General features: G+C 39.2%; 1 protein-coding gene across 1 annotated transcript; it reads left to right on the forward strand.

Moving 5' to 3' along the window:
• The first annotated feature begins 34646 nt into the window (after window positions 1-34646).
• TGFB2 (transforming growth factor beta 2) lies at window positions 34647-78927 on the forward strand. Its single transcript, XM_039340396.1, has 3 exons — window positions 34647-37078; window positions 48403-48563; window positions 76240-78927. The coding sequence occupies exons 1-3, from the start codon at window positions 36733-36735 to the stop codon at window positions 76408-76410; spliced, it is 678 nt and encodes a 225-aa protein (XP_039196330.1). The 5' UTR covers window positions 34647-36732; the 3' UTR covers window positions 76411-78927.
• The last annotated feature ends 65252 nt before the right edge of the window (window positions 78928-144179 follow it).

Genomic DNA, 144179 nt, shown 5'->3' on the forward strand with positions numbered 1-144179 from the left:
AAGGAGAATACTATCGGAAGAAGGGAAGATCAAAGAAATATACTACTAATTAATACACTAATTATGGAATTATAAAAATTAATCATTATTAACTATTAATTAATTATTATTGATTTTTTAAAAAAATATGAACCAAGATAACATGCTGTTCACTAGGCACTAGGGATTGTGATTGTAAAAAATCAATAAAATATATTTTAAAAAAACAAAAAGGGATTTTCTAGCATAAGGACCATGTCTATGTTTTAGATCACTCTGCACTATTTCTCTTCCAAATTTCATCTCCTGAATAACTGGCTCCAAACTCTAGTGGAAAAGAGGACATAAATAAAGCAGAATGGCTAATGGACTAAAAACACTTATGATCAGGTTTTCATAACTAACGTTATTGATAGCTTCCTTTAAACACATACTTCCATACCCTATAATTTTCTTTTCTACAGTAAGATTTAGAACCCTATTTGCAATAAAAAAGCTAACATGGGGAAATGAAAAAGGGGAGAATCCATTACGTAGCTATATGGCATGGATTTGTTCAGAGAATATAAAGGAACACAAAATGCAAAACAGCCTCTCCAAGATTCCATCAAGCAAATTTCCCACAAACCTTTTATAATTACTTTGAGAAAGGGATCTGGATGTTTTCTTATATTTGTCACAATCCTAAAACAAGAGATGCTGCTTTTCTGTTTTTGTTGGGGAATGATATCATAAAATCTATGCTATGTTATTTTTGTCTGGTTTTTTTAGGCTTTCTAGGCACTTATGCTCTGCTGTATATAAAACAAATCAATTTGAATTTGAAAGTTAATAACAGTAATTAATATTTGCAGGACATTTGCATTTGAAAGAGTTTTCAAAAAAAAAAACAAAAAACAGTTAACTATGTGGTGCAGTGCCTGCCCACTGGAACAAAATCCCCTTAGAAAACTGCTCACCTCCTGTTCAAATCTTTGGCTGATGATGATGATATGTAACTTCCCCAAACAAGAAATGATATCATCTATGGCAACCCTTCAAATATTTGAAGTTCACAATCTATATGTTTGAAAGGTTGTCAAATGCACACTTCAAATAGATTGCCTCTTCTAAAATTGAAACATTCACTGTATAGCCTCTATCATGTTCTGTAGTCTTTTACATATTTAAGAGGGTTTTGTTTCCTGAAATGCCTAGGTAAGAGTGCAACATAAAAAGGCTTTTTTAAATGGTTTTCCATGACACCAATAATAACAACCTATGGCCGGAAAAACATTTTACTTTCTCTGATAAACAGTATATTTTGAACTACAGATAGTCCTCAAAATCCTACCATTCATTTAGTAGCCATTCAATGTTACCATGACATTGAAAAAAGTTACTTATTGACCCTTGCATTTATGACTGTTGCAGCACCTCCATAGTCGCATAATCAAAATTTGAGCACTTGGCAATGAAATGGGACAATTAGCGGCAGCTAATGCTGTGACCATTTCACCGCAGGCCCACCACCGCAACTGACCCATCGCAGGCTTTCATCTTTCGCTGGCCCTCCATCAGCATTCTTCCCCTGGCAAAGTCCCCTGGCACTCCTCCCCCACCCTTGGCAATAGTCCATTGGCACTCCTCCCCCACCCCTTTTCCCCAGGATATTCACCAAGGGACTCTTGTCCCCCGGGTGAATTGCAGTACTGGACAATTAGCCCTGCTTTCCAGTGGCCAGATGGGGTGGGCAGTGGCTTCAGGTCGGGCATCAGGAGACACAGAGATTGCTGTGCTGGATAGCCAGCCATGCAGTGCCTCCAGCTAAGGGTAAGGAAGGCAAGGGTAATTGTCTTGCACAATGATTTGCCTAGAGACAAGTGTTCTTCGGTGAATTACACAGGAAAAGGGGGTGGGGGAGGACCACCAGGGGACTATTGCTGGACCTCCATTGGAGTACCAGTGGAGGTCCAGCAGTGGGTCAGCCTGCAGTGGGTCAGCTGCAGTGAACTGGGCATGGCAATATGGCTGCAGCCAACTATCTTAGACCTCTTGGCAACCAACATGTATTTATAATGGTTGCAGGATCCTAAGGTCATGTGATCCCAGGACAACTTCTAATAAGCAAAATTAATGGGGGAAGCAAGATTTGTTTAACGACTATGTGATTCACTAACAACTGAAATGATTTGCTTAACAAACTTGGCAAAAAATGTAAATCAGGCACAACTCACTTAACAACTGATCACAACTGTGTTCAGAAACTGAGGTCAAACTGTAGTATACTTTTATTTTTTGGGATTGTTTTGCCTGGCACTGATATCTCTAACCAGTCATTGAGGAAACAATATTGATGCAGAGGAAATAAGAATATAGGCAGAGTCCTACTTTATCAAGCCACAGGTCCATTTAGTCCAACACACAGGGTCCCAACAATCAGATGCAGTTAGAAAGGTCACAAAATGAACAGAACATTGATAGGGTCCTTCACTGTTACTCCCCAGCAGTTGGATTTGAAAGTATCACAACTGTAATTTCAGAAGCAGCTAACCACCATCAAGTTGAATAACCACTAGACCAGGAATTAGGTTCCCAGAATCGCCTTATAGGGGAAGATGGCTGACATAACAATTCAATAAATAATAATAATGAATTATTATCTAATGGCTATAAATAATTTAAGTCATAAAAAGTCCTTGCTTGAATCCTGAATCGCCCTGTAAATCTAGTATTGTGAAAAGGGAAGAAAAGTTATCTTTCCTTATTTTCATATCATATCTAATTTTAAATACCAGAATTGGGCAACCTTCCCCAGCCAATATTTAGTCCCCCCCAGCTTTAATCCCCAAATTTGGAGATTACGGGATGATGGTCTCCCAAAAGCCTCTTAGTCCCATTCCTACTCTTGCCCAAACTGAATCAAATAGTGCAAAAAGCTGAAAAAGTCAGAGGTTGCACGCTTCTAGTGATATTACAGAGTCAACATTCAGCTTTCTGCAGCTTCCCGAAAAGTTGTTGTGCTAAGCTGTAGTCCTCAAATATTGTGAATCCATTTAAACCTTTTTCATGTTTCTCCTTATCCCCCTTTGCTCCAAGCAAAACAAAAACAAAACCCCAAAAACTACAAATAGGTTAGTCTTTTCTTCAAGTGACTAATTTCAGTTGCTTTTTTACATTTATATGGAAACTCAAATCTTTATATTCATAATTTACAGTGTACAAATAAAAATATTTTCTGTATTGTCTGTTAAATAATGCATTTAGTTTTGACATTCCCTCTACTTACCCTATATTAGCCACTCCTGGGGTTCATCAAGAGTGCTGCACTGAAATACCTCTTATTTATAGAACATTTTGTAATTTTGCCACATTTTTCAATAAGGCAAAATATTCAATCTTGGGTTGAGACAGAATGTTATTTCTTATTACCTATTTACTGATTCTGATTTATTACATCTTTACATCACATACAACAACATAGAGACTCTTTTATTCCTGTCAGGACATTTATGATTTAAGAAATAAATAAATAAGTTCAGTACCAATCAATCAATCAATCAATCTTTAGTCAGTCATAGATCAGCAAATAAAAGAATACCTAAAATATTAAATATCATTTTGTAAATGAGCCGAGGTGGCGCAACAGTTAGAGTGCAGTACTGCAGGCCACTTTAGCTGACTGTGTTCAGCAGGCCAGCGGTTCAAATCTCACTGGCTCAAGGTTGACTCAGCCTTCCATCCTTCCGAGGTAGGTAAAATGAGGACCCAGATTGTTGGGGGAAATGTAAATATATATATACATTGCTTACTGGTGTATACCGCTTAAAGAGTGCTTGCACTTAAAGCGGTATATCAGTCTCATAAGATAAATAAATAAAATAAATAAATCTTTGTATTCTGATGTGACTGAAGTAAATGTTTTATTATCTTATTGATTTTCTAAGGGGGTTGCAAATGGGGAAGAGTGTCAATGTCTTATTTTTATTTTTTCTTATGTAATAAATTCTTTTAAACTGAGCTGAGCATCACATGAAGCTAGATGTATTCTGGACATAAATACACAAAATACAATATTTGGAAATGAACATACCACAGTAATATAGAAATTCTATTCTGTACTTGTAATATACCTTACACCATATGTGGTTTAACAGACATCTAAAATGAATGCAGCATGTAACTCTGTAATTACATGTCACAGCATCCTTATTGTATAAGATCAAAGATTTCTTAATATATTGCCTGGGGATTAAAAGTTATTTTAAAATGTCTTATGAATTATCATCAAAATTAAGAGATAAATATAAAATGTACAAAACACAGAATAGATCACAACACTCATCAGCTCAATCAGAATAGGCAATCAATAGGGATAATGGGAAAAATAATCCAAAAATATCTGAAAGATGAACAGTTTTTCAGCCTTATTGTATTTCATGTCAGTGGGTAATTATGACATTTTGGCAAAGATTTACAATGAGCAAAAAAGATTTAGAACTTCAAAGGGAAAAGTACCTGTTCTTATTTATGATGGGGTCACAGAATATTTTCCAATCTTGCCTCTGAAAAGTCTTAAGATTATTATTATGTTTAATATATTTCTATCTCACTTTCCTGTCAAGATTTGAGGATTGCCTGCATGATTCTTCCTCTGTCACACTACACTACATACTCTTAAGCATTCTACAAAGTAGTCTTGCTGAAGTACTTACACACTCCAATTTATATGATAAGCATGACGGTTATATAGGATTTGAATCTGAGGCTCTTGACTCCTAGTCTAACAAGATACTTCAAGAGTGGACACCATTTGACCCTAGGGTATGGCCTTCATCCTAAGAATCTAATGCTGGGAAAGATTGAGGGCAATAGAAGAAGGGGACGACAGAGAATGAGGTGGCTGGATGGAGTCACTGAAGCAGTAGGCGTGAGCTGAAATGGACTCCAGAAGATGGTAGTGCACAGGAAGACCTGGAGGAACATTGTCCATAGGGTCTCAATGGGTCGGACATGATGCAACTAACAACTACAACAATGGCCTTCAGCCTAATTTCAAAAGTCAAATTATCATTTATAACTTTTGACAGCAGCCATTGACTTTTCCATGGCAACCATTGAAAAACATTATAGCAACAATCCTAAACAGATTACCAAGACTTTGAAAAAAACAAACTATACTGTATTATAAAGATTTCAATGCTAGGTGGTGTTTCTGTCCTCATATGTATGTTTCCTTTCCATTATTCCACAAATAGGAGAAACTCAATATTCAAGTCCCATTGGCATCTTCATTACTGTATTTTTTTTTTCTCCAGATTGCTGAACATTATATTTGGAATTTCAACTACTATACTATTTACGTTTCAAACTTTTGAAGATTGGGTTATCTTTAAAATTAAGAGCCAATACATAATTAAATGGTTTATTTTTAGAATGTGTGAGTTAAATTTTATTCGGTTTTAAAAGAACATATTTCATACTGCTACATAACACTCTAACTTGGAATTCCCTTCTTATTATAAGGATGGAAATGAAAAACACAGATTTGGCACAGGTACTGTACTATGAAGCCTAGGAAGGTATGCTATTCTCTGTAATGAGAAAATCACTGATTCAGTAATAAGACATTAGAAATATGGCAGATCCAGATATAGATTCCCCTACCTTAACATCTACTTTTAACGGATCTCTACCAACTTGTTTTATCAGCTTTTGCTGATACAAATAAGGAAAAAATTTTCCCTGTCAGTCATGTCTAACTCTAGGGCATGGTGCTCATCTCTGTTTCTTGGCTGAAGAAGCCAACATTGTCCAAAGACAATTTCCGTGGTCATGTGGCCAGCATGGCTATATGTCAAAGGCACAAGGTACACTATTACCTTCCACCAAAATGGTACCTATTAATCTACTCACATCTGCATGCTTTCGAATTGCTAGATGGGCTGATTCTGTTAGGTAAATCCTTTTCTGGAAAAGATGGATTTGACTAAAGCAGAGGTGTCAAACTGCCGGCCTGTGGGACAGATGCTTCATGCAGAAACCACAGCTACCACCCCAGCTCTGGCAAGAGGAAAAAAGTCACGATACATCAGGACACGTCACATAACGCGGCGAGTTTGACACCCCTGGACTAGAGTTTTCTTAGTATCTGCAAGTAACCAACACATAGCTTATGTTTTGGTTTCTTACAGATACTAAGCCACCCTAATGGATAGGACTATATTCTGTTTAGGAGTCAATTAAAAAAAAGCATTGCACAATCCTAGAAGACATCCCTAATTTGTAACATGATATTTACATCTGGTCCCATTTTAACAGCAACGAGGATAAAAATGCAAAGCCTAGCTAGTGGCAGTATCTAGTTCATTTTAGCTCATTTTGGCTGATCTTGAAAGCTAAGCAGCATCAGGGAGGCAACCAGCATATTATTTGAGCCTACACCAGAGGTCCCCAACCTTTTGGGCACCAGGGACCTGCTCAGTGGAGAGAGGTTTTTCTGCAGACGGAGGGTGCATGATTTTGTGTGCTGCCTGCATCTCATGAATGGGGCTTTGCTTATTTGTGCGGACCGGTTGCTAGTTCTGCAGTCAAGGGAGTCCCCCCCCCCTTTTAAGCCTGAATTCAAATGTTGGTTTTAAACTTGGATGTTATCTAATTCTAAGGGAGCCCTCCTATATTAGAACAGTTAGAGCGAAGAAGGAAAGAGAAGCAGTAATCAGGAAAAAAATAATTCCACTGCATATATTTGTACTTCAATAACTGGTATGCAAAAATTAGTTAATTTGGTTATAAGTTAATTTTGGACTGTAGATTTGAAGACTGGGTATGCTTTGAAAATAATATAGAAGAAGATTAAAGAAAGAAGTGATTGCCAAAGTATGCTAGAAGGCATGTCAAAGTCAAGGGACAACCAGGAAAGCAGTGTGGACAACAGGAGTTCATTGAATGGCTATGTAGATTGGAGCTGAACAAATTTCTTTCTCTGTTTTATAGCTTGTTTTTATAGCTCGTTTTATATCAATATTTTTCTTAAACCCAGACTAGGCTGTATGCATTTAGAATTAGCCTTCTTTATTATGATTCCTCTGGTTATGTTGCACTTTAGCTTCATAATCTCTGGCTGGTATGTTTGATGGGTGTGATGCTTTCCATTAAGGTATTTAAAAAGAGTACTCTCCAACAGTCATTAAGATTCCCTGGAGAGGCCCTGCTCATTGTTCCATTGGGGATATACTACAACCAGAAGTACAGATTCTAATGTTGGAAATAACTCTCAAGGATTTTATTTGGCTGACTCAAATACTGTACTGTTTTATTTCAGAAAAGTGTTCGCTCTAATATTTGTAGACCTAAGTTTGTAAGCTTCTTTAGATTCTTCTGGGAGAAAGAGACATATAGAAATAAGCAGTAATATATAGTAGACATGATAACTATAGTATAAAATAGAGTCTTAAGTTTTCTGTGTAGAGAAAGCACTGCCCAGTCATGCTTGGAAATTATCTCTAACTAGAACAAGTGCTCACTTGAGATGTAATTACTGAATTGGATTGCATAAAATCCTGCTCATTTCAACTTCATTTGCTCTTCAGATTCCAACACTAGAGGGCAGTGTTGTAGCTTTATTTCTTTTAAATAAACCAGCACTTTCCTCTAATGTCCTGTAATTGCCTAAAATTTTAATTTTTTTAAAAAAAAATAATTACTTGTTTTATTACAGTGCCTTCTCAGGAAAAATTGTTTGCAATGCACTGAACACATTCTAATAATTATTTTAAAATTATGCATGCTATATTTGATGCAGCCAGGTTTTTGAATTCTATTAACTTTTTAAATACTTGGAACACAGTCGTTTCTTATGGTTAAGGATGTGTTACAAGTAATAAGGAACTGAGCATGCCTTTTCTTTTAGGATCTGAATGGAGCCCAGATGTTCCAGAAAATAACTTTATATTTGATGACTTGAAGAATTAACAGAGAATATAGCAATGAACATAAAACTCTGAATACCTAGTTAAAGATGCATAAAACTTAGCGGCACTTAATAAAAGGATTCCCAAAGATAAGATAACCTGGTCCAGGAAGGGAAGGAAATAGAATAAATATAGCTATTGTAATCACTTAGTACTATTGATATTAGAAACATTTAATAAATATTTGAAATATATTTTATTTATTTACTTTACACTCATAGTGCCCTTTTTTCCAAAAGACTCCTCGTAACTTAAATATATATAAGATAATCAAATAATAATGCTGCAAAATTATTATAATTCTTATTGATGTCCCTCAACGGACAAGATCTTAAACATTTAACAAGTCCATTTTAATTTCCTTCTTAAGTATTAAGAGGGAAGAAATCATGTAGATATCCATGGAAATACTATTTTAGAAAGTAGGTACTATTGCTGGGAAGCACTGACTTCTTGTCCCTATACTTTTTTTCAGAAAAGAACCATTTTCATGACTATTCCTCAGTAAGGCTAGATTCAGAACAACATTTTTATTACATTTCTGTTACTTTGAACATAACTGGGGGATTTTAGATCAGCATTAAAACAAGGCTTACTTCAGTGTTTCAACCTGAATCTTCTGACTGTAATGTAGTTAAAATATTTTTAAGGCAATGGAAATCAAAGTAATAACTGGGCAAATAGCAAAAACCACAGAAAATTCACAGATGGTAATATTGGTCCTATTATACCTCTGAGAGCACAAAGAAGTTTCAGGGATTTAGTAACTACTGGTAGACCTTGACTTAAAAGTGTCATAAAGGTCATAGGTCTAGGCCACGGGTAGGCAACCTTGGCTCTTTTATGACTCGTGGACTTCAACTCCCAGAATTCCTGAGCCAGCATGGGAGTTGGGAATTGAAGTCCACGAGTCATAAAAGAGCCAAGATTGCCTACCCCTGGTCTAGGCACTCACACGACTGGCCTGATTTTATGACCTTTTTTGTGGCAGTTCTTAAATTCCGTGGTTATAAAGCAAAGATTGCAGTCATAAAGGAGACACTGCAGTCATTAAGCAGGTCAATGCATTCCTATGGGCATTTTTTTTTGCTGGAAACTGGCCAGCATATAATAAAGGCTAGTTTCCAGCAAAAAATGTTGTAAATTGTGTCATGTGAACACAGAATTCTGCAACTGCCTGTAAATGTGAGCCAGTAGCCAAGCGCTCAAAATGCTGTCATGTGCCCATAGGAAGAGTGCTGCTGACAGAACTCCAGAACCAGATCATAAGTACCTTTTGGGGGGAATCCATCGTACCTTTGATTGATTGCCAATTGACTGGTCATTAAGCAAAGGCTACCTCTATGAAGCAAACTGTAGCACTAGTTAGTGATTGGGGGGGGGGGGGGTTGTTTCATATATTTTTTAACTTGGATGCTATTTCATGTCTGAACCCTACCCAAAGATCTTTTAAAAAGTTCAAGTGAAATTCAGTAGTTTAAAAGTGCAGTGGATTTTTTTATGCAACAGTTTCCATTTGTGCTGTTGAATAATAACTCCCATGATCCATTGACAGCTATCTTGTTAGTTGGTTATAGAAACTATAACCCAGGACCTGGAAGTTGACAGGCTGGGAGAGGCTGTCCGAATAAGTATTTTAGAATTGGCTGTTCTAATGGAATGGCTTCCAGTCTCAAAAATTGTTCAAGATAAATTTAGTTGTTTAATTATGTTTAAATGGCTTGCTTCAGTAGCAGCATGTTGTAGTAGAAAGTTGTTGCTATGTACCTTTCAAAACATTCTCCTGACACAGCTGACCAAGAGGAATTACTTTAGCCCAAACAAATCCTTAATTATTTTTAACTGTGTCAGTTGTCCTGGCTCAGTTAGAGAGCTTGCACAACGTATTAACTGTCCCCATGATCCAATTAAGTGTGTTATGACTGTGGTGAGGTATGCCTTCTGAATTTAATTAGCTCTTTGTGTTCTTCAAAAATGCTAGTCCTACTTATGGGTATATTAGTTCAGTTTATAACTGCAAAGCTTATCTATACATTTATTATCATGTAATGATTTTAGATGCCATCCTAATAGTCAGTGTCAAAGAAATTAATTATATCTACTTTCCCTACATAAATATCATAAAAAGATTTTACATTAATTTTCCTGACTTATCATTCTAAAGTAAAATCCTGAAGCTAATGTTCCACAGTGTGCTTGATAATGCTGACTTTCATATTAATTATTGAAGCTATTCTAATTGAATATTTTTATTTGATAAATTTATATAGCTACCCATTTCAGGTGGGCCTTTGAGTGGCATACAACTTAAAAACACAAAAACAATACAACAAAATAACCAAAAGCATGATAAAAATAATTAAAAATCATTAAAAAAAATAAAAATCTGGAGAAGAACGCATTCAATTTCCTTAGCCTCTTTACCAAATCCCATGGACAGATGGCAAAGCTATGTTTTTAAGCCCTTCCAAAACGCCAGCAAAATTAGGATTAATCTGATCTCACATTTAATGATATAGAACCAAATAGAACAGAGTGCATTTTTTTTTTACTATTGTTCAGTTTAGGCCAATGTAGTCCTTTAGACTTGGAATTTATTTTAGTTCAATAACGTAATGATGAGGCCCTACAAATTAAACATTTTAATCTTTAATGTTCTTAAAGATCTTTAAGACCTAACTAAGCAAGGTGCCATATGTTCTACACAAAATGGCAGAGCTGGTGTGGTGAAGCAATTAAAATTGCGACATATAGGGAGTAAGGGTTAGTTTTCTCATAACATAATGTTAATAACATTGCTCTCTTCTTAAAGATCATTTGGTCTGAAAGAATAATTGTCTCTTCCAGTGGTATTTATCTTTCTGGGATGACAGCTTGAAAGGGGATTTTTATGAGTTTATGGTTGAAAAAAGACTGATTTCTCATTGGATATTTGCTATTAAATAGAAATCAGGCATACTTTGATAACCAAGAAGATACAGTTTGCTTGATTGTGTATTAAACACTTTGAGTAATTGCCAAGTCCTCCGTGTAGCACATATCAATATCGCTACTTAAAGAGTTGCTATCACGATGACGTTCATATCCTATTAAGAATAGATACTTAAGGCTCTACAGTGACTCAGAATCTGTGTTTGTTGTCAGAAGCTATTCTCATATTCCCTTCTATGCCTCCCTTGCATTTAGGATTAAATAATGTGCACAGATTAATTTTTGTCAAGAGAAAAGTGGGTGCTATAGTGTTGCATAAGCAAGGCTCTACTTTTTGTTTGGTTTTGTGTAGAACAAAAAATCATTTGTCTAGTTGATCACCCAAATGCCAGATTAAACTTTCACTTATGAAGTTGTTGTTTTCTTTGGTTGAGAAAGGAGTTGTATTTTGAATAATTTATTTCAGCATTTAGAAAGCCTGCTTGAAGAACAATTGGTGCCAATGCAACTGGAAAAATTCATATGTGAGCCCATTATATGAAAATTCACTCCATTGACCTGTGATGTGTTGCATGACCCTACAGAAGTAAAATTAAGCATAGATGTATGCTTTCTCCTCCTCCTTCTCTAATATTGTTCTATATGATTTATCAACTTTACTTTTTTAAAAAAAAAAGTACTCTATATATTACGCCACATTTTTAAATGCCTAATTCTTTTTCACATAACAATATTTATGATGCAACTTGATAAACAGCGGGAGTGGGAAATGATGTACAGAGTGAAGCCAGATGTTACCAAAGGCAGAGAAATGGAGAGAAGCCTTCAGAGAATTGCCACGAGGTAAGAGTGTGTATTTGTGCTCTTGAAAACAGATCTAAAGGCATGCCTGAGTAATCTGTTTCTAATCAAATTGAACTCTTAAGAAGTGACTCGTGGGAGTCAAATGATTTATACTTCGTACTGTCTCATACTATATCAAATTCAACAAAAGATTTCAGAAGTCTCATGAAATCTTATAATCTGGACAAGAGTATAACATGTTAAGTGTTTACCCAGGAGGAGTTCTGAGCCTGAGCTCATCATTTTGTTAATTCCATCCTTTTAAAAAATATATACATACAAATCAATCACTTCTCTTATTCTTTATATTTTTTTAAAGTGTAATCAGTCACCTCAACTTGCTGTTTCTGCAATCAGAATTACAGAATTACTATGCTGTATTGGCCTCCACATGGCTGTATAGGGCTGGTGTGTTCTGATCAAGGCATTGGTCTTATTTTAATTCTCTTACAGAGACTGCTTGAAAATGGGAGCCCTCAAACTTTGCTTAAATGAATATGCTATTGGTTGATGTTCATCCTGTGACATAGCAGTAGTTTATTTTAAACAGTAAATATAAAAAATAAATTCACACAAACAGATGGTATTTCACTCTTCCATGTTATAAAGTACAGTTAAAAGAAATGCAACATTGAATTAGGGATTATGACTATAAGCTACATATCTGTGCTTATTTTAATTTCTGGGTTCCTCTGGAAAACCTGCAGAATTTGGGGTAGGGGAACTTTTGAATAATCACATAACTTTCTAAGTCTTTTTAAAAAACCTATTTCTGTTACTGTGAGTCTTCCTCATTGTGAATCTGGGCTTTATGTCTGAAATGTCATTGTATGTGATAAATGTCCTGTTATGAGTGCTAGTGATACTGCCCCTATAATGAAAAATAGTTCTCTGACTATTTCTTTTAGTTTCTAGGAGAGTGATCAGCTTTCAGTATATGCTAGAAACATCAGAATAATGTTTTTGAAAAGATAAAGTAACCTGCTAGAACAGTGATGGCAAACCTTTTAGAGACCCAGTGCCCAAACTGCAAGCCATTATTTATCGCTGGGTGCAGGGTGGGCGTGGCCGTAGTGGTCATGGCAGATTAGATGGGTGGGGCCAGGGTGGCAGGGGCCAGTCCCTCACCATCTCTGGGGCATTGCACGTGTGCCCACAGAGAGGGCTCTGAGTGCCGCTTCTGGCACACGTGCCATAGGTTCACCACCACTGTGCTAGAACAACCTAGAAAAGAAGGAAGGAATGAAAAAGGAAAGAAAGTATGTTTTTTAAATTCATCCCTCTAAAAAAGTATTTTTAAAGGCAAAGAAAAGAGAAACTCAACAAGTAAGCATTACTCTTGAAAGCAAATTTTCTGTTACAAATAAAGTACCCAGTTCCCTTTGCACTACAAACCTTAAATAATTATGGGACTAGACTAGAGCTTTGTCACATAACAGTCTAGGTGGGTTCTATGAGCAGTTCCAGTATCCTGGAGCAAATATCTGTGCGGAAAAATGAAAAGTGGGTAGTTGCTGATATTGGTTTGCAGAAATCAAAATTATCTTTTTACATTTGCCAGGAGTGTTCTGAATCATATATAAAAGCAGCAGAAATATGTGAATTGGCATTATGCCCTTAATTCATTAAAAAAATTCTTGTAGACTTTACGTATGTGATATTCCCCTTGATCTGAAACTTCTGTGTGTGTGTGTGTGTGTGTGTGTGTGTGTGTGTGTGTGTGTGAGAGAGAGAGAGGGGGGGGTGCTGAACAAGCGTTCAAGATAACTGGTTTGATTTTTTTGCAGCAGTTGCTTTAGAATCAAGGAAAGTTTTGGAATTTCTGTATCAATTAGCTCTTATTTTGATTATTGTAAATAATGTTCTCATCTGGTTTTCATTTTCAGATCAGTGTGTCTTGTTATGAGCCTTAGAAAAGAGCCAAATATATTCAGCATTGTTGCCTATATTTTTTAAAAATATTTTTCTCTTTAATGCCTTAATTTTTGCAGTTTAATTTATTTGAGAAGACGTTACAGAATTGGCACTAAATACCAATTGCATATTCATATGACCTGAAGAGTCTCCAACTGAGATTAAAGAAGGAAAATAGATATTTATTCCGTAACAATCTTGTTTTAAATCTATGCAAGCATTTCTGTCCCCCTGGTTACCTCTCTCTACTTCTCATATGAGGCTTTTGTCCTCTGTACATATTTGTTTGTTTACTCATATTTGTTTATCACCCATTTCATATAGTGATTCTGAGTGGTATTCATAATAATAATAGAAATATATAACAATCCATTAAAAGTATCAGTTTAAATTAAAACTAAAAAAAAAAAACAAAAATGGTGGGAAAATAAACAGGGAGTTTATTCCATTAACTATCATACTACCATCTATCATGTATCATGGGATTTCCAAGCTAGTTGACAAAGCTATACTTTAAAGGGCCTTCTAGAAAGCTGACAGGGTTGGGGCCAGCCTGACCTCAGGAGGAATGATGTTCACAATGATCAGGTTTACCCATTGTGTGAAGTCAGATCTGATCATGTGATGACTCACTTAACAGCTGCATTGCTTAGTGACCGAAATTCTGGTCCCAATTGTGATTGCAAGCTGAGAAATACCTGTAATGCTGCTGAAAGAACAAGTTGGGGAAACAGTTTATCTTACAAAATTCTCTAATTACTTTGTTTCATTGGCCCATCATTAATACAATTGATATTCTGGATAGTAGGATATGGGTTGAATTCAAAAAGGCTATTAATCACATTAATCTGAACTGATATGTAGTTCTAGCTGCAGTGTTTTATTAGTTTTTTATTAAAAGCTGTATACTATAGATCTATTTCCCATCTTGTTACCCGTTCTTGCTTAATTATAACAATGTAGAGATAGATGTTAAAGAAACACTTCCAAGAGAAATGTATGATTAAAAAGTCAGATGAAGACGAAGATGTTGATTTATTTAGATTTTAAAGAGAGCAGAGTGCAGGGTCTAACAAAGTAAAATTTCAGAAAGTGTATATATGTAATGAATATTTGCATTCATATTTGAACTTTGTACTCAGTAGTAGGTGGAAGAAGTCGTAGCCTCAGGCCACTGAAGTTAACTAAGCATTTTCTTGTACCAACAAGAAAGACTTCAGTCAGTTGAAAAGCTTTGTCATGTGTTTGTCATGTGTCAATCGAGAGACTTTGTCATGTGTTCTTTATTAAGAGCACTTTATTATTATTATTTTTATTTCTTCTACATTGTGTTTTTATTTTTCTGTAAACTGCCTAGAGTCGCTGTGAGTGAGTCAGTGACTATATAAATGTTCCAAAATTAATAAATAAATATCCAGTCTGAACTTCTGTGCTCTGGTATGCAGTATTTGATTAGCTTCAATCTAAATTGTAAAGTAAATAGCTCTTCTCAACCATCCGGAATATCACAATTGGTTCCTTCACCTCTTCCCCAGGATACTGTGGCAGCAATAAAAAGAAAGTGTTGATGAGAAACAGTGATGATAAATTCTCCTTCCTTAATTTCCAGTGCACTTGCTAGCACTCTTTTTCATGAACGTGCATGCTGAATTTATAAGGAACAGTTCTTAACCATTAAATTTGATTAAAAAAAAAACAAGGACAAGGACTTGTGGCAGGAATAAAGCCACTCCTAATCAGACATAATTCAAGTTGTGGCATAGTGCAGCTTCAGTCAACCCAATGTCAGCTTAGTTAGCCCCTAGATTATTTGGTGACTTAGAATTAGTCTGCAGTTTCAAGAGCAATTACCGCCTGGAAACAGGACAAAAACCAGTAGCTAGGAGCTTTATAGAGGAAGATCAAAACTTGGAATGAGTTTCTTGACCACAAAAGCTACAGTGGAAAAGCCTGGCTCCTGGAATCATGAATGTTCCTTCATTAGAGGTTTTCAAGCAAAGGTTGGACAGGGAGAAATGGCTAATATCAAAATCAGATGCCACCACAGAATAATTTATAGTGGAATACTGTTTATTGCAATCTATTTAATAAATAAATATACTCAAACGCTACCTTAATAGCTCTTAGGTCCTTGGTTAGGACTTGAACTGTTAATTTTTACTAGTCCCAGATTGTGAATCAAATTGAAGATTAAATCTTATTGGAAGCTTTGCCAGAAGTTTGGGTTTGAATGCAGCAAAAAATTACTGGAAATATCAAATTGACAAAGTTCTTGAAAATGAATTCTTATGGGATTTTCAAATCCAAACATGTAGACATCTGGCCCACAACACGCCTGACATCACTATTGTGGAAAAGAAAAAAATCTGGTTCATTAATATTGCAATACTAGGTGATGGACGAATTGAAGAGAAACAACTAGAAAAAATGTTTGCATATTTGCATTCATATTTGAACTTTGTACTCAGTAGTGGGTGGAAGAAATTTGCAAATTTGCAAATTGCATTTGGAAACCATACAACCTTTCCTCTGCCTCAGAAAGAACAAAGGTCTATAATTAAAGAATAACTGAGCATCTAGAACAGGGGTGTCAAACTGCCGGCCCACGGACCGGACGCGTCATGATGAAACTGCGCCCACCCCATTGCTGGCAATGATGGAAAAGCTCCAATACATTGTGCGATGTCACATGACACTGCGAGTTTGACATGTCTGATCTAGAACATCACAAAAACATGAGAATAAGGCTGCATGCATTGAAGCTTGTTCCAAAGAAACAGCTAGCACAAGTGTTAAAAGATGCAAATACTGCAATATCAAGTATAAGCACCAACTTGCTGTAAGAAACAAACCAACTAATGTACAGCACAGCTGCAGTTATAACTGAATGCCTAGGATGCAAAATCAACAAAGAAGATAAAAACTAAACAGGGCACTCACAAACATGGAAGATTAGACTAGAAAATAAGATCAGGAAGTTGAGATCAGATGCAGACAAGCTAAAACAGATGAAAGAAAAGAAGCTGAAGAGCAAGAAGACCAAAGAATACCTAATCAAGAAATGCCACACAGAAACAAGGAAGATCAAAAAAGAACTGGAAATAATAAAGCAGCAAATAACAGCTCTAGCCAAGAAAATCAGCAGATATGAAGCTTGAATTGCAAATTATAGGCAGAACCTCCAATTTCAATTCAAACAGAAACATTCTACCAATCCATTAATGGAGAAACTGCAATGAATCAGTCAGTAGCTGACAAGAAAGAAATAGTGCAGTTCTGGCGCAGATATGGGATAACCCAAAGAAATACAACAAAGATGCAGCATGGTTAAAAGAGTTGGATAAGAATAAAAAAAGAAGTTAAAATGAAAGAAATGGTGATAACAGCAGAAATGGTAGACAAAAGAGCAAGGAAGATCAAGAATTGGTCAGCATGTTTTTTAATTGAAACATCTAACTGATCTATACTCACTCATTGCCAAGCAGTTTAACAACATACTACAGGGAGGTGAAATTGAAGAATGGCTAACATCTGGGAAAACCTACCTGATAATAAAACATCCAGAAAAAGGGGCAGCATCAGGCAACTACAGGCCAATTACTTGCTTACCACCTCTGGTTATCTGTTTCTACTCAGCAGATTGGGTGTTTCTGTTATCTGCTGTCCTGCACAACTTCCAAAGAGATTCTTTAGTCTGTGAAATACTTTTTCATGCTACTTTAAAATCTGTAGCACTTTCTGCAGATTTAGTGGGATCAGATGGGAGTAATTGTTTTTTTGAACGACATCCAAAGCTTTTGCTTTTCATATAATTAATGGTTTATCAAAATATTACTTCATTCTTGCCAAACCTTACGACTTCTGTAGAAGACTTTTTTCTTTCTCTAAGGTAAAAAAAAAAAAAAAAAGCCTGGAAAGGATCTTTTGGTTTCCTCTTCTTCCTTCTTTCTTATCTGAAAAGCTTCTTTGGATGGACAGATTCAACTTATTTCAGGAACATTATTTAGGATGGGCTCATAGAAATTTTTTTTAAACAACTATATAAATGTTCTAAACATTTATATCCTGACCATATTTAATACAGCTAGGGATGAGGACTTACATAGGTAAATAAAGCTAGAATTCCTATTTCTTTTATGTGTCAGGTATGTATAAAAAAATATAAAATCTGTGCCAACTGCCATAATACTACACCTGGTCTAGAGGTAAATGAAACTTAATATACAAAGATACCAGCTTCTGAACTGTTAGAAGCCAGTAAATTTTAACAAGGAAAGAATCAAACAATTGGTAGAAGTGACAGATGGGCTATTCATGGCACAGGAAGAATAGTACTTAATTCCAGCTATTTGCCCTGCTCCTCTTCAGCTAATGCCAGATAGAAAAATGGTTTCTTTTACTGAATGGACATCCTTTTCCTGTTCTATTGCAAAAAGACCTCTCCAACCCCACCCCACCCCCCAAAAAACCCTTCCTGCAGTTTATTGGAGCAACTTGTGATATGTACATTTTGCACTGTTGGAATACTTGAAGGACCAGGATAGGGAAAGATTATCTGGGGGAAAAAAATCAATCTATGTAGTTAATATTTGATATCAACTTGATGGCACATAATCAATAATGCCAAAGTCCAGTGAATGAGAAGCTTCTGATTTTTCTCTTTATTCCTAGCCTGTTTGTAGAAGGTGAGAAAGCAGGAAATGTGAAGAAGAGTTGAATTAGATTTATATACATGTACTTAGCATTTAACTGTTTGGGATTTCCAAAAGAAATATTTTTTTCAATTTTTCTATAAACATTAAAATATAAGAAAAGTGAATATAACAGAATTGCTGATTTTAAAGTATTTGCATATATTCTGTAATTCAATATCCAAATAACTTTCCCCCCAGTTTTGTAGCTGGTGGGAGACGGAAACAAATGCTGCTCCTGTTCAGTGATAAGAGGAAAACTGAATTAGGCTTATCATGTATTTTGGGACATTATCAAAGAATTATCTGGCGACCACTAATGCCAATCTGTAGATGAAGTTAAATGTAACCTAGCCTTGAAATGGCACAGAGTACCCATTAAAGAATGGTATATAGAAAACTACTCTTAAATTTCTCAAGAAAAGTTTGTCTAAACATATTTGACTCTAATGTTCATTCAGTGAAATAAATCCCTGTTGTTTCCTTTTCCCTAATGCTATTGTTTTTCCTTTTATTCACTGTAATTATATATTCAAACAATTATTGTATATACACCATCTTAAATAGTCAAAAAGGGCTCCAAATAGTTTACGGTAATAAAATACTTAGAAAAACTATATTTATCACAAGCTCCAGTAGCTTATTCCTATTCAAAACAATTTCTTTTCATTTTTTTTTTTGTTCAGAAGAATGTTTTGTTCAGCTAATAGCATAATCCCAACCTGGAAAGATCAAGCAAACTTTGGAATTTATTGGCAAATCATAGTCCCACTAAGACTTGTATATGGCCCATATCACAAATTGGAAACTGCTTCATTACAGCTACAATTTGGCAGGCTCTTCTCCAGTGAGGCCAATAACTAAGCTAGTATAAAAATGGATTCTTTCCGATAAGATGGTGTGATCTTCCAGGTCAGGATTAAAATATTCAACAAACTTTTATGGCTACATTAACCTTATCTGGCTTATGGAGAAAGAACTTAGATTTTAGCACTGCCAGTCTCTCAGCTGCTTGTACAAACATTCCTCTCATAACGAATACAGTCTAATTTTTGTTAAAGATATCATCCATAGAATCTTACTCTACCCAAAAATCTGAAGCTTAACATTTTAGATAGAAGATATTTCTTCCTCAGTTTTAAAAACAATAAAGGCCTTTGTACCTAGCACTAACTTTATGTAGTAGAATGCAAAATTTCAGTGTCATCTGGGCACTGGCTATGAATAGGTCCATGAAAAACCTTTGACAGCATTATGGTTTTCATTGGGTCTAGAGCTGAAAAGTATCCCTGGTACCTTTCCACATGGTAAATCTGTTAGCCCTGTTTAGAATATGCCAGAAATATATGTAGGTGAAACAGCAATTTTCTATGGGCAAATAGATTAATAGTATCTTAGATTAAATCAGACCAACTTGGTATCTTCCAGATTATTGGATGTCAGCTTCTATAATTCCTGGCTAGCATGTCCAAAAATTTGAAATCCCAATATTTCTGCAAGGTATAACTGGAGAAGATTGAAGATTTTTTGTCCCTCCTTCTAATCTCCTATACATACAATTTGCCTCTTTTTGCCAAGTATAGTTCTGCTTTCATGTTCTGCTCTTAATGACTGAGAAATTAAGTGAACTTGCCTTTAGACACTTTTGATTGGCTGTTTACTTGTGGACTTTTTTGGACTTAAGAGGGAGTGATTTTCAAATGGAAGCTTAAGACTGTAGGTCTAAAAAAAGTGGACCGATAAGAGAACACATCCTAGTTGCACATAGATTGTTCTGCAATCCTTTTTTTGAAGTCACCTTTATTTGGACATAATTTAAATGACCAAAATGGTTCAGTAGGAGTTTGTGCCAGATAAGAGGTTTACAAATGCAGCTGCAGTGCAGATACATCATTATCTGAATATATCTAATAACTCCAAACTTCTTTCTGATACTGGTGTTGGGGGAAGTGTTATCCCTGGTTCACTCCTAGGAATTTATGAACTAGTGATCAACCTTGGTTATCCAATTAAGAATGAGATGAGAATGGGGAGATACACTGTCAGGTCTGCTATAAATGTTGACAGTTTACTATAGTTAGTCTTATCATATTATTATTTATTGATCAAACTTCTATGCTGCCCATCTCACCAAAGGCAACTCTAGGTGGCTTACAGAAATTGAATGGCTATGTAATATGGATACAGATACATTGGATATATAGCTTACATATCTAGAGGAGCATGTACTTTCTCCCTCCCCTTTCTCTCTCTGTTTCACACAAACATTTTTTCCCTTTTTTTCCTTTTATTTATACTTGGGTTAGATAGAAGAACACAATAATTCTCATACTGAATTTGTATAATATTCTGTCTGCAGGAAGGTTGAGCAAACAAGGGAGGCATTATGGGGATATCAGTGGCAACCCCTAAAGGTTTGCCATTCCTCTAAATACCATTGTATCAGTTATGCAGCTCTCCTTCGATTTCTTCATATACTTCAGAAGAATTTCAGTTAGGAAGATTTCTTTTACATCCAGGCTTCTATGCTTTCAGAAGTAAAATGTATCAGTCCACATGTACATTCTCACATTGCACTAGAAGAAAGAGCATACCTCAGTGGGAATGAAACCAGTTCCCCTATCCATGTCTAAATTATTTTTAAATATGATAGTTTTTCCAATGCAGAGTGTTTTGTATAATATAGAACACTGCATCCAGTTTTGATCACCGTGATACAGAAAAGATGTTGAGACTCTAAAAAGAGTGCAGAGAAGAGAAACAAAGATGCTTTTTAGCCTCCAGGGGACTGGAGGCTAAAACATATGAAGAATGATTACAGGTATGTCTAGTTTAATGAAAAGAATAACTAGGAGTGACATGATAGCAGTGTTCTAATATCTGAAGGGCTGTCACAAAGAAGAGACAAAAGGCAAGGCAAGAAATGATGGAAACTAATCAAGGAGAGAAGCAACCTAGAAGAAAAGAGAAATTTCCTAATGGTGAAAACAATCAATGGAATGGCTTGCCTTCAGAATTTGCGCTTGCTCCATCACTGGAGGCTTTTAAAAGGGGAGTGGACAGCCTCTTGTCTGGAATGGCATAGGGTCTCCTGCTTGTGCAGGAGGTTGGACCAGAAGACCTCCAAGGAGGTCCCTTCCAACTCTGCTATTCTGTTATTTGGTTTTCATGTTAGGCTGTATATCTCTCAAAAGTGCAGAGCGTTTTTGATAACAGCTTTTGGAAATGGGATATTGATTATCGAGACTAAAAGCTCATGAATTCATTAGATTCACTCCCAGGTTAAGTGTATGTAAAATTGCCACCAAAGGCATAATGATGTAGCTCTTAATTTTGTGTGTTTCCTTGATGCTTAATTTTTATAATTTGATGCTAGACTATTTTTTTGCAGAAGTTTATTTCTTAGTAGATGATATCCTGAAGTATGGCTTTATGGGCACACCACTCATTTTTTTTTTTTTTATTAAAAGTTTTATAAATTTTACAAAAAAAACAAGAACAATACAAAACAAAAAACAACATATACAGAAGAAAAAGAAAATTAAACAATACATAAAAAAAAAAAACCCCACCCCACACCCCTCCCATAAACCCTCCCTTCCCCCCCCCTGAGCTTCCCAGAGCAGAATATAGGCTTAAGCAATAAAACAAATAAAAATTAAATTAAAAACTTTATATTTATATATACAAAAAAGATATCTATAATATATATAAAAATAAAACTTATGAAAAAGCTATATGATATTTTTGTATACCCAATCTAAATTGTATAAATTTTATCCATTTGTCCCAGATAGCAAAAAACTTCTCTTGCGTTTGTTGCTTTAAGAAAGCCGAAATCTTTGCCATTTCCGCCAGATAAGCTACTTTAAAAAACCATTCCTGCAATGTAGGCAAAGATTCCTTCTTCCAATATTGTCCAACTAACAGCCTCGCGGCTGTGATCAAATTTAACATCAATACAACCTCCTTTGTATCACAATCTATCAATACCTAACAAAAATAATTGCGGAGTAAATTTTACCCTCCTTCTAAAAATTCTCTGGATATTCCACCATATTTTGATCCAAAATGCTTTTATCTCTCTGCATGACCACCAAATATGATAATAGGAAGCCTCCTTATAACCACATCTCCAACATTTAGGTTGCACGTCAGGGTACATGTAAGACATTTTTTGTGGATCAAGGTGCCATCTATAAAACATTTTATAAAAATTCTCCCTTAAACCACTCATTTTAACAGATGAAAATGTGACTTTGAAATATTGAGGTGGGGGAAATTTTCTTGGGTGGTCCCCGTTATGATTCCATATGAAAACATCTGTCCTGCCTTAATCAAGGGCATAGTGGTAGAGGTTACAGCATTTGCTGTGGGCTGAAAATGAAGTTATCCAGGGTAGAGTGGAGACCAGGTAATGTAAACAATGTTTTGTAATGTTTGCTTATTGTGGATATTTTCCAGCAGCTGCAACTGAGCCTTCTGATTAAGAGCTGTAAATGAGGTTGTGGATGATCCCTTGTGTGCATAATTTTTCATATTTGGATTTTGAAACCCAGCATGCACCCTCTCTTCTGAGCTGGTGTTTAAGACTGTGTTCTATATAAAGTAAAAAAAATTCCTAGCATTCTTCTTCACAATACTTTCCCTCCAGGTAGTATGGAAGTTTTTTTTGTTTTTTTTTTGAACGAAGTATATCTGTTTAACTGGATTTTTTTTTAACAAACGTATCCCTTAATCTAAATTTGAATTTATGCATATTGTATTATTCACTAAATTTCCAGGAAGATGCTTTTCCTATGTAGAAAGCACATGTTTTAATAGACCAAGGTTACCATTGGAAAGAATTTTATGTTAATATTCTCCATTTGCTTAGAAATATGGAGTATGCAATGTTGCCTGTTTATAGAGTTCCATTCCTTGCTTCCTTGCACTTGTATTTTCCTGCGCTTCCCTAGATCTGCTCCAGAATGTTAGTGATCCATCAGGTAGTTGGAATTGATTGGATACAACCCATAGTAATTACATCAAACTATGGTGGCTTAATTGAAGAAAATTAAATCTCATCAGTACTGTAAAACATTCAAAAAGATACTGTCTTTTTGAATGTTTACTTCAGTTATTTATTGTTAGAGAGAATGGAAGAGGCACTTGTTTCTAATATGTGAAATATCTGCTAACCCCAAATCCAACCTGGAATAATTCTTCTTTGCTACTTTTAAATCACCATTCAGAAGAGCATAAGTGGGTGGCATAAGTACCAGATCTAGCCATTGCATAGCAGCAGGAGGTTCATGTTTCTGTACCTCTCCACTTTCATATATTTACCGTATTATCTAGGTTTTGGCAGCCATAATACAAAACCAATTTTGATTTCAGTTTCAGCCCCTTTTATTAGCACCTTAATTTCAAGTTTTTAAAATCGCAGTTTTATAGTCAATCGTACTTAGTGTTGCATTCTCTTATGTTGCAATGGGATCTTACCCATTAAATTGGACCCTTTTCCTGAGTTCCACTGGTTTTCTTCAGTAGACAGGAGGAAGAATGAGTAAAGGAAGACATTAGAAGAAAGCTGCCCCCTAATGAAGAACTGAGAAAAATGGCTTCTTCTGGATTGTCTTCCTGTCCAAAGATTTGCTGTTATTTTTTATACTGAGATAATTCCAGAGAACAAGTTTATCATATAGGTAAGGGTCAAAATTATACTTCTGCCAGAACGTCTTCCAACTGTACCTCATAGCCTCTAATACAGAAAACATAATAGAGCTCTGGGTTTTTAAAATGTTGAACTCATTAATGGAAAAATGGAGGTCATGGTATATAAGTTCAGTATATCTAAACCTAACCCCCCCCCCCACAAACACAAAAAGTCCCTTCCTTTTTTCTATAATTTGGATGGATAGAGAACACTCAGAATTGATTACTGCTGATGTATTTTTGTGTGTGTGTGTGAGAGAGAGAGAGAGCAAAGAATTTCCTATTATTCCCGAAACCAAAATACTCAAAAGGACTCAAATTTTGTTTTCTCAAAATTTAATATTATGTGCTACAGGCAGGACAATTCTTTTACCTGTGTATATTCCAATTTCAACAGAATTCCTATTTCTGTCACTTATCTTTGTGTAGCAACTGTATATCCACTTCAAATAGACTGTAAAGCATAAGTCTCTTGATACACCTAAAGATTCTCACTGTATTTATGTATATTGTGTTCATTTATGTGACATTGGGTAGAACCAATACTGGAAGTAGGTGGAGATCATTGCCAAAACCTGATACCCACTGTCTTTCTTCTACGTTACTCTTTGAGTTTTAATGGGATGAACTTATTATTTATGCTAAAACATTGTAGACTATTTTTGAAAGCATGTAGAGCAGGCCACATCCGGCCTTTGACTGTCCCTGTTCAGCCCACTGCAGGGGATAGGGGTAGTGGCATGGAAGGAGTGGCAGCAGGGGGGGAAGCAGCAGTGGCGGGACTCCACAGTCCCAGTTTCTCATGTGGCCCCTTGGCAAAATTAAATGTAGAGTAATTATTTGTAAGGGGTTCTTTGAAATGATGATGTTTTAAAATTAAAATGATTTTACTTATTAGTTATTGAGTGCCTTTTAAAATTAAGAGTTGGTTTCATCCAATGGTTTAGTAATAATTATTTTAAAAAGACTTAAAAGGTGATTGACCTAAATCAAATTTTGGAAGCATTTTTTATTTTAGTGAAAGAGTTTAATGCAAATACAGTGCGATTTTAGAATGTATTACATATAATAATCTTTACATTTGCTGTTGAATCTGGATTGTGCAACTAAGATGAATTTGTTCAAATTGATTACAGATAAAAATGTAAAATTCATGAATCAGTGAATGCAGAACTCTAAAGACATATCAAGGTTTTGCAATTATTTAAAAAGGACATTTCAAAGAACTAAAACACCATACTCATGCGTGAATGAGTAAGATAATAAACAGAAGGGAGAGAAGGATCAGAACTCAGATTAATTGATAGAGATACTTTCTAATTCTTAGTAAGAAGTATATTTTATAAGAAACTCTCAAAGACCCAGTAGTGGCTCAGTACATTTAATAAACTGTTCTTATCTTCAGATGCTTACAACATGCTGCCCCAGCACTGTATGTTTTTACTTGAACTGAAGCCACAGAGTGGTGCTGTTGCACTGTATAAAATATTTTACTGCTTCTTGAACCTTAAAAGATCTGGCAACTTGAGAAGCTGTAAATCTTACCACCATTTCTGCATACTGAAGAAAAGAAAAACATGGATTAGCATCCCCATCTGATTGCTTTCCATAAATACTGGCAGTGATTTTTTTCCCCTGGCTGAAGTAGCTGTGTACCTAGGCAGTATCATAAGATTGGCTTACAAAGTAGTTGAATATGAGTTCAATGTACTTAAATGTGAACTTATGCAGAGGAACTTTTATCTTAAAAATAATACAGGAGGTCATAAGGCCTTTTGGAGTGTTATAAAGAAGTCTTTTCCAGGGATAACTGTAAATTAAGCCCAAGAGAGAGGGATGATATTATCTCATTTCTACTACTGGCTACTAACTTGCTTTTTACTCAAGCGTCTGACCCCGATTCTTACGTGAGCTTGTTTAGGAAGAGAAATTGAATTGGCCTTTAGTTTGCATGTATCATTTTAGTAATTCTTCTAATAAGATGGAGTTGGAAAGTGTAATTCTGATCTATTCATTTTTTACTTTGATCCAACAAGAAAAAAAATATAGGGAGTAGTGCAGATCCCTATGTACCATAGTTGTCATCTGAATCTTGATGAACCATCTAGATATGTTTTGCAGGTAATTTATCCACACATGTAATTATATCCAATTGAATAATAAAATTTGGAGCTTTGAGTTGATATTATTGGGTATTGAGTTTACACAGCCGAACCAAATGTCCATCTAAAATTTACAAAGATCAACATAAAATCTAACATACTTGAAAGAAGTATCTATAATTGAATTGGTTTATTGAAAGCATCTCCACTTAAACATTATTATGGGAGTAGCTGGGTGCAATGTAGACTAACTTCCCTCATTATGCACCCCAGGCAACATGCCTTTGTCACAGCTAAATAGTCTACACATCTCTAAGTAAGAAGCAGCAGCATAAGTATCAAAAATAAAAACAATGCTGTCTGTTATGTCACAATAGATGGATGGATGGATGGATGGATGGATGGATGGATAGATAGATAGATAGATAGATAGATAGATAGATAGATAGATAGATAGATAGATAGATAATTTTTGCACTTTCAGTGCTTTTGAGTTGAGAAATGAAGAACAATAGTCAACGTCAGATTTTCTGGGCATCCGGCAATCCTGATAGGCCCTGAAACATGCTAAAAAGTCTGTTTCACAGTTGTACTCATATATTTGTATTTCCTTGTAAATAAGCCTATAAAAGTCAAAACTCTTTAGGGGCTAGAAGACAAGAGTTTAAAAATTGCATTTCTTCCCTCAGGGACCTCTGAGTTTTATATACAGAATTAGGGTAGAGTAGTAGGCTGCCCACTTCTGGTAAAGTTCCTATTTGGAAAGCTACTTGAAGGCTTTTCAAGTCTTTTATGCCCAGACCTGAAGCTTCAGGTTTTTGTTTTAATTTCTAGTTCTCCCTCCTCATATTTCTTCCTAGAAAGATTCACTTTTTTGCCATAGACGAAAGCTACTCCCAAAGTCAGAAGCCCTAATGAACATCAATAAGAAGAAATTGTCTTGGATTTTCCCTATAAACCATTTATTTAATTATTGTGGCCACACATTTATCAGCCAACACATATGAAATGGCAAAGTTTTCAGACTTTTCTCAAATAACCTTACATAAATTTCATAAATTGATACTTTTTCAAGGTCTTGAGTGCTTTCCACTTAGGTATCATCAATCTGATGATATAATAGACATTTGAGTTAGATTTTGTATTATTTTCAATCTATTTGCAAATTACGTTATTGATTATAATAAATTTATAATATTGAATTTTTCAGTTGCCACTTAATTTTCATGTACTCTTCTCTCAACTTTTACAATGCATTGAAATTTGAAGAACAGGCATGGAGAATATAGTGAGAAGGCTACATGATGGAAGCCTCAAAAGTGGGATTAAGGGAATAATGGGAAAAATATGGTAGTATCAATCAGGAAAATGAAAGTAAGTCAAATTGATAATATTGAAAATAACTTACAGATCTACAGAGAGGGCTCAAATGAAACAAAGATGCTTTTTTTATACCATATAGTTCTCTTAACTCAACAAGACATTGTCTATCAAACCAGAAATATGCAATATTTCCTAAACTAAACAGGTCCAAAACTCTTTGTATACTCAGAACAGAGGCATCTGCCCCCATCAGAAAAAGAAGGACTTTGAAAAGTTGATCTTCTTCTCTCATAGAACATTTAAATTAAATTCAAACATCTGAATGGCACTTTACATTACCAGCCTCTCCTATACCAGACTCAAGTTCTTCTTATTTTATGATATAGGCTTTCTAATTATTGGCTTAGGGCAGGTTGTAGCCATCTTATAGCAAAAAATTAAACAGAAACAGCTGAACATAAAACATCAAAACTCCTCCCACTGTGAATGTTAGAATGCAAAACACCAGCCTCATTTAGCACCCTAGGCCAACTGAAATCACATCTAAGGGCACTACCTCAATGTGTTTATAAATACTCAAAAGGAGGGGAAGCATTTATAGACGACCCCTCTGTAAACCTGGATCCATGATGGCATATTAAACAGTATAGTTAGATTAATGAGACTACCAGAATATTAACTTATCAGTGAGATCATCTGTTTAGCAAATTGTTACCCATTTTCATCTTATGCAAACAGTTGACTAAACAATGCAATGGGATAATTAAGTTTACTAAATTTAAACTTATTTAGAGCAAAATGGTGAGGGTGACTATAGGATATGTATTTCTCTTTCTCCTCAGTTTATAACGATAAATGTTTTTATACATGGAGTTGTATATGTTGAAGTTCTCAATTATTATTTTAGTGATCTATAAAATATGGGGAATTTATTTAGCTTCAGTTCTTAAATCAGTAGACCACCATGTTGCTTGTCAGAACTGTGCTCCTTAAATACCCGAATAAACTGGTAAATTTTCCTCTATCACCTTAAAAATCTCTGCTAACCTCAAATAGACAAATGAATTGTGTTATTCCAATATATATATATATATATATATATACCATATATCCTGATTTCTGTTGTTATCCTGCTTTCTTTTGTCATGCAATATACTGTTCTTGCTACAGACAATTCCTACACAAGGCAAATATAGCACACAGATATAAATATATTACATTAGATACACTAACAATGAGTTGCTGAAAAGTTCTGAAGTATGCAAAGACTTCCTCTGTAATTATGTGATATTTGATTGGCCCAAATAAAATATTTTCATAATGTGTTCCCAGTGTTTCAATTTGAAAACATGTGAAATTATCAGTTTGAAGCTAATTTTTTATATATATATACTCACTGGGTGTTTATATGCATGCAGCAGAAGTCAGCACCTAGCAGAACTTGGTCGTTCTAAAAAAAGAGTCTAAGTGGGACCCAACCAGTTTTACTTGGACAGAAGAGTATCAGGAAATTCCAGGTTTGTAGAATAGTCTGGGAAGGCTAAATAAACAAACAAATAAATAAATAACCAACCAACCAACCAACCAACCAACCAACCAACCAACCAACCAAGATGACGACAGCAATGGTAAACAACTTCTGTATTATAGCCAACAAACAACTTATGCTTGATTTTTTCTTAATAAACAAAAACAGCATATTTGAGTCATGTAAGCCATTGAATGCAAAGCATAATGCCAGCTTGAATAACAGGTTTGTATTTTTCAAACACAACTGGGGAGAATTAAATAAGTAGAGGAGGAAAAATTAGTTTGAATATTGCAAAGTATATGCAGCCATCAGTTATTTAAGGATTGTTGAAAGAAAATTAGTTCATATTTTCACCATCTTAAATATTTAAAAGATACAGATTTGTTATTTTGCATTTTGTGTGAGAAAAAAAGTAGATATATCTATATTATTTTTATTTGTATCCACATATTCATTCTGGGTTTTTTTAGGTTGAGGTAAAACAGCCAGTGAGAAGGGTCATGACACCAAATTTTGCATGGTGTGGAGAAAGTGGAAAAAATAAATATTTTTCTCATTATTATGTTAGAAGTTAAGGTCCCTGAATGAAACTGAATGCACTATTTTCCTTCTAAAATTATAGAATATAAAGTATTAGTACAGCTTAGAATGTCTATGATTAAATGACTAAAATTTCTGGACAAAGAAAGATAAAGGTAACCTTATAAACAATATTGTATATTGTTACTGTATGGCATAATCTTTTCAGATTCTTACTAAAAGAAATGGATTACGTATACAGACAAAAACAAAAATGTCTATTGAGCTTAGGTAGCTATGAGATTGGTAGAGAAGCCAGATTGTGTAAAGATTGTATCTAAGATCCCCTATTAATCAAAACCTCATTCACTCACACACTTATTCACTAACTAGATTCACATTGCAGTAAGTTTTAATATGTGTAGCAAATTCTTGTGGATCTTTTCCTTACTTTGCCATTAGAACAAAATCATTGTTCTTCCTTGTGGGGTAAGAGACATGATAGTATTAGAATATTTCCACCTTATAATAATTTTTGAAATAGGTATTTTTTGTTTTCTTGGTAACAGGCTAATGTTAATACAATTGCACATAATTGTAGTAGACTAAAGATTTATACCAAGATCTTCCATGTGTTTAATGTGTACTTGAGGCACAATAGGAAAGCACTTTTTATTTCTTTACTGATATGTTCTGAAATTAATCTTGGATGTTATTTTCTCAAACTAGTTTAAGGCCAATTTTCTAATGAGTGATAGACACCTTAGACTGCCATTATGCTCATGAAGCTCTGTGAATAAATCTTAATTATTTTTATACTTTCAGCTATTATTTTTAAAAATGCCTAAATGCTACAATGTGTGCAATCATCTGAATGTCTTCTTCTAATTAACCTGCTTTCATCATCACAATAAAGTTATCCAAGTGGTAATGTATAATTTAAATTAATTTGTTTTTCCCTTCAGGACAAATTATTTAAGTACAGATTTTCCTAATAGATATGTGGTTGGGGACAGCAAAAGAATTTTGTATGAAGCAAAGGAATAGAAAAAGCAAAATAACAATGTTTGAGAGACCAAGATGTGAATGCAATGACCAAAACTGGACATTTTTTTTAAATAGATGCTTGGCTGGATAGGTGGATATGATAGACACTACCAACTTAGTTTGAAAAGACAGTTAAGTAAGTAGTGACAGATAAATCCAATAATTTCTGGATATTTCCAAGAACCAGTTGGATGGGAGAAAAGTAGCAGGTAAAAACTGCCCTGTTTGTGAGCCTCCATGGATATCTAGCTGGCTACCAGATAAATATGTTAATGAACTGTGAAGGCCTTTGGTCTGATAGTATTAAAATCTGGAATTTTTAGGATTAAGAAATGGCTGGCTGTTTTTGATGAGAATAAGTTTCTGATAATATCACTTTTTTTCTTGCTAAGATTCTAGTTACAGAAAACTAATGCTGTATCTTAACTTAGAGTCAGAATTGTGCTGATTTTATTTTATCTAGGCTACACAAAATAATTTGCATTGTCATTGATCACAGTACAATCATTTTGATGACATAATGACCTGGATGCCACTTAAAACTAAAACTTAATGTGGATATTTGACTTATGGTTTGCAAACCCATCCATTGTGGCTTTATATTATCTGTGAAATAGGCTGCTGTAACTTGTTCAGTCAGATGCTCATGGTCCTGGCAGTCCTTTACCAAAGTCTTAACATTATCTCTGTATGCAGGTGTACCTTTTATGCTAAGTTTATCTTGGCTCCTGATGACTACCTGGACAAATCCCTAATGTTTTCTTGGCAATTTGGAAGTGATTTCCCATTGCCTTCTTTGGCTGAGAATGACTGGTCCAAGATCACCGAGCTGGTTTCATGCCTAAATTGGGTTTCCAAATTTCATTTATCTTTTAGATCCTAAATTAGATGATCATCAAGCAATCATTATTATTTTTATTTAAGGTAGCAAGGTGGGATTTCTAAGAACTTTTTCACCAGGACATTAATCTGATCTAGCCTGCTTGATAACCAGCATAATTGTCATTATTATAGTAGGTGATAAATATAGAACTGTAAAAAGTCACAAAACAGAAAGATCTGTAAATAGAAGTGGAACAACTGTGGCAAAAGAAAGCAAAGATAGTACAAACAGGAATAGATGCCTTGGGTACAATCACAAAATATCTGGAGCACCACTTGAACACCATCAAAATCACTATTGGTTGATTGCTTTAGGCACCTTTATTTGAAACAGCTTACATCCTATAATAATATATCCTTTAACACCATCAAACAACATCTGCCTATCCCAGATCCTTGGGAAGGGCTCAATAAATTAACAAAAATGTCAAATAGTCTAAACATCAGGCTGACTATGTGACCAACCAAAATAATATTCTTTTTGAAGCACAGCTGTAGCATGTAACAAGACAGGTTATATAACATGTTCTTCAATTAGATTGAGCATTTCAAGCCCATGCTACTTTTCAATCAGTCTTGCTTTAAGGATTGGAAATTGTCATTATACCACAAGTTATATTTTGGAAATTATAATGTTTTTTTTAATATTTCTTCATTAATTGCCTCCAGCTAATAAAACATGGCTATTTACATAACAGTTTGGTCATCAGTTGCATAAAGTGGCTTTTTTCTATTTTATACATTATTTTTAACAATCAAAATCAAGATAAAAAGAAACTTCAAAATTGTTAACGATCACATAATTTTTCCTCACAAAGGAAACACAAGATTCTTAGCAATCTCCTAGGTGTCTCCATTTTTGCAGTAAAGTTTTATTTTATATGTGAAAAAGAACCAATTGTACTCAGCAAGAAACATGGAACAGATAAACATTACTACAAATCTTACCTTCATATTACTTTGCATCTATATCAGTGGTTCTCAACCTTTCTAATGCCACAACCCCATAATACAGTTCCCCATGTTTTGGTGACCCCCAACCACTTATACATCACCGGGTGCCAGGGGCGTGGCCAAAGAAAAGGGGAAAAAAATGGCGGACAGCCTTGTTTAGCGACCCCCGTGAAATGGTCGTTCGACCCCAAATGGGGTCCCGACCCACAGGTTGAGAACCACTGATCTATATGATCTCTGCAAATGTTTATTCTGACTTTTAGGTAACTTGAAAAAAATGTCTTTTAATTAAAGAAGGAAGCCAACAATGAAGAAAGATATAACATTTTATATCTTTATAACATGTTGATGTATGGCATTTGTTTCTAAAATAGTGATGTTGCTTTAAATCATCACTACATATTTTGCCACAAACCATGGTTTAGAAATCAACAGCATCTCAATTTGTACAACACATTAAACTGAAATTAATCCAACATGTGTAACATGAATGTGACCCAAAAGAGGCATTGGGTAATCTGTTTTAACCAATTGGCCAAGCATATGCTGACCTTCATGTTGAGTCATTTCTTCTATTAAATTAATAATAGTTATGAGGGACTGAAATAGGTTTTATAGCTGGAAAGAAGGTTCTACATCACTTGAAGAAGTGGTCCTTTGGGAATCTTTCTCATCCCCCAAACAGCATTTTTGTGAAAATGCTGGCATAACCTCCTCTTCATCTGACAAAGAGCCTGTATTGTGCAGAACCAGTGCAAAAAGTCTACTCATTGTAAACATAAACACTTTTTAAAAAACTATTTAAACAATATAGTTACTTTTCACTTACTTTGCTGGCACCCCAGCTTAATAAAGCAGTAAAACAATACAGGAAGCATTGAAAGAATGCTTCATGTTCATATGCATCTGCCATTAAACTGTATGGATTATGTGATACAGCCTTCAAGATGATAACCCTGAATTTAAGATGCCACCTTGAAGGGAAAGCTTGACAGAAAAAAAACCTACTATGTTCTCATCAAATCTCAGACAAGATTCCTAAATTATTGGAGAAAAAAAAATCAGGGCATAGAATCCCCAGTCCTAAAATTCAGTGGGAGGATACACATCTGGGAACAGATTCCATGCAGAAAAGCTCCCCTTCAACTAAGGCAGGGGCCCCCCACCCCTGGTCTGTGAACCAGCACCGGGCCTCGGCATGCCAGCAACCGGGCCACGCAAACAAGCGAAGCCCCATCCATGGGATGCAGGCAACACATGAAGCCACGCCCCCTCTGGTCCGTGGAAAAATCTTTCTCCATAGAACCGGTCCCTGGTGCCCAAAAGATTGGGGGCCTCTGAACTAAGGTAAACTATGTGCCTATCATGAGAACTGCCCTCTCCTGCAATCTACCAATTGGTAAGTGGGAATTAGTATTATTGCATGCTGGAGAAGCTCTTCCTAGTAGGGTAACATACTCCACCAAACCATCAATCATGTGCTCCGGTGTGAGGTCAATAGCTAAGCTCCGATAGTTCTCGACTTAAACAGTTTGTTTAGTGACTGTTGAAAGTTACAACAGCACTGAAAAATGTGACTTATGATAGTTTTTCAGAGTTATGACTTTTGCAGCATCCCCATGATCACATGAACAAAATTCAGATGCTTGGCAACTGGTTCATATCCATGACCTTTGCTGTGTCCCAGGGTCACGTGATTATCTCTTGTGACCTTCTGACAAGCAAAGTCAATGGGGAAGCCAGATTCATGTAACAATCGGGTTACTAACTTATCAATCACTTAACAACTGTATGATTCACTTAACAACTGTACCAAGAAGGCCGTAAAATGGGGAAAACTCACTTTCTCACTTAACAACAGAAATTTTGGACTCAGTTGAGAGCTACGTCTACAGAAGGACATTTTTTTGCTTTATCTTCAATAGTGTAACAAGCAGGTGTACAAGCAGTTTGCCAATGAAAGTGGAACAAGATGCACTTGGGCTCTTTGTGGTTCAGCCAACCCTAAAGTGGGGAGGCTGAAAATGCACATGCGTGGCCCTCACTCCATTTCTTATATTTAATGTGGTTCCTGTGGTTGGAGTGATCTCCCGCCCTGACATATAAGAATATTTGATGACTACTAGATCATGACCAGATCATTTCCTTGTAATGTTGAAGCCATTCAACAACTGGGAGGTTGCAGCCACTGAACATTTGGCAAGGTTTTTTTTTTTTTTAAGCATGCACAAATCATGCCAAAAAGTATGTAGAAACTTAGTTTTATAACTGGGCAAGATTCTACAAATGGAGGCAAGAAAGAGGACATTTGAAATGGAATATATGAATCACAGAAAGTGCAAATTTGGGAACCAGGTTAGAGCAAGTGGGAATGAATCTGCCTGCTCTGTCCAGACTAATTAAATCTTAACGTTTTATTGTTTCTTAGTTCACATTAGGGATTGACCGCCTGGACTTCCAGATGTTTTGAGTTTAACTCCCTTCAGCCCCCGGACATCATCACCAGCGGAATTGTGGGAGTTGAAGTCTAAAACATCTGGAAGGTACCAGGTAGCCCATTCTAGTTCGCACCTCATGACTCGGCTGTAGCATCTCTACCTCCTCGCGGTAACACCCGAGTTCTCCTGGCCAAAGACACTTTCTACCGCCATCTTTTTGATATGGACCTGCCGGGCTTCCTCGGTCTTTCCCCTCCTTGGAACAGAGCAAGACATAGCCCAGTTCAAGAAGGCGTCAGGGTCCTTCTCCGTCCGGTCACTTAAGTCTGTCGGCTCCCTCACCGCGTCATTTTGCGGAGGCAGTGGAGACACTCACGCCCTCCCACCCGCGGTCAGAGAGAACCTTATCAATCCGCCCTCTCCGGCAGTGCGTGAGGTTCTCTGCGGGCGAAAGCCGTGAGTTGAGAAGAGGGGAGAGGCTAGACAACCTGGGGGCGAGGGGCGGCGTGCCTGCCAGCTCCCATCTCTTCAAGCTCCGTGGGGAAGGAGGGAGCCGTGGGCCAAAAAAAAAAAAAAAAAAAAGACAAAAAGGCACGCCACCTACGACTCCGCCAGGAAAAGTGCCAAGGCGAGGGCGGAAAACGAACTTTGCAATCTCCAGTCTTAGGAGAAAACGCGCGGGTGGAGGGGGCGGAATCACGAAAGCCTCGGAGAAACAGCGGTAGCTCTGCCTTCCTGGTTCGGTTTGGCTTTTTAAAAACTGAAGAGGAGGAGGAGGAGGAGAGGGAGCGCCTGGAAAAGCTGTACAGCCAGCAGTCGCCAGCGAGAGAGAGGGAGACACAGGGAAGGAGAGAGAGAGAGAGAGAGAGAGAGTGGTAGGGAGGGAGGTGAATTAGTCGGTTAATGCAAACAGCCGCGGCCGTCCCCAGGAAAGTAGGACCGCTCAGAACGCTGCCCACGCCGCGAAGGGGGATTGGTGGGGGGCCCGAAGAGCAAGAGTCGCGGGAGGAGAAGGGAGGGAAGCCGGCAGAACCACCTTGAAGGCGCCCAGCTGTCCCAGGCGCGTCTCGGGGTCTGTCCTGGCGCCGGCACGCGCGTACACACACACACACACACGCATCTCTACACACGTGGGCGCTTTTCGCCTCCGCTCGCAGCTGGACACGAATCCCCTGGCCAAAAGGGGGGAGCGACGCACTGATTCCCAGAAGGGGGGCATCCCCTCCACCCCGGACCTACTTTCCTCCGTCTGCCAGTCGGTGCCATCTCAATTTGGAGCGTGGGAGCTTGTGGGCAGCAGGGCGCCGAGTCTCCGGAGCCTTCGCTTTAAGTGGCGGCCAGTTTCCCTTCCTTTTTCCCCTCCTCCACGCACTCCTTCAACTCTTAAGATTTTTCCCCCCTTTTTGTATGTACCAGAGGTGATTTCCCCCCCCCCGCCCCCAACTTCTTGGGGGTTTTTATTATCTCCTTTCTCTGTTTGGTAGCCTGGAGGAGAAAAGGCAACCTGCTTTCCTGACTTTAAAGCAACATTTGCAACCTGTTACATTTCTTTTTTTATTAGGCGCTACCTGTTGCAGGTTTTGTTTGTTTTGGTTTTTTTAATAGAAAGCGATTGCTGGTTTGAACACTCCACCTTTGCTGGAGCATCGCATCTGCTCTCCAGCTCGCTCTAGGACTTGCAACCAATTCAAGCAGTTTGGCGGACTGGCAACTTGACATATGCTATTTGGACTAACCATCGGTTGCATTTATTCTTTCGATCCTCGTTGTTTTTTTTAAAAAAGATCTGAACCTCGTTTGCACACCTTCAACTGCCACGGAGAAAATTCCAGGAAACATTTTGGTTCTTTCTTTGTGGGAGAAGCTAAGGGAAAAGAAGTGTGTTTTGGGCTTTATTTTATTTTTCATTTTTAAACCTTTTTTTCTAAAATGCACTGCTCTCTCCTGAGCGTGTTCCTCACCCTGGATCTGGCCACGGTGGCCTTTGCTCTGTCTACGTGCAGCACCCTAGACACGGACCAGTTCATGCGTAAGCGGATCGAAGCGATCCGAGGCCAGATCCTGAGCAAACTGAAACTCACCAGCCCTCCGGAAGAGTACCCCGAGCCCGAGGAGGTTCCTCCGGAGGTCATCTCAATCTACAACAGCACGAGGGACTTGCTGCAGGAGAAGGCGAACCACAGGGCAGCCTCTTGCGAAAAGGAAAGGAGCGATGAGGAATATTACGCCAAAGAAGTTTACAAAATTGACATGGGGAGTTACTACCCGTCGGCAAGTAAGTCTGCTCTGAATAATTCTGTGCGCCTGTGCCAGGTAGAGCTCTGGTTGCTGCGGGATTGTATGTATATAATGTGCCTGACAGGGTGTGTGCGAGGTGTGGAGAGGTGTCTTCTTGATTGTCTTGAGACCTCAGGTGGGTGTCTGGCGGTTCAGGTCCCACAGAGATTGGGGGGGGGGGAGAGACCAGAGTATAATTCAGCTGTTTGACATTCCAGACCCCTCTCCCACATGTTAAAAATGTAACAAGGGGTTTCCTCTGCAAAAGGGAGGATGTTGACATAGCCAGTTGACATAACCAGTTGCATTTCGGCAGTTACTTAAATAGCACAGCACAGCTAGCTACATTATTCCTCAGGATGAAAATCCAAGCAAGTGAGCTAAGTTTCATCAAGGAGATTTAATGGGAAATTGGGCTCTGCACCCTTACCCTTGGGAATGTTTTGAGTGCCAAGGTGTAATCTTGGGACACGCAAAGTAAGAAGAGAAGAGATGTGTGTGCCTCTGAACATCTGCAGAGAGCCTGTCTTTTACCCATCTATGAGAACTAAACCATACATATCCAAACCTAAGCACTTGCAGAGGCTTCCTGGCACAGAACACAAATGCAAATTGGGCTTTGCCTCTCAGGAACGTCCTCATAAAGCTTTTGTTAAAGAGTACATAACATCCCACCCTACTCCAATTTGGCCGGCTGGTGTCTTCTTTGAGGAGCAGAAATATCTGTAAGGCTCCTTTTTCTGATTCTCTCCTGTCATTCTTCCTTGTGTAATATTTCTCTATGTTCCTTCAGTTGGGAACTCTAGCTCCCCAGTGCTTTCTCCTTAGATACTCTCCACTTCAGCACTTTGGCAGACACTTCTGCAAATCCTGGATCTTTCTCATCGAGCACCTGGGTCAACAAACATCACAGATGGGATTATAACCACCCTCTGCCCTCCCTCCTCAGAAGCCCACTCCCGACACCCCTTCCTATCGCCTTAGCAGTCTCCTATCTCTTGTTTCCATCCTGTGGCCTCCTCTAGCCACTGCTGGATTTTGTTGGAATTGGGGAAGGAGGGCGTAAGAAGTGGGGAGAATGGAGAAAAACAAGAATGGTTTCTGACTGTAAAACTCAAGTTTTTCTTGCCTACCCAAAAATTGTCCAAACCCTTTTTCAGTTTAATAGTCCATCATATTTGTGGTCATCTTCGCTCCAGGTACAAAATAAATCTCCCTCCAACATTTTCTTAAGGCCAGCTTCCTGGACACAGCCTGGGAATGTGTCAGCTGGATCTGATTAGATCAGTGTTTCTCAACCTTGACAATTTTAAGGCATGTGGACTTCAACTCCCAGAATTCCACAGCCAGCAATGCTGGCTGTGGAATTCTGGGAGTTGAAGTCCACATGCCTTAAAATTGTCAAGGTTGAGAAACACTGGATTAGATGGACTCTCTCCTGAAGATCAGGGCGAGCTTGAAGAAGTTGGCTTCATACAAATCTAAAAGCTGAGCATTAAGTGTTGGCAGTGGCAGACTTGAATTCAAATTGCAGCTCCAGTTTGGACTTGCTGTTGGGCTGTGGCCAAAAAGGTCTAGTCAATTAGAGTGCTTATATACCCAAAAAGGTGAGATATAAATATAAAAATAACAATGCTCTGCATCATAACTAGAAACAACTCCAGCCCAGTGGAGTTATCTTCACATAAGTGTGCACAACATTGCAAAGTTATACTGCTATCCTGTATATATGTCTGTTCAGAAGCAAGTTGCATTACGTTCCTAGGTAACTTTAGACAGGATTGTTGCTTTACTCTCTGAAATTGTGGATTTTTTTGCTCTTTAGAAAATCAGGCTGATTATTGTGGTCTGGAGCAGAATTGGAATAGCTTAGAACAATGCTTCTTAACCTCGGCTACTTTAAGATGGGTGGACTTCAACTCCCAGAATTCCCCAGCCAGAATGCACTGGCTGCGGAATTCTGGGAGTTGAAGTTCACCCTTCTTAAAGTTGCCATATATTGTTTTAGAACAATACTCAAATGTAGGTCAGTGTGAGAAATTTTGTAGGAGGAATAAAAGGATGGGATCTCAAAGTGTTCACTAAAGTGCATCTGCTCACTGATTAATTTTCTAATTTGTTCTTTTCTGCTTCTGTTATATCGAGCCTATATACTGATACCTGATCATCTCTGAGAAGCAGGTAATAGAGAAGGCATTGCAGCCTTCTGGGTAACTCCATGCTAGATTTTCTATCTCAATATTCTATATATTTTATTCTCAATATTCTATATATGTTACAGAGGTGTATCTTTGAGGCTTGCTGGGGCACGCCAATGAGAGTCAGGGAACTAGGGTGCCAGCCAGCAATTTCTGCACCCAATTCTCAGTGAGCTGCCTTCTCTTTCTTCTTTTTATTGTCAAATGACAATCCAAGGAAGAGGACACCCTGGGAATCAAAGGGTTTTATTATTGTAATTAAGGCACCATCCAGAAGTCTATGATAAACACACTCCACCCTTGCTGCCCTGAGGGAAAAAAAACATTTTGCAGAACGTGCTGGAGCCAAGGAGGGATGTGCAAGCTCTCTGGTATAATTTGTGGCAATAATGCTGAAATGCAGAAGTGAACTCAAGACATTAGAATGCACACATATGTATGTGCATGTACACACATCCACACATGCAATTGCCTACCCTCTCCCCCCCCATGTGGCTAACATTATGGAAAAACTCATTTCTTTGGAGAACTGTTTACCATTTAAAATACAAAGAGAAAAGGGTGAAGCCCTCTCAGTCTCTTTGAGCACTTTTCTGATGTGGCTGAGCCATAGAAAGAAGCATGTTATCCTCTGTTCACTTACTTATTCAGAGTGAATGATTTACAGCTATGCATTTTTTTTCCTGGAAAATTCAACTATCCACAGAAACTGAAGGTTTATCTTACCATGCATGCAAAAGTGTCCCCAACACTTGAAATAGAACGGCAGAAAAGGACAAGTGGAGGTTGCAGGCCTTGGCCAATAGGGAGCATCAGTTGTTCAAGAGCCCACAGCTTGCTTGCTTGCTTGCAGCCAGGCTTCCTGTGCAAATACTTGGTTGAGAAGATCAGAGTAAAAGAGTTAACCGTTTTTCCACTGCTGTCTAGTTATATGTTAGGCTGGGTGAGCCATTCCAAAGGGAAAAAAACATATACAGCCAAGAAGAAACGGCTACAATATAAATGAGAAAACACAAGGCTAGGCTGCTCTTCAGTTTCCTTTCAGCCTTAAAAGGTTTAAGTCTTTTAGTACCAGTCAAGCAGACAATGTGGTGGTAGTAGGAGGGGAGGAGATCTCTACAAACACACTGAGGTCATAGAGTAAAAGGCCTGGGAAAGAGTAATCTCAGGGTTTTTTTTTTAAAGAAACTTTTTTTAAAACCACAGAGACATTAGCGTTTGGTAACAGACTACAGCTCAAATATTACAAATATGCTCTAATTATACTCATAGTTGGCTATATATCACTGTGCAGATCCCTGATAGGTCTTTGTGGGACATTTTGTAAAGTTCAGTGTAAATATTTTTAGCAATGAAGAGATTTAAAAGGAAAACCCAGAGATATTGTATATATCTCAAGGCATATTTTGTCTTCAATATTATCTTTGGCCAACTGTACTATATAAATACAGTAAATATGAATAGCCCTGGCATGGTGCCAATCTCCTGGGATGAATTTTAGTCAGAAGGTATTTATGGGATATGCATAATACTGTGTCAACATTTAAAGAAGGAACCTTATTAGCTCAGAATTTATTCGTATTAAACTTTTTGTGTGCTGCTGGGTTAAGACCTGAAGTGGAATTGGGCTAAAATTTTGCCAGTCATTTGCACATAGGGAATAAAAGGACATTTGGTTTCTCCTGGATGGATTGAAGGACCTGTAAGAGATGTTAGTATAGGTTGCTTAATGTGTCCCCAAAACCACTGAACTGGATTTTCTATAAAATAGGCAAAAACATGCCAGTCTGATTACTTTCCTTAGCCTAACTTCTGTATAAGCATACCCAATGAAGTTTCTCAGTAGTTGTATGTGTATTAATTTAGAATCAATGTATATTTCTGAATCATCAGTTTGTATTAGCCTTCTGTCTCCACTTCCTATCATGCTAGAAATTTCTTTTGTAATTGGAATGGATCCGACTTCCATCTAAAGGCTGTACATAAAATGTTTATCACTTTATCAGTTATTTTCTTTCCTAGGTTTTCTTGGAGCATGCCATAACATTTAAAATAAAAGACAGCTGATAATGCTAACTCCATTAGTTCTATTGAGTTAGCAAAAAATTATCTGTCTGTCTATCTTATGCCCAATTGCCCTCATAAATAATAAGGTCAGAGTGAGAAGGATAAACTAGTAAAGGTCCCTTCCTGCCTAAAGCAGTTATTAATTCTTGAGATAAAAATACAGCTAGCTACAAACCTGTATGAATATGACACACACACACACACACACACACACACACACACACAAACACATATATACATATATGAATGATATGGAATCCTGAACATACTTTTTAGGAGGTTGATCCTATTAAACTCAATGGCACCTCTACTCAAATTAATATACATATAGTTGTAAAACATAATGTCCACCATATAACTGTGCTTGAAAGAAAAGCCTGATGCTGGAGCATTTGGGTATTCTCCTTACATATCCTTTTAGTTCAGTGTTGATTTATAATTCCACAAAGTTCTGTGTGCTGTAGTACCAGGTTTGAGCATATCAAGCAGAAATCATTCATTAAGAGATGAAGAATCAGTGGCCTCCTAGGTGTTGCTGAACCACAGCTTCCAACATTCCTCACCATATGGGAGATGTAACAGTATTAGAAGGGCTGCAAGACCCTTCCTTCACTGTCTGTTGAAAGTGTTGTGTTCTGTGTGGTCTGACAGCCATTTGTCCGAAATGGTGTAGGGTTTCCTGCCCGAGCAGGGGGTTGGACTAGATGACCTCCAAGGTCCCTTCCAACTTTACTACTACTACTATTATTATTATTATTATATATTGAATCAGGTTGTGGAAGCCTATACTTCACAGTGCTTGAGAGGGTATGCATAACACCTTTCCTTGACCCATTAAAACAACCACATAGTTTTCCAGGTTCACACAACTGCTTTGGAAACTGCTTCTGGCGCTGAAGAGTTTTATATGTGCGCATGGATATTATCACCATTTTGCTATGCTGAGAAAAAAGTGAGACAAAGCAATTATGTGTACGCATGCATGCAGAAAACAACCAGCAGTTTCCAGAGTAGCAGTGCATTCTCACATGTTGCAAGCACCCCCTTATTAGAATTTGCATAACACTAATTCTATCTGTGATAGTCAATATGGTGGGATTATCAATACGCAGTCATAGTCCGATAAACGTGCATGCAAGAATTAACTGTCAATTTGACTTTACATTCAACTAAAGGGAAAAAAAAATATTCAAATTAAGCTCAACTCCTGGTGATTTCATAGATATGTCCCTGTTGTTTTCTTGTTATCATTGAAAAAAAGGTTTGCCATTGCCTTCTACAGGTTGCTATTTTACCTTCCAGTCAAGCTAGAGCCACTGGATTTTCTGGTGGTCTCCCCTCCAAAAATCTGGACTAGTTTAGCTTTTTTCAAGGTACACAAATTGTCACCTGCCGTGACTTGCATTCAGACACTCAGAATCAAATGTATATAATTGGATACAGTAGTAATGTTAAGAAGGAGTGTTTATGTGATTAAATTGTTGATGAATTGGCCTTCTTATTTCAAATGTCATTATTTCTTCTCGTTCTGCAACTGAATTTTTGGCCATTCAGAGTTTGGAAGTAAAATTAGAATCACGTGAGAAAGTAGTTTATTCTAAGGATTATTAGTGTACCTTTCTAGAGTCTAAATTGTATAACTGGTCTTTAATACATATAAAAGAGCCAATTATGTCTTTTTCTTTGCTTTTTTTCAGAGGAAAAACTTTTTTTTCCTTAGCTATAATGAAAGTTTTGCTTGACTAAGAACTGGGCTTAAGTTTAGAGAGTAATTTATCACTTTGATGTTCAGAGGTTGGGATATAAATTTACAGAGTCCTGAAAAACTGCAACTGTTTATACTTTTTGTAGCAGTTCCACATGAAAGTTAAAATAATTTAATGCAGAACAGTTCACCACCACCTCCGCCCCTGCACTCTTTGAATCTCTGGTCTGTACTTCAGCTTTACAAGTGCTGCTGGTCTGATTTATTCTACTGTTGGTTCGAATATTCACTTCATTTCTTCCCCCCCCCTTCCCCCCTTGCTCAGCATTTTATCTAATGAAAGAAAACATTCTAAACTAACAACATAGAATGGTTTAGTTCTATTTTATCAATGAGGAATTGATTTACCAGTGTTTATAAGGGTGCAAGTTCTTTACCTTCAAAGGAATTGGGTTACTAGCATAGTGAAGGCAGGGCTATTGGTTTTGTTTTCCAAGAGTGTGCAGTGTTATAAGACAGTCATGGATGAGTGAGGAACTAAGCCAGAACTTACTAAAAAGCCAAGTAAATATGCATTGGTTTGGCCTCCAAGAAATTTCACTTAAGGGATTGGGAGTTGAGAAAAAGAATGGGATGAGCTTCAGCAAGAGTGTAAGGAAATACGTTGTTGTTCATAGCTGTGAAAGAGGTTGTCTTCTGGCATGTCAGAGGTCAAGAAACATGTGTGGAATGTTGCTAAACTCCAACTTGCAAAAGCGACATGACTGACGCAAATCACACAGTTTATGTAATTTGCATGACATTGTGATACTGACAATGTCACCTGTATCCTTTCCCATGGACTCCCATGAATGGTCATGATGTCCCATCCCTCTTATAAACATTGGATGAGGTGATGGAAGAAAGAAGGATACAGAGGCATTATTGGGGAATCTGCTGAAACATGAAGGATTGTACTGAACTTTTGACAACGTATTTTAAAGTGAGAAGAAGATGGACAATTAATTGGTACTCAAGTTACAGTGAACTTTTTGAGAAACTATTAACATGTGGCCCGCAAAGTCTTGAGAATTCTGCCCCAGGATAAATTTTATCCATGTAATGCTGGAGTTTCTGAAATCATACCTTGTTATCTTTCTCCAACTTTTATTCTGATTCAGGACTATAAAATCTTATCCTCTTTCAATTAGTACACAAATTTATCTAGAATAAATAGAAGAGCTGAATCAATTTACTGTGTGGATCTTTATTAATAATTTATATGAGATACTTTCTTTTTAAATTAATCTGTATATTGTATGATATAATTACCTGATAGAATCAAACTGGTGTAACAAATTCTTTCAAAAAAATTGCATGCTTCAGCTGTTCTCTAGAGTCCCAATTCTTCACATAATGTGCATTATGGCATTATTGCACATTCTGCTGGGCTGGGAAACAACACTCCAGGAATTTATCTCTGGAAGTGTCAGGAATTGAAGTTCACTATACCTGTAAGACACCATTAGAATCTTAGTAATATGCCCTTGGGAAAACTGACTTCAGACGAGGTTCTCTCTTTTTGGAAAGGAGATTGAATCCTGACCTTTCAGAAGGAATCACATTTGGGCAAAAATAAAGTTGCACCCAACTGCCTTCAGTGTAAAAACTGAAAAGTAATCACATGAGACAATGAGCTGCTGAATGGAAAAAGTGTTCCATTTTCAGTTGGCTGTTGCTTTTAAAGAAAGAAGATCAGCGTTTTTTTCTGCCTCTTCTTTTTATAATGAAAACTATGAATTGAGAGAAGTGAACTCTGACTAAGAAGTTCTTTTAGAAATGAAAAGGCAATTCATGCCAAAATAAATGTGCCAGCCTTGAAAATATACCACAGGAGGCTTTGTAGTTTTTCATAAATTGAAGAAGTTGTGGGTTCTTGTGCCACTTGTCACATTTGTGATTTAACTGATAAGGTGTGTTCCTTTAATGCACTGTAATGTCACTTCGGTATTTTAGCAACATGCCTTGTTGTTACTTTCTTATAATTGTTGTATTTATTGATGTTATTATAGCTGCTTTTAATACATCTGTACTGCCATATATAGTGCTTTATGTAGTTTTTTATGATGCTTTACTTCTAATAAGCTTTAATTCTCAAACACTGCTTAGAAAAGCTCTAGTTATTAAGCTGTATAAAAATAAGTAAATGAATTAAGATGGGTTTCTAGCCTTCCTGATAACCAAAAGAAAGAGAATAAATGTTTGCAGACTCGAAATATAGATAATATTTTGTTGCTCATAAGAATATAAAAGCTCTGCTGAATTAGATCATAAGTTCTCTTAGTTCAGCATTTTGAATCATGCAGTGGCCAGTTACAAGCATTCTGGGGAAACCAGGAATGGAAGATGATAGCTCCCACATTATCTCCCACATACCAGTTATTCCCAGAAACCAATATTTGAGGTATGCTACTTATGACTGAAGATGCCATCAGTGTTAGTTGCCCTTTATAGCCTGTCCTCTGTGAGTCTGCCCAGCCAATTCAGAATGGCTACTATGATTAAAATGGCAAATTCCACAGTTTAATTAAATGCTTTGTGAAGAAGTACCTCCTTCCATCAATCCCTAATCTCCTGTTGTGGCAGATGGCCTTCTGAAATTACAAAAGATGGAAGAAAAAGTTATCGCCCTTTTTCTGCATCATCTTTAAATTTTATATATCTCTACCATGTGTTGTAGGGCATGATGAAAAAAATCAAAACAGTGGCCACAACAGTGTGATGAAAGATCTTCCCATTTTTTTATGTATGGCACATAAAACAGGCAGAACTTTGGTCCTACTGTTGCAGCCATCCTATTCATCTGTGGAGATCCCTGACTCTTTTTATTCTCCTTTGTTTTTAAACCAAGAAGCCTTGAAATAGATTTTTCCTGAATAGGTGCCCCTACTTTTCTTTCTCCACCTTTTCTAGTCTTCCCATATCTTTCTTAATGTGGAAGAACTAGAACTGTATACAGTCCCTTGAGGGTGGCAGGTTAGGGCATTATTATATGGGCAGTTCTATTTTCAGTTTCCTTCATAATGTTTCTAAGAATAGAATTTCTCTTTTTATAGCAGCTGCTCCCTGGTTGACCTTTTCCTCAAGTTGCCCATCATGACTCCAGGATCCCTTTTCTAGCACTGCCAGCTTAGACCAATGGATTAATGCCTAGATGAAGTTTGTAGATGATGGTTAGATGGATGATAGATCTATGTTACAATGCATCATTTGCATACACACACACACACACACACAGAGGGAGGGAGGGAGGGAAGGAGAGAGAGAGAGAAAGAGAGAGAGAGAGAGAGAGAGAGAGAGAGAGAGAGAGAGGATTTCATTCATGGAGTGACTATGTAAGTACTCATCTTCTTTTCCATGCATAGACAACATGGGTTCCTCATGTGATAAATTTTTAAACAGCACCACAGGGTGAGCAACCTGTGGCATTCCAGAAACTGCTGTCTGAAAGCTCCCCACATCCCTCAGCAGATTTGGCTTCAGTTGGAATGGAATGTTGGGATTCCTTTTTCCATAGACATGGATGGCAGCCATTGACTTTTTTTGAGAGGAGAAAGGGAATGTTTGTATTCAGGACTACTGGACTCTGTGGACTCCAGCTCTGGAACATAGTAGAGCCCCATAATCTTCCTTGTTGTAATTCTTTACGTTTTCACACTGGACTTCATGGAAACCATGAACCTTTGGTGACTTACATTTATTCTAATTTACACAGAAGCTGAATGCTATTTCTTAGCTGCTCTAGTTTGCAATTAGATGACAGAACACTATAGCAGCCCTTTACTTGAGCATGAAAGCTTCTTATTTTTTTCTCCCACCTTCTCCGTCCCGATTTTTACAGCTCTCCTCTTCAGAACCAGCTCTGAGGACTTCAGCGTTATGGAACTTCTTTTCCTAAAAATATGTGCTGCTAACTGTCAACATTCCCAGGAAATGAAATATGAGGCATTGGTGTGTGAGAAGTTTTCTCTTTCCAGTGACAGTGTGATCCTAAAGAACCTTTTCCAGCTGGCCTCTGGCTTTCTTTGCCTGCACAGTGTCTCTCATCTCAGCCTTTCTGCATTACCGATTCAACCAAATTCCCAGTGCATTTTGACAAAACAAGTCTTCATGAGAATACACAAATGTTTTTGTTCCCATTACAAATCATACCTTTCGGTTTTGTTTAGTTATTTTTAATCCTTTTTTTTCTTTCAGCCTGGAACTGTGATGCTTCTCCAGGTATTAATTTAAATTATTAGTAAACTAGGAATGCTTCATGAACACGATTGTCAGGGTGAAAAAGACTTGCTTTTGTTTAGGTTAGCTTTTCCTGACCATGTGTCCTTCTGATGTATTGGGGCTACAGATCTCAGAATTCCCAGATGGTATACTGGCTGGGGATTCTGGGTCTTCCAGTGCCAATACATTAAGAAGACACCAGGTTAAGGAAGCCCAAAATAAAATGTGTTAGCATCCCAGTTGTGATTGTGGATTAGTTTTCTTTTTGTTTGGTTCTTTGGAAATGGCTTTTCTTGAAGAATGGGTGTTCACCTTGCTGCTGGGAATAATCTGCTGTGAGGATATTGCTTCTCTTTTCTGACCAAACTAACTAGGCCATCATTATTTTGATCTAATACCTATGACTACAACATTTGCAGTGCCAAATGCAAAAAATAAGAGGAGTTGTCTGCTTTGGGTAATTTGCTAAAGATGCATAATAGGGAAGGGAGGAAAATGCCATTAATAGAGATGAACTAATCTGTCAAGTTCAATTTCACTCAGTTCTTATTTTTCCAAACTTTAGTTTGTTCTTTCCTGTTTCTGCAGCAGTCTCTTTTTCTTACAAAAATATATATGCCCATATAAAATGTAGCATGCATTTTATGCATGTTTTTCTAATGTGTACATACATTTTTCTACTGTATGCATTTGGTATGCATTTTATAAGCTTTTTTTTTTAAAAAAAAATGGAAAATAGCATGACCAAATTTGGAAAAGGATAAATAGAAATGTAAAATTATGTTTCAATTCATGCTTTGGTTTAGGAAGTGTGGATTTGTTCACATTAAATTACAATCCAAAAGGGCTCAGTTTCAGCATAATTCAAAGCTGTGGTCTTGGTTTTACAGCAACAAGCCTCAGGTTTGCATGCCACCTCTTTTCTTTAGACCCTGAAGGGAAGGTGTAGCTAGAATGGAAAGTGTTCTATTCATGTTAAACTGAGCTAAGATAAGGTTTCCTAAAATTGTGATAATCCGCAACATAGTTTTTATCTTTATACTAACATTTAAAAAGATGCATTTAGACTGTCTCATTTTCTGGCAATCCCAGGGGCTTCTTTCCCTATTCTATCTGTGGAACCATCTTTCCCCAATGGGATTGGTCCAACCCACTTGTGCTGGCAGAAGGGACCTACTGCGGACCCCAAGGAATTTTGGCTGGTGGGATCCAGAAGAGCCTTCTCTGGTCTTTGGAACATCTTGCCACAGCAGGTGAGAACCAGCCCCTCTCTTTTAGCCTGCAGGAAAGGCCTTAAAACCTAGCTAAGTGGGCTGGAGGTGGATATGAAGGAGAAGCTATTGGCTGGAGGTAGTTGGTGCATTAACAGAGAAGGTACCCACCTCTACCCTCCAAACCCTTCTTTTTAGTTTGTTTTAATTTTTGTAATTTTTAAATCAATTTTATATATTTAAAATCCATATTTTATATTGATCGTTTTCTTTTATCTTGATGTAAGCCACTCAGAGTCGCCAGAACCGTGAGATGGGCAGCAAATAAATTTTATAAATAATTAATAAATAAAAGTAAATAAATTCTATTCCAGTGCTCTGATTCTGGATGTTTAGCCTGGTGGCTGGTGATATCATCTGAATATAGTCATGAGGATCAGCCCTTAGACATGTAGATGTCAAGTGATTCCCTGCGTTTTAGGATCAATTGCCTAAGTCTTATTCATGTTAGTGACCAATGGATGATTATAGGCAGATAAATGGATAATAAGAGTGAAGTTTGTGAAGTTGTTAGTTTTTGTGCTAAATAAAATCTTTAAAAATATGAGCACTATCTTCTTTGAAAATCCAATACCAAATCTTGCCCAGCATATATTTTTATTTTTCCTAATATAAGGCATTTTCTTGTATTAACTTAATATTAGGTTTTCAATCCATTTTCTACTACTATACACATTTTTGCCGTCTTAGAGAACTTGCATTACATAATTTGGAGAACTAGAAATACTATAACTGTGATTTGGTTTGTAGATTGGCTAGAATAGTGCAGGATAGATTAAATTCTCATTCAGATGCTACTCCCACTTATTTCTCCTCCATCCATAGTCTTTTCTTGATATGTTGGCTGAAAAGACATGCATGCCCTTACAGTGGAAGGAGTTGAATGTTTACTTATTTTTATTTTATTTACACATTTTTATACCACCCAACATAATTGCATGCCTGTGCCTAATTTATAGAAAAAAACCTCTAAAATGATACAAAAACTTTAGTTAATTGCAAGTGAAAAATCAGATTTAAAACAAAAAGGAACAATTGCAAAGTTAAAAGGCAGGGGGAGCACTTTCAACCACCCATCACCCCCAGGGTTGTATGGCACTTTTGTACCACCAACGTCATTTGGCAGAGCCAAGTTTTAATACACTTCCAGAAGGCCAGGAGTGGAGGCAAACTGTTTCATAAGGTGGGGGCAATGTCAGAGAAGGCTGTCTTCCTAGATCTCGCCAGCTGACAATCTTTAACCAGCAGGGCCCGAAATACATCCTTCCTCCCTGTCCTCGTGGGATGGGTCGATGAAATTGGGATGAGAGAGTCCTCAAATAACCTGGATATGGGGACGTTGATTTTGTTTGGAAATGAACAGGGGAAAAAAGAGAGGTGCATCATTTGTAAAAATTGTACCAACAAGTACAGTAGGAGGGGCTAGATAGTGTGGTTCCAGTTTCTTCCCGATACATGGCCACTGTAATGCCCAAAGCATACTCATATTTCCTTAAATGATATTAATGTAGATATAGATTATGAACCTTTTCAATTACTGATCATTTTCCAAGAAGTGATCAGCATTATATTGATCTCCAAGTAGTCAAGCGATTTTCTATTTTAAACAGTGTTAGCTGCTAATACTAATGTTATGCGAAGAATCTCTTGCCACTTAACTATTTTTTGGGTGAACTTTACCTCCTTTGGGTCTCTAGATGTTTCAGATCCCCTCTTGCTGTCGATGTAAGGGTGTCACCTTTTGCCATTCTTGTTTCACCCATAGATGAAGAACCAAAGGTAAACCAGGGCATAATATCTCAGGAAATCATTTATTTGTTTTAGACTGGCTAGCTTATTTGGCAGATAGATTTTTATGGATTTTAACTGTGGGATTATCTCTTCCCAGGAGGGAGGAACTATAAACATAGCCATTTAATAAGCCAACAGCTTTTTATGAGCTACTGAATCCAAGAGAGCAGTAGAGCTTAGAATGAGCATCAAGGATTTGTTCTGTGCTCCTTTTCTATCTGTCCCTTTAGTTGTTCTTTGCCTAAGAGATTACTCATTGGAGGTCATTTCCCTCCATCTTTGTTCCCAGGGACACCAGCACAGAACAGATGATCTTGGTCTAACAATTTTGCCTATCCCTATGCATTACCTCAGGGTAGATTTCCAGTCTCAAGATGTGTGTGTGTGTTGTGTGTGTGAGTCATTGTCGACTCCAGGCCACTACCTAGGCAGGGCACTGTAGTTTTCTTGGTAAGATTTTTGAGAAATTGTTTGCCACTAACTTCTTCCTTGGGCTAAGAGGAGTGACTGTACACCATCACCCAGCTGGATTTGTGCCCATGAGAACTCAGCTCTGTCACAATTCAATTTTCCCTTATACCTCAAATATCTAAAATTTGATTGTAGAAGAAATAGGTCCAGTGGTTTAAGCAGATGAGTCAAATTACATACTATAAGTGGAAAGCACTGTAGTCCGTATGACTGAGGTAAAGATCTAGCATTCCAAGTGATAAAATTGATCAGATATTGAAAGAAGTCCATATCTAAGGGTTTTTTTAAAAGTTCTTCTTTACTGTATTAAGAGATTCTAGTCTTGTAATCAAATGAATTTAAAGGTTTCACAATTACCAGTTTGATTTCATGGTTCAAAGCACCAGACTAGAAACAAAGAGACAAGGACTTTTTAGTCCCACTTTAGGCATGAAGCCAGCTGGGTGACTTTGTTCCAGTCCCTCTCTCAGTTCTAGGAAGAAGACCGTAGCAAACCACTTCTGAAAATTCTGCCAAGAAAATTGCAAGGACTTGTCCAGGCAATCTCTAGAAGTCAGGAATGACTTGAAGGAGCATGCATGCATGCACACACAGAGAGACACAAATAGACATTTAATGCAGTTTGTTTTCCGCAATTTTTATAAAGGGTAAAAGTTGCTTTTTAAAGTTACTCTTTAAAAAATTGTTGCAAAAATATTATATACCCATCTTATATACCCCTCTTTTTTTTTTTTTTTTTAAAAAAAAAAGTTTGTTCCAGTTCAACAGCCTTCAGTTCTTTTATTTTTGCCAAAGCCCAAATTGGAATGTTTGGGCAAAGATAATTTAATTTCAGTGGTTGGGTCAGTATCAGTAGTGGAAATTTCAACACTTCCTGGGAAGAGGCTATCAGCAATGATGGCACAGGCAAAGAAAATGAGCAGTACAGTAAACATTTCATCCTTTCCAACTCCTTTTTCTTTCCCATAGAAATTTGTGGTATTTTCCTCATTTGGCCTGTGTCAAATGAGTATATACCCAAGTATCCTTTTGTTCAAAATCCTGCCTTGAATTTAAAGACAGCCCAACAACTGGGTCCTGTGATTTTTGTTTGTTTGTTTGTTTCCCTTAAGCATTTGCAAGTCAGCAGCTGGCACATCTCAAATGGAGCTTAGGAGTGAAATACAGTATTTCATACTCTTTTGGCTGGGAAGCAGCTGATCACAGCACTGTGTTTTTCCTTATCCACAATATGAGAGAATTTAATTGATGAGAAATAGAGAATGTGCTCAAAGTCCAGTAAATCTCTGAGCTTGCAGAGGACTCTGTGGTACTCCTTCCTATCAGCAGAGTAGAGATTCAGCTGGGGCTCTTCTAAAAGTTTTAGATGCCTGAGAGAAGAACGTCCACTTGAATGACCCTACCATTTTCCTCTCACTGAACCCTAAATCCATTGCTTTCTGTCTGATGCGGTCAACAACCCTGTAAATGGGAATATATGCAGAAAATTCAAAATCCTGAAATGGTCCATGGTATTCTATTTCAACTGTTTGATTTTCCCATCTTGAATAAAAAATACCAACCTGAACATTTCTAATATGGAGCTATGCTTTAGGCAGTTCCCTTCCCCTTTCTCCCCTTAAAAAAGCCCTATATTCAGTATATGGATGCCGAAACAGGCTTATAGAGAAAAGAGAACACATATTCACTAGGCAGATTGCTGGCTATTGTGAAATAAAGAAAAATAATAAAAATTGAAATTGTATTTGGAATTATGAATGTACAACGGAAATGTTCTAAGGAACAACCTTTAAGATATATTAAGATATATGCAGACCTAGATAGGAAGGCCTGGAGGAACGTTGTCCATGGGGTTGTGGTGGGTCGGACACGACTTTGCAACTAACAACAACAAAAAAGAAAACAGACACGGAGACACTGAATGGGATACCAAGTGAAACTTCTGCTTATAAATTGCAAGGGAGAAAGAAATAAAGTGCCCCAGGAGTTATGCCTATTTATATCCATGCAACAAGATTTGTCATATAGTATTACAAACTAAAGATCTTGCAGGATCATTTTGTTCCTACCTTATCCAGCAATACTTTTCCCCAGATCTATTTTTCCAAACGTACATGGAATAATAAACGGAAAATTTAACTCTCACTCAAACTTTCTTTCAACTTGTACTCAGTAGTACTGACTGGCAATTCTGGGTATTGTAGTCTGAAACCTTTTGGAGGACTCGAGCCTGGAGAAATGTGGTATACCCAATACACGAAGCAAGCCAGAAGCAAGACTCTTGCCAGCTGTGTAGGAGTAAATGTATCTAGGAATGAAGCCTGAGTAAATGGTAAATTCCAGTCTGCAAGTATGGCATGGAAATGTTGTCAAAGCTTACGGTAAAGACAGAGCACCATGCAATGTACGGTCCTTTTTATTGTTATTTTAATCTTTAATTTTCACAATCAGCATACAGAAGATGATCGTACAATGAAGGAGAGACACAGTTCTGAAACGGGAGGTCAAATAGCTGACTAATGTAAGATAAGCAATAGATTATATTAAAGAAGGACAAACAACATAATCACTCTCAGATAGATGAGAGTGATTATGTTGTTTGTCCTTCTTTAATATAATCTAAAAAGGAGATATTTTCCATTTATTAATAAATTGCTTCAGTTAAAAACAGCAATTTGTTACAGAATAAATGGTTGGATATTAAATAAAAAGATTCTAATATATAGATATCAGGGATGTAGCAAGCTAAGGATATTACTGCTACAGTAGTGAATCATTGGCATCCAGTTATCTATATTAATTTTCTCAATATTTTTTTAACACTTTAGAAAATTAACAGTAATTTTGTCTACATAAGAAATAATACATAATTGTATACATAAAATAAAAGTATTTAGGTTGGTGTGCCATTTTGTCTCTTTCATGAGAGAAGTTCCATTTGCAAAAAGCATTTGAAACAGTGATCCGAAACAGTGCCTGTATTCCTTATAATTCCTTATAATCATGTTCAAAATTATTAGAAGAAGCTCATTGATGTGTGGCCTTGTGTGTGTGTGTGTGTGTGTGTGTGTGATTATATATATATCACACAAATGTGAGCATATGTGGAGGTAGGGTTAGAAACAAAGAGAAAAGATATTGAGAAGGGAGAGAATAATATTAAGCTCAAATTCAGTCTAAATTTGTAACTGCACAGTAGAATACTATATCATGTTCAGGGGAAAACATCTAATTAGTATCTTTCCAAGCTTTTCTATCTATAACATGATACAATTTATGTCTATAGTTATGAGCTTTTAAAAGAGTTATATATAAGCAACGTAAGCAATGAAATTTTTTATAACTCTGCATATTAATTGACGTCTAGATGTGCTTGTAGGATAGAATTATATTTTTCATCAAATGTTTTTTTGATCTGGATTTTGAAAAGCAGAAACACAACAATAGCTTTGCTAAGTTACAGTTTGGGGGGAGGATGTAAATTGTGGCCCAAACAATGGTGTGTTTTAGGTTATTCAATCAGACAGGATTCAGTAATCACACAGGAGTCTACTGGGAGCTATTTCTAGAAGTGATTGCCAGTAGCCAGAATTTTCATTAAATCTGGTTTAGGTTTTTTGTTGTTGTTGTTGAATTATAGCTAGTTTTCTTTTTAATGAACATCTTCTCCAGGATTACTGTGGCTTCCTGATTCATGTATTATGTATGAAATCTTTTTAGTAGCTGTGAATGAAATGCTAATAATAGAATTCTTGAAAGTGTAAATTGGTCCCTTTTGTTTGTAGTTTAATTTAGGGAGGAGAATAAATATCAGCCCAGTCTCAAGACTGAGGATGTGATTTTACTCTTAGATAAGTAAACTTTACACTTCTAGGCATCATTACAAGAGTATTGAATTCAGGATACTTTGAAATGCTTTTTAAAAATGCGGCCCTTTTCTTTGAATTATTGTCTAACAAGCTAGTTTTTTTCTAAAAAAATGTAGAAATAAATATAGTAGCAGTTTATTGGTAGCTACATTTGATAGCATTTGTCTTCTGGTAGCAACATATGGCAGCAATATGGCCCTAGCATATGGTTTCAGAATTCAAGAAAATAATCCTGAGTTTATGCACTCTACTTTCCTGGTATTCAAAATGCACACCCCTTCCCATAATAAATGATGATCTGACCTTTCAAATAAACATGTTATAATGTCTTTCCTTCATGCCTTCCCCTAAAGCTGTTACTCATCAAAGAGCTAAACGGGGCTTTATACTAAAAAAAGAGTCCCCAAGGACCAACGCCAACTCACATTTTAAGGCATTTGAATGTAAACACTAAACTTTCTAATAACTACAAGTAACCACTGTGATCAGAAGGAAAAAGCAAAGATGAAATACATTAGGGAGGCCATCAAACATAATCAATGTTTTGCTGGCAGAATCTGCTTTTGATTGGGGAAAAAAGTGTTAATGAATGGCAAAATATAAGCATTTTGAGTATCTTTTTAAAAGTGTGTATATTATTAGGAAAGGCATTAAAATAATGGGTGGGAGTATTTTGTTGAAAGAATGATGCCACAATATTTGCAGTATTTTGATTGTTCTATTTGGGGACAGCAGAGGATGAGATAGTGTCATCGACACAGTGAATATGAATTTGGGCAAACTCCAGGAGACAGTGGAAGACAGAGGAGTCTGGCATGCTATGGTCCATGGTGTCATGAAGAATTGGACAGGACTTAGTGACTAAACAACAACAAAATATGGACCTTGGAGTCCTAGTGGACAATCACTTAAATATGAGCCAGCAGTGTGCTGCAGTTGCCAAAAAGGCCAACACAGTGCTAGGCTGCATTAACAGATGGATAGAATCAAGATCACGTGAAGTGTTAATGCCACTTTACAATGCCTTGGTAAGGCCACACTTGGAATATTGCATCCAGTTTTGGTCACCACGATTTAAAAAAGATGTTGAGACTCTAGAACAGTGGTTCTCAACCTGTGGGTCGGGACCCCATTTGGGGTCGAAAGACCATTTCACGGCGGTCACCAAACAACGCAGTCCGCCATTTTTCCCCCTTTTCCTTAGCTGTGCTACTCCCTTTTATTCTATTGGCTTTTGAAAGCCAATAGAATAGACTGTCTTGAATAGAGTCTAATTCTATTGGCTTTCAAAAGCCAATAGGAATTGTCTAGGCTGTCTCTGCCCTACTGAGCCCGCCAAAAGTCCCATTCTGCAAACGGTGCTGCACCAGTTGAGTAGTCCTCGACTTACGACCAGTTGGGGGTCATGGCATTAAAAAGGTTGAGAACCACTGCTCTAGAAAGAGTACAGAGAAGAGCAACAAAGATGATTAGGGGGAGTGGAGGCTAAAGCATATAAGGAACAGTTGCTGGAAGTGGGTATCTCTAGTTTAATGAAGAGAAGGATGAGGGGGGACATCATAGCAGTGTTCCAATATCTCAGGGGCTGCCACAAAGAAGAGGGAGTGAGGCTATTTTCCAAAGCGCCTGAGGCAGGACAAGAAGCAACAGATGGAAACTAATCAAGGAAAGAAGCAACCTAGAATTAAGGAGAAACTTCCTGACAGTTAGAACAATTAACCAGTGGAACAATCTGCCTCCAGAAGCGGTGAATGCTCCAATGGAAGTTTTTAAGAAGAGATTGGACAGCCATTTGTCTGAAATGGTATAGGGTTTCCTGCCTGAGCAGTGGGTTGGACTAGATGACCTGCAAGGTCTCTTCCAACTACTACTACTACTACTACTACTACTACTACTACTACTACTATTATTATTATTATTATTATTATTATTAAGATGAGTACAAGGAAGATGCATTCCAAAAGATAATCAAGGACTTTATGAGGAAACTGCTCTTATTCAATTATTTATATAATACTCATCATCCTGGTCATTGGCTAAATTTGCTGACCAATAGAAGCTGGCATCAAACAACATCTGGAGGGCCAAAATTCTGTTTTCTATGGGCTTATTACCTTTGGAAAAAGAAAGAAGGAATGGAACCCATAAATTATAATGACTTGCTTCAGAATGAGGGAAACAGACAACCTCATTTGGATTGATGATGGACAATTAGATATATTTGGAACAGATAATTCTGTAGTCTCCCAGAGTTTGATTATGAATTTAGTGGAGGAAGCCTTGAGTTTCCTAGGCAAAACTGAAATTATATAGCAGCCATTGAATGTTTGAATGTATTTCTAGAACATGAATGTTCACAGCGACAATGAGGAAGCTGAACAGTTGCTTAGCTATTATTAAATAATCCAGAGCCATCACAATTTGTATCAGTGTGATATAGTGATGGAGGTGTTGGAGTAGACTCTGGGCAATCCAAGTTAAGGATCATGTGATCTGGTGAGGTGTGGTACAGAGTCACCAAAGGGAGGGGATCTTTCCCAAAGAGCAGCTCGGCATGGCAGCTCGGCATGGAATCTTTGGTAAGCAGGAAGAGAGGGGTAGGCAACCTCGGCTCTTTTATGACTCATGGACTTCAACTCCTAGCATAGCTGACTCAGGAATTCTGAGAGTTGAAGTCCATGAGTCATAAAAGAGCCGAGGTTGCCTACCCCTGGCCTAACTGTTCACAGAGTATAACTAGAAGTTATGCAGATTTGTGCTTTAGTCTGGCAAGATTCCTGCCTATAGGTGAGCAACAATAAGGAAACTTCTCTGGAGTAATTCCCCTTGTCATTCTTAGTTCCTTCAGGACTTTTTCAGCTAGAAATTCAAATTTCAACCCAACCTACCTCATTGGGTTATTGTTGAGAAAACAATGGAGGAGAAATGCTGTATAAACCATCTGGGCTCTTTGGGAACAGGTGGAATATAAAAAAGTATGTAAATATAGACAGACCTAAAAATAACTAATTGGATATGCTTGGCTTTACATCTTTGCTATAAACCTCTTAAAATGTTCTAAATTCCCCACTTAAGCACTACAACTGTTGCCTCAAAACTAGTAACTTGATCCTAAGACATGACTTCTTGCGAAATACCAGAAATATAAGTAAAGCAGCCAGGCTTTGGAGTCTAATAGATGCTTAACAGGAGCCTATAAAGCTTTATTTCTGGGTGTGCAAGATAAATGCATCTCTGTGGCAAATGATCCAATAAGATTATTTATGAAAATAAGTACAGGGCTGTTTCTGACTCTGGGAACATGAGGCAGACACCAAAATAGGACCAATGTGAGGTTTATGATTATGATGAAGGATTTTAGAGAATAATTGATCCTCCAGTCAGATAAAAGTCAAAAAATATGGGTGTCCAGGTAGAAAGTACCTGGATTCAAAGAAATATAGAAGATAAGGATAATCAATTATTGTCTTTTAGAAATGAAAATTGTGCAGAATTATTTGAGACTTCAGCCATAGTGCGGGTGGGTGGGGTTGATCATAGTTTGAAGACTGGAAGAGCTTGCAGACCCTACAGCACTTATGTTTTCTGATACTGGATTGCAAAATTATTTCTATTCTGCATTGGTCAAACTATCTGAAATACTGTATTCATTTGTGAGTGCCCTAGTTTTAAGAAAAGAAATTAGAGCCTGCTCAGAAAAGAATTACCAGGAAAGTGAATACTCTGAAATTCCTGTGCCATGAGGGAGATATGAAATAACAGTTTCGTCCGGAGAAGAGAAAAATTAAAGGGAATTGTGCTTGCTACTATTACCTAGCTATCACACAGAAGATAGAGCAGACTTTGAAGCATGCAGAAGTATAACAGTGGATAATAATTGCAGGATAGCAGAGTTAGATTGAGTTGAAACCTTCTAACTGGGAGTTGTTTTACAATGAACATGAGAGTCTTTGACAGTGTTAAAGCTGAGATGGAACAGTCCTGTCTAAGCAATGCTATAGCTTTTCACCCAACTCTGGTACTTAGATTCTTCAATGAACAGATTAAGGTAAATGCTCCTCAAAATTCTTTCCTGTTGTGAGTTTTGATGAATAAATCCTTTTTCATCATGGCAGTAGGTATAACAACAGTTATTCAACAGAAAAATGGTTGAATGCATTAATGTAGGACTCCATGTGGGTCTAATACAAGACAAGGAAAAAACTTAGGGTACCCTTTGAATAAGGTTAATCACATGGTTGCTTCTTTAAAAATACGCTTTACATGTTTGGCAATTGCAAAGTCTAGGCATGATAGCATATCTTCTAAAGGAAGGCATTTTAAATCACTAGCACCAGCATTTCTTACCAGAATTACGCAGAAGACAGATCATCATGGTTTGGCATTACAAGCTGACAGAGGCGTAGTGGGAATATATATGAAACATTCAGTGCCACTGTTTTGGCAAGGCAGAGAAACTAAAGTATAAATATACCCTCCCTCCCACATAGCTGGAATGGCATTAGGGATGCTTACAGTACATGGGGATGACGCCTACCATTTCCTGCTCTAATGGGATCCTAACTGGCAAGCTGGCAGGTCACTAATCTGTTAACTGGTGATTATGTATAGAGTCTTTGCTTAAAATTCATGGCCAAAGCTCCCAGTTTCTATAGCTTTTTCTTACATTCAAAAGAGAGTTTAAAACTATGTTTGTAATGGCGCGTGTTAAGTAGTGGAACAAGCTAAGAGTAGTATAAAAGGTCATCTAACACAATAATAAACATATTGCAATTTTGGTATGATCTAGAACTTAAACTGATTATTGCCACCATCTGTCAGCAACATCCTTCTTTCAGTTACATAGGCCAAATAGGACAATTATTAGCCTTGGATAAAGAGTTGGTAATACCCAAGAACTACGTGGGTGCCTTTTGATTTCTGAGGATGTCATATAGAGGGCTGAACACTGTTTTTCTCCAACAAAAACATTATGAAGGCATGTTTCCTTTCCACAGCACTTGGGAAACATTTTTCCAGGTTTACATTTGTACTACTGATCAGCATTGGCCACTTGTCAAGAGCGTGCAAGTCAGTCACTGGTTCTTAACCCTTATTTGGTTTTATTTGGTTGTATTTCATCTTCCCCCATTTCCTCTGTAGTATTGCTGCTTTTGCAGCTATGAGCATGCTTTAAATCACTGCTGAACTCCTTTAGGGTAACCATTTCACTTATCTGCTGAAATGGGTATTGGTCCATAATGTCTTAAAATGCAACTAATTGATTAGCAACTAAATGTACCACTGCTATGTTTTCCAAAATTCTGGCTTTTTAAAGCATTTGATCTGGCAAGTTTCCCTGCAAACACAAATGACACTGGGAATATAAACCATTGCACATAAGTATAGCTTTACATAACTTTATCACGGACAATTCCAACAAAGGCTGGCTCTGTTTTATCCCACTGAAAATAATACTAATGTTCAAGATTAGGTCATCCAATTCACTTCGTTTGAACATCTGTTAGTCCCATATATCCAATTGAATTGGAAAACCAATAAAACCATTGAATTGCAAATCACTTCTGCAAAGCAGAACACTCAGTTCTCTTTGATTTTCCCAGGCTTTTTGCAATCTTTGTTCCCATAATTCATATCATTTGGGAGCATCCACTAAGCTTATTGGGTATCACAGCAGTGTGTAGAGAGTGAATTTTTTACCTTGAACAAACCAACTTAGCATACTCTGCTGGAAGGCTGCTAGCTATAACCCATTGGCTTTAACCCATTGCATGCAGATGGATAAATTGGTTATTTTGCTAACAGGAAAAAAATAACAGGATTATGTCAAATTGTAGTACTTTGCTTTCTGGAGCTACCTTGAGCTCAGTTGTTAAAGCAGTGCTTGGCATGGAAAAGCAAGGTTCACTTTACCTGTCTTCTTGGCTTCAAGAAAACTGCCTTCTACACCAAAGTACAAGTATGAAGTCCAATCCATTGCTTTGGAATAGCTCCACAATTCCAAAGCTGAAAGCAAGGCATCACTTTGCATTTGCACAGGCCTACTAATTAGGGTTCTTTTTTACTTGTATTTATGTGGCTAATAATTTGTTCTCTGTAAGCATTTAAGTCTTAAAGAGTGTCAAAAACAGCGTGATCTAATGCATTTGGAAAATTGTAAAATTAACATGAAACTTTCCTCACTTTTTAAAGAGTTTAATCAAGGTTTATTTATAATTGCATTTATTTTTACAGTGAGCTTTGGAAAGGAAAGAAAAGACATGGAGTTTGCTGCTGTTAAATATTTGCAATGTTATATTACTTGGCCTGGATTTATTCAATATTTAGTTAGCCATCATCCAGGTTTCTTGCTATGCATTCTAGAATCTTTCATCTATGTTTTTTTTTTGGTTTAGATTCTAAATTCTTCTTAAAGTTTGTTTTTTAGGTTTTCCTGTGCTTCTTTCTTTCTTTCTTTCTTTCTTTCTTTCTTTCTTTCTTTCTTTCTTTCTTTCTTTCTTTCTTTCTTTCTTTCTTTCTTTCTTTCCCTCTCTTTCTCTCTCTCTCTTTCTCCTTCCTTCTTTCCTTCCTTCCTTCCTCTCTTCTTCAATCATGTATCTCTAGACATCACTGGTAATGTTCAGTAATGGCAGTTTTTGTTAATCAAGAGTTGTTAATCAACTTTGGACAAACTACCCTGCTTTTCTTGAAAATGACTGATTTTCCTTCTGCAGCCAAGGAATGGTTTGAAGATTTTATTTTCTTTGTAACTCTCAATGTCTCCAAAAGAAGCCTATGGTGGAGTGTGCCAAAGAGAACGGGAGTTCTTCCAGGGCAGAATTAAGTTTAGGGGCAACCAGGGAATGGTTGGATGAGCAGAATTTCTCTGTGCAATCATATTGTTCCCTCTTCCTTCTTTAGGATGCTGTGCTTTGCTGATGACTTTAAAATCTTCTGTTTGGTGTTACTAGCCAGTTTGGGCCTGGTTTTTAAAGACTGAGTAAAGTAAAGCTACACTGTTCTCTCTCCCTTTATTTTATAATTAGTAATTGAATAAAAATGTTAAGTTAGCCAGTGCCAGGAGGCACACATCCAGAGAAAGAGTGGATTTCTCCATCCTGAGTGTGATTTTGAGGATTTGTCAAGGGAGAATATACTTTGCCAAGTAGCTAGAGTACCATCAGTATTATCTTCCCTAAATAGTCTCTTCTCAGTTGTGCTCAAAATGTATCTCTGGTAATAGGGATAATAGCATTCCGAAACTCAATGAAAATGTCATGTTCATCAATAAGTACCTTCCAGACAGGCGAAAGCCCCAAAATTCAGATTCAGATTTTCTTACCACAGTGCCAATTGCCATAACTGCATTGGAGATAGCACAATAAGGCTTTGCACTTGAGGTTTAAAGACCCTGAAATGATTGTGATGACCTTTTATTCTGCAGAATGAGGCTCAACCATTAGAAACATTTTCTGCAGAAGGCCCCTGGGGCAAGGAAAACCCAAGACTAGTCTTGGATAGTTGCAGATTTCAGGGAAGTAATGCTTTGTATGATAACTCATACTACTACTACTACTACTAATAATAATAATAATAATAATAATAATGCATATAAAGTCAAAACTGAGAAGACAGCAACAGACAGTAAGTGCCGCCTATACAAAGAAGCTGAAGAAACAGTGGACCACCTGGTAAGCTGCTGCAAGAAGATTGCACAGACTGATTACAAGCAGTGGCATGACAAAGTAGTAACAACGGTGCATTGGAAGATCTACAAGATATATCATTTGCCTGTAAGCAAGAACTGGTGGGATCATAAAATAAAGAAAGTCATAGAAAATGATAAAATTAAACTGCTCTGGGACTTCAGAATTCAAGCAGACAAGCACCTGCAACATAACACCCCAGACAATTGTTGTCAATAAGAAAGACAAAAAAGTCTGGATAGTAGACGTGCCAGTGCCTGGAGACAGCAGAATAGACAAGAAAGAACTGGAGAAGATAACAAAATACAAAGACCTGCAAATAGAAATAGAAAGACTGTGACAAAAGCAAGCAAGGGTAGTACCAATAGTAATAGGCACCTTGGGTGCAATCCCAAAACAACTGGAGCACCACTTGAACACCACTGGCATTGACAAATTCGCCATTAGTCAATTGCAAAAGGTGGCCTTACTAGGAACTGCTTCCATCCTGCAACAATATCTGTAATACCATCAAACATCCACATCTGCCTATCCCAGGTCCTTGGTAAGGACTCAATAGGTGGACAAAAATGCCAAATCCAGTCTGAACATTTGGCTGACTGTGCGATGATCATCATCAACAACAACAACAATAATAATAATGTTGGAAGGGATCTTGGAGGTCTTCTAGTCCAACCCCGTGCTCAGGCAGGAAACCCTACCATTTCAGACAAATGGTTGTCTGAACGCTCCAACCCCTTAAAAACTTCAAGGATTGTTCTAACTGTTGGTAAATTTCTCCTTAGTTCTAGGTTGCTTCTCTCTTTGATTAGTTTCCATCCGTTGCTTCTTGTCCTTCCTTCAGGCGCTTTGGAGAATAGTTTGACTCCCTCTTCTTTGTGGCAGCCCCTGAGATATTGGAACACTGCTATCATGTCCCCCCTTGTCCTTCTCTTCATTAAACTAGACATATCCAATTCCAGGCAAAGGTTTCCCTGTCCAGTTGTGTTTGACTGTAAGATGCAGTGCTCACAGGGTGGATAATAACTGATGATTTTTTAAAAATTTTTTTTTTTAAAAAATGGATTTTTTTTATTTAAATCAGATTTTTTTATTTTTATCAAATGTATTTTAATAAAATGCTTTTGGAGTAAAAATCTATCTAAATATAATTTTATATTTAAGATACATTAATAATTTAGTTTATTCAGCATGAAATGGAGCTTAGTTATGTAGCATGAGGCTGTATATTCTGCAATATTTTGGTATTTTTGGTAAACTCAGTCAATGAATCCAAGCTCTGCAAGCTGAGATAACATGCACTGCATTGATGCATTCACACAGTTTCACAGTAACCATGAGATAAATCATAAAACAAAGTTCAGGAATATTCTTTTATCTCATTGTTTTACAAACTGTATGATTGTTTGAAGAAAAATGCATCTGTACCAGGCTCTAAGTGTTTTAATTAAATAAAAGAATTTGAGTAGTTCTCCAACTATTGTGTTTCCCTGAAAGTAAGACCTGGTCTTATATTATTTTTGCCTCCAAAAGAGGCATTAGATCTTATTTTGGGGGGATGTCTTATATTTTTTGTGACACCTACCTCACCTCGTGTTGGTGGCACCAATAGCCCTGTCCAGCAGGTGCCTGCATGGCTGCTGGCCCACTTCTGCTGTGGCCATTTGCAGCAGGAGGCCACACGGCATATCATGCTGCTGCCACAATGAGGCGATGCAGGTGGGGGAGGGGATGGAGCTGCCCCACACGCCCACACCTAGTTATTCAGGGCCCCACCAGCCAGGCCATTCCTTGCTTGGTGACTTTCCCTTTCATTCCCCTCCTGAGCCAGACTGCCATACTATGGAAGATGGGTGGGGTAGGCCCAGTCCCCCTCGGCCATTTCGGAGCCAGGAGGGAGTGAGGGCGAAAGGCTCCACTGCTGCTGTGCACCGCTGGAGAGGCTTTCTTCATGCTTTGCCCACAGATCATCTGTTCGTTGGCAGCCGCCACCTCCACCAACTCTCCTGTGGCTTGCGCCGTGACTGGGCAGCACAAGCCTCCCCTGCCACCTCCTTTCACCAGCCCTCTGTTACCGCCACTGAAGAGAATCGAAAATGGGGAGGAGAGTGGCTCTGTGCAGCGATGCAGAGCAGAGAAGAGCACTTGCTTGGCACCCTACATCACCCTATGTCTCCCTTCTCTGTTCTGGAAATGGCAGCCCCATTTCCTGCCGCTTCTCCTCCCAGCGCTGCTGTAGAATTTGGCAACCACCGCCCAGCTCCTCTCTCTTCTAGAAAGCAAAAAAAAAAAAAAAACTTCACTAACCTGCTTTCCAGCTCTGGCACATTTCTCTTCTGCTGCAGGGAAACAGAGTTTATGGGACTAAAAAAAGTTCAGTCAGACCTTCCAACTTCTCGCGAGATTTTTTTTTCACATTCTCCCGCCCCATTGTGGCAGTGAGGTGGGATGAAGTGGGCAGGGTCCTAAGTAGGGCTTATTTTGGGGGTAGGGCTAATATTAGGCCCACCCCAAAAAATCAGGGTAGATCTTATTTTGGGGTATGTCTAATTTTGTAATAATGATGATGATGATGATGATGATGATGATGATAAAGTTGGAAGGGAACTTGAAGGTCATCTAGTCCAACCCCCGGCTCAGGCAGGAAACCCTATACCATTTTGGACAAATGGCTGTCCAGTTTCTTCTTAAAAACTTCCAGTGTTGGAGCATTCACCGCTTCTGGAGGCAGGTTGTTCCACTGATTAATTGTTCTAACCGTCAAGAAGTTTTTCCTTAGTTCTAGGTTGCTTCTCTCTTTGGTTAGTTTCCACCTGTTGCTTCTTGTCCTGCCTTCAGGTGCTTTGGAAAATAGCTTGACTCCCTCTTCTTTGTGACAGCCCCTGAGATATTGGAACACAGCTATCATGTCCCCCCTTGTCCTTCTCTTCGTTAAACTAGACATACCCAATTCCAGCAGCTGTTCCTTATATGCTTTAGTCTCCAGTCCCCTAATAATCTTTGTTGCTCTTCTCTGTACTCTTTCTAGAGTCTCAACATCTTTTTTACATTGTGGTGACCAAAACTGGATGCAGTATTCCAAGGCATTGTAAAGTGGTATTAATACTTCACGTGATCTTGATTCTCTCCCTCTGTTAATGCAGCCTAGCACTGTGTTGGCTTTTTTGGCAGCTGCAGCACACTGCTGGCTCATATTTAAATGATTGTCCACTAGGACTCCGAGATCCCTCTCACAGTTGCTACTATTGAGCAAGGTACCCTCTATACTACACCTGTACATTTGGTTTTTCTTGCCTAAATGTAGAACCTTACTTTTTTCACCATTGAATTCCATTTTTTAGATAGCGCCCAGTGTTCAAGTCTGTCCAGATCCTCCTGTATCCTAAGCCTGTCTTTTGGAGTGTTGGCTATTCCTGCCAACTTGGTGTCATCTGCAAATTTGATGAGTTCCCCATCTATCCCCTCATCCAGATCATTGATGAAGATGTTGAAGAGCACTGGGCCCAGAACAGAGCCCTGGGGCACCCCACTACACACTTCCCTCCATGTATATGCGGTTCCATTGAGGGTTCCATTGGGGAAACACAATATGTGTGATAAATCTATTAACCTAAAATCGGTTCTGATATCACTGTTTTACTAACCTGACAGTTTATTATTCTAAATAGGAAACCCTCATTTTGTTTGCAAATAATAACATTAAAGAGTCTAACTACAAGCAAGAATGAGTCCTTACATTTAAAGATCCATCATGGCAGCACCTATTAGCGGGCATCCACTCACCTGCTGCCTGCCATGTCCCTCACTTTGTTGTGTCACTGCCACATCACCAGCCGTCCCATTAAAGTGAATTGGACTGTTGATGAGTCAACAGCGGGTCAAAGGAGGAGCCGCTGCAGGACAGAGATGACAGTTGCTCTCTAAAAATCATGATTTAAATCGACTTGACTTAAATCAAATCCACCCTGGGTGCTCATCTCTGTTTCTTGGCTGAGGGAGTCAGCATTGTCTGAAGACATTTTCTGTGGTCATGTGGCCTGCAAAGAAGTTGTTAAAAACATGTGCAAGTTTCAATAAAGCATCAGATCCTGAGACACCATTCAGAAGGCCTCTCCATCTTTCTTTCATTTCTTTCCTCCAGTCTTTGGTTCACTGCTTACCTGGACCCCTTGTGTTGTTCTTGTTGTGTAGCCAGAATGAGGCCCCAAAAGTTAGTGCCCATACTGAGTATGGGGGCTATTGAGGGGAAGCATAGGGAAAGCAAAGCTGCAGTAGCAGTTGCCTCTTTTTTTTCCTCCTCATACCCAGATTTTGCTTCTTCTGCATTGCTTTATTTTTTTTTATTTTTGTCCCGGTTAAGTCCTTGAAAATACACTGAGCAGTGCCATTCCCTCTAGTCCATCTCACTAGATAACGACACCACTAGCTGTTCTTAAGCTGAGGATACCATTAGATATGATCCAATGAATTGGACAGCTCCTGCTGCAGATTGTTCTTCATCTGAATCTTTATCTTTATATCAACTTTATCTGGATAAAAGCCTCTGTACTCATCTGTAGCTGCAATCTCACTGGAGGATCTGGGATGGTTTCCCTGAATTGTGGCAACTGATGTTAAGAGGATGTTTGCACATTTGAACTTCAGTCATTTTGACACATTTGTGTCTCAAATAGTGATTTTTTTTTCAACCATCCTTTTTAAATCCTATTCCTTCTTCTAAAAGTATTAACTCCTTGTAATCTGGATATAAATTTGCAAGGCTGTTTCCAGTCAAGCAAGTCTTTGTTCACATTACATACAGTTCATTCTTGAAAACTGTGGAATGTTCTTGATATAAATTACTGTCAGAATATAATCCTTATTTTTGATCCTTGTACTTAATGGATTCTAAATGGGAATGAGGCTGAAATCCAGCCTTTCCTATTTTCCCAGATGTAAGTTTCTATTGTACTCAAGGAGGATATACTTCTGGGCAAACATGCATGGCTTGCCTTTGGGGGGATTCCAGCTTTTGCCGGTGTTTTTCCATTTGGAAAAAAAAATATGGCCAAGAGGAAACCATGCCAAATTTTTATAACATGAGGCAAAATATGGAGAAAACAAGTAGAAAGAACAGTCCACAGCTCTCATAACATTAATTTACAGAAAATGCAGGTCAGAACAACAACACCTAGAAAAACTAGGGGGAGAGGGGAGGAGCAGTTAAGATTGCATAGCATACAGTAAATTTATGGGTTTTTCTCTTCTTTAAGGAGGTGGTAGTGCGATGACTTCAGGAAGAGAATAGAGAGATTCATGAAAGAGAAACTATTGAGAAATTTACCAAGGGATGCTAATCATTACAATTATGTGGTGAACTTGTATAGCTAATGTAGGTACCATCGGAAATTGCCAACCAGATAATGTTTTAACTAAATAATCAAATCCAGTATTGACAATATGGGCAAGAAAAGCTCTTCAAGATTTCTGACCAGAATCATTTTTAGCCTTCTCAGGAGAGGCCAAGGATTAAATCAGGGACTCTCTGTATGCAAAAAGATTCTCTTTTACTGAGCTAAATTCTAGTACAACTGGCTATTATGCAAATTTAATAAACTACTCAACCGCAGAGATCTGTTGGTAGTGGCATACTGTATGTATTGACCTGGAAATATGTATACTGACTGGAGAATATACATATTGCTCAGAAATGCAGAAATGCAGCTGAGAAATCACATTCCAACAGGCCTTGGGAAATATGAGTCTTTCATCTATATTTTGTACCTCTGAATAAATTAATCTTACTGAAGTTCTGATTAGAATCACCTCCATGTTGTAGTGTTAGGGAATTAGTCTTGCTCTGGCTTGGCTTAAGCCTGGAAAAGACTACCTAACATTTTATTGCTTTGGTATTTGATTGTTTACAGTCAGAAACAGAAGCTGTACTGGGTTGAGTGTTAGACTGTCTCAGCAAACTTGCTTTCGTGTCTTTGTTTTTTGGAAGTCTTTATTTACTATAGGATGGTCACACATTTGTCAGATATCCTTGACAAATCAGCTTATGAGCTAGAATGTTCCTTGAGGGAACCACTGCCTTTTTTTAAATTCTCCATGCTCATTAATGGTTTGGAACAAATGGTGATTACTGTTGGAAAGTGGATAATTCTGCTATGTTATCAAAACATTTTGGATAATTCTGTTATGTTATCATATTCTTTCTTTCCTTTTTCTTCTCCTTCTCCTTCTCCTTCTCCTCCTTCTCCTTCTCCTTCTCCTTCTCCTTCTCCTTCTTCTTCTTCTTCTCCTTCCTTCCTTCCTTCCTTCCTCCTCCTGCTCCTCCTTCCATCTCTCTCTCTCTCTCTCTCTCTCTCCCTCCCTCCCTCCCTCCCTCCCCACATATATTTCATGATGCCTCATTGGCCACCCTACAGGCCTTGATAAAATACAACAGGATATTTCAGGTAAACAATGTGTGACAGAAAATAAATGGAAATGAAATGTGTCTATTATTACAAATCATTGTTTAATACCTGAATGTGGGATCCTTCAAAGTTCACCGAAGACTTTCCACACAACTAACAGAGGGGTTCATGACAGCCAAATACAGGAGAATTTGGAACAAGAACACAAGGAATTTCTTTCAAATGTTTACCCAACATTGGATATTTTTATTAGCACACTAGATCAGAAGCAGCAGTCAGGACCTTCAGAAAGCTTTTAGGCACATGGGGAGGGAAGAGAAACTCTCCGTTTTCTTTTGTGTTTGGCCTATGATTTATATATTTATTTAATCATATTTTTAAAATGGAAAATTTCTGACATTCTGTCCCCATTAAGAATGAAACAACCTTTGGCATTCCAAAGCTTCCTTTAGCATGGAAATTCCATTTCTGAAGCAGATCTCTAGGGCATGTGTGTGTTCAGAGGTTCAGAGTGGGGAGTTGGAGAGAAATCCAGAGATAAATCTATTCTGATAGAAACATACATGGTGCTCTTTTATTAGTTGCAGAGAGAATGAATTCAGCAGCTGTTTAAGTTTCCAGCTGCTGACCCAGTAGTCCCAGAATATCATGCCTGACCTTGAGCTAACCAGGATCCCTGGAGCCTGTCCTTGAAGTCTTAATTTTTTGTCCATTTCCAGAGAAAGGGGAATATATAGTGTGTGTGCAGAGAGAGGCATTCCCTTTTTGTGAACATATTCCTTTTCCCTTCTTTGGGGCCTGCCTATGGTACTCTCAGCCTTTCATTTAGTATATATTTTCTTTTTCTGTCTCTGGTGGTACGTTTACCATCTTTCTTTGCAAAAGGCACATAATTCTTGTCAGAGCTGCAAAGCTCTGTTCGTAATTCTCATACTGCTAAGGAATAAGAAAAAAAGGCATTTGGGAGGCTTTGACAAAGTGTGTATTGACTGATTGGTCTGGGCAGGGCTAAATATGAAATGGCTACTGAGATTTTCAGATAACTCATGAAAACTGAACCCTTCTAGGATGGAGGCTTCAACCTTTCTCTTTCCTTCTCACAACAACAACAACAATAATAGAGTTGGAAGGGACCTTGGAGGTCTTCTAGTCCAACCCCATGCTCAGGCAGGAAACGCTATGCCATTTCAGATAAACGGTTGTCTGAATGCTCCAACCCCTTAAAAACTTCAGGAATTGGAGCATTCACAATTTCTGGAGGCAGGTTGTTCCACTGATTAATTGTTCTAATTGTCAAGAAGTTTCTCCTTAGTTCTAGGTTGCTTCTCTCCTTGATTAGTTTCCATCTGTTGCTTCTTGTCCTGCCTTGGCTTTGGCACTTTTTTGAGAGTTGACTGCCATTCAGTCAGTGATCTCTCATTGGAGATTTATTACCAAATTGTAGAGATAAAAATAGAAAAACAACCCTCCACTTACATCTTTATTCAACAATTCCATTAAGCGCACTGGTCTAATCTGCTCAAGTACAACAGGCCAATAGCAATAATAGATACCAGCACTTATTTTTGCTCTTATTCATTAGTCTCCATTATATACTGTGCAAAATCATGGTTTGTTTCAAGAGTGGTTTATCTGATAAATCTTTGTGCATTGTACTAATCTAAGTGATTAGTACAATGAACAACGTTCAGTAACTTAGATTTAAGAAGATAGATCTGAAATTAATTTGTTTGGACCATCTATTATTAAAACTAATGTAACTCAGTTTGAATACAGTGGTTAGTTGAAATGAAAGCTGTAATTTTCTTTTTGTAGATAATCAGAGCGATGACTTTGAGGGGAACAGACACAAATCTTTATAAAAGCAAAGAGGGCTGAAACGTTCTTTCAGTCCTGGTAAAAAAGATAGGATTTGGAAGACATTTGGGAGATCAAATCAGGAAACAGGCTTCACAGGAAAACTAGGTCCGTACTTTTTTAGAGAAGCCATAATAACAGAATCTTGCAAGCCTGATTGTGTTCTATCTCCCTCCCTCTTATATCTTCTCATGCATGTTCTAGAAGGTGTGTGTGTGTGTGTGTGTATGTGTGTCTGTGTAAATGTGTGTGTGAAGGTGACGAAAGTGCATAAACCCCAAACTTGTTCATAGTTGCTCATGAAGAAAGACATCTACATCCCATTCCTAAACTTCATTATACAGAGGAGGCGGGATCAGTTAAATATTATGATAGTATTAAATTTTTTGCACTGGAAAGCAAGTTTTTTTTTTCCTGCAAGCATTTTTACCTTCGTGTGTACATATGAGATTTAAAAGAATAAGTTCCTTTAAGATATTTGGTGGAAGAAATGAGATTAGGAGGGAGATGAACAGGTCTGCTGTATGTATAAACTAGATTTACATATTTCAGTGAGTCTGTTGGCTTCCATTGGAACTCATGTTAAGCTCATGCATATTTTTGTGTTTTGGGATTCACGGCATTGAAGCAAGACACATGTTGTAAACAAGTACTTCTTTATTCGTTCCTCAACTCCACTCAACTCTGCAAGCAGGCATGCAGGCCTTTTATAGTCTCCCAAACCCCAGGCAGTCAAGCCAATAGGGAAAACCCTTTTTTTGCGCCTTGCGCATGCACACAGGTCTGGCGCCAGCCAGTCTGGTCCTGGGCAGCTTTTAGGTTGCCCGGGACCATTTGCAACCTTTCTGGGCCTGCTGAATTGCTTCAGCAGGCCCAGGACACAACACCCCTCCCCCCTGGATAAAACACGCCACAAAAGGCACAATAGCCCAATACAGGTGTCTTGGACAGGATAAGTGTTAAACAAAAATTTCTTTTACTACGCAAAGGCAGAGCACTTTACACTAAATCATAATAATAACAAATAAACTATTAATAAAATAATTACAACAACCACAGTTATAACATAATTCTTTGACTAGTAAGGTGGCCTTTGGACCGATAGTAACCTTACATAACCTTTAAGGTATTTAGGTGGGCCTTTGGCCCTTTGTGACCATTGCAGGATCAGGGAGGTTGCCTAGCCTGACAGCTCACCTGCCAATCTAGGCAGACCAGGACTTCCATTTAATGGTGCCTGGCCTACCGGCCAGTCTGGTGGGCTCGATAGACCAGGACTTTGATGCCTTAGAATTCCAGGTGACCCACTCCGCAGCTGACTGGCTGGATCCTCTGAATCCCAGCCAGGTTTCCTTGGAGGGGTGGAAATCCCCATGCCCAATGGTGGAGAGGAATTCTCCAAGTCCACAATGGACTCCTCTTGGGAACATTGTCCCTCGACCCCATGACCAGCATCGGAAGTGGCCTGTGTTGCAGCAGTGCCCCAGTAGTCCCAGTCCCCCGAGGTGCCAGAGTCAGGAGCCGCTTCTATGGCAAACCCTCTCTCAGGAAAATTCCTGTTTGGAGCACTTACAGAAGCCTGGGATGACCCCCAATCTGGAGACTTCCTGATCGGAGCAATAGCTGAATTCTGAGAATGCCCCTATTCCGTCACTGGACCTTGTGTATTAGCGTGTGAGAACTCGCTGGAGCCGGGAGACTGAGGTCCAAAATACAATTGATGGCCCTCCTCCCCCCCTGAGAGCAGAGCCAGGAGCGGAAACATTGGTGGACAACTGCCAACGCAGTTGGCCAATATGGCGCTGAAGAACGCATCCATCGCCCAAGGCCACTTCGTATGAGAGTAGCCCTGAGACTTTGCATACAACAACAGTGACCCAGAGATGTCCAGGACCATAGTTCCTTGCCCAGACTGGATCGCCCACCTGAAGTCTCCTAGGTGCCCGCGGCTGTGACACCTGTGAAGCCACCCGGTGTGGGTGCAGTCTGTCCAACTTCATGATGAGGCATCGACCCCAGTGGAATTCAGCTGGGCTCTTTCCAGTGGTAGTGCATGGTGTGGTGCGGTGTGCAAGAAGAAAATCTGCTAACCTGTGATGCCCAGCTACCGTGCATGATTCTTTTGAGTGCATCTTTGGGGGTGCGTACCATCCATTCAGCTTGCCCATTGGTGGAAGGGTGGAAAGGAGCTGACATTGAATGCCAGATCAATTTGGCCTGTCTGAAAGCCTGGAACGCAAAAGAAGTAAATTGGGGGCCATTGTCAGAGACGAGGACATCAGGAAGTCCATGGGTAGCAAAGATTCCTCTCAACACCTGGATGATCCTAGCAGTAGTATTGGAGGAAACAGGTATAACCTCTAGCCACTTGGAATGGCTATCCACCAGGATAAGGAAGAATTGCCCCTGAAAAGGCCCAGCATAATCTAAATGTACCCTTGACCAAGGGGTTTGTTTTCTCCTCCCACCTGTGTACAGGGGCCTGAGGCATTTCAGGCCATGACTGTTGGCACAGCTGGCACCCGTATACCTGGGCCTCGATAGCTTTATCAAGCCCAGGCCACCACAGATGGCTGCATGCAAGAGCTTTCATGCACACAATGCCTGGATGTCCCTCATGCAGAGAGAACAATACTCTAGACCTCCGTGAGGCTGGGATAACTACTCTACTACCCCATAACAGGCACCCATTAAATGTAGACAGTTTGTGCCTCCTTTGCCAGAAGCTTTGAAATGCAGCATCTGGACACGTGTCAGGCCATCCTGACAACACCCATGTCAGCACACGTGTAAGCGTGTGATTAGTGGCAGTTTCTGCAGCCACATCCCTAGCATTGAGGGGAGATTCAGGCAGTTCCTGAATAGAGAGAATATTAACAGCAGGGGCAGGATCTGCCTCTATTTGTGTGAGAGGTAGCCTACTGAGGCCATCTGCATGGCCCATTTCTTTCCCAGGTTTGTGAATGAGCATGTAATCATATGCTGACAGGAAAATGGACCACCTCAGCATACGTGGGGATATGATGTGTGGAGTTTGTTTGGTCGTTGTAAACAACCCCAGCAAAGGCTTGTGGTCTGTAAAGACTGTGAACTGGCAGCCATATAAGAAATCATGGCCAAGGCTTCTCTGTCAATCTGAGTGTAATTCCGCTCTGTAGATGACAGAGTCCTTGAATAGTAAGCCACAGGGGCTTGTGTCCCATCAGCTTTCAGGTGACTGAGTACTGCACTCATCCCATAAAGGGATGCATCACAAGCGATGCACACAGGCAGTGCTAAGACAGCATTTGATGAGAGCAAGGCCTTGACCTCATTAAAACTCCTGTCATGGACCTTAGTCCAGGGCTTTTCAACCTTTTCACCCATTGTACCACTTTTAGAATATGGCAATATCCAAGTACCACCAGTCGCTTAGCAAGGTGTCAAAAACTTGATGACAAAAAAAGGAAAAAAGTGATAAAGTACAGGTAGTCCTCGACTTACAACAGTTCACTTAGGACTGTTCGAAGTTACAATGGCACTGAAAAAAGTGCCCCCAAGCCACAGTCAAGCAAGACACCTGCCTGCCCACCTGGCGGCGCTCTTCCTCCTGTCCGAGGTTTTCATTGTTGTGAGCATTTCTGTTGAGGATTGGCAGCGGGGGTGGGGTGGAGGTGTTTGGTTTTTATTCCCCCCGTCTGCTGGGTGGTTGCAGAAGGTTTTGGTCACTTCACATGACCCTGGGACACTGTGACCGTCATAAATATGAATCAGTTGCCAAGCATCTGAATGTAAATCACAAGACCCTGGAGATGCTGCAACATTTCAGCTGATCGGCGCTTCTTCTGGGCTCAGCTGAAGCACCAGGATCAGCGCTGAGCTCCAGCAGGAGCCTGGCACTGATCCTGGTGCTTCTGCTGAACCCTGACAGCCCTGCAGCTCCAGCCATCTCTCGCTCAGGCTTGTGCGGTGCTGCCACCAGTTCACTCATTCCCCTCCCCCACTACCACTTTTCTAGGATGTTCACGTACCACCTGCCAGGTTCCAATGTACCACAGGTGGTACCTGTACTACTGGTCGAAAAGCCCTGCCTTAGTCCACTGCCATGGAGCTTGCTTATCTAAGAGCCAGTATAACAGCTCAGTCACTGCAGCCTTATGTGGGAGAAAAGCATGATAGAAGTTAAGAAGTCCCAAGAAAGCCTGAAGCTCACTTTTAGACTTGGGACTTGGGGCCGCCTTCAGTTTGGATTCTGCAGGGAGGATGCCTTGAGTATCTATTTTAAGGCCTAAAAATTCTGTGGAACTGACTCCAATTTGGCATTTGTCTTTTTTCAATTTGAGGCCCGCTTGGCGGAACCTCAGCAACACAGCCCATAACCTCTTAGCCAAATTCTGTGAGGACTCCCCTGTGATGAGGATGTCATCGAAGTAGGGGCACACCCCCAGAATACCCTGAGCATGTGCTCCATGATGCTCTGAAATATGCCAGGAGCAACATTCACCCCAAATTGTAACCTTTTTACCTTAAAAGCGCCCCTATGGGTCACTATTGTTTGGGCCTCAGCAGTTGCCTCATCAACAGGTAGCTGTTGATAGGCCTGTACTAAATCAAGCTTTGCAAACAGCTTTCCCCCTTTGAGGGAGGCCAGAATATGACTCACTACTGGTACAGGATATGCATGCTGTTGCAAAGCTGTATTTAAAGTACATTTATAGTCCACACAAATACGGACTTCCCCATTAGCCTTTAAAGACGTTAAAATGGGGGTTTCCCATGGACTGGAGTCCACAGGTTCCAAGATGCCCTGCTGAAACAGCTTGTCCAGCTCAGCATCAATCTTGCCTTTGAGGGTGAAGGGCACCCTCCTAGGCTTAATCCTAACTGGTGTGATGTTTGGGTTTAACCGCAGGGCAATGGGAGACCCCTTGTATGAACCAAGCTCTGAACTAAACACATCCACAAACTCTCTGCAGACTTCTGCAATTCCTGGAGTTTGCAGGCTGTGTAGGCCAATTACCTGGGTTCCCAGGGCCTCGAACCAATCGAGTCCAATTAGACTTGTATAATCACCCCCAACAACCACCACATCTAATAAGACTTGGAAAGCCTTATGCTGCACTTTGAGTGTGGCTTCTCCAAATACATTAACCCTTGAATTTTGAAAATCAGTAAGAATTAAGCTTGATGGCCTGAGTTTTACTCGAAGGCCACTACTGCTGCAAATCCTTTTAAAAGTATTGTGTGAAATGATCGATAGAGCGGACCCAGTGTCCAACTCCATCGATAAGGGAACCACTTGTAACTGCACATCAATGCAAAGTTTCTTTTTAAGGGGTTTGTGTGTCCCTGTTCTCAAAATGCTTCTACGTGACTCACAGAAACCCACTCTGTGTTGGCTGGGGACCCTGGTACCTTTTCAAAGGAATTCTTCCTGAGGTTGCACCTGCTGGCGACCCAAACAAAAGGTGGCAATGTGGCTTACCATATGCCCAGCAAATGGCGGAGAGGAGCCGGCAATCGGTGCACTTGTGTCCTTCGCAACCGAGATACTGAAGGGCTGCTAGGGTGTTGTCTGGTTTCTCTTGTGGTCTTCTTACCACAGGCTGGTGAAGTCTGTCCACCTCCTCTTCAGGATCCAGGTCTGGAACTTTCTGAGCAACCTCTTGATGGATGGTCGCGACGGTTGGAGCGTTTCTGGCGAGCCACAAGGCCTTCACAGCACCGCTTGCTGCTTCTTCAGCTGCAGCTTCGTGCAAGACATCTTGGAAAGTGACTTCAGCTTTAGTAAAGTTTTTTGTTGCAGTTCTCTGCATCTAATGCCACAGACAAAGCGGTCTTGTAAGCGTTCTTCCAAGTCCTTGAATTCACAAGGCCTGGCAGCTTGTCTCAAGGCAGTGATGAATTCAGCAGCAGATTCGCCTGGCTTCTGGTCCCTCTGCTCAAAAGCATGCCTCCACGCAATTACAGATAGTTTGGGATGGAAGTGATTCTTCAGCATGTTTTTTAAGTCTGTGTAGGTGACAGACTCCTGTGGTGCAGGGGCTACCAGGTTTTCGGCCACATTGAAGGTGTCCTGACCGCAGATGCACAGCAGGGTTGCCGCTTTCAGGCTGTCTTCCCAAACCTGGTTAACCCTTAGGTAATTTTCTACCCGGGCCACATAGGAGTTCCAGCGCTCTGGGTGAGAAACATCGAATTCTGACAAGCGTCCTATCTTCGACATCTTCTGCTTTGGGATGCCTTGCTGCAAGCTTTCGTTGGGGGAAGGACCCGTTTGCCAACTTCACTTCCAGCGCTACTGTACTGGCAGGTGAGTGCAGAGCTGGATGCTGATTCCCAGGCTTCAGGCTCTTCAGATGAGCCTGTCACTCAAGGTCTCCTTCCTGATTGCTATTACCTCGGCCAGGCACATTTCAGAATTGGTTGCCTTGTCGGTTAGGAAGGATCTGTGCATGTTTCATGAGGACACGGTGGTTCTCAGACTAGATCCTTCGTTCATTCCTAAGGTTAATATGGTTTTCCATAGAGCACAGGAGGTCATCCTTCCAAATTGCTGCTCTCACCCATCACATGAATTGGAACTTCATTGGCACACCTTGGATGTAAGGAGAGCGTTACATTTTATATCAAGCCCATGGCACTCTTCCGTAAATTGGAAGCTCTGTTTGTGTCGTTCCAGCCTTCTACAATGGGTCAAAAGACATCAGCTTCCACCATAGGCAGGTGGATCAGGGCTTGTATCTCATGCACTCTTGCCTTACCAGTTCCTCCTCATGTGACGGCACATTCCACCTGCAGTGCCGCTACAACTGCAGCGTGGGCTACCCAGGCGTCCATTGAGGACATCTGCAGGGCGGCGACATGGTCTTCGCCATCTCCATTCATTAAGCATTATTGTTTAGATAAATTTGCGTCGGCTGAGGCCGCTTTTGGTAGGCGTATTTTGCAACAAGCGGTCACGCCATCTGGAGGTCTGGCCCCAACTGACTCCCACCCTTAGGGATTCCAGAGGCTTTGATACGTCCCATTGGTGGATTCTTCAGTCATCATGCTGGAGAAGGAGTGTTGGCTTACCTGAACACCTTTTCTCAGCATGATGATGAATAATCCATGCCCTCCACTACTACATGTCAGTCAGGTCCAGGTGGGGTAGTTGTTTGGTTAACTTTCTTTTAATACCTGCTCGAGAGTCATCACGTCGACCTGTTGTCACTGGCTACTCCCTCGATGAAACTGGAAGCCCCAGATAATGAGGAGACGTGACAACTTGACAAATTGGTCTGATTGGGCAGGAGGACTGAAATAACCCATTGGTGAATTCTTCATCATCATGCTGAGAAAACGTGTTCAGGTAAGCCAACGCTCCTTCTCAGTCATTCTGGGTTCCAAGAAGTAGTTTTCACAGGCAACAGGTACAGGAGGCAAACAACAGAAGGTTTAGCAAGCAGTCTGGTCAGCAGTGGCTCTTAAGTGGGAATTGCATAAAGGATAGAAACATCCTTAACATGCAAGAAGCCTGGCAGATCTCCTCTGTTCTGCTCTGTAATCAGTATTACATGCTATAAGACCTGGAGAAGGGTGCTGGATCCACCCCCCTCTCCCCCCATCTTCTGTCATCTCCAGGTAACTGGAATATTTCTCAAGCCATGTTAGCCTCTGGCAACTGATATCTGGGCTCCTTTTGAGGTTGCTATTTCTCCAGGCATCCTGAACAGCTTCCTCTCATATTTATCTTAGGCTGAGTTGACCATCACATAGCCCTAGAAGGGCTGAATGGCTATGGATTGATGGGACCTCTGTTTCTGGACTTTTCCTATTTTAATTTTTATAGAGTTTCATTTCCCCAAATGGTACTGAAGTTACTATTCTTGTTCATGGGGCAGTGGAAGCTTGAGTGGCTGTAGCTTTGGACAAATCCTTTTTATGTAGTAATTATGCCCTTTTTTGGATTAGAAAGTTGTATTCATGCCTTGGTCTCTTTGTTGTTGGACTATGACAACATAGTCTTCAAGGGCAGACCCAAGTAGAGTATTTGGAAGGTACATCTGAATGAATGCATATAGTGGGCAAAAGCGTTATGAGCACACTTTGGTTCATCTGGGTAACACCTTTCCTCCACAAGGAGCAGTCATTGCTACCTGGCTTTTTGATGAAATCCAAGGTGCTTATCTTCAACTGTAATGGAATGGGAGAGACGTGGTGAAGAAAAGCTGCCTGGAGAACAATCAGATAAGAGACATCAAAGCTCGCAGCTGCATAATGTCCAGAGAAAAGGGACCCTCCCTAGCTTCAAATATAAAATTGAAACCAGAAGTTTTCCTTTTAGGGCAGTTGGATAGAAAACTTGAAAGAAAATTTGGAACTTTGTTATTATATAAATTGACAGCAGTGAGAATCCTATATGTGCAAAAATGGAAAGACATGTCAATTCCCCCAATGGAAGAATGGATGGAAAAAGTGATGGAGTTGGCAGAGATGGCAAAGCTAACTGTTTTAATTAAAGAGACAAACTAATCCAGTTTTGTTTCCACTGGGGAACCTCTTCTGGACTTTATGTTTGAAACAGAAAAAGATTAAATGTTCACTTTAAATTTTGATGATTAAATTAACTTCGTTGTTATAGAAATGGCTTGTATCTCTTAGAAATGTAAAGCAAAAAGTTGAGATCACAACTATATTTTGTATAGTATCTGCTTAAAAGCACTCATTAGAGGAGATTCCCTTTATTCTCTTAGTAACTGGTTCCACTGTCAAGTTTCTCTTGCTATTAGATTTTTCTTAAAGTTTGGCTAGTTGTTGGATATTATTAAACATCAAATTACTGTTTTACCAGTTTGCATTTGAAGAATATAAAATACAAATAAATTGTTGCCTGTTAAGCATTAGGGACAAATAATGGTTTTGTTTTCCTTATATTGATCCTCTTTTGCTGCGAATTGCAAGCTTTGAGAAAAGAACCAATATTTTTCAGCTGTTTATTAGTCTACAGTGTTTATTAGCAACGGGGGCACTGTTTGCCTTTTGTAAGCAACAGGATGGTACCCAGGAGTATCTATGGAAAAGTCACCAAAAAAAGTGAAGATGGCAGCTAAAACGGGGTAATCATATCTGCACAACTGTGTGGTTGGAGAAACAAAGGTTCAAACACATTGGTCACTTGACTTGACAACCCCCATCTCCTAGTTATGTGTTGTTTATGTCTGTAAATGAATTCTGAAAGGCCATAGGAAAGAGGAGGAGAACAGTGTTAAAGTTTTAGTTTGAAATTTAGAAATTTAGTTTATCTCCTTTTCTTTCATCCTCATACTACAGGGTTAAAATAGTTTCAGGGTATATCAGATTCTTCATCTTTTTTTCATTATGACCTACAGGTTTATTCCAGCCAGGGCATCTCTCCAGTTTTACAGTATTTTAAATAGGTCAGTTTTTGGACGTCTGGGACACAAAATATGTAAAGTCCAAATGGGTCAGGAAAATAATATATCAACTTTAACCCAATGGCAAGACAGTTGCAGTGGTAAGTTTAGAAATCTGTACCTTATTTTTGTTTTTCTAACAAGCTCCTTCCCCTTAAAGAAATAACTTACTCCTTTGGGGGTTCACATAGAATCATGGTTTGCTTTACTGACAGACATGCCAAGCTAAACAAATCACATTAGTATTTAGCACAATTATGAGTCAACTGAAGAGAGATTATCAGCACCACACTTCTTCATCTTAAACAAATCTATTTCACAACTCTTTTTTTAAATAAAATAAAATAATAAAATAAAATAAAATAAATAAAATAAAATAAAACTGGCTATAAACTTATGCTCACATTTGCATTGTCTGTTCAAACTGTCCCATCTTGGGTAAAATATTGGTAAACTGCCTATTTTAATTGCTAAGCTAGTATAGGTTTCAGAATTCAGGACCAGTGTTTGTGGAGATAGCAGTACACTTAAAGTCCCACAAGGTCATCTGTCACCTGAACTTCAGTATATTAGAGAACCTTTCTTAGATGCCATTTTTTCTAAGTTAGAGCAATGCAACTCCTTTCCCACAAAGTTTGTTAAACGTTAATCTTTGGAGTTTACTTTTTATTCATGGTGAAGCCAGATTCTTGAAACATTTAAAACTCTTATTTAGGACTTTCAATGCCCTTCAAATGTTCATTTAATAGAATGAATATAAATCTGTGTTTAGAAATGGGAGGAATAAATTAAAAGTACTTTGACTAATATATGAAACATCTTCTAAAAATTAGTTACATTCTACTAATATGCTATAATGTCCTATTATATGTAAAACAATCTAATTGTTCTTATATTTAACAGGAATAAACTCTACAAAATTTAGTGGGAATAATTTCTCAAGAAACCTGATTAGAATTGTGGTAGGAGAGCATATTGATTATCTGCTGAATCAAGGCTGGTCAGCAATACTATAACCATTATATTTCTGCTAAACGAAGAAATGTTCTGGAGCCCTATTTTCCAAAGATTACCTTCTGTTTGAAGGGCTAACCAATCCGTTATTGGTCTAAAGAAAACTGGGAAAAGAAGGAAGAGGTATTGCTTATCTTTTTGACTTGCTCATGAATAGATCCCAGATAGCAGATTGAACAGTAGCCAAATCTCATGGCCAAATGTTTATGCCAGTACACATTTTAATTTTAATTTAATTTAAGTTTATTATTTTATTTTATGAAGCCATCCTAAAAACAAGCATTCCTCCCATCTCAAAACTACTTCTCTCTGGATAGTCTTAGCTGTTTGGATTTTGAAAATCTATGTGTTTCCACCTGGAGGAAGACCCAGAATACCTGCATGGGGATTTGGTTTCTCTGTCTACCAATCTGAAATAAAGTGTTTAGCTAAAGCCAGTTCTGCATATATTCAGCGTTGCTATCCGTCCTTAGTTGGAAAGAAGAAAGCTATTTGCTTCAAATTGCACAATGTTTTAGGTGTTTCCTGAATATAGTCAGACTAAATAAATTTTAACTACAGCATTGGATATTGCTAGGCTGAACCCTGAAGGATGAAATTAAATTTCTCCAGCATGGATTCCACCCAGATATACATAGAGAAGAGACTCTCCCAGAATTCTCAGTGATAGTCCCACTTTTGGAAAATCCTGGGGACAGATGTCCCAGGTATCTGGAAATGCCCAGATTGGGTAAATCTAGAATAAATGACTACTCTCAAAAAAAATGTTGGTCTTAAATCTATCCCTCCCTTCCTTGGATAAAGCCTTTCTTGAGAAACTATAGTTTTTAAGGTTGGCATGTAATTTTTTTTAATAAACACAAGTTGCTTTTGGAATATGTATCTTTCCCTATTTCCTGTATTTCTAATACCTTACTTGATCTAGTCAAAGAGGGATGAGGCACTATATGGTTGCACTATGGGAAGAGCAATTCCTCTAGCGACTGAGAATTTCTACTTAATGATTGACAGTACCACCCAGTCACCACCCACCTGGATGATGTTATAAATTACAAGTATGGAAATGCTCTAGATTTGTGATTGTGACTCTACTGTACATAGAACTTCCTTATTTGAGGGACTGTCGCAGAGTACCCTTTGGATAACTTTTTAATGTGTTCATTATCTCCCATCAGGTTAACGTGGTTGCAGTGAAGGTTTCTGGTGGGGTAGGTGTTGGAACCATAAGTTAAATGTCATATAATCCTGGACCAAACCAAGAATGGTTCATGCCTAACTCACCATGTAAAGTCACCCTTTCTCCAGCATGAGGATGGATAATCCACGGATTGGGTTTCCTGAAGTCCCTTCTACCCAATTAGACTAAGTCTGAGAGATAGCCACGCCTCTTGCTGGGTCACGTTTACCCAATTCCGACTTAATCTTTACCCAGACAAGACGCATTGGTGATTATCTCCAGATTCAGATTATATTAAAAAAAATGTTTTTCCCTTATTTCCTATCCCTGGATTATCCTTCCTTTCCCCTTTAGTTTCTCTTCAGAACACTGACCTTTTCTGTGCTTTCTTCCCTTAGTTCCACCCCTCCCCTCTGCCTCCCTATTACTTTCCTTCCCCGGCTATTGCAGCCTCAGCACGAGGCTTGTTTTTTTTTTCCATTTGGGTGATCAGAACTTTAGGGAGCTTGCAGCCTCAACACGAGGTTTTGTTTACCTCGGTGTTCAGGGCTTTAGGGAGCTTGCGGCCTCAGCACGAGGTTATTGTTTATCTTCTGTGCTCAGGGCTTTAGGGAGCTGCGGAGTCTTCCATTTGATCCAGCTGGTCGGCGGATTGCCGCGGAAGCCCAGGACGACAGCAGATCGTCCCAGGCTGCTGGAGTCTCAGCAAGAGGCTTATTTCTTTTATTTTCGGGGCTTGGAGGAACCGCAGAGCCTAATGGAAGCCCCGAACGAAGCTGATCGTCCGGGCTTGTACTGGACAATCGCGGCTACCGGCGAGTCGCCATGTGGCTGGAGGCCACCATTTTATTTTTTGGGGCCTGGTCCCGTTGCATCGTGGAGAGTCACATGGTTGGCGTCCGCCATTATTGCTTCAAGGTCTGTGCTTCAGGGCTGGCGATAGAGCCATAGGCTGATCGCCACGTGGCTGGCAGTCGCCATTTTGGAGGAAAAGTTATCGCACAGTTTTTTTGTTGTTTTTTTCTCAACTGCATTGGTGAGAAACTAAGAAAGATTTGTCTTTAAATTGACTTTTCTGATCTTATTGAGTGGCTAGAAAAGCCTCCCCTCTTTTCTGGGGAGGGCAGAACTAGTGCAGACAATCTCCAAGCACATTTCCCCAGCCATATCCACTTGTTATTGCCTCTGGCAATATATTGTAGCAGTATAGTTTGAATTGTCATTCATCGGGAGTTAGATTCTCTCACCCCTGCTGCTTACTTAGAACCTATCTACCACATACTGTGTTTCACAGTTTTTCTGCAAAGGGTTCACATACTGGTCTCACCAGTTTTTTTTTTTTTGCAGTACCACACTGGGCCTCAGCTCCTAGCCTGTTTCAGACCTATTCTCAGACTTGTGCTGAAGGGTCTCAGGCCTAGCTCCTTTGCAAGGAGCCCATACTGATTTTCCAGTCCTTACTGCCTGGTACAACCCATTCTCAGACTTGTGCTGAAGGGTCTCAGGCCTAGCTCTTTTGTAAGGAGTCCATACTGATTTTCCAGTCTTTATTACCTGGTACAACCCATTCTCAGACTTGTGCTGAAGGTTTTTTTTTTTTTTCAGGTCCTATCTACTGTGCTGAGAGCCCATACTGGTCTTACCAGTTTTTCTACTGTTTTTTACCTTAGAACTTTACCTCCTACCTTTCTTAGACCCATTCTCAGACTTGCACTGAAGGATCTGCAACATGATGGCTAAAGACAAACAGCCTCAACTGGTTCTGGCACCCACCAGTCCTCCAAGTAAAAGGAGACGCAAATCTCTAAAAGCGGAGGCAGCCGGCAAAGTCAAAGCAAAAGCAAAGGCCTTATCCAGCAAAGCACCATCCAAGACAGTGGAAAAGGAGCCCGCTAGGAAACATCAGGCCCTAGAGAGACAGATATCCAAGGCTCAAAAGACAGCTCCATCACAACAGATGCAAGCTGCATCTGAGACTTCTCTCTTTTCAGTCCTCAGGTAACCACAATTGCACAGGTTCACAGGCCATTGTCTCTGGAGGGTGGATCTCAATCTAGACCTATTAGTCCTATGACATCTAATCCTACTCCAAGCTGGGGGGCTCCCCCGCTTAATCCTCAACCTACTTCATCAGCCACGTTCACATCCATGGCCGCTGGCCTCCGCCCTGAGTCTTCACAGACGATTGTGCTGGAGCAACTGCAATCCATGCTCACACAGGTATTAAAGAGTATCTCATCCCTACAGAAATCCCAACCCCTAGCATCCTCCCATCGTCGGTCCACCACCCCTGAATACGCCTATTCCATTGCTTCCGATCAATCCTCACAGAGTGGGGATTCTTATTCGGAAATTGATGAATCATGGGGGACAGCTTTATCAGACGATGAGGATGCTCCTCAGGAGCCCTCCTCTTTAGTAGGCCTCTTTGATCCCACTCTTTTCAAGACCATTCTAGCCAAGGCCACAACCACATCCCAGATCACCCCAGAGCCAGATCCACAACCCACCCATTCCACCAGTCAGTCTTCAAATCCTCTGTTTGCTGAGCCCACAGTGACTCAAAGACATATTCCTTTTCCTCCATTCTTTGCCAACACAGTAAGGAAACAGTGGACCAATCTTGGGGCCTCTCCTGTCCCAGGGTCCTCTGACAAAAAGCTGTTTAGTGTGGCGCCATCCTTAACCAACTTTCTGGAGGTCCCGACTGTGGATACATTCCTTTCAAACTCCACTATCGCTGGAGATATGGCGGAGGCATTAAAACCGGAGGAGAGGAAATCTGAGTACATACTATGAAGGGCGCATCAAGCATCAGGGTGGGCAGTGAAGGCTTCCACGTCAGCCTCTTTCTTCTCATGATCTTCTATCACTTGGCTCTGGGAGCTTCAGGGCATGAATCCCGCAGGATCAGGTACGTGCCCATCAAATGTTGGGTAAGTTATTAGCAGTGGTGGAATATACGGCTGATGCCACGTTACATACCGCCAGATTTTCAGCCAGGACGATAGCAGCCAGTGTTTCTACCAGGCGGCTGCTTTGGCTGAAACAATGGCAGGCAGATTTAAAATCCAAAGGGTGCTTGGCCATCGAGCGGAAAATTGTTTGGGGAAGCCCTGGAGCCATACTTGATAGAAAACAAGAATAAGAAAAAGGTACTTGTCAGCAGACCAGGCAATTAGACAGAAAGTCTGCTCCCTTTTATCGCAGACAGGGATTCCGGGGCAATACCCAGGGTTCTAACTGGTCACAACCCATACATTCATTTCCTCCCAGATCGGACCGTCAAACGGAACGTTTTACCCCCAAGTCCAGGCAACAACAACAACAGCAGTCTAAGCGGCCCTTCGGGGCATGGGGGACCATCCCTATCGGAGGAATAAGTGACTCCAGGGAGGGACCCCCACATAGGTGGTCGGCTTTCCCTGTTCTCTCAGAACTGGGGGGACATTACCACCAATGCCTGGGTCTTGTCCACCATCACCAACGGCCTGACCTTAGAGTTTCTTTCAAAACCGGCAAACCGATTCATTTGTCCGACACCTTCAAACCCGTCAAAACGGGTCGTCATGAAGGAGGCCATTTCCCATCTCATCGAAATAAAAGTGATAGAACCAGTCCCTCCCGATCAGAGGGGGCAAGAGTTTTAGTCAATCCTCTTTATAGTTTCAAAGACCTTGGGAGGATGGAGGGCCATTCTGGATCTAAAAAGGTTAAATTTGTACCTGGTATACAAAAAATTCAAAATGCAGACCCTGCAATCCATTTTGGCCAGCATAAGAAGGAACGACCTCCTGATGTCCATCGACCTCACAGAGGCGTACCTACATATCCCAATATTTCCACCACATCGCAGCTTTCTCAGATTCTGCTACAGATCTTATCACTATCAATACAGAGCGCTTCCATTTGGCTTTTCATCTACCCTGAGGGAATTCACAAAGATCTTGTCGGTTCTGGCAGCTCACCTCAGACTGGATTCCGTTCGGATCCAGTGTTACTTGGATGACATCCTCATCCAATCAGTGTCAGTCCAGGCTGCACGGTCGGAGGTGGCCCGTACAATAGAGGTGCTCCAGAACCACAGATTCTTGGTGAATTTTCTCAAAAGCCAACTGATTCCGTCCATGCGGCTCCATCATCTGGGAGCAGTGATAGATACAACACACTGCAGGGTCTACCTGTCACCAGATCGCATAGCCAGTCTCAGGGCCCTTGTCCACGAGGTGCAATGCTCCAGGACAGTTCCGCTTCTCACTCTCTCCCAGCTCTTAGGCAAGATGATTTCTTGCATCACCATCGTACCTTGGACCAGACTACATTCAAGAGCCCTTCAGTGGTTCCTCCTCCCCTTTCAGAGGCAAAAGTTAACATCCTCCAACAGGCAGGTGAGGTTGACTCCTCTGGTATCGAGTTCACTCCAATGGTGGAGTTCTCGGGCCATCAACAAAGGCTCAAAGTTCAGAGAGCCGTCACTGATCGTGCTCACCACAGACGCCAGTCTCTTTAGTTGGGGGGCTCACCTCCAATCTCAGATAGCCCAGGGGAGATGGTCCAAGGAGGATTTGAAACACAATATAAATTGGCTGGAACTCAGGGCAATTTACCTGGATTGTGTCATTTCAGTCACAAGGTGAGAGGCCAGCACGTTCTTGTCCTCACGGACAACATAGTGGCCAAAGCCCATGTGAACCGTCAAGGGGGCACCAGGTCGAGTTCTCTGATGACGGAAGCCAGACTGCTCTGCTCTCGGGCAGAGGCCAATCTGTCTTCGATCAAGGCGGATCACATCTCGGGGGCCATCAACCAGCAGGCGGATGCTCTCAGCAGAGCGACAGTGGATCATTCAGAGTGGTGACTGGATCCAGCACTGTTCCTAACAATATCTCACAGGGTGGGCCACCCGGTTCTGGATTTATTTGCCTCGGCAACGAACTCCCAACTTCCAAGGTTTTTCTCCCGCTTTCCATCCCAGGGGTCGGAGGGGGTAGATGCTCTTCGCATCCCATGGCCCCGGGGCCTTCTTTACGCTTTTCCTCTGCTCTCTCTACTTCCGGCTGTCATCCACAAGATTCTGCGAGAGAAGGTAAAGGTTGTCCTCATAACCCCTCATTGGCCGAGGTGCCCGTGGTTTGCCAATCTCATGAGCCTGTCAGTATCGGTTCCATGGAAGATACCCCTGGACCGAATAGCACTCAGTCAAGGGGCACTCCGGCACCCCGACCCTCAATGGCTATAGTTAACCTTATGACACTTGAACAGAGACGTCTGACTGAGGAAGCTTATCCTCTGAGGGTCATTGATATGATCCAGGCGTCTAGACACTATCCACTAATAAAGTTTATTGGAAGAGTTTTGTATCTTGGATGTCCAAGCATCACATCCAGTTGTCATCTCTCATGGTGCCTCAGGTTTTTGCTGGATGGGATGGATAAGGGTCTGTCTCCTAGTACTATATCAGGAGACAAGTTGAGGCTCTGGCCACAGTTCTTTCTTGTGACGACTCTTCCTTACTTGCCCACCATCTGTTCTTTCATAAAGGGAGCGATTAATACTAGACTGCCAACGGTTCATCGGTACCCCTCTTGTGATCTTTCGATGGTTTTGCAGGCCCTTACCAGGTCGCCTTTCGAACCACTTCATTCCTGTGATCTCAATCTCTTATCTATGAAAGTGGCTTTTCTAGTGGCGGTGACCTCGGCCAGGCGCATATCTGAATTGGCAGCCCTCTCAGTCAGAGAGGATCTCTGCCTGTTTAGCCCAGATTGCATGATCCTGCGTTTAGACCCCACTTTCATTCCTAAGGTGAACTCTTTGTTTCACCGGTCACAGGAGGTGGTGTTGCCGAGTTTCTGCCTTAGTCCTTCTTGTGACCTGGAATGCAGATGGCACACCTTGGATGTTCACAGGGCGCTATGCATTTATCTTAAGAGAACCACTTCTTTCCGTAGGTCTGAGGCACTTTTCCTCTCCTTCAATCCTGCTTCTATGGGTCTCAAAGTCTCTTCTTCCACTATTGCCAGGTGGATTAAGGCTTGTATTGCCAGGGCATACCAGTCACAGTATCATGGCTCACTCTACTCGTAGTGCGGCCATCTCTGTGGCCTGGGCCACTCAGGCGCCCATTGGTGACATCTGTAGGGTGGCGACCTTCCCCATTTATCCGTCACTATAAAATTGATAGATTTGCTTCTGCTGACGCTACCTTTGGCCGTAGAGTATTACAAAGGATTGTGTCATCTCCTGCATCACAGGCCATGTCTGTTACCCCCCCCTCCAGGGACAGGCAGGCTTTGGTATGTCCCAATCCATGGATTATCCATCCTCATGCTGGAGAAGGGGCGTTGTCTTACTTGAACACCTTTTCTCAGCATGATGATGGATAATCCACTCCCGTCCTTTAGTGATTACTGGGCACTGTGACAGGAGTCTGGAAACCAACGCATCTGACTTTGTCTGTTTGCTTCGCCTTCGTCTGAACTGGGTAAACGTGACCCAGCAAGAGGCGTGGCTATCTCTCAGACTTAGTCTAATTGGGTAGAAGGGACTTCAGGAAACCCAATCCGTGGATTATCCATCATCATGCTGAGAAAAGGCGTTCAGGTAAAACAACCCCCCTTCTCAGTCTCAGGAAGAGACCTTTCATTGCTGATCAATCAAATATTTGTTGTCTTCGTGTGAATTATCTGTGTATGTATCTATGTATGAAGAACTAGTTGAATATAGTTTGGCACCAAGCAATTGCATTTAGTTTGGCACCAAGCAATTGCAGTTAGAGGCCAAGAAGAGCCAGTGCCTGGATGCCTTAAATTCCAAACTTTTTCTTTGTAACTATAATATTTATCAGCTTTTACTTCAACTGAAAATAGAAAGAATGAGAGAGGAACAAAAGCCTAGATCTGATTTCTGAGTGGATAGTGTTTTTGTTGGACCTTGCAGTGTTTTCTTTAGTTATACATCAGTGATCCTTCATTCATGACTAGCTGCTGATCTCTCCAGTTAAGAAAAAGGGCAAGAGAATATTGGCGTTGGGATTATGCTCAAGAGATGTAGAAAGCACTACTCTGAATGGTGTGATGTTTGCAGCAGATGTTAGCAGCACTGCTTTCTTAATAGGGGATTCTGCTACCAGAAGAGAAGGCCTTGATTTCTGGTTACTATTCTGGGACTGGCAGCGGGTTGGGCAAGAGGAGAGTAATAGGCTCATTTTGCTTTTTATCTTTCCATTTAAAAGCCAGTGCCTGGATTTGCTACCTGTGCTAAGCCATGATTTGTGTAAATAACTTTTTTTGAATAAGCCACTTCATAACCTATAAAGCTATGATTTACAAACCAACAGGCCGTTTTATCACATAACACTTACATATGAACCCAGCAAATTTATTTTCTGAGTAACTACAACATAATATAAGAAAAGGTCACTGTAAGTAGTTTCAAACACTATGACTTGAGTAAAAAAATAGGCATTGGATCTATATCGTCAACGAAGAGCAATGAGAGTAAAAAAAAAAAAGCAGTATTCATTATTATCTTTAAATATAAGCAGGGCTTTTTTTCTCATATAACGCCCAGAACGGAGTTCCGGCCCCTTTTTTGGATGGAAACTTGTAGGGTAGGCAAGGCGGGTTGTATGTTACATGTGTGAGTTCCGGCACCTTTTTTTTTTTTTTTTTTTTTAGAAAAAAAGCACTGAGTATAACAATTATCATAGGTTCCCTGGCTCTGTAGGCTTTCTTAGAAAACAAAGTGGCAGAGGGGCTTCAGCTGTTTGATTTGGAAGTTTGTGTGTTAACCAATATGACTCTTAGGTTTGTGCTGTTGGTGGCTACTTTAGGGGTGCTGGAATGTACCATGGTAGGTATTCATAGTCTTGGATCTAGTAGATAACCAGATACATATAAAAGATATTTTCTATGCTGTCTAAAAATTGGTGAAACAGATCAGACAAATATGAATATTAATGGGGATTAAGGGAAAGGGGATTAGAAATAAAGGTATGGAAAAGGAATAGTGAATCAGTGATTACAGTAGATATGTTGGATGAAGGTTTTGTTTTCCTTTCTCTTCTGCAACAGGACTCCAACATACTGTTGAAGTATATTGGCAGGATTATATTACAAATCGTCTTGCATTGCAGTCAGTTAGAGCCAGTCCAATAATCTTGTATCGCTTAAACTAAACTCTCTCCCGCACAGTTTCCTAGTCACAAGCCTGGGTTTAAAAAGTTCAGAACATGCTTATTTCAATTTTACTGGGATATATTTGAGGGAGTGTTCACAAAATGAATTTAGTATTGAAATACCAATGCTTAGTATCACCATTTTTGCATAAAACTTTACTTTTTTTGCAGACGTGTTTCAGCATTATCAACAGTTTTACTCACCATAGCTTTATGATGCATCCATCTTGTACACATTCATTTCCAGTTACTTGACACTCCCTGAAAGATAATCAAGAATCAGTCCAGTGCTTTCTTCAATTTTTAAGCAAGAGCTACCAGAAGGTTGGAATAAGCAGACTTGGTTGGATTTTCTAACACTAAGGTGGAGTCACATAAACATAGCCATCCACTGTGCCCAAACTGAATTGTGAAATAGCTTGAGAATGTCTTTTTACTGCCATTTTCTTGATTTCAACACTGCTAAACTTGTCATGGATGACGGCTTTGTGGTTCATGTGACACTGTTGGAGAAAATTGGATTTAAGGAAAGTTTATTTAGCTCTCTAAATAATTCAAAATGTTTTCAATTTAACTTTCCCTCAGCACAACATGCTTCATGCTGCCTTCTAATTCATACAGCAAGAATAACAAGCGTCTATCCTGTTCTTAAAACCTCAGGATTTGGTTGGGTTGGGTTTTCTGGGATTGATGTGGAACCGAGGATTGTTCAGAGCATATTCTGGCTGTGGCACTAATTATAACCCTTTTCACATGGACAGCATTAACATAAATGCAGATATTTGGTTAAAGAGTTTAATGTAGTATCCTGACAATATATAGGAATGCCCTATAGAGTTATTTAGGAGAGAGGAGGATCCTACCCTGATAAACTAAAGGTCAGCTTCTTATCAGGCTCTCAGAGACCGAGAAGTGGTTAGAGTAGTCTAAAATTAGCAGGAGTGACAATTTTACAATAGTAAAAGGCAAATCTACTTGGCAAGTTCTCCCAAAATGAATTATTCAGATGTAAGAAGTAGTCTGGGAATACGATTTTTGTAGAAACAGATAGATCCCTCAGATCATCTGGGTTGATAAATTACCATATCTTCTCTACTAACAATATGGTTGTAAATTAAAGCTGTCTCCATAGGCCAATAAGCTACTCTGGTTGCTCATACTAATGTATCTGGACTACTGTATATTTTCAGAGTCTTGGATTTCTACAGGTCTGTAACCTAGTGGTATAGTTAAAGTTTATTAAACCAAATAACTTCAGTGACAATACTAAATATCTGCTGTTAACAAGCTATATGCTGCATAAAATCCATGCCAGATAATAAATTAAAAATACACTGCCGTTCTCTACCTTGAAAATGGAATTTGCTTGTAAAAATATACTTATATCACAATCTTGTAAGACTAATATGTCCAGTGTCACTGCTAGTGTCTATTACTAAAGTTTCATGCCTGGAAGGAAAAAGACAATGAGACTTTCTAACTCATAGAGGCTATAATGTGTTTAAAATGAAATAATCTGTATCTACCCTAGCAGAATTTTTCAGCTATAACAATGATTTTAGTCATTAAAGCCATATTCTCCCAGATGTATTTTTACAGGTAAGAAAAAACTTCAGAATGTTCACTCCTAATGTCCCAGATTTCCATCAGGCATCTCAAATATTATACAGCTAGTTTTAAGATGAATTTGTCCTTTCCTATCTTTAGAACACAAAAAGAAAATGATCTTTGAGGAAATAGTAGAAACTAAAGTGATGATCTAATGTAGCTTAGCGAATAAGATTGATATTTTTCAAAAATTAGAAAAGAAATAAAAAGCTTGTATCTTAACTCTATCATTCCTGAATTTTCAATATAATCTTTCACATATGTATTTAAATGTAAACAGGCAACAAATAATGCAGCATTCTGTATTCTAAACCAGGGGTCCCCAACCTCCGGTCTGTGGACCAGTACCAGGCCGCAGCATGCCAGGAACCAGTCCATACAAAAAAGCAAAGCCCCATCCATGAGATGCAGGCAGCACACAAAACCATGCTCCCTCCAGAATGGAACCGGTCCCTGGTGCCCAAAACCTTTGTTCTAAACATTCCATTGTATTCTGCTCTGATTATATGGTAGTTAGAAATTCATCAGGACAGAGCATCTAACTAATTAAGCTGAATTGGGTCCTTTTTCGTTCTTTATTAAAAATATTCTACAAACCTTTTACTTTTCCTTACATGCATGGGTCATTCTATTTGGGCTATATATGTTATAATACTCAGAGTATGACTATAGGAAATAGAGGGAATGATGGCACACCTACAAAAACCATCTTCATGTTATTATAAATGTTCCATGCTTTCCATGACTGCTGGAAACTTTCCATGATTGCTAGACTGCTGGAACAAAAGTCCAGGCTTTCCATTACTGCTGCAACCTAATCCACTGGAGCCTCTGTCTTCATTATATAGTGCAGCCTTCCCCAATATGATGTCCTCCAAATAAATTGAGTCTGACTAGGAATTCCAGGAGTTATGTCCCAGCACATCTGGAAGGCACCAAGTTATGAGAAGGATATATACCACTGCAATTATAATCCAAGTTTTATTTCTGTAATGGTAGAAAACCACATGGATAGTAATAGGGTAATTGTGGAAGTGTTTTGAGGCTAGGAGAAACAAGGCCAAATTTGGGGCAGGGAGAACATCCAATTCATTTTGATTCCTTTGTGGTTCTTTGATGAGAACTTGATGGCAAAAACACAAGAATCCATTATTAGTAGAGTTGAATTTTTTGCATTTTTGGTGGTCAGGTATTTACATATTAGAAGCAAGATTGTAGTATGTTCTTAAATTGTATTTGAAACTGGTTTGTGCAAAACAGAGCATGTAAGGAATAAGCAAATGCTTGTCTAAGCTTGGCACACCAATTTATATTTGCTACACCACTCCTACCGATGTAGTTAATGGGTAGCAAGCCAAGAGCTGAGCAGGGGTTATAATCATCAAATGGCTTAATCATAGATCAGCTACAGTCTACATTTCCAATAGTGGAATTTGCTATGTAATCTGGTTCCTACGATGGCCAGACTCTGAAAACTTAAATGCAGTTGTCTTTCAAAATTAATTTCTGACATGATCATAAAAGAGATGATCAAAGAAGATATGATGCACTGTATGAAGTCAGAGATGTTCCCATTCTGTTACCACTAGAACCTGGAGTCTTTCTATAACAGTATTTGGCAAAAGATTCAGGACACAAGAGAAGGCCTCTTCATACAGTGCATAATTAGCTTATGGGTTTTACTGCTGGAGGTTGGCTGCTGATTTATATGGCTTAAATAGCAGGATGTGGGAAAAGTTACAGAGAAAATAACAGCCAGTATGGTGGCTACCTTAAATTTCTAGATGCAGAGTAGTATACCCCATTAAGGAAGGGAAAAAAAGAAATTTCTTATCAGAGTAATCAGAGTAATCATTTCATTACTGGACCTGATGAACTTTTGGTCTGGTCTAGCACAGCCTTGTTTATCTTCTCATGTTCATCCAGTTTCCTGCACTATAAATCTATAAATCTCTATCCTGCTAGATAACAAAGAAAGTTGGTCCTAACCACTCTTAGTCAGTATTCTGAATGCATTGCCTTTCTAAACACTATATGTGTGTACTTTATACTTATATAAAATTTTAGGTATAGTTCACATAACATTGTCTGTTCTCTAATTTGTATTGTATGAGAGAGTTCCTTATGCATTTAAATTTAACACAAAAAACTTCTTGGCAGTCAATTAGAAATTCCAAAAACTACACGTTGCTTTTATTACCTAAGTCTGGATACCATGCTGGCCCCAGATTTTCATCTTATGCTGTAAGTGTATTTTGGACGTCTTCAGCAAGTTTAGTATTGCTGTTGCTAGCATTATGTTCCTAAGAGTTTGTCTCTCACCATCTCATTATGCCAGTTCTTGCTATTCCACCTCTTATTTCTTGTCATTTGGACAAAAGGAATGATTATAACATATTGGGACTTAGATATATAGAAATGTTCATACATTAAATGACAACGTTAATGTGTTGAAATGGGGGTTCATATAGTAAAATCAACTTACTAAGATTATTTCCCAATCTATGGACCAGGAGAAACTAGATAACTTAGATAGGAAGAATCTATATGACTGCTATAGTTATCCCTTGGTGATTCGCTCCTATGCCATACTAGCAATAAAGTGTGATTGATAAATCTAAATTATGACTTCACAAATACTGTTTGTGTAGCCCTCAAAAATCTTGGGTAAAGTCTCCCATTCACCTCCCAAAATTAATTTACAATGTAGCAAAAACTGAAGATGACTTAACACCTAGGAAACAAACACACAAACAATTATTTAAAAAAGCTTAAATTAGTTTTGACCTGACCCCACTCAACATTCACTCCTAAACTGGATTTCTAAATAATCTTTTACCATCTTGATGACCTCCAGAAATAGTGAAATAATGACAAGCAACAGAATGTTCTATAGAACAGCATATGTCTACTTAAATTTTTAGTATAGAGTGATTTGTACATACTTTTAAGACTAAAGTTGGCAAGGCTAGAACCAAAGGCCTGAAATTAGATAGGACAATTATCAAAATTTGGTGTAGATGCTCTCCACTTCCAAGGCTTAAAAATAAGTAACAGGATGTTTGTAAGGCCATGACAAAGAGACATAACATTTATACCCTGAAGGAGTTACAAATAAAAGGCTTGATTACTTGATTCCACAGTAGTTGACCATCTTCATTATTAGGGCTTCTTATATCTATGCAGTGACAGATATAGTATATCCTTGACTCTACTGCTAGCTCCTAGGGGTGAATCTAAGTTTCAGCATTTATTGCCAAGCCCTGGGTGAAGCTTTGACAGTAGCCAGAGATCACTACTCTAATCACCTAATAAGGGGCTTGGTAGCATCAGATAATTCCAAGCTATCAACAGAGAGATAGACAAAGATATCTGGAATTAAGTAAGCCTTGTAGGCCGCACTAATATGTTAAGATTGGAATCAGCAGTGAAGGCTGGTTTAAAATAATGTCTACACCTTGAATCTATTCTAGTCATTTTAGTATCTGAAGTTTTGTAATTAATTTGGGAAGGAATGTAATTTTTGCACACAATAGACTCTAGGTTTAATCTGTGGTGAAATCCCATAACAAAGGATCTGATGGACATGTGAAGGGCTTCCCTCTGAACTCCCAGATAGGCTTTCCAGTCAAAGGAAACAGGCAATTCTAGTTTCTTTTTTAGAATAAGGCAGTGTGTGAATCTAATCTAATCTAACTTAATGTTTGTACAGTGCTTCTAAGCATTTACAAACTTCTGCCTGTAAATAGCTGTAATCCTTGCAATAGATCGTTGCAATAGATGGTTTTGAGAAATAAAATAATACTCCTGCAAAGTCAGTCAGAATTATTGACCTTCCAAGTTTCAGGTGTTTCAGGTTGCTGAAAATCTGTGACTTATCCAAGATCTATAACAATTCATTGAAGAAAGATTTGCATTGGGGATTTTCTCATTTATAGTTCAGTTTCCTAACCAATATTATCTATCAGTATAGCTAACTTTATGCAGTCAAACTGGATGATCTTGCTTGTCTCAATTTTTGTCCTCTGTTTGCTAAGAGCTAGATAGGTTTGCAATTCGCAAACATTAATATAAGCCAGCAGAGAAGTTGTTCTTCATGGAAGGAGATGAAAGTGTTATAGATATATTTCCTTTAAAAAAAAAAAACACCCAGTGTAAGCAGAATACTGAAGTGCATGCCTGAAAATTTTCCAAAAACAACACACATTTACTGGAGTATTTTATTTCACTGGTGATACAGGAGACATTATCTTCAGGCCAAAGATGCAATTTTGATAGTGCTTTGGAAGGGACTTTTTTTCAGATGTTTCAGCATGAGCCAAAGGACTTTTGTTGCTTATCTGAAATATTAGAGGAGAATATGGAGGACACAGATTGGGCTAGGAATAGCCTTTCCTGTTTCTATTGCCATGAACTCAACTTGGTTCTCTGGATCTCCCAACTGAGCTCTTCTTAAGTCTTAAATGTGTAATATTGGATATTCATCTGCTTGTCCTAGAGCTTGAAGGATATGTCGGTTGAAGCACTAGTTTAGTACCACCAGAAAAGCAGATTTTTCAGGTCATGCAGAGACAGACCTGCTTCCTTTTAATCAAAAAGTAGAACACTTGTATTCTACCAGGGATGATAAATTTTAAATTATCTATTACATCAAGCATCATGCTGGGATCCCAAACGCTCAGTGCACTTGGCATAACCAAACATAGGCACAACAACCAGATCGAGACAATAAAGGTGTTGAGTCCGTGGCGGGAAAACAGACACGAGAAGCAGCTGGAGTTCTCAGTTTCTTTTATTCAGCGTTCAGCTTACAGGAAGATGGCTTCAGCCTCGCCCAAACGCCTCGCAGCCTCTTATATAGGCAACTCCCGGGTAAATGGGTTACTTTTCCCGCGCCAGCACCCGCGCATGCGCACGGCGCTGGCGACAGCCTGTCTGGTCCCAGGCAGCTTTTCACCTGCCTGGGACTGCCTGCAAACGCCCGAGCCGTTTGCAAAGGCTCGGGACATAACACCCCTTTCCCCCGGGCTAAAACTACTACCAACATACAACATTTATTTTATACGACATTTTGCTCCCCAATGTTCCCACTGTTTACTGGCTTTTGCTTTGCCAGCAATGTTATGTAGTCTTCTAGGTACTTGGGAGATATCTTTGCTCTCTGTGACCTTCTTAGCTCTGAATTACTGGCATAATTCCCCTGACTGGAGGGAGGCGTGAGCCTGTTCTCTCTATTGTGCCCTGGTGTCTTCCAAGGACTGTGCCCCGATGCCTGGCCTGCTTGCTTGCCCACCGGGCTCGTCAGGCCATGGCTTCTGTTACTTTGTGACCTGGTTGACCTACCTAGCTGTAGACCCTCAGGCCCCTTGAAGTGATAGCCGCTGCTGGGCGTCTCTGTAGAACCTCCTAGGTCAGTCCAAGACCTGTCAGGAGGCTGTCCATTCCCTGAACCCCATTCTGTGTTCGGGCTCGTGTGGGGTTTCTGTACTTTCCCAAAACTCAGGTGTTCCCTGATTTGTGCTAGGGTTGTTGTAGTCGGGGACTTGGTTCCTCGACTAGCTCTGTGTATGTTTGACCCCCTGTAGGATTTGGGGTAAGGTCAGGCCAACCTTGGGACGAGCCGTTTGTGGCTCCCTCAGTGGAGATGGGCAGTAGCTCTTGCCCTTCCCTTTGCTCCAAAGGGTCCCCCTCCCCCCCTGGAAAAGACCCAGGAGTCTCAGCAGAAAAGTCTCGCCTAGAGCGAAGTTGGTCGATGTGCCGACGCAGGACACGACCGTTGTCCAGGGCAACCTCGTAGGAGAGAGGACCTGTGATCCTGGACACAGAAGCGGGGACCCATGTATGACCAGGCCCGTAATTGCGAGCCCAAACCGGGGCACCCACAAGTAGTTGTCTAGGTGCCCTAGGATGTGAGGTAGATGAAGGCAGTCTGTCCGGATGCAACCGGTCAAGTCTAGTAGTAAGTTGGCGCCCCCAACGAAGTTCAGCTGGACTTCTCCCTGTAGAAGTGGACGGTGTGGTGCGATAAGAAAGGAGAAAGTCAGCCAACCTGTGATGCCAGTCCCCGTAGGTAAGTCTCTTCAAGGCGCCCTTTGCGATGCGCATCATACGTTCAGCCATACCGTTGGTGGACGGGTGAAAAGGTGCAGATGTGGCATGACGAATCAGGTTTGCCTGTAAGAAAGCTTGGAATTCGGAGGAGGTGAATTGAGGGCCGTTGTCGGACACAATGACATCTGGCAGCCCGTGTGCAGCAAAAATCCCCCTCAGTACCTGAATAGTCTTTGCAGTGGTGGTGGATGAGACAGGCACAACCTCAAGCCATTTTGAATGGCTGTCAACAAGGACCAAGAAGAACTGGCCCTGAAAGGGCCCAGCGTAGTCAATGTGCACCCTAGACCATGGGGACTGTGTTTCCTCCCATCTATGCACAGGAGCTTGGGGCATCTCTGGGCGAGATCGTTGGCACAGGTGGCATGCGTGTACCTTAGCCTCAATATCTTTATCTAAAGCAGGCCACCACAAGTGGCTGCGTGCAAGAGCCTTCATACGAACAATGCCAGGATGACCCTCGTGGAGGGATTCTAAGACCCTAGTCCTCATTGAGGTGGGAATGACAACTCTGTTTCCCCAAAGCAGACAACCCTGAGAAAGGGACAGTTCGTTCCTTTTGGACCAGAAACTCTGAAACTCAGGACTAGGGCAGTGCTCAGGCCACCCGGACAGGACCCAGGAGCGGACACGTGAAAGTGTGTGATCTGTACCTGTTTCAGCGGTAACATCCCTGGCACTAAGAGGGAGCTCGGGCAAGGCTTGGATTGATAGAATGTTGACAGCTGGCGCGGGGTCAGCTTCTACTACTGGCAGAGGCAATCTACTGAGGCCATCAGCATGGCCCATTTCTTTCCCAGGCTTGTGGAGTAATGAAAAATCATATGCAGACAAGAAAATAGACCACCTAAGCATTCTAGGGGAAATGATGTGGGGAGTCTGCTTACGTGTGGTAAACAGTCCCAGCAGAGGCTTATGGTCAGTGAAGACCGTGAAATGCCTGCCATATAGAAAATCGTGGAATTTTTTAATTCCAGCAACAACAGCCAGAGCCTCCCTGTCTATCTGAGCGTAGTTGCGCTCGGCAGAAGACAGTGTTCTGGAGTAGTATGCAATAGGAACCTGAGTTCCATCAGACCTGAGGTGACTCAGGACAGCTCCAACCCCGTAGGGGGACGCATCACAAGCGATGCACACAGGAAGAGACTCGTTGAAATGTGCAAGAACACTGTTAGAAGTGAGCAAGGCCTTGACTTCTTTAAAGCAAGCCTCATGTGCTTGTGACCACAGCCACACAGCCTGTTTGTCTAGTAGCCTGTGAAGAGGCTCAGCTACACTAGCCTTATGTGGAAGAAAAGAATTGTAGAAATTCAGGAGGCCTAAGAAGGCCTGAAGTTCGGCCTTGGACTTTGGCCTGGGTGCTTCTAAAATAGCAGTTAGTTTGGATTCAGCAGGATGAATCCCAGCAGCATCAATTTTGAATCCCAGAAATTCAGTAGAAGGCACCCCAATCTTGCATTTGTCTTTTCTGAGCTTGAGGCCTGATTTCCTGAATCTTAACAGGACAGCCCTAAGCCTTTCAGCTAGAATGTGTGTGGAGTCTCCTGCAATCAAGACATCGTCAAAGTAGGGGCAGACCCCTGGTATACCTCGTAGTGTGTTTTCCATTACGCTTTGGAAAATCCCAGGAGCGACATTCACTCCAAACTGTAGCCTTTTTACTTTAAAGGCTCCCCTGTGGGTCACAATGGTCTGAGCTATGGCAGCATCATCATCAACAGGCAGCTGTTGATATGCTTGAGCTAGGTCAAGCTTTGCAAAAACACGCCCCCCCTTGAGAGAGGCCAGGATGTGACTGACCACAGGAACAGGATAGGCATGTTGCTGCAATGCCTTATTGAGTGTGCATTTGTAATCAGCACAAATGCGAATGTCCCCATTTGCCTTTAGAGGCGTGACAATGGGGGTCTCCCATGGGCTGGAATCAACAGGTTCTAGGATTCCCTGTTGGATTAGTTTGTCTAATTCAGTGTCAATCTTACTTTTTAAAGCAAAAGGGACCCTTCTTGCTTTAATCCTAATGGGAGTGACAGTGGGGTCTAGCTTTAAGGACACAGGTGGTCCTTTGAATGTGCCCAGCTGGGGGCTGAAAACATCTGCAAATTCTTTGCAGACTTCCTGTAGGTCGAGTGTTTGTAAGCTATTGAGTCCTGTGACGTGTATCCCCAGGGCCTCAAACCAATCGAGTCCTATGAGACTCGTTCGTTCACCCCCTACTACTAATAAGTCTAGTGGACCTTCAAAACTCTTGTATTGCACGTTAAGGGTGGCCTCCCCCTTAACACACACTCTTGAGTTCTGAAAATCTGTTAATACAATATCAGAAGGCCTTAACTTGGCCTTAGACCCACTTCTGGAACAAATCTTCCTAAATGTATGCAATGAAATGATGGACAGGGCAGACCCTGTGTCTAGTTCCATAGATAATGGAACCCCTTGTAGCTTCACGTTGAGTGACAGCTTTTTCTTCATGGGCTTGTGTGTGCCTGTTCTACAGATGCTTCTTCGCGAAGCGCAAAAACCTACCCTATTCTGGCTGGGGAATCTGGTACCCTTCAGGCGTTCTTCTTGGGGTTGTGCCTTTCGTCGGCCCAGGCACACAGCTGCAATGTGCCCTTGTTTACCGCATGCCCGGCAGGTAGCGGAGCGGAACTTGCAGTCGGTTCTCCTGTGGCGACCTCCACAGCCGATGCACTTGAGCGGAGCCGAAGAGCTTCCCTTCTGGTTCTCTTCCCTCGCGGGGTGTAGACGGTCGACTTCCTCGTCCGGATCCTCCTCGGAGTTTCGTCGGACGTCTTCCTGGTGCACGGACGCACCCTCTGCACTGTTTCTGATCGGCCGCATGTTTTTGACGGCGCCGCCTGCTGCTTCTTCTGCGGTGACTTCCCTTAAGGCGTCTTGGAAGGATAATTCTTCCTTTGCGAAAAGTCTCTGTTGTAGCTCGCGATGCCTTAACCCGCACACGAATCGGTCCCTCAGTCGTTCCTCGAGGTCCTTGAACTCGCAGGGCTTGGCGGCCTTCCGTAACGCGGCGATGTATTCCTTGGCTGACTCACCGGACCGTTGATCTCTTTGTTCGAAGGTGTGGCGCCATGAGATAACGGACACCCTGGGGTTGAAGTGCTCCTTCAGCAGCTTCTTCAGGTCTGCGTAGCTTACAGACTCTACTGGGACAGGTGCTGCAAGGTTTTCTGCGATTTCGAAGGCGTCTTGGCCGCAAACGCAAAGCAGGGTGGCCGCCTTCAAGCTATCTTCCCTCACTTGGTTTGCCTTGAAGTAGTTCTCCATTCTGGATACGTAGGACTCCCACCGCTCTGGATGTGAGACGTCGAATTCCGAAAGCCTTCCGATTTTCGCCATCTTCAGATCTTCAGGAGACGGGTCTATCAGCCAGCCTACCCCCGAATGCGCACCGGATTGGCGGGCAGCTGCCGAGTCGACGCCGTTCCTCTTTCGCCGCTCAGGACTCCTTGGGTAAGCTTACACTTCTTCCTTTCCAGGTAGTGCAAGGCATCCCATCCTCGTCGCCAGTGTTGAGTCCGTGGCGGGAAAACAGACACGAGAAGCAGCTGGAGTTCTCAGTTTCATTTATTCAGCGTTCAGCTTACAGGAAGATGGCTTCAGCCTCGCCCAAACGCCTCGCAGCCTCTTATATAGGCAACTCCCGGGTAAATGGGTTACTTTTCCCGCGCCAGCACCCGCGCATGCGCACGGCGCTGGCGACAGCCTGTCTGGTCCCGGGCAGCTTTGCACCTGCCCGGGACTGCCTGCAAACGCCCGAGCCGTTTGCAAGGCTCGGGACATAACAATTACAATTCCCATCATTCTCAGTCAGCATGACTACAAAAAAATAGCTCAAGAATATACAAAATGCAATTTGCTTTATTAAAAGGGAAAAAAACATTGAGAAGATTGCATTCAGATACAGAGTTTTCCCCCAGAAAAATATCCAAGTAACACTATATCCAGGTTATCACTAATGAAATGCCAGAGTCCATAATAGAGGGCCATGTGGGGATCAGGCTATTGTGGCATTACAACACAAGTCCCATCCCTTTCCCACAGGTATCAGGATGTCAAATGCATGTTGCAAAGAAGCAGTGTGTGGTGCAATAGTGCAACACTGCTTTTTTCAGCTTGACATCACCACGCCACCCTTGTAGAAACCACTACAATGAAGTTAAGAATGCAATAGTATCCACCCCTTTATTTAAACAATGACTTCCTTAGTACTTCAGGTTACTACTAATCTATGTCAACCCAACCTACCTTGCAGGGAAACCAGAAAAGGAGGAAATTCTATGTATGCTGTTTTGAGCCCCTAAAGAAAAAATAAACAATACATTTTATTATTATAATTATAATAGTTTGTAAATATTATAATATTTACAAATAATACATGATTTAGGAAGGAAATATTCATTGACTATCATACTTCTGCCTTTCAAATAGCTGTTGTGGTATAATTCATGGTCATTCAATTAAATTCTTTATCAGTCTAGTTTCCTTGGAAGGAAGATACAGATGTGAGAAAAAAAGTAACTGAAACACTTAGTAAAAGCTGGGTCTTTTAAGAATAATGAGGGCAAAAGGGAAGTATCAAGATTAAATTCCAGTCAGAATGACTTTTACAAATATTTATGAAAAGAATGTATCAGAATAAAAAAAAAACGAGGCTTCAAAAATGATGAGTGATAAAAAGGCAGATTCTCAATTCTCACTTTCTTTTTCTGATGTTACACGCATCCCAAATGGAATGAATTGTTGTGTTCCTTATCCATATTTTGTTTTTGTTTCTTCTTTGAGCCTCTCCATGAATCTATGAAAGCATGCATTTCTTCTCCTTCAAATATAAAGAGAAAGGGATCCTGTATCATCAGTTTTAGGGATGAACCTGTGGAATAAATATACCTCTTCTGCCTGGTGATTAAACAAAGAATTCTCTAAAGACGTGTTTTTCAATATCAGCAACTTTTATGATGGACAAAACATCTATTCCCAGAATTCTCAAGCGAGCATGGGAAATTCTGGGAGCTGAAGTTCTACGGATCTTCAAGTTGCTGAAGTTAAAAAGCATTGCTATGGACACTTCTGATCAAGTCTCTTATTAGGCTGTGTAATGACAACCAAATATGATCAGCACAATTACTCTTCTGACACAACTGCAAAACTATTCAGGAAATTGTAATTCATATTATGAAGTTGTTGGTTGTCCATATGCTTTATGAAAATGGAATATGAAATGGTGTGCCTACATAAGGAAATATCCTGTAATCAGGAATATATGTTCTTGCATTGTCCCAGGAATTACATTTGATCCAAGGGGGAAAATGTTTCTAAAATAATTCTTAGCCATGTGCATTAGAAAGCCTCATGCATGACAATTATGACATTTTTGAAGAAATATTTAAGGTAAACACTGACCCCAAGATTCAGCTCAGATTATAATTTTGTGATTAATTCAGAGACCATCTATTCAAAGACCAAATCCAAAATAAAAGTTAGAGATCAAAAGTTTCAAAACTCCTTTTGTCAACACAACAATTGTTGAAGTTTAAGCAGACTTTGACATTTTTCAGAACAGAAGAGTTTTCCAAGGAAACATATCTTGCCAACTTTCTGAGGAATTTTGATCTTATTCTTCTCTGTACACCAAAAAGGATGTTTGTATGGAGGAAATGAATCTTCAAAAATGCATTTGGAATAGAAAGCAGCTAATGAAAGCAATCAGCTACCTCTGAGTCTATTCCTTCTAGCAAATAACTTTTGTTTGTAACCAGATCTCCTTTGTTTAGAACACAATTGCCTCTTTCCCTTGTTACTTTCTGTACATTAAAAAAATAATAATAGAGCAGCAAAGTCAGAAGCAAAGCATCCCCAATTCCTTTAGTTTATTTTTCTGCTGACGTACTTGATGGCCACAGAGAGAAAATCTGGCTCTGTCAACGCTAGAATTGTTCTGTGGATGTGGTACTTTACTAAAGGCTCTTTTATTTATCCATGTAAGCAAAGAAAGCAGAACAACTTAGCAAGAATTCATAGAGATCTACTTTCAGTTTAGAATAGGGCAACTTTGTAGAAACAAGTAATTAAAGTGTACAATGTCTGTAATCAATTGCACACAGGTTATCTTTGATTGCTCTTGCAGAGGACAAATTTCAGGCTTGCCTTGTGAGTCAAGAGGGAACAACAAGAGAAGTTCCATTATTTTCCTTTGGAAAAAAAACTTTGCTGTGAAAACAAGGCCATTCTTACTGAAAATATCTCCAGAATCATTATATGGATTCAGACTTCAGATTCAATGATATGCTATCAAATGTGGCCTTGAAAATGCAAAGAATGAGTTACTTGAAAGGATAACTTATCTTTCTATAGAAATTCCACACCTTTCATCCTGGCTGCATGCTTGCTTATGTGCTGGTATACCTTTTGTCTTGAAGACTGACCTGCCTTTATCCGAATGACTGAAATCCCATGGCTTGTAAGAAAGTAAAGTAGCAACATGCATTAGAATATTGTTTGAGTGATGAAACAACACTTCATAATTTAGCCACAGCTTTTTAAACTGATTGCCAACATGGCCAATTAATATAATTTTATTTTATTCATTCGATTTAGGCACTGCCCAATTCCAAATGACTGGATGGTTCACAATATAATAATAATAATAATAATAATGACAAATACTGGAGAAGATAACAAAATACAAAGACCTACAAATAGAAATAGAAAGACTGTGGCAAAAGCAAGGAAGGGTAGTACCAATAGTAATAGGCACCTTGGGTGCAATCCCAAAACAACTAGAGCACCATTTGAACACCATTGGCATTGACAAATTCACCATTTGTCAATTGCAAAAGGTGGCCTTACTAGGAACTGCTTCCATCCTGTGACGATGATATCTGTAATACCATCAAACATCCACATCTGCCTATCCCAGGTCCTTGGTAGGGACTCGATAGGTAGACAAAATGCCAAATCCAGTCTGAACATCTGGCTGACTGTGCGATGATCCATAAAAAAGACAAAATACAACAAGAGTTCAAAACAAAATCAACAATACAAATAAGTGAAAACCAGATGAAGAAGAAGATTGTGGATCTGGCCAACAACAAAACTCATAGGATGTTCTGGTCTCCCCAGCCAGCCATGGGAGAAGAAACAGGTCTTCAAGGCCTCTGGAGTGCTGTCTTAATGGGAGTTATCAGATCGGGGGTTTCATTCCAGACAGCAGGTGCTGCAACAGAGAAAACGGTATTCCTGGATCCCAAAATACGGCATTATATGATCGAAGGGTGCCAACCTGGTTCATATCAGCCAGGCAGACAACATAGGAGACAAACTATGACAATAATAAGATGAAAATAATACAATAAAATGAATTTCTAAATTTGGGACAGTGGTCTCTGAACAGCCACTTAGTTTATTTCTGCTTGGTAGGACTGATCCTACCGAAATCCATATTTTCTTTCAGACTCAGCAATTAATATCAGCACAAATCTTTACCAAGAATAGACACTTTTTCTTTCAAGATCCTCTGCTGTTTTCACTTCAAAGTTAATCTTATTGTGCACAAATTTGCTGCTTAATAAAAATAACAAGGTAAGTTGAGAATCAATATAATATGGTCTATTGCTCATAACTGCTACTCAATAGGCAGATGGGAAAATTAAGGTATAATTTATTTAAAATTAAATTGATTTATATGGCCACCCATCTAACTAATGCATAATTAGGTAGCTGATAAAAAAAATAAACATGCAATATAAATACAATAGATTTCAAAATCAACTGAAGCACAAAGTACCTACTAAATAGCTGGTATATCTAAAGTGTCAGTAAAATTCCAATTCCCATCCTGGGGCCAAGACTTCAAGGATTTTTGAAAGGCAAGAAAGCCCACGGCATGCCAAAAACTGGGTTGCACAAACAAATGAACTTGATCCATGGGACACAGGCAGCACACAAAATCATGCCCCCTCTGGTCTGCGGAAAAACCTCATTTCACAGAACTGGTCACTGGTGCCCAAAAGGTTGGGGGCCCCTGCAGTGGAGTATGAAATGGAGTGGAGGTACAGCACTATCACACCTGCAAAATTCTGTTATCACAAGCTCAATAAAATATGATTTTGATTTTCTTGTGGGGTTGATTTTGTAGTCTGGTCTATCTAGTGGGGTTTGACAACATTCTTGTGGCTGTACTATTTGCAATATCAACCAAAATCTGAAGTGCATAAAGCATATGCCTTATACCTACAAAACAAATTGATCTGTTACTTCATTGAAGTATTTCCCTCTCCCCGCCCCCAGAACCTCAACCACAATGAAGCTCTGGCCATCAACAAGAAGGGCTCCCCAGACTGAGTTGTAAGATTGAATGGCAGCAGAATTTAATTTGAAATGGAAGGAGTGGTAAGTTTAATGGTGAAAGTCATATGACACAACAATTCTCATTTTCTTGTATTTTGCATAAATTCTAAATGTCTTTAGATAATGCAGTTAAATAAGGAAGAAAAGTAGAGCCTATTATTAACTGACTGTTCTCCACTTAATATCTAACATCTGAAAAAACACATTTTTTGAATTCCCAGATGTGAATTAGCAGTTAATACTGGGAAAAAAGGACAATAGTTTTTTTTTTTTAAAAGTACATGTGATAGACTAAGATCTCAGGCTGAGTTTGGAGCTAATGCTTGTGTGGCTGAATACTGAACAGTTGGAGTGGTAAGAAATTTGTTTGCCTTGCATTTGGATAGGAATAGAACAGAACAGAACAGAACAGAATAGAATAGAACAGAACAGAACTTTGGAGGTCTTCTTGTCCAGCCCCCTGCTCCTGCAGGAGAACCTATACTATTTCAGATTTCAAGGATTTTTGAAAGGTGAGAGAGTCAGTGGCAACATAAGTTCAGACATTATGGTGTCCCAGAGAATAGGCACAGCTACAGAAAAGGCACACGTCCTGTATCCTGCTAGATAGCAATCCCTAATTAGTGGTACTCAGAGCATATTTCTACTGCTGACCTAATGGGATAGGTAGAAACAATGGGAGTTGGTTGTCAAATACTCCGACTCTATACCAATAGATTTTTATAGATAATAACCAGCAACCCAATTTGAACCTGGAAGCAAATTGCAAGCCATGCAGCTTCTGGAGCAAAACTGTAAAATGAAATACCCATAATTACTCACACAGCTGCATTCTAGATCAATTGAAGCTACCAGATATTCTTTTAAGGGCAGTTCTATTAGATCTCATTGTGATAATCTATTTGGAAGGTAACCAAAGATGGGGAGAAAATTGAAGGACCTTGGGCAGACCTATTCAAGACATAATATGTTTCCTTTCACCTTTAACCAATGTATCATTAGCTATATGACATACCAAAGAAATGAAAAATTAAATTAGTTATCAAAGAAATGAGAAAATAAAACTATGTAGTCCCTGTTGAGTCCGTCGCGAAATGGTAAGACACGAGAAGCAGTTGTAGTTCTCAGGAAACCTTTATTCTTCAGTTCAGCTTACATTGGAATATGGCGGCAAAAGCCCACACCTCGCAGCCTCCTTTTATAGGACTTTCCCGGGTCAATGTGTTACTTTTCGTGCACCAGCCCTTGCGCATGCGCACAAGCACTGGCGACAGCCTGTCTGGTCCTGGGCAGTTGCACCTGCCCGGGACCGCCTGCAACGCCCCGAGCCCGCTTGCAAGGCTCAGGACATAACACCCCTTTCCCCCGGGCTAAAACTACGACCAATGCCAAATAATACACAACCCACTCTTAGTACAATGCTCTGCTCCCCTCCATGTTCGGAGTTCCCCCATTTTCATTGCCTCAGTGTTTCTACCCTTCTACTGGCTCTGTTTAGCCAATAGTGTTATGTAATCCTCTAAGTACTTAGGAGATTTCCTTGCTCTCTGTGACCTTCTAAGCTCTGGGTGCTTGCTAGGTACTCCCTGACTGAGGGGTGACGTGTGCCTGTTCCCTCCATTATGCCTTGGTGATTCCCAAGGACTGTGCTCCAATGCCTGGCCTGCTTGCTTGCCCACCGGGCTCGTCAGGCCAGGGCTTCTTCCAGTGTATGACCTGGTTGTCCCGCCTAGCTGTAGGCTCTCTGGCCCTTCTAAGTGACTGTCACTGTTGGGCGTTTCTGTAGAACCTCCTAGGTCCATCCAAGACCTGTCAGGATGCTGTCTATCCCCTGAATCCCGTTCTGTATCCGGGCTTGTGTGGGTTTCAGTACTGTCCCAAAACTCAGTTGTCCCCTGAGTGTAGTCAGAGGTGTTGTAGTCGGGATTTGGTTCCTCGACCACGTCCCTGTGTGTTTGCCCCCTTCTAGGGACAGGGTTGAAGTCAGACCAACTAGGAGGAGTTTGTGCCAGCTCTCTTGCAGGGAATGGATTGTTGGGATGCTCCCGGGTATTCTCTCTGACTGGATTACTGAGTGATGTGGGTGAAAAGTGATCATCCCCCCGGGGTGACTCCCTGGCTGGAGTAGGCATTGATGCCTGAGTTCTAGTTGGGCTCCATGTCTTCCTGTTGGGAGCAATTGCGGAATTTTGGGATGGGCTGTTTGTGGCTCCCTCATTGGTACAGGGCAGCATTCCATGCCCTTCCCTTTGCCCAAAGGGCTCCCCTTCCCCCCCCCCTGGAAAAGACCCAGGAGTCTCACCGGGAAGGTCCCGTCTAGGGCGAAGTTGGTCAATGTGCCGACGCAGGACACGACCGTTGTCCAGGGATACCTCATAGGATAGAGGACCTGTGACCCTGGATATAGATGTGGGGACCCATGTATGACCAGGCCCGTAATTACGAGTCCAAACCGGGGCACCCACAAGTAGTTGCCTAGGTGCCCTGGGGTGTGAGACAGAAGGAGGCAGTCTGTCCGGATGCAACCGGTCAAGCTTGGTAGTCAGTTTGCGCCCCCAACGAAGTTCAGCTGGGCTTCTCCCTGTAGAAGTGGACGGTGTGGTGCGATAAGAAAGGAGGAAGTCAGCCAACCTGTGATGCCAGTCCCCGTAGGTGAGCCTCTTCAAGGCGTCCTTGGTGATGCGAACCATGCATTCAGCCATACTGTTGGTGGACGGGTGGAAAGGTGCAGAAGTGGCATGACGAATCATGTTAGCCTGCAAGAAAGCTTGGAATTCAGAGGAAGTGAATTGAGGGCCGTTGTCAGACACAATGACGTCTGGGAGCCCGTGTGCAGCAAAAATCCCCCTCAGTACCTGAATAGTCTTTGCAGTGGTGGTGGAAGAGACAGGTACAACCTCAAGCCATTTTGAATGGCTGTCAACGAGGACCAAGAAGAATTGACCCTGAAAGGGCCCAGCGTAGTCAATGTGCACCCTAGACCATGGAGACTGTGTTTCCTCCCATCTATGCACAGGAGCTTGGGGCATTTCAGGGCGTGAACATTGACAAAGGTGGCAAGCATGCACCTTAGCTTCTATGTCTTTGTCTACCCCTGGCCACCACAAGTGGCTGCGTGCAAGAGCCTTCATACGAACAATGCCAGGATGACCCTCGTGGAGGGAATCTAAGACCCTAGTCCTCATTGAGGTGGGAATGACAACCCTGCTTCCCCAAAGCAGACAACCCTGAGAGGTGGACAACTCGTTCCTTTTAGACCAGAAACTCTGAAACTCAGGACTAGGACAGTGCTCAGGCCATCCAGACAAAACCCAAGAAAGGACACGTGAAAGTGTGTGATCTGTGCCTGATTCAGCGGCTACATCCCTGGCATTCAGGGGGGACTCGGGCAAAGCTTGAATGGAGAGAATATTGATGGCTGGCGCGGGGTCAGCCTCTATTACCGGCAGGGGTAATCTACTGAGGCCATCAGCATGGCCCATTTCCTTCCCAGGCATGTGAAGTAGGGAAAAATCATATGCAGACAAAAAGATAGACCACCTGAGCATCCTGGGACAGATGATTTGGGGAGTTTGTTTACGTGTGGTAAACAGTCCCAGCAAAGGCTTATGGTCAGTGAAGACCGTGAATTGCCTACCATACAAAAATTAAGGAATTTTTTAATTCCAGCAACAACAGCTAAGGCCTCCCTGTTTATTTGAGCATAGTTGCGCTCAGCTGCAGACAATGTCCTGGAGTAATATGCAACAGGAACCTGAGTTCCATCAGACCTGAGGTGGCTCAGTACACCACCCACCCCATAAGGGGAAGCATCACAAGCGATGCACACAGGAAGGGACTCATTGAAGTGGGCAAGTACACTGTTAGAAGTGAGTAAGGCCTTGACCTCATTGAAACTAGCCTCATGTGTTTGTGACCACTGCCACACTGCCTGTTTATCTAATAGCCTGTACACTAGCCTTATGTGGAAGAAAGGAATTGTAGAAATTCAGAAGGCCCAGAAAAGCCTGCAGTTCGGCCTTAGACTTTGGCCTAGGGGCTTGCATAATGGCTTTTAGTTTGGATTCAGCAGGATGAATCCCAGCAGCATCAATTTTGAACCCCAGAAACTCAGTAGAAGGTACCTCAATTTTACATTTGTCCTTCTTGAGTTTGAGTCCCATTTTCCTGAACCTTAACAGGACAGCCCTTAGCCTTTCAGCTAGAATGTGTGTGGAGTCTCCTGCAATTAAGACATCATCAAAATAGGGGCAACCCCCTGGTATACCCCGTAGTGTGTTTTCCATTACGCTTTGGAAAATCCCAGGAGCGACATTTACTCCAAATTGAAGTCTCTTTACCTTGAAAGCCCCTCTGTGGGTCACAATAGTCTGAGCTATAGCAGCGTCATCATCAACAGGCAGCTATTGATATGCTTGAGCTAGGTCAAGCTTTGCAAAAACGCGCCCCCCCCTTGAGGGAGGCCAGGATATGACTGACCACAGGAACAGGATAGGCATGTTGCTGCAATGCCTTATTTAGAGTGCATTTGTAATCAGCACAGATGCGAATGTCCCCATTTGCCTTAAGAGGCATGACAATGGGGGTCTCCCATGGACTGGAGTCAATGGGTTCTAGAATTCCTTGTTGGATCAGTTTGTCCAACTCAGTGTCAATTTTACTCTTTAAAGCAAAAGGGACCCTTCTTGCTTTAATTCTAATGGGAGTGACCGTGGGGTCTAATTTTAATGACACAGGGGGTCCTTTGTATGTGCCCAGCTGGGGGCTGAAAACGTCTGCAAATTTTTTGCAGACTTCCTGTAGGTCGAGTGTTTGTAGGCTGTTGAGCCCTGTGACATGTATCCCCAAGGCCTCAAACCACTCGAGTCCTATGAGACTCGTTCGTTCACCCTCTACTACTAGTAGGTCTAGTGGACTCTCAAAATCCTTATACTGTACGTTAAGGGTGGCCTCCCCCTTAACACACACTCTGGAGTTTTGAAAATCTGTTAGCACAATGTCAGAAGGCCTCAACTTGGCCTGGGTTCCGCTGCCGGAACAAATCTTCCTAAATGTGTGCATAGAAATGATCGAAAGTGCAGACCCCGTGTCCAGTTCCATAGTTAATGGAACCCCTTGTAGCTTCACCTTAAGTGACAGCTTTTTCTTTTTCTTTTTTTTTTATTGAAAATTTTTAAATTTTACAAAACAAATCCCTTCCACAAACCCCCACCCTCCCATACCCTCCCCCATCTTCCCCAAACCTCCCATACCCTCCCTCAACCTTCCCAGAGCTGAGTACAGGCTTACTTAAAATTTTCAAAGAAAATAAAAAATAGAAAAAAACTTAAAACACATATAAATCCTAAACAAATCTAAATACCTTAAATTAAACAAATTATCTTCTCTAAAACATAATAGTTGCAAACATTAAACACACATTATAATATACTTTAAACATTTTCTAGTATTGTACTTATATTATTATCCATCATTCTATATAGAATCCCCAAAACACGAATTTAAACATTACTTTCTTTAGATATCCATACCTACAATATAAGATCTAATCTCCCTCTTTCTTTACTCTAGAGCACAAAAATAAGCATATAAACATTCATTATACCATTAAGACTGGATACTCTTTTGAATAGTTAAACTAAATACTTACATTTAAACTTCTTATCTAAAATTTTCATTCAATCTCCATAATCTTCTCTTCTATCAAGAAAAGAAAAAAACTTAAAAAACATATAAATCCTAAACAAATCTAAATACGTTTAATTAAACAAATTAGCTTCTCTTAAAAATAATAATAATAGTAGATCCCATAAACATAACTTAAAACATTAAAATTCTCTTATACCTGTTTAAATCTTTACCAATAACAAATTCCTCCACAGCAAACACATTCCTTCTCTTATCCATAAACCTCTTAAAGGTAATATAAATCCTAAACAAATCTAAATACGTTTAATTAAACAAATTAGCTTCTCTAAAAAATAATAATAATAATAGATCCCATAAACATAACTTAAAACATTAAAATTCCCTTATACCTGTTTAAATCTTTACCAATAACAAATTCCTCCACAGTAAACACATTCCTTCTCTTATCCATAAACCTCTTAAAGGTAATTCCAAAAAAGTTTGTAGATCTTAGTTCTCCCGCAATCTCAATAGTCTTCTAAATACTTAAACTAAATACTTAAACTTAAACTTCTTATCTAAAATTTTCATTCGATCTCCATAATCTTCTCTCCAATAGCCAGTTCCATCCACTGTAAACACAATCCTTATCAGTCTCTCTTGTCCATAAATCTCGAAAGAAGTACTTTAAAATCTGCCCTTAAAGGTAGCTCCAAAAAATTTGTAAGTCCTGGTTCTCCCACAAACTCAGGAACCAATACTTGTGAGGCTTCCTTAACCTCCTTCTTCTGTTGGTCTTTCTCTTTACGTTTATATGTTGCACAAGTTGTCCTCTGCTCTTTCATCTCGACTTGTTGAGGCCCCTCAAACTGAAATTTCCCATTTTTAATTAATATAGGCTCTTCACACTGCAATTCTGCCCTTAAAGGTTGCTCCAAGGAGTTTATAAATCCTACTTCTCCCACAGATTCAGGAACCAATACTTGTGAAACTTCCTTGACCTTCTTCTGTTGATCCTTTTCTTTACAATTGTATGTCACACCGGTTGTCTTCTGCTCCTCCATCTCTACGTGTTGAGGCCCCTCAAACTGAAGTTTCCCAATTTTCATAAGTGTAAGCACTTCAGATTGCAATTCTGCTTTTTTATCTTCCAACGCTTTAAACATGATAGGTGGCGATGAACATACCCCCAGGACCGAAGTATAAAAGTCTTTTGCTTTAGAAACAGTATTAAGACTATAATGTATCCCCAGGTAATTCACCACCATTCCAGTCGGAACATCCCATCTAAACAAAATTTGTCTCTTTTTAAGTTCGTCTGCTAAAAAAGCAAACTCCTTTCTTCTTCTTAAAATTTTAGATGGGATCTCCTTTAAAATTATAACATTTTGTGAAGCAATTTGAAACCTCTTCTTATAAAAAGCTTGTATAATTTCATTGCGCAGGGATCTTTTCCCAAAGTAAATTACCACATCTCTTGGCAAATTCTTTTGCTCTGCCACCACAGAGTTAACTCTAAATGTCTGTTCAATTTCACTAAGTATTTCCTCTTTTTCTCTATTCAAAATCACAGCAAAGTCCTTTGCAACCATCTCTCTCAGATCTCCTTGCACAGACTCACCCAAACCTCTGATTCTTAAAGCATATTCCATTTGTTTATATTGAAGCATAAGAATCTCATCTTGAAAATTTTTCATCTCTTTTTCCATACTTTCAAATTTTTCCTCCATCAATTCCACTTTTTCTACTACTTCTTCTACGCGAGAATTCAACTTTTCAACAACAGAGGCAACTCCTTTTAAAGCCAAAACTATCTCTTGCCTCAAAGTCTTATTGTTTTCTTCTAGAATCTCTTTCATTTCTCCCCTAATTTGAAGTATAACATCTCCCATCATATCTTGCAAATCCTTCACCATTGTTGACTGTGGCAAAGAAGAAGATGAGGCTATTAATTTAGGTTGTTGCGCTGATGATGACACCGAAGAAGAAGCCACTTTAGAAGCTGTAGGGATTACTGGACGCTTTGGAGCCATCTTAAAAAAATCTTTACTCCTTCTTAGAAATTGCAAAAATTAAACAAAGGAAAAAAAGAAGTTAACTCCATAAAATAAAAAAAAAAATCTTTCAAGAGGAGATCATTATAATAAAAAAAGGAGTTCAAAAAAAAGAAAAGAGAGAAAGAAAAAAGAATAATTAAGTAGAAAAAATCCATTCCATTTTTTTAAAAATACAAACAGTACAAAAAACAAACCAAAAAAGTACAAAAATAATAATACTAACACTCCATTCTAATCATTAAAAAAAAACAAAAAAAAAGGAAAAGGGAAAAAAGAAACCCCAAAAAGCCTGCCGATCGCCATTCTGCCTTCCGAAAAAAAAAACACCGAAAGGCTTGCCGATCGCCATTTTACTTTCCCTTTCAACAAAGGAAAAAAAATAAAAAGAGGGAATATAAAAGTAAAAATAAATCTTTGAACTTAAAATCCAAATCCTGTAGATGCTTCTTCGCTAAGCACAAAACCCCACCCTATTTGGCTGGGGACACTGGTACCTTTCAGGTGCAATTCTTCCTGAGGTTGTACCTTCTGACGGCCCAGGCACACAGCTGCAATGTGTCCTTGTTTTCCGCATGCCCGGCAGATAGCGGAGCGGAACTTGCAGTCGGCTCTCTTGTGGTGACCTCCACAACCGATGCACTTGGGGAGAGATGAAGAGCTTCCTCTTGGTTTTCCTTCCTTTGTGGGGTGGAGACAGTCCATTTCCTCGTCCGGATCCTCCTCGGAGTTTCTTTGGACTTCTTCCTGGTGCACGGATGCAGCATCTGGACTAGTTCTGATCGGCCGCATGTTCTTGATGGCGCCGCCCGCTGCTTCTTCTGCGGTGACCTCTCTCAAGGCATCTTGGAAAGACAAGTCCTCCTTGGCGAAAAGTCTCTGTTGCAACTCTTGATGCCTTAGCCCGCACACAAATCGGTCCCTCAGTCGTTCTTCGAGGTCCTTGAACTCGCAATGTTTGGCGGCTTTCCTCAGTGCGGCGATGTACTCCTTGGCCGATTCTCCGGGTCGTTGATCCCTCTGCTCGAAGGTGTGGCGCCACGCGATGACGGACATCTTAGGTTCGAAGTGCTCCTTCAGTAACTTTTTTAGATCTGCGTAGTTGACAGACTCTAAAGGAACAGGTGCTGCGAGGTTCTCAGCGATTTCGAATGCGTCTTGACCACAAACTCACAGCAGGGTGGCAGCCTTCAAGCTCTCTTCCCTCACCTGGTTCACTTTGAGGTAGTTTTCCACCCTGGCTGCATAGGACTCCCACCTCTCTGGGTGTGAGACGTCGAATTCCGAAAGCCTTCCAATCTTCACCATTTCGTATCAGGAAGGGTCTATCAGCCAGCCTACCCCCGAATGCATGCTGGATTGGCGGGTAGCTGCTGAGTCAATGCCGTTCCTGCCGCTCCGGACTCACTCGGGTAAGCTTACACCTTCTCTTTTCCGATGTAAGGCAATCCCACCTTCGTCGCCAATGTTGAGTCCGTCGCGAAATGGTAAGACACAAGAAGCAGTTGTAGTTCTCAGGAAACCTTTATTCTTCAGTTCAGCTTACATTGGAATATGGCGGCAAAAGCCCACACCTCACAGCCTCCTTTTATAGGACTTTCCCGGGTCAATGTGTTACTTTTCGCACGCCAGCACTTGCGCATGCACACAAGCACTGGCGACAGCCTGTCTGGTCCCGGGCAGCTTGCACCTGCCCGGGACCGCCTGCAACGCCCCGAGCCCGCTTGCAAGGCTCAGGACATAACAGTCCCCTTTTCACTTCAGCAGCTATCTAAACAGACATTTAATTGAGGAAAGGAAATTGTGATAAAAGAATGAAGAATTCCACCTCTCACTTTATATCTTTTAGAGTTTATGGGCTCTATCATCCTCACATCACCCAAGACATAATAATTTCTAATTTTGAATGGGTAACTAGACTTCCAACCCTTTTTTTCTTTAAAGATGAATTTGGCACACTTGAGTCTTATAAAACACACCAATATCTCCTGAACTATTCATTATTTTTGGACCACTATATCATCATCCAAAGCTTTTCAAGACTACTGCATATTTAGGAATCAATGGAACAGTGGCTGTGAATATGTGTTCCTATCCTGCAGTGGCATGCAGGGAACCCCCAATTTTTTTAAAAAATGTAAACAGTTGAATATGTTTAAGTGACCAAAATCTATCTGTAGGATAAATCTACTGTAGATACTGTTTTGTTCCCTTTCCAGTAGTATTCTGATCTACCTGCCATTTGTTAATATGATTATATTAGCAGGGCTTTTCAACCTTTTCACCCATTGTACCACTTTTAGGATATGGCAGTATCCGAGTACCACCAGTCGCCTAGCAAGGTGTCAAAAACTTGATGACCCAAAAAAAAGAAGAAAAAGTGATAAAGTACAGGTAGTCCTTCACTTAGTGACTGTTCGAAGTTACAATGGCACTGAAAAAGTGCCCCTCAAGCCACAGCTGAACAAGACACCTGCCTGCCCACCCGGCGGCGCTCTTCCTCCTGTCTGAGGTTTTCATTGTTGTGAGCATTTCGTTCAGGATTGTTAGTGAGGGTGGGGGTGGGTGTTTGGTTTTTATTCACACCCCCCCCCCGTCTGCTGGGTGGTTGCAGCAGGTTTTGGTCACTTTACATCACCCTGGGATACTGTGACTGTCATAAATATGAGTCGGTTCCCAAGCATCTGAATGTAAATCACAAGACCCTGGATAGGCTGCAACATTCCAGCTGATGGGGGTTCTTCTGGGTTCAGCAGAAGCACCAGGATCAGTACCAAGCTCCAGCTGGAGCCTGGCGCTGATCCTGGTGCTTCCACTGAGCCCTGACAGCTCTGCAGCTCCAGCCATCTCTCACTCAGACTTGTGCGGTGCTGCCACCGGTTCAGCTCATTTCCCTCCCCCGCTACTTTTCTAGGATGGTCGTGTACCACCTGCCAGGTACCAATGTACCATAGGTGGTACCCGTACCAGTGGTTGAAAAGCCCTGATATTAGGAATGCATTTAGGGTTATCTTGTTGTAAAGTAGAGTTTGAGTTTTTGGGGACAGACTACTACAGTCATGTGTATCTGTGGGCTACACTCTGTTTTCCAGAAAGCATTGGTGGAAGACAGAAGTGCCAATTTATATTTTAAAAAAGAAAGATGATTAAAGGGCAACAAAAATTTGGTTTTCCAACATGAAATCTTGAAAATTTGGCAGAAAGATGACAACATCTCATGAGAATTCAAGTGTGCACATAAAGATGTTGTGTGGTATTCTGTTATTTTTGGTCATTTAAATATATTTATTTATTTTTCTAATTTATATTATTTACCTGAATGTTTCTCAAGGTCTTGTAATTTTGTAATCTGAAGCTCCCAAATACCTTGGTCCTAGCTTCTGTTAAATGTCTACATTAAGCTTTAGGATAGTTTATTAATTTTGTTTTTTCATATGGAAAATAGAAAGTGTCGACACTCTTTCAAACCAATTCCCCAGTATAATGTTTTCCCATATGTCAAGCCTTCTGACTAAATTTCTGAAGTAACTTGAAGGGGCTTGTTTGGATGAAACATGGTCTGGTGTTTTGTTTGAATGGATAGAAAACATATTTTCTGACAGTTTTCTAGTCTGTACCAAAAAAATAATAATCTACAGCCCCACAGCCACTTGCTGGAGATGCACCTCAGTGAAATGTCAGACCTGTCAATCAAAATGATTTATTACATTCTCAATTCCCAAGTCATTTGCTGGAACAGAAGCCGAGGTATCTAGAAACCATTAAGAGTCTTTTAGCCTAAAATAGGATATATACAAAGAAGCTAAGCAAGATAAATTATATATTCTGAGCAGCAATAATAACATGGTGTGGGCCCTATTGTGATACTGTGAGCTTTGCAAATCTTTTGAGATCAGGCTATAAATAAACATTATTGTTGAGTTCAAATAATGAATATTTTAATACCAGCACCCAGGATGGTTATCTATATTGCATTCACATCTATACAATCACATGTTAGATAATACTTAAGCATACAGAGCTTCTAAGATACATTTTGGCAGTAAAAATGCAAATGAGTAAAGTACTTGAGCCCAAATCATGTTTTTGCTAACTGAATTGGTATAACATAGCGGGAGTTTACATCACCTACAAGAAGAATTAAACCCCTGTTTAACTAACTTCAAGTGCATTGAATGAACCATAACAGGATTTAACATTGGCACAGCATATTGTTAGGATTTACCAGAAGAAAAGTTTAGAGGGAACAATGTGCAAATAAAATAATCAGCCTAAAAGGAAAAGAAGTTAGAAGAAGGAAGAAATGGGAGGGAGACAATATGGTTGCTGCAATATGTTCTGCTAGCACAGAAGTTAAGTAATTTTGCCATGCTGCTTTTTAGTTCAATATCTGTGAAGAGCACCAAGTCATGAAACTCAGCTTTAAGAATATTATTGCAGCATTTCTCTAACTTCAAAATGTCCTAAGCCTGTCCTCCTGAATTCTGTACTCACTAATCACTCGGGTCAGTGAAAACCTGGGCATCTCTTCACAGAAATAACACAAGTCTGATTATCCATATAAATGTATTTTATTTGAATGTTTAAGAAGATCTTTATAATAAAATTCATGTCATATTTTCAACTGATAACTTCTGGCTGGTAGCTTCCCAGATATATACTTAAGTAACCTTAATATTTGTAGAGAGTAACAGGTAATCTTGACAGAAATTAGCAAGAAGTGTTATCTAAGCAATGGGGCTGAAACATTATTTAAATGCCGGATTCACAGGAGTAGAGGTCCCCAACCCCCAGTCCATGGACTGGCATCAGTCCACAGCACGCCAGAAACTGGGTTGCACAAACAAATGAAGCCCGATCCACGGGATATAGGCAGCACACAAAATCATGCCCTCTCCGGTCCATGTAAAAACCTCATTCCATGGAACTGGTCACTGGTGCCCAAAAGGTTGAGGGCCTCTGCCCTAGAGTATGAGATGGAGTGGAGGTGCAGCACTATCACACCTGCAAAATTCTGTTATCACAAGCTCAATAAAATATGGTTCTGATTTTCTTGTGGGGTTGATTTTCTAGTCTAGTCTATCTAGTGGGGTTTGACAACATTCTTGTGGCTATACTACTTGCAATATCAACCAAAATCTGAGGTGCATAAAGCATATGCCTTTATACCTACAAAACAAATTGATCTCTTAGGCAGCAATGTTGGCAATATTGTTACTTCATTGAAATATTTTTTCCCCAAGAACCTCAGCCACAATGAAACTCTGGCCATCAACAAGAAGGGTTCCCCAGACTGAGTTGGGAGATTAAATGGCAGCAGAATTTAATTTGAAATGGAAGGAGCAGTAAGTTTAATGCTGAAAGTCATATGATACAACAATGCTCATTTTCTTGTATTCTGCATAAATTCTAAATGTTTTTAGATAATGCAGTTAAAAAAAAAGAAAAATGGAGCCTGTTATTAATTGACTGACCCCACTTAATATCTAACATCTGAAAAAACACATTTTTTGAATTCCCAGATGTGCATTAGCAGTCAATACTAGAAAAAAGGGGATTAGGGTTTGTTTTTTTTAAAATACAGGTGGTAGATTAAAATTTCAAACTGAGCTTGGAGATGAAGCTTGTGTGGCAATACTGAACAGTTGGGGTGGTAAGAAATTTGTTTGTCTTGCATTTGTATAAAAATATACATCATTTGGAATGGAATAGAATAGAATAGAATAGAATAGAATAGAATAGAATAGAATAGAATAGAATAGAATAGAATAGAATAGAATAGAATAGGAGATGGAAAGGACCTTGGAGGTCTTCTAGTCCAGCTTCCTGCTCAAGCAGGAGAACCTATACTATTTCAGACAAGTAACTGTCTCGTCTCTTCTTAAAAACCTCCAGTGATGGAGCACCCACAATTTCTGAAGGCAAGCTGTTCCACTGGTTAATTGTCCTCACTGTCAGGAAGTTTCTCATTAATTTCAGGTTGCTTCTCTCTTTGGTCAGTTTCCAACCATTGTTTCTTGTCTTGCCCTCTGGTGCTTTGGAGATAATTTGACCCCTTTCTTTTTTGTGGCAGCTCTTCAAATACTGGAATACTGCTATCATGTCACCCCTGTTTCTTCTTTTCTCTACTAGCCAAACCCAAGTTCTTCATATGTTTTAGTCTCTAGGCCTTGAATCATCTTAGTTGCTCTTCTCTGAACTTTTTCCAACATTTCAACATCTTTTTTATAGTATGGTGACCAAATTTGGTTGCAGTATTCCAGGTGTGGACTCACTAGGGTTTTATAAAGTGGTTCTAATACATCATGTGATCTCGATTCTATACCTCTGTTTATACAAACTAGGATTGTATTAGCTTTTTTGGCGGCTGCTGCTGCACATTGCTGGCTCATATTCAAGTGATCATCCACTAAGACTCCAAGGTCCCTCTCACAGTTATTGGTTTGTTAGCCAGCTACAATCTATCTGGTGGTGATTTTGTCTATCCCACATTTTTGTAGCTTACTAAGCAGCAGATTGTGGTCTACATTGTCAAATGCCTTACTGAAATCTACGTATACTATGTCCATAGCATTTTGCTGGTCTACTAATTTAGTCACTTTATCAAAGAATGAAATAAGATTGGTCTGGCATGTTCTGTTTTTAACAAACCCATACTGGCTACTATTTATAAATTTGTTTGCTTCTAGTTATTTGCAGATCTGTTTTTTGATGATCTTTTCCAGAATCTTTCCAGGTATTGATGTTAGACTGATTGGTCTGTAGTTTCCTTCAGAATGTGAATGCAGCCAGATGGTGAAATGTACACTTTCAAATTTTCAATGCCATTTGCAAGTCAAGGAATGCATAAAAATGTGCCTGTAAGAAAAACATTTGTGCAAAGCACATTATATTCCAGAGCATTCTTAATCAAGATTCTTCTAAAAGTTGAAGAAATAATTTTTGATTTTATTCATAAAATATTTTTTATAAAATTCTTACAAAACTCAACATTCTGTTCTTCTTTCATCCTGATTTTATGAATCTATACCTTGGGGTCATTTTATACTATTATTCCTATTTTTCATTTGACAGTGATTCTTTTCTCTGTCTCCTGAAAATGGCTTTTGTTGTGCATAAGCATTTATCTTACTTTTTAATTTATTTATATTTTCTGTATATGCCTCATTGACAAATGTGTGAATTGTATTTGGACAGCATAGAACAGTGATGGCGAACCTTTTAGAGACCGAGTGCCCAAACTGCAACCCAAAACCCACTTATGCATCGTCGGGTGCCAGGTGGGTGTGGCCCACTGGGTGGGTGTGGCTCATTGGGTGGGCGTGGCTAGGTGGTACTAAAAAGTTCAATCAATCAATTCCAACTTTGCAAGATCTTTTTTTTTCCCTGGGAGAAGTTGACATTGACTGATTGATTGAACCTTTTTTTTTTGTACATGGCGGCAGAGGCCTAAAGTGAAAAAAATTTATAAAAGCCAGCTGAAGGCCTAGGACTGGGGCTACAGTGTGTGTGCCCACAGAGAGGGCTCTGATGCCGCCTCTGGCACCCATGCCATAGATTCGCCACCACTGGTATAGAAGTACAATACTAGACAAAAATATTTTCACGTAGCTATACAGATAATATATTAATGTTCCTTATTTTTTCAAGGCATAAATACCTTCCAAAAGAAAAGTTATTTGTTCTCAGATTACATCCTTTCTTTTGTTGAGGAGTTCAAGACATAATATTCTCATCTTCCATGTTTTTCCACAACAACAACCTGTGTGATAGGTTAGGTTGAAAGAAATGAGTAGCCCAAAATCATCTCATGAGCTTCTGGTGTTTGGGGGAAGGTGAAGAAAAAAATTCAACTAACACCTGCATACATAAAACCTTAAATATAAAGAAAGAGGCACACATAATAAGTATAAATATCTGTGGAATTAATTTATTAGTTTATCTTTAAATCTAAGATAGAGAGCAATGTACCATGCCTTTTGTTCATTTTTAGAATCTCAAAAAATGGATAACAAACTCATATTTTGGATCCATATTTAAAATCATGAGGGGGATTTTCTTTCCTTGTCCCTTTTGGTCTAGCCCAGACTCAACAGAGCCAGTTATACATAAAATGATAAAGTAATAGCATAGTATATGTTTTAGGGATATAATTCAGCTGTCAATGCAAAAACATCCGATGTGATCCCTAAATATAATATTTCTTCCAAAGTCATATACATATAACTTTACATATGTTATATATTGCTGTCAAATCAAAACAAAGCTATAGCAGAACTGGACTAAATCATGTCATTTAAAAAAAACCACATTTCTTACACTGTTGAAATAAAAAAACCTAATGTCAATTTCTTTTTTAGGCATTAACATGGACATAGTTTCTAATGAATTGATTTCATGTTTAAATCACAGGAAGTGTATTTTATACTTTTTTATATTCATTTTCCAAACTAAATATTCTACTTCGTCCTTCCACAGATCAAGGGTATTCAATTCAAGCACAACATCTTTTAAAGAGGTTCAAATTGGAGGTGCCATGGTACTGCCAAATCATTTGGGCCATTGTGTTTCATTAGTACATATTTTAGTTGTTATATATTGCCCAGTATATACTAAAGGTAAATCAAACCCAAGTGTTTCTCAGCTTCAGCAACTTGAAGATGTGTGAATTTCAACTCCCAGAATTCCCTAGCCCTAATTTTAAAGGATTCAGTATTAGTCTCTTATTTAGCCCAAACATTCCAACAGAACTTCTTTCCTGCTGCATTTCAACTGGAGTTATTCCAAAGCATCAACTTCTCAAATGATTTGGGATCAAAATATAATCAAAATATAACTACTTACCCACTAATAACCAAACATCTTTATCTGCTTTCAAAGCAGAAAATGAAGATCTGGTTTAGTATACCCAGGCCTAAAACCTGGCCAGATTTCAAAAGTGTTATATATTTCTTCTCCAAATGGACCCCAGTAAAAATAAATAAATTGCAATAAGTCTCATTCCAAAATGTGTACATGTTAAAATAAAAGATATGATGTAGTTGAAAATCTGATTTGTTAAAGAAATGAAGAGTTCCTTTTTTATAAAGTAATCACTATCTGGCCAAAAATATTCGAGGCTCTTTAACCTAAAATAATTTAACCTGACAAATCATTTACTTAGGTATCTGTGTGAAATATTTCATAGGAATTAATAGCAATAGCAATAGCACTTAGATTTATATACCACTTTAAAGGGCTTTCTAAGCCCTTTCTATATATACATAGTTTCCTCATTATTTTTTTTCCCTAAAGAATATTAGACCTAAGTATACTTGCCTTTTCATGTATAGAAGTGTTCTTAAGATGATTGGGTGTTCAACTGCTTATCACAATATTTTTGTGCAGAAATTTATTCATTGTACAAAATGACATTATTGTGCAAAATGTATTTATTATTCACTGTGGTGACTAGTAACACTTTGCAAAGAAGAATCTTATTATATAGCTTCCAATGTGCTTTTTAAAATGTTTTATTTAATAGGATATATTTCAGTAACACTGAGGAGGAAAAAAAGGAATTCAAGATTCAAGAAACAAAATGCAGCAGCAAAATGATACTGTTGTAGAATTAATTTTAATTTTAGAAATTTTATTTAAGTTAAAAGGAATAGAAAAGCAAAAAGATTCTATCAAAGAAATAGTTTGTCTGAATAGTTAATTCATAGCTCAGAACAGACAAACTCTCATTATTTTCCTTCTATAGGCTTTGGAAAGATTACTGAAATATTGTATGGAAGTCATGAAAAATTTGGTCTTGGAGAACCAGAGTTAGCTTTGTTCAGCCAAGAATCTCTGGAGATTCAAAACAGTAATGGAAGAACATTTGGAAATAATTGTAATGAAATAATGAAAGATGAATGACAAGGGAATGGATATATAAATGATATGTGAACTATTTTAAATGGAGAGTTAACAAAAGAATAAAGATGAATAGTTCAAAGGAATGACAGAGTTGAGATTCAGTGAAAATTGAGTAGGAAACGTGGATCTGCTCAAAAGTGTGAACTCTACTATCCAGTACAGCCCATATTAACATTTCTTCTGAGTCTGAATTCACTAATACATTTCAAAAAGTGTTAAACAATGAAGATAACTATAATAATGCAAACATATTGGTGGTGTTCACAGAATGCAGTTGAAAAATAATAAATACAATCACTGCATTGGCATGGCATACCAAACTTAGCTTTAACATTGATTAGAGGGGTATGTGTATGTGATGGGCTTAATGTGTTATTGAGCAAATCCAGTTATGAGGATATGGGGAAGAGTTTGATTTCAATAGCACTGGATGACAATGTCCAGGAACTAGAAGAAAAAGGAAGCCAATAGAGTAGAGGTCCCCAACCTTTTGGGCACCAGGGACCGGTTATGTAGAGAGAGATTTTTTCCATGGACCAGAGGGGGTGAGGTTTTGTGTGCTGCCTGCATCCCGTGGATGGGACTTTGCTTGTTTGTGTGGCCCGGTTGCTGGCATGCCGCGGCCTGGTAACAGTCCATGGATTGGGGTTGGGACCCCTGCAGTAGAGGTTAGGCTGATCCCAGTTTCTAGTGGTCAACTTTCTGCATGATCAATAGAGTGGTCAGTGAAATGTGTTAGATTGTATCCATGGCAAAACCTTATGGGATAAGAAGGAAATACTACTTTAACATTCATACAGCTAAGCTAAGGAAAACCTTTAAGTTGGGGACAGAGGAACATGATGTCTTGAGGACCCAGTAAGATATAGCAGTGTTGGGGCACAATGCAAGTGAGAAAAGGTCTGTACATGGCATAATCTTACATAACATCTATTTCTGTTTGGGCGACAGCACCCCAAAAATACTATGAGCTGGTTCTGAAGTTAAGATGCTGTCCGTCCCTGAAGTCAGTTCAATGGATTTTGGATGCTCAGCAATTGATCTGCATTTATGGTCATTTGAGATACCTTGTGCAGATTTTGGCAGTGGTCAACACATCAGCCCTACAACAACCCAACAAAAAGTTGTCCTATCTCCAGATTGCCCTCAACCTATGACTGTAATTGAGCCTGGTGTTAACCGTTGTACATTGTGATGGTCAAAAAGAAGATCATCATGTGAATGGAATAGATTTTATGATCTTTTTTTCAAACACAGTAATCATAAAGCAAATACTGAAGTAACACTGGTTTCCAGAAAAAAATGTCATAATTCAGGGACAGATGACCACAAGGTATCTCAAATGACCATAAATGCAGGTCAATTGCTGAGCATCCAAAATCTGTTCATCTGACTTCAGGAACGGACAGCATCTTAACTTCAGAACCAGCTCATAGTATCTTTGGGGTGCTATCGCAACTTCAGTCACTATGCAACCATTTGTAAATTGGGAACTGCTTGTATGAGATATATTCATGCTGTATTATAAGCTAGTATATATTTTAGAGGGAAGTGTGCAAGATGCACAGGTCCCATAAAATATTTTATGTAAGATGTGATGCTGTTAAACCAAATCCATTCAGCTGAAACTGACAGGAGTGTATAGTAGGTCTTCAGCTTGAAAGGTTTATTCATACTTTATTTGAGAACAGAGTACTAGTAATTACTTCAGAAATAATATGAAAACAATGCTTTATTGCTCTGTAAAATAAATGCTACCTAATAATATAGCATGAATGATTGCAAAGAGATCATAATCAATTGAAGCAGATTTAGATTGCAGTAGTGTTCAAACATTACCATCTTTTGGTCTCATCTGTTCACAGATATGAATATTGTGCCAAACTAGACATACCGTATCTATTTAGTAGAAGATTATAATTTCCCCTTAATTGTACATTATCATTTGAATGCAGTGGTACTACCTTTTGAAGTTTCCAAAATGTCAGCTAAGTGCCTGAGAAATGATAAACTGATCCTAATTGGTGGTATCTAATGTACTTTTTGCTTCACAGAGAATGTTTTGGTCAAAATGTTCTGAAAGCTGCTTACTGATTTTTTAAAATTGTCATGGGATTACAACTCATGTACAGAGAAAGTGGTTAGCAAAAGTCAGTTGCCAGAAGAATCAAGGCGCTATAAAATGCATAAGTAAGGCATGAAGAAGTCTAGTAGAACCCTAGCTACAGCCCAGTGATAATGATTGTTATATTTCTATCTTGCGAATCTTTTAGAAAGGTGGAGATATATGCTGGATTTTTCCTTATTTTTTTTAAAAAAACTATTTATAAATCTCTCAGTCTCTGTGTCTCTCATCTCTCATATATGTCTATATCTATCTATTCTAGGGGTGTCAAACTGCTGGCCCATGGGCTAGATGCATCACACCGAAGCTGCACCCACCCCAATGCCGGCAATGGCAAAAGTCCCGATACATTGCACAATGTCACATGATGTCGCAAATTTGACATGTCTGATCTATTCTCTTTCTCTTCCTTGCCACTTAACACAGCAAAAACTGAAACTGAGACAATGAGGCCTTTAGGTCAAAAGGATAGAGACTGCAGGGCTGACTTGTGAGTCCTACTCTGCACAGTTCAAATGGTTTAGTAGAGCATACTTCAACTTCATTCTGTTATGTTGATTTATTTAGTCTCTTTCACTTTTTTCCTGCTTTTTTTCCATTTTGCCTTTTGTTTTGTTGTTTTTTAGAAGCATCTCAGTGATTGCAAAAGGCAATAATAAAAAAAAAAGGCCAGGATAGGAGCCCTGAAGCATGAGACTGAAAGTACATGCTTTGAATTTCAGGGAAAAAGGGAGCATAACCAATGGTTCTAAAATACATCAAACAACTGAAATGAAATATTGGCTCCTAGTGTGAAGTGTAGGATACTAAGTTCCCCTTTATTTAAAGATACGGTTGCTAAAAGCTAATAGAAATAGCAAATAGTATAGTTACCATGTGACAACATGTGACTTGAATGATAACTAAGACGCTTGTTTTAGCATGTGTGGGTGAAAGAAATGTATTTATCTGAATTACCATTATGGCTTGAAGGGCTATGTCACACAAAGACAATGTCCTATTTTCTTTCTCTGTTTAGGGTTTGGGGAACAGAACAGACTTGATATGTCATAAACAGGATTTTTTTTAAAAAAAAAGAAAAGAAAAGAACTCAGTAAAGAACACGTGGCATAAATTTCCTGTTATATTTCCCTGTGACTACTTTTGCCATTACATTAAAAGGTAGCTGATGAAGATTTAGTATTTTGATCTATGAATAACAAAGGTTATTTACATAGTCGTAGTTAAACCAATAATGTTTAAATACTTTTTATTTAACAAGTAAAAACAATCTTCAAATAAAATGTGAAATGCTTGTTTTGCATGGGCTGGTTCTCAATTACTTGTTTATTTCTAATTATTAAGCAATATAAGAAATGTTTGCTTAACTAAAGTAACTTAAGGTAATAATATCTTAATGTATTTGTTGGTGGTAATATGCCATTTTTCTAGTCAACGAATATCCCAGAGCAGCTCCTGAATTCATTAAAGGTATCAAACGAAAGTGGATAGAGGACATTTAAGTCAAAACACATACTATAGCCAAGATTTGTTCAAGTCAAACACAAGATGAAGGCCTCTTCCGCATCTTTCCAACCAATACAATACTGAACTTTCTTTTCCCAACTGGGCCTGCAATACGTGCTGATGTTGTCAATCCATCTTGTTTTAGTTCTTTTCTGTGGACGTTTTGATCAAGTGGATTCCATTATATTACTGCTTTGATCCACTTACCATCAGTTCTTCTTGCTATGTGACCAACCCATTTCTATTTCAGCTCTTTTACTCTCTTGATGATATTGCATACTTTTGTATACAATATTTTTGCACCGAATGTGAGGTTAGTGTCCATGTTTCATTGGCATATGTTAGAGCAGGTAGCACACATTGATCGAAAACCTTTGTCTTCAGGCATAAGGGAAGGTTGAAAATCATGATTAGCTTGCTGAATGCCTGCCAACTACATTTAACATGCCATTCCATTTCCTTTATTGTATCACCTTCCATTGAGATCTGTTGTCCAATGTATATGTAGTGGTCTACAACATCTATTTCTTCTCAGATATAAACAAATTTCTTTCTTTGGTGAATTTATGAAACATAACCTGGCTCTTTTTCAGGTTTATTTTTAAGCTGCATGATTTTTCTGCTTTGTGCAGGTCTAGAATGTGTCTTTGTAGCACTTCTGGTTTTCTGAGAAGAGATGTACAAATCTTAAGTGATTTAAATAAGCACCATTGATTTTGTATTCCATCATTTGTTCACTCTAGTTTGTGAAATTACTTCGTCAAGGCAGGCTAAGAAAAGGATAGGTGATATTGCATCGCCTTGACTTACACAAAGCCATCTCCACAGTTTTTTTAGCTACAATGTAGAACAATGGCATTTGGGTTCCTAGTCTAGTTTACTGACCTATATTTCCCAGATAATCCTCTGAGAAAATATTAACCAGGGTTGATCTTTCTTGCTAGATTTTTCATGGAAGAAAAAGCCAACACAGCCAATTTTTCCATAGAAGAAAAAGTCAACAAAGCTAACAAGCCAACTGAAGACAGTAAGGAAAATGGTGAGTTAAAATCATCCAAGATGGCATGCTTGAAAGCTTGATTAAATAAAATTATTCTTGCCATGTAGCACAAAGAAGCATCTCATTCAAAGCACATTCCTCTCCACCCCACTCTTACCCTATGTTACCAGTGCCAAACATGGACACTTACAATCAAAATAGAAACAAAAGTTAGTCACCATGGAAATAAGATGTTTGAGAAAAGCTGCTGGAGTGACCAAAAGAAATAAAATCAGAAATGAGACCATAAAACAGCATTTATTTGAATACTAGTAGCTAGAAAACAATGAAGGAAGATAGATTTTTCTCTTCTTGACTTCCCCTGGATTTCCCATTGGCAGAATTTTGTAAATTCCCATTTACAAAAACAGTAAATAAAGTGATTTGTTCACCTGGAGAGGATGTCTTGGGATTCCATACTGTACAAGGCATATACAAAAAGAGAAGGAGGTCAAAGAATATGGAAAGACAACATCAAAGATACATTACAACAGCAACAACATCAATTAACAATAGTTGAGGCTGCCAGAAAAGTAAGAACCAGAATTTTGTTAAACACCAGAAGTAAAAGAGGAAGTAAAGAAGAAAATCCTTGCCAGAAAAATGTAAGGTCAGATATATCTCCCTAGGAACAACATCTGCAGACTGGTGATCTAAGTAGCAAAGTCCTGTTTCATGAAGGTATACCAAAGAATCTTGTTCAATTTGTACCTTTAAGTGACTTTATATAATATGCGCTTCTGGACTAATACATAGATTGAAATGCAAACATTCCTTGCTTTCTGGATTTCTCTTAATTTGTGATAGAGTTTGCAGGAAAAATAACATAACAATTGAAATGCTATAAAATGAGGTAATTTAAATCAAACTATTTAAAAACAAGGTTTTGGTAAAAGATGTCAAAAGTTAAAATTTTAAAGGAAATTGTACACACTTTTCAGAGCAAAATCTGTACAACATTAATAAAAATAATATTTGTGAAGGTATTCTTTTTGAAGTCTTTTTTTTGAAATATATTCAGAAACGTTTGCTGTTCCAGAATGCCATGATCATACTATTTAATATATTCCTATTTCTAGAGAACTAGGACTTGCAGAATTCCTTTTCTTCATATCCTCTTTTCAATTATTGTAGCCAATATCTTAAGGCAACCCTTTCCAAAGTTTGTGCTTGATTGCTATTTACAGGATTACACATCTGTCATGAACTATGATATCATGATCCAATGCCATCATAACAAAGTTATGTTTGACGGCATCCCAAACCAGGGCAAGGGATCTCATACAGAAAGTCATCATAACTAGCAGAGTTGTGCTTCTTATACAGGACACTCTTCTTTGTTCACTGTGTTTGAATAGTATATAGAAGATGTACATAACAGATCAGATCAGTTTCCTGGAGGAATGTTTAAGCCATCTGGATTCATTTTCTGATCCAAAGAGGAACAGGATCAATCAACAGTTTTCTTATGTCCTGCAGCTGCTGAGAAGGAAGGAAGGCACACACACACACACACACACACACACATACACACACACACAGGTGTTCATAGGGAGCCAAATACAACTTCCTTCCACTCCCTGCAGGCTCTCTTTTTTTATGATTACAGCAGTTTAGCTGATCATTTCGACTTGAAGATGTAAAATCTGTACATAAATAACAATTGGAAGGATGATAAACAACAGATTCTGATTATGGCTCTGTTTTTAATCACAAATATGATCATTTGGAAGATGTTCTTCCATGACCTAATTTAAATCTGAACTGCACATGAGTCTTCAGGAGATGGGAATAAGTGTTGCCAGATCTCATAGCATTTTGGAATGTTTGACAACAAAATATTCCCTAACAGACCAATATAAGAAAGTTCAACTTTGGGACAACTCTAACAGTGAAAAAAACTGTTGTTTTTATCAGAATTATAGAGTTGGAAAAATCCATCTAGGCCAGTGCTTCTCAACGTTTGTGTGACGGCGCCCCCCGTCACACAAACGTTCTGCGCATGCGCCGGGCCACGCGCACAGGGGCGGGGCCCCACGTGCGATGCACATGCGCGGCGGCGCCCCCATGCGCGATGCGCATGTGCGACGCCCCCCACACAGCGCACATGCACAGCGCCGCCCCCACACACGATGCGCATGCGCGGGGCTCCCCCCATGCGCGGCGCGTGTGCACGGCGCCGCCCCCATGCACGGCGCGCATGCGCGGCGCTGCCCCCATGCACAGCACGCGTGCACGGCACCGCGAAAAATGGCGGATCACCGCCTTTGGTGACCCCCGAAAAATGGGCGATCGACCCCAAATGGGGTCGCGACCCATAGGTTGAGAACCGCTGATCTAGGCCATCAAATCCAATTACTTGTTGAAGAATCAAGAATCTAAATTAATGTATAATGGCTCTTTATTGCTGCTCGAAAGTATTCTGCAAAAGGGAATTTATTTGCAATCAAGATCTACCTTCTTGTAACTTAGATTCATAATTCTGTGTCCTTCTCCTATTTTCTATTTCCTATTTTCCCCACAAATACTACCTTGTGTGTTTAACTGGACTGAGAGAGACTGACTGGCCCAAAGTCATCCAGCTAGTTTTTCATGCCTAAAACAGGACTAAAACTCGGTCTCCTGGTTTCTAGGCCAACAACTACACCAAACTATTTGTAAGGCTAAAGAGTCCCAATTCCTTCAATATTTTTTCATGAATTTTTATTTCTAATCTCCTGATTACAGTAACTCTTCTTTCCTTGTTACTAGCTAGCATTTTGCTGTCTTCCTGAAGCAGCTAATTACTTTTGTCTTAATTGTATTAAGAACATATCTGAAGAAACCCTTTTCATTTTTCCTGGTATTCTTCATTTAGCTCATCATTGGCTTTCTACAGTTCAGAGCTACCCGTAAACCTCTGTCTTTGGTGACAAATCCATCAACCCATCCACCTCCTTGTATGTCCTTTCTTATTTTCAGATCCTCATTATGTTTCTTGTGAATTGGCTTCTTCTCCATTCTTCTATTTTATTCCTTATTGGAATTCTTTGATCGATATGTTTTAGGCATTTCCTTTTTTTTATAAACTCCCACTTATCTAAATTACTTTTTTATCTTTTCCCCATTTGCTCTTCCAGCCATGAAATCCTGTTTATTACTGCCCTGATTTTATTAATACCAGGTTTTTGAGGTTTAAAATATCCATTTGACTGCATTCAGTTTTAGTACCCTTAAAATCAAGGATCAGAGAAATCTTTGGATATCTGTTTTTTTGCAGAAAAAAACAGATATCCAAAGATTTGGATCAGGCTCTTGTACAGAAGGGTTGACAAAACTTGACCTTACTTAGGTAAATTATTGAAGAATTTATGTGAATATTCAGATGAGATGTTGAGCTTAGCTGACCTCGGTTTGGTTGGTTGACTATGGGACATAAATGCTCCAGAGGGTTGTCTTTGTATGTTCTTGACCTTTTCTGCTCCAGACTACTGAGTACAAAGGCATGTTGTACATTTATAACAGATATGGAGGAATTCTGTACAAGGAACTCAAATGTTTTGTTGTTTCAAGGCTTTTAAATTTAATCTGTTTTTCTTTTTAATCAAGAATTGTGTGTCACTAAAATGATACAATTTGATTGGGTGTGCTCAGTGGTTTGTTCAGTTCCTTCAGTACTTTACAATCTCAGCAATCTCAATGTTAATATTGTTGGCTAACCTTCAAGAGTGCATTTTTTTTAACAAAAGATCTTGGATTCATTGGCATTCTTCCTTGTGTGTCCTTTGGTACCAGACTGCAACTCTTTTATGCCTGTATTAAAAAATATTTGCCCCCTTTTCCCTTGAATATCCTGCTCCTTGCCACAATTTTGAACACAGACAAATGTATCAGATTTGCTATAATGGTGGCTCAAGGGTGATGTTCAGATGTCTCTGAAAGAACAGACATGGTACTGCAACAGTGAACAGTGGCCAGGGGTGGTTTCTGGTCTTTCTAGATAAAGGAGAGTCAGAGAGATTGCCCACTTGCATTCTGAACAGCTGTTCCTCATGAGGAGACTGTGAGAGGTAAGTCTTGTGGCCTTCTCATGAATATAGCAGCTGTACAATAAGGGAGAAATAGTGCACTTGTACCCATAGCAGATTAGGACTTGAATTATTAAATTTTCACCAGTCTTAAACTGTAAATATAACTGCAGATATTCCATACATAATAATAAAATAATAACATCTGCTTATTCTAGATAACTCCTGTTTTACTGCTGGTGCTGTTAAGTATCCAGATTTCTATTCAGCTTTGGTCTGGTCATACAATCACATAATTATGAACATTTGACACTTTGACACTTTTTGCAGTAACTACAGGAGGGTCTTCAAATCTGGGATGTAATCATTTAATGAAAAGAAATGATTTTTGGGTATATCCTGGAGAGAATAGCCTTGAGATGAAAAGAAGAGCTGACCTTTTCACATAACCAAAGAAATGGGGTTCTGGAAAGTTTTTTTAGAAGAGACCTTCCCTAGTTGCCTAGAAAGTAAAGACAAGGGGGGACTTCCAATATTCTGTATTGCAACCTACAATTAAGGGTAGTGCTGGTATTCATGGTATTGGCTTCTTGTCTAGACTACTTCAAGGGTTGACAACTAACTAATCAAAATATGTACAGATCATTCTCTTAACATACATTATAATAGACTTAACATACATTCTCCCAGGTTGATTCTGACATTCCTAAGTGGCTTGGCTTCTCTCTATCTATGGAGGTCAACTTATCCTTATAATATGGATTAGCCACAGCGTCATTTCTTCTTTTTTGTCCTTCTCAGTAAAGATAACTCCACCAGTGTTTTACATTTAAATTATTAAATATAATAAATTATATTTATTGTAATTAAATAAATTATATAACTATAAAGATAATGAGCATCTCTAGTACATCGAGATAGGGAAAGCAATAATATTAGATCTATTCATTAAATAGTTCAAGGAAGGAGAAAGAAAATAAAATTAAAACAGAACTATTCAGCTACAATATTCCCATAATAAAAATCCAGGAAATGTAATTGATCCTTCCATGAGTACCTAAACGATTTAACAGTGGAATCTCACAGATTTAAAGGGGGAAGGAGAAGAATTTAAAGTGCAGGTACCCCTATAGAGAGAGCTAACATTTGGCTAATCTCAACATGGCACTATGTTAATTTTTACAAATGCAGCAGGACCTCCTCTGGTATCTTAATGATTTTGTAGACATGTATACAATTCCTTGAGGTAAATGGGACCTACAATATATGGAACCAAGGTATAATTTAATAAATCTTTTCCACCTGTTCTTTGCTCTAGTGAAACTCAGAAAATAGGACTTGCCAACAATGCTCCATAGTACAAATTTAGCATCTCTTGCTTTCAGTTCTGTTGGAAATTCTTTTATTATACTTAATACTTTATCCCAAGAGAACTCTAGGAATGGTACTTCTGTGACATGTCTGGAGACTCAAAACACCCAGAATTAAGTCCTCATGAATCACTGATTCAATTGTTAAAAACCTGTATAACAACTGAAGGGTAGTTATGTTGAAGTACACTTTAAGTGACAATATTCATTCATATCTGGAATTTGTCTTGAAATATGGTACAAAGCACCTATTGGCATCAGAAATTAATTAAATGCTGTCTGTTCACTTTTAACTTCATTGTGATTCTTATTATTTCAGCTGCCTTTACGGATAATAATATGGACATTTATTACTCAAGCTAGCACATCTGTTGTGGCTTAAACAACTCTACTGCCAAGAATTTTATGAAGCATCACTTTGCAATTATCTAAGAATACATTATGGATTGATAATACATCTATCTTACACAAGTTATTTTACCATAATACATGATTTCTAAAAACTGCATCAGTTTCCACATAAACTATTATAAAGTTTTATTATAATGGTTTCCTGATAGCCAGTTTGGTATAGTGGTTAAGGCATCAGGCTAGAAGCTGGGAGTCTAGTTCTAATCCCACCTTTTTTTCAGCCTTAGGAAAGAAGCAATTGCAAGCCACTTCTGGGAAAAAAAATACCCTTGTCAAGTAAACTGCAGGGACCTATCTAGGCAGTCTCTGAAAATTGAACACAACTGAATGAAAAAAAGTTTTTCCAACCTGTTATCTCCATAATTTTTTGGCTGGAATATTTTTTCTCTGTAAGGTGAAGGTGGAAAAAAAACAAATAAATGCTGAGAATAATTGTCATATTATATGGAAACTAAATAAAGGAGAATAAACAAATAACTAAATAAAAGTAGAATTAGAGTTGGAAGGGATCTTGGAGGTCTTCTAGTCCAGGGCTTTTCAACCTTTTCACCCATTGTACCACTTTTAGGATATGGCAATATTCAAGTACCACCAATCGCCTAGCAAGGTATCAAAAACTTGATGACAAAAAAAAAATGGCACTGAAAAAAGTGCCCCCCAAGCCACAGCCGAGCAAGACACCTGCCTGCCCACCCGGTGGCACTCTTCCTCCTGTTCGAGGTTTTCATTGTTGTGAGCATTTCTGTTGAGGACTGGCAGCGGGGGTGGGGTGGGGGGTGTTTGGTTTTTATTCCCCCCATCTGCTGGGTGGTTGCAGCAGGTTTTGGTCACTTCACATGACCCTGGGACACTGTGACTATCATAAATATGAATCAGTTGCCAAGCATCTGAATGTAAATCACAAGACACTGGAGATGCTCCAACGTTCCAACTGACTGGCGCTTCTTCTGGGCTCAGTGGAAGTGCCAGGATCAGTGGTGTTTTCCAGCTGATTGGTGCTTTTTCAGGGCTCAGCAGAAGCACCAGGATCAGTGCCAAGCTCCAGCTGGAACCTGACGCTGATCCTGGCACTTCCACTGAGCCCTGACAGTCCCAAAGAAGTGCCGATCAGCTGGAAAGCAGCACTGATCCTGGTGCTTCTGCTGAGCCCTGACAGCCCTGCAGCTCCAGCCATCTCTCACTCAGGCTTGTGCAGTGCTGCCACCGGTTCAGCTCATTCCACTCCCCTGCTACCACTTTTCTAGGATGGTTGCATACCACCTGCAAGGTGCCAATGTACAACAGGTGGTACCCGAACCACTGGTTGAAAAGCCCTGTTCTAGTCCAACACCCTGCTTAGGCAGGAAACCCTATACCATTTCAGACAAATGGTTGTCCAATCTCTTCTTAAAAACTTCCAGTGTTGGAGCATTTACCGCTTCTGGAGGCAGGTTGTTCCACTGATTAATTGTTCTAACTGTCAGGAAATTTCTTCTTAATTCTAGGATGCTTCTCTCCTTGATTAGTTTCCATCCATTGCTTCTTGTCCTGTCATCAGGTGCTTTGGAGAATAGCTTGACTCCCTCTTCTTTGTGGGAGCCCCTGAGATATTGGAACATTGCTGTCATGTCACCCCTCGTCCTTCTTTATATGTTTTAGTCCCTAGTCCCCTGATAAACTAACTAATTAGTTTAATAAACTAACTAAATAAAGGTTCCTGAAAACTTGAAAATAGTCTTGTTTAAATCATATTTTCCAAAATATACAGATTTCCCAAGCTAAATGCTGTTTTATTTTGGATGTTTAATAGTGGAGGGAGGGAATCTGGTAGATACATAAAGGCTTTCTGGGGTCATGGAATTATATTTGCATTTCCAATAACTACACCAAAATTTTCCATCTAGAAAATTTTTCTAAAAGTTGGACATTTGAGAAGAAATCACTTATCAGGGGAAATAAAGGTAGAAGTAAAACTCCAAATCTCTTTGATTGACTGATCACTCTATCACTAAGTGGCATGGTCATTAAGTGAGACATCATATGACCGTGGCTTGTAATTTTACTTCTCCATTGACACTATATGCTGAGAAGTGATAATGAAGTATGCAAATAGTGATCACATCACTGTGACAGTCGTAAGTGTGAGGACTGCTTGAACAAATCCCTGCAGTTTTCTTGCCACCAAATACTTTTTAATATAAAATTAGTATAATTCTATAATAATTTCACCTTAGGTATAGATGACCTTGGGTTCAAAGTATTTCTTCTAGGTTGCCTCATTAATCATTTTTTTCATGATCAAGAGGTATTTTAATGTAGTAATATAGTTTTACTGTCCAGTTCTAAAAACAGACTGTTACTAAACCAATAACATATGGAATATGTAGTTTTTGAAAAATTCTTCCAAAAATTGTAAATATGTGGCTACATTATTAATACACATATTTGGCTGAAATAAATGGGCTATTTCCCATGCTGGAAACAGACTTTGGCTAAGGAATGGAGCTTGAGGGATGGAAATCATGAATGACCAGTTACTTCTTGTTTATTATTTGGAACATATAGTATCAAAGTACAGTTTTCTGTTTAGATAGGAGTAGCATGTTATATTGTTTCCCAAATACTATATTTTTTAAAAAGAATCATCAATATAATCTTATGCTAAAATGTGTGAAGGAAATGGTTGCCATAGTGATGGATTCTTTAAAAAGCATATTCTAGTAGAAGCTGATGGAAGAATAACATTTGGAGCAGAATATCAATGTACAAAGTTTCAGTCTTTGTTTTATTTTATTTTAAATAACAAGGCATTTGCTTTGCATGCAAAGATGATTTCTTTCTGCCTAAATATACTGTAAAGCTGGGATGAATAAGATATTTGCAGAGCCTTGATAATATCCAATTGAAAATTCATAAGCATCTACTTCTGATATAGAAGAATAGATTAATGAATTACAAAACATTATTTTGGTGACTTATTACTGGACCTTCCATTGCTCATCCACATCAAAACCATTTTTCCCCTCTTAAAACTGGAATTATTGATTGCAGTCTGACATACCCCAGTCTGGGTTTCTTCCATTTGATTTTTTTTATTTCCAGGCAACCCAGCCATTCCTAAGAAGATTGGAGGATAACTAGATTGGTGAAGGCTGATCTTACATCTTGAGTAAAGAAATTTATTCCAAATTGATACAGATACAGATTCCACCTTTAATGTTTATGTAAATATAGAATGACTCACAAAATAGGCTGTGGTGTTATGTAAGGGCTTCAAAATATAAACTAAACTTTGATGAAAGTAACACCATTTTTTCATTCTTAATTGTTGCTACAGTTATCCCGAGTTTTTCTTAGATTTAAATTATGCCAAAGAGCTAACTTAATTTTATGTTGCATGGTTCACCAGCAATGTATTTATCCTTTGGGACTTAATCATATGCTGAATTAAAAATTAACAGCACATCTTCTATCCTTACAATATCTTTAGAAAATTCATCTGCAACTAGAGTATAAAATAAAAAATGCATTAAAATTGTCACCCTGTAAGTAGAAAAACAGAACAAAGATATAATGGATCTCATTCCTAAGTTTAAGTGCCTTTTTGTCATTTCTCAAAGTGCTGTGTGTTAGCATAATACAGCCAAGCAAACACTAGTCTGAGCTACAGCAAATCTAATACATTCCACACATACAAAAATCCCCAAAGCAAAAATTATTCTTTAAGCTCTTACATGCACCTAATTTAAGTGAGCAAAAGAAAGCTAGCAGTAATTGATTTCTTATTGAAATAGAAAAAAATAATTGATCCATAAGGTCAGGATCTAAACTAACTGAATTAAGCATTTCTGTTGGGTATCTGCCTATTTATAGTAAAACTATAAATTTAAACTTTCTTTGTAGTCTGTTAAGGGATAAATATTACTGTAGATATAAATATTAAAGAAAAAGATTTCAAAGGGGGTGAATAAAATCTTCAAAATCTATAGGACTATATTATAACCATACTATCTGTTTTTTTTAAAATGACAAATTCTAAAATGCACAGTATTGATTGACAATTTTAATTGTGCCTAGCTCACTTTCTGATTAGCAAATGATATTTCACTCCTGGAAATCTTTATAGCAACTGTCACTAAGGTTTCCATTGCTCATAGAATGAAAGCTTTGGATCCAACCCAATGCAAATAGCTCGTTTTAAGAAATCAGTTCATGAAACTTCATTTTTCTTGGCAAACAGAGCAATAATATGTGAGCTAGAATAGGAGGTATGGCAGAAGACTTATCACTTCCTAAACTCTGCAGGATTTGTACCAGCCAGAACTGAAAGTATATCGTGGGAAAGGGTGACATTTCATTGGCATTTTGCCCTTTTATTTATTTATTTTTGTTATCTTTCATTCTGATAGTATAGAATATAACACATATCCAGATGTATGATACTTCTAAAAATGACAGTAAGCAAGCAATTGCTTTTGGCCTTTGATCTTACTTGGGCTCTAGAGTTATGACATCATCAGAGTGGGCAGGGGCAAAAATGTTCTTTATTTCTTTTTTTGTGTGTATATGTATCTATGAAGTGGGAGATTAAGGGACAAAATTTGGAAGTGGGATGTTAAGGGGAAAGCTTATGTTTAAAGAACCCATTCTGGCTCTTAATCTCCCTTCAAAATTCCCTAAATGCAACACAAAGATAAAAATAAATATATATATTGTTTGAGGTCCTCTTCATGCCTTAAATGAAATAAAATATCCCATCCCAGGGCCTCTAATAGAAATGTTTTATTTTTGTATTCCCAGATTTCAAGAGATTCCCTAAAATAATATATGTTAACCTAGGTCAGACACGTCAAACTTGCAGCATCATGTAACGTCACACGACATATCGGAGCTTTTTCTCCATTGCCGGCAATGGGGTGGGCGCGGTTTTAGGATGACGCGTCCGGCCTGGGGCTGGCAGTTTGACATGCCTGACCTAGATACATAAGGACCATCTAGCTGCCAATGGAAATCCAGGGGAAGTCAAGAAGAGAAAAATCTATCTTCCTTCGTTGTTTTCTAGCTACTAGTATTCAAGTAAATGCTGTCTTTGATCCTCAGAATAACATATTGACAATCAAATTTGCCCCAGAACAGAAATTCAATAGAAGTTGGTATAAAAAAGTTAGTAACTTTTATGACATTCTCTACATATTTCCCAATTCTGTTTTGTTTATTTATCCAAGAGCACAACTCTGACAGACTCATAACAACAAGATTGCAAAACATAAATGCCATACTAAAAACCTCAGTCATTATCCTGGGCAGGATGGGACAATTCGCCACAGCCAACTTGCCATGGGACAACTTGCTGCAGGATAATTCAATAATTAAATTGAATTATTTAAAATAATTAAAAATATTTTAATATCTATCCTTCCCACTTTATTTTGTCCCTCCTTTGGCATCTTTTCTTTAATGATTCTATTGCACTATTTTTTCAATATTAGTGTAACTCTTGTCCTGCAGCAAATTGTCCCATGGCAAGTTGTCCCCTAGCAAGTTGGCCATTATGAGATGACTGTGGCGACTTGGCTGTGGCAAATTGTCATGGACCCTATCCTAGGATGTCTCCACAACCATCCATAAGTCCCCATCACTCTACCTCAGCACCTGGGGGAAGATCCAGTTGTATATGTTTTGGTAACCACGATGTAAAAAAGATGTTGAGACTGTAGAAAGAGTACAGAGAAGAGCAACAAAGATGATTAGGGGACTGGAGGCTAAAACATATAAGGAACAGCTGCTGGAATTGGGTATGTCCAGTTTAATGAAGACAAGGACGAGGGGTGACATGATAGTAATGTTCCAATATCTCAGGGGCTGCTATAAAGAAGAGGGAATCAAGCTATTTTCCAAAGCACCTGAAGGCAGGACAAGAAGCAATGGTTGGAAACTAATCAAGGAGAGAAGCAACCTAGAACTACAGAGAAACTTCCTGACAGTGAGAACAATTAATCAGTGGAACAACCTGCCTCCAGAAGCAGTAAATGCTCCAACACTGGAAGTTTTTAAGAAGAGACTGGACAGCCATTTGTCCGAAATGGTGTAGGGTTTCCTGCCTGAGCAGGGGGTTGGACTAGATGACCTCCAAGGTCCCTTCCAACTTTACTATTATTATTATTATATTCACCATATAATTGTGATGAGAGTATCAGTATTTTCCCTTTAAATTTTCACCAAAGAATCCAATTGCTCTAAGATGCACTAGCTTTCCCTGAGCTGGTCAATGGAATCTTTTGCCTGGATAGTCTCTCATTGGCAAAGAGCAGCTTCATGGGCCTAAAAAAAGATGCAGCTGCTTTAAGATTCTCCTTGGAATAGGGACAGATAGATATTGGGAATTATGCACCAAGTTTGTTCTTTGTTCTTTGAATCTAAATCTCTGCACAACTCTGCCATAGCTCCCAACAGCCTGTTACAATGTGGACCAAAATCTCAAGAAGGACCCACATTTTGGAAGATAGCCATAAACCTGGATATCAGCAAATATATTGTTTCAACTGCAAGTCTGGGAAAAAGATCTTATGAAAAAAAAACTTCACTGAAGCAGTGAGACTTCCTTTTATATAAAGTTATTGTCAACACTGTGACAATGGATCTTGTCACTCTGACACTTGAGAATCAGCAGCCATTTTTACTTTTGCTTCTAACATTCCTTTTCTATTCTTTTAAAGTTCAGATGTAGAAGGGGGATGGGATGAATGTTTGAGGGTTTAGCTAGCCATAACAATGTAGAAGTGTGGGAACTCAAGGACATGGTCTGATAAGATTTGGCAGGCTGACAGGCTGGTGAGAAAAGCCGGAATCTTAAGTTAATTGGGGAATGTGATTTATGACAGCATTTGTGGGATGGGAATTGCAACGTTACTTTGTATTTGGGGGAAGGGAATCTCAGTTTTGGGTTCAACTACGTGAGTGCCAATATTTTGTTTCCGAATAAAATGTTCTTTAAGGAAGAATTCTTGCCTTGAAGTTTATTGGTTTCATCTATTGGAACCATGACAGCTATGTAAAATGTATTGCAATGCTTTGTTCTACTTGAAGGTAAATGCAAGCAACATTCTGGCATATTGGTCCTGGCAATACACATATAAACTCTATATATTATTCCAAATTGGTTTCTATGTGTCAACTTTTCATATCCATAATATGATGCCAGTAGAAGTAGTGTATACCTTAAATCGCTAGCTGTTCAGGCCTGCCCGCATAAACTCCCCTGCCCCTTGCAATGACACGCCCTTGAGCATTGCGCATGCCCAGATCACGGGGAGTATGACATTCCCCGGGCATGTCCCAAACAAGGCCTAACCCCCTTTTTTACTAGCAGACAAAAACACGCATGCCTGGAATTGTGGTACTGACATGCCTGAACAAGTTTTAAACCCCTACTTGCCACCTGGATGCTTGCCTCTTGTGAGCATTTAATTCCTGTTAATATTCCTTGTCTTTTGCTATAGGGGGCCAGAATAAATTTTATTCAAAGTGCAAATGGCAAAATATGTGTCTTTAGATTTTTACAAAGGTAAAAACCAGCTGTGGGTTTTAAAAGGGGCTGTGGTTTGTTTGTTTTTTCCCCTGCATTCAAAGAAATGATTTTAAAGCCACCTAGAAATAAATACTTTTTAGGAAAAAAATACCTTTTAGAAAAAAAGGGGTTAAATGCAGGCTCTGGCTGCCTTTCAGGGGCTTCTTTTCCTCCAGCTTTTGAGGCACTGATTTTTAAAACTCCACAAAAATTAAAATCATCATTAGGCTAGAATGATTAGAAATAAAAAGCCTTTTTATTTCACAGCTCCCCAAAGTAGGGCTTGTTTCCCAAAAACACTGCTAATTATTCACTTTACTTAGCTGTTTTTGCTTTTGAATGTCCATAGAATTGGTCTAGGGTTAACCTAATCATGTACCCAGAGGATTGACTGCCAATTTTGATGGGATTAGGCCAACACGTCACATCCGGAGGGTGGGGGCTGAGCACGTCACTTCCGTTTAGGGCCATGACCTGCTGATGTAATCAGCACATGGGTTTGTTTACTTTGATGACGTCACTGATCAAAAGTGCTGATAATTTTCATTAAAAAAAGGTATACACTAGTTCTACTGATGCTTCCTTTATAAGAAAAGTAATAATCCTATACCTTTCATTATGGCCATCATCATTTAAGATGTGCAACTCATCTTGAAACATAATATACAGTAATCAGAAACAGGACATTTTATTCAAGTCATTAGGAACAACAAAGTGGGTTGAACCTGCACTGGGGCCTAAGGGTATGTAGTGTTTGCAATCCGAATAGGCATAATTCACTTGCAATCCGAATAGGCATAATCACGTTTATTTGGTAATGTCAAAAAGATAGAATGTTTTTGTATGAACTATAAGTCAGATCTCCTACTGCAAAGATGATAAAGTAGAATAAAGTTCTGTTTCAGTAAGGAATGGTCATAACTCTATCTGAAGCTTCAACTAACTTAGAATAAGCTGTTCTTCAACTGGGCAAACTCTAAACAAACCGTCTTTCCTGGATCATCTTTCCTTCCATTCTTTTAAACTATATCTGGTTGCTGAAGATCTTTGTAAAAATTTGGAACACTTAAAGTGGTGGTCCCTCAAAAGATCCTAAACCTTTGCAAGTACACAGCTATAAAAACAGAAGGATTGCTCTGCTGAATTAGGACAAAATTTATATGTTGTTTCTTGCAAAAGCCATTCCTGAATCCATAGCAATGTAACAGGATTTCTTTCCCTGGACAAAATTTTGTATTTTTCTTATGAGCTTCAAATTTTTATATAAGAAAAGGAAAGCTCAGGAAGATTGCAAACAGTGATATATAGGGAACTTTGTATAAAATTGAATTTTTCCTTCTGCCCATACAAATATAAGAAAAACACCCTAAATATCTTCATAGGCTTTCTGTTTGGGCCTTTCTTTCTTTCTTTCTTTCTTTCTTTCTTTCTTTCTTTCTTTCTTTCTTTCTTTCTTTCTTTCTTTCTTTCTTTCTTTCTTTCTTTCTGACTTGACCTTATAAGTGTGACAGTAAGGATCTGACTTAGCTTGAAATATTTTTGGTGGAATGCTAAACAGAGGGTCAATTCCCAGGGTACAAATCAGGGATGCATTCCATCCAACAAGAAAAGTGTAGCAGATGGAAAACAGATCTAAAGCTATTTCAAAGCTCGATCCATATTTTCCATAAGAAGTTAACCAAGACAAAAAGGCTGCTGTGACTTATCTGGAAGAATACCCAAAGTAAGAGATAACCCAGGCGTGAAACTTGTACCAAATTATAAAAAGCATATTTTATTTAGTTAGTTAATTGTTTGATTTATATACCCTCTCAAAATAACTATTGGGGAAATAGGCAAAATACAAAATGAGCTATCATAAAATATAATATATTATAAAATACAATAATTCTATTAGGCAATCCAATGGACAATCATCAGAGAATTATTAGTGTCTGAAGGAAAGTCAGGCCTTTAAATATATGAACGATACTGTTCCCTAGAAGCAAGTTATCTGTGATGTGGTAGATGTTCCTCGACTATAAACTCATTTGAGTTTAGAAGTATAGCCAATGGTGAGATATATTGAAAACTGAAGT

The sequence above is a fragment of the Crotalus tigris genome, unplaced genomic scaffold, assembly GCF_016545835.1.
Source record: "Crotalus tigris isolate CLP2741 ecotype Arizona unplaced genomic scaffold, ASM1654583v1 scf7180000017744.3724543626:3957646, whole genome shotgun sequence".
Classification (NCBI taxonomy): Eukaryota; Metazoa; Chordata; class Lepidosauria; order Squamata; family Viperidae; genus Crotalus; species Crotalus tigris.

Bases quoted from the DNA above. Each gene is read 5' to 3' on its own strand.
- TGFB2 (XM_039340396.1), top strand. From the start codon at position 36,733: ATGCACTGCTCTCTCCTGAGCGTGTTCCTCACCCTGGATCTGGCCACG. The intron at 37,079-48,402 runs GTAAGTCTGCTC...TGGCAATCCCAG, and splicing joins GAGTTACTACCCGTCGGCAA to GGGCTTCTTTCCCTATTCTA. The intron at 48,564-76,239 runs GTGAGAACCAGC...TTCTTACCACAG, and splicing joins GGAACATCTTGCCACAGCAG to GCTGGTGAAGTCTGTCCACC.